At 44.7% G+C, this 144,179-nt stretch overlaps 3 protein-coding genes across 4 annotated transcripts; 1 reads left to right on the forward strand and 2 right to left on the reverse strand.

Annotated features, from left to right (window-relative positions):
- Positions 1-6,829: 6,829 nt before the first annotated feature.
- On the reverse strand, positions 6,830-41,525 carry LOC306700839 (SPRY domain-containing SOCS box protein 4-like). Of its 2 annotated transcripts, XM_079165964.1 has the most exons (4): positions 41,247-41,525; positions 30,842-30,934; positions 17,991-18,880; positions 6,830-8,169 (listed from the first exon to the last, which is right to left on the reverse strand). In XM_079165964.1, the coding sequence occupies exons 3-4, from the start codon at positions 18,697-18,699 to the stop codon at positions 8,042-8,044; spliced, it is 837 nt and encodes a 278-aa protein (XP_079022090.1). In that variant the 5' UTR covers positions 18,700-18,880; positions 30,842-30,934; positions 41,247-41,525; the 3' UTR covers positions 6,830-8,041. The 2 variants fall into 2 exon arrangements, with proteins under 2 accessions (XP_079022090.1, XP_079022091.1); XM_079165965.1 differs by lacking the exons at positions 30,842-30,934; positions 41,247-41,525 and adding an exon at positions 26,412-26,456.
- Positions 41,526-46,881: 5,356 nt separating this feature from the next.
- On the reverse strand, positions 46,882-58,443 carry LOC306700744 (solute carrier family 25 member 36-A). Its single transcript, XM_079165844.1, has 7 exons — positions 58,013-58,443; positions 56,430-56,594; positions 53,422-53,499; positions 51,977-52,077; positions 50,151-50,217; positions 49,449-49,738; positions 46,882-49,225 (listed from the first exon to the last, which is right to left on the reverse strand). Exons 1-7 carry the CDS (start codon positions 58,051-58,053, stop codon positions 49,032-49,034), a joined length of 936 nt encoding a protein of 311 aa, XP_079021970.1. The 5' UTR covers positions 58,054-58,443; the 3' UTR covers positions 46,882-49,031.
- Positions 58,444-68,463: 10,020 nt separating this feature from the next.
- pxylp1 (2-phosphoxylose phosphatase 1) lies at positions 68,464-86,371 on the forward strand. The gene is made up of 6 exons (XM_079166622.1): positions 68,464-68,536; positions 70,619-70,765; positions 76,462-76,650; positions 78,289-78,415; positions 84,821-84,960; positions 85,133-86,371. The coding sequence occupies exons 2-6, from the start codon at positions 70,684-70,686 to the stop codon at positions 86,155-86,157; spliced, it is 1,563 nt and encodes a 520-aa protein (XP_079022748.1). The 5' UTR covers positions 68,464-68,536; positions 70,619-70,683; the 3' UTR covers positions 86,158-86,371.
- The last annotated feature ends 57,808 nt before the right edge of the window (positions 86,372-144,179 follow it).

The raw sequence follows: 144,179 nt of genomic DNA on the forward strand, positions 1-144,179 counted from the left end.
AATCAATAAACATAGTGTAGCTTAGTCCTAATCTCACACACAGAACATGCTTCTTAAGAGCACAAGTCCTGCCAGCTGTCCAGAAGAAGAAAAAACAGGAGGAAATGAAAAAGCACTTTGGAAAAACTCCATCATGGTTGGCCCGAGACACTTCACACAAAACAACAATAAAGAACTGAGAATACTCTTCCAAGTAAACACCCAAAAGCTTCGTATAAACCTCCTAAATATCAGTGTGTTGGCTAAACGTTTCAATCTCAGTGCATGTACTGCTGCCTTGTTTGTGAACGCCTCTCTAGCGGTCAGTAGTTTAATCTGCAAGCTACACAGTGTGCATTCAAACCGTCCAGTCACAGTCAAACCCGACACCAATGCTCGCTGCATGTCCACACATAAGTGGTGGAGGTGAAGGAAGGGCCCGTGAGGGACGTTAAAAGCATAAATCCTGGTTGGACTGACGGCTTACAGGTTGACAAAAACAAAAAACACCAGCCACTGCTTCGGTGCACGCTCTCAGCTCAGCAGTGTGCAAAGCCAGAGAAATGAAAGGCTGGCCGGCGTTTGTATGGAAACTCTAAACAGGCCTTTGGACCTTCACTGCTGCTGTGTTTTAAACCACTGTTGTGTCATCATGGCAACACGGACACAAACAATGAGCTCCTTTCAGCTGAGAGGAAGCTGGCTGATAAATCTCACTATGAGCCAAGCTTTGAGGATTTTAAAAAGTCATTTGATTCAACTGTTAATACAAAACTATTGATTAAAAGAGTGTGAAGCATTTTGAGTTATAAAGGGACTCACAATATATGATAAAGCGGATAAAGACTGAGCGATGTGGTCGAAAGCTCCACAACAAGCAAGTAAGGGAACCTTTGGTCCAACATGTCTCTTCTTCCTGCTGTACAGCAGCACACTCACAGCTTCCAGCTAATCCGTCTGGTAATTACCTCGTAAACAAACCCTCTTACCGACACGGGACTACACATCTGGTTCACACCGTCAAACAATTACAGCTCCTCGCAGTCCAGAGGCCAGCAGAGCCAGACCACTTCACCGTCAAGGACTCACTTAATCCACTTTATTCTACATGTGAGGCCACCAGGAGAGCAGGAGCTGGAAGATGAGTGTTCCTCTAAAACAGTGAGGTAGCTTCGTGTGTGTGAATGTTTACAGCGAGCTCACAAGACTTGTTCTTTCAGGAATTTAAATCCATCAATTGTACACTCTAAAGGTCACTTTACTCATCGTGAAAGACTGTAACCCTGATGACGTCATAGTGGTAATTTACCAGGTTGGAAGGGGTCTAATGAAAAGTTGCTATTGGTCCCAGTACTATTGCATCATGGGAAATGTAGTCTCCAGAGGTTGGAAGCTTGCTCAGTGTTTGGCACCAAAGGTTCGCATGTCTTGGCCTCTACTGTGTCAGTTTTGACTTGGGTTGAAATGATTAGTAAACTAAGAAATAAGTCAATTGACAGAAAATGTAATTAATTAAAAAAATGTGGCAATCAATTAAATATTTAGTTTATTAAGTAAAAACACTCGCTGATTACAGATTTGACTATTTTCTGAAATTTCACGGACTGAAAACTGAAATCATAAATATAAGTTAAAGTTTAATTGACGATAAATATAAAAATCATAGGAGGTGTGATCCTCTTTCTCTCTCACATTGTTTAAATGAAGCAGCACCACAGTGTTGTAGTGAGAGCACGTGACCAGAGGGGGGCAGCAGTAACGTAGCAAAAACCGAATCAATCCTGATCAGTTGATCAATCTTGAGTCAAGGCCACATGTGTGTTTTATGCATTTTTCATTAATCAAAATGTGACGTGTCAACCAGCACTATCTACCAGGACCTCGTGAGTCTTTTCTGTTAATAAAGCAAGACAAAAGGGGCGTGTTTACCTTTAAATACAGACACATATTGTTCTTTATGTCAATAAATCCACGATAACAGTATTAAGAGGACATGAACCTGCCCGCCATTGGCTGCTTGCATATTTACATAAAGTGCAGCGGGCACAATGTGAAGGAACCAGAACAGGCCGGTGGGCACAGATGACATTGTGCACTGACGTCACGCGCAGTGTGTGCGTTGATATGCAGGATTAAAAAATAATAAAATAAACTTTTGGCACAGAGTCAGTGACAACAGTGGCTGCTGCTGTGTGTGTGTGTGTGTGTGTGTGTGTGTGTGTGTGTGTGTGTGTGTGTGTGTGTGTGTGTGTGTGTGTGTGTGTGTGTGTGTGTGTGTGTGTGTTGCTCTGATGAGATTATGAGGTCACCCTCTCAGCCAAGAGGTCTGATGAAACTGCCAATGTGTGCGCGTGCACAGATACAGTACACGAATGTGACACACGGGCGAGAGAGGCGGCTGTGTGCTGCCTGTGGGCCGTGTCCGTTAATCAGCCCAGGTGTGCGTGTGAGACGGTGTGCACCCGGGGGGATTTGTTATCACTAATTTTAGATTGTACCCTCGCAGTAAAGGTGGTTTGTTTTTTTTGCCTAATAGGCAGAGGGTGACATTTGAAAAGGTTGCGACAGCAGGCGGGAGGTCCGGCTGGAACCCTCTGACGATATTAACAAGCGCTGGATGGCAACTTTCATAGCAGCTGGTTTTTACGTTAAAAAATAAATAAAATAAAGCCGACACTTTTCTTGAAAATAATGTCCTTTTGTTCAACAGAGGAAATAGACCACAAACAAAAGAGTTGACGATGCACGGAGGGAGACACTGATGGTACAGCAGAGAGAGAGAAAAGATGAATGCTGGGTAAGAAGAAGGCCCCGTACTGTTCTTATTGGGCCTCACACTGAGCTCCCCTACTGCGAGTGTGCGACAGTGAGATGTGAGTATGACTCATGCATACCTTACACATGGACTCGAGCTACCCGGTAACATTCAAAAGCTACAGCGCTGCTGAAATTAGAAGCTGATGTTGTGACCGTTAGTATGTGATCATGAAGCTGCTGTTTGCATTTTCTATGTTTCACACACCCCGCAGCGCCTGTGCCTTTATTGTACATCTCCAGTCAGATGCTGGAACAAGTACAGTGCAGCTGAAAATAGCTCTTCTGTCTTCACTTGTTCCTCCATCACCTCATTGCATTTCTCTTTCCACTCGGTGCCACTGACGGCACCGGTCCTCCGTCAACCCGGCTTGCTCACCTCTCATTCGTTACTCCCCTCTCTCTCCCCTCTCTCCCCCCCTCTACCTACTTTATCTAGCATCCTTTTACTTTTCCTCCGGTTATCAGCGCTGTGTTGCTCGGGTAGCATTTAAAGTGTTTGGAGCTGAAACCATTTGTCCAGTAACCAGACTTCATCAAATGAAACCTAATGTTTACTGTTGTGATGATTGGTGAATTGCTTGAGTTACTCCTCAAGCAAAAGATCGTGAACGTTTGTGGGATCAGCCTTTTCCGAGTGGCAGGATTTGATGTTTTAATCACTGTTGATTCATCATCTTTGAGTTTGGGATCATTCGATCAGCAATAAAAAGCATTCTGAGGTCGTCTTCATCTTGGCTGACCATAGTAGTTGATGACGAGGATCACCGTGTAGGATGATTTCCTCCACCGTCCATGTCTCACCAACACTTCATCCTTTTATCCAGTTAGACATTTGTGTGAAATTGTCATCATTTGGGTATGAATTCTTCAGTGATGGTCAAAAACATGTTCTGTGAGGTCACAGTGATCGTGGTCCACCAAATTCTAATCAGCTCATCTTCGAGACCAGGTGGACATTTGGGACCGATGTGAAGGAAATTCCCTGGAGGTCTTCCTGACTTCTTCTGTCCCACCTGAATGCTGCAGGTCGTCGGGGCAGTTGGGGCCGTGTGCAGATCACACGCAGACTACTAACAATAATGAGTTCATCTTTTAATTTACAGTTAATGTTGTTCTAAAAAGATGCTAGAACTGAACAACAGAGCTCTTTTTAATAAAGACGTGAATGCAGCATCAAAGGAAGGTCAACAACAATGTAACACTAACATGATGGAAAGAACAAATATTTTGATTGTGTTATCTTTTACTTCATTGCACACGTCACTTTAAATTCTATCCATTTCCACTTTTTCAAGATTTCTTAACTTAAAAGCAAAATACCTACGTTTCTTCCAACATCATCTAAAGTTGTGAAAAATATATATTATAAAGTCCAAATGCCACGATCTGTCCTTTTCCCCAAAACTCTTGAAGATGAAGTCAACGAAACAGAAACAGATGAGCCTTTGATGTTGAACACAGAACATAAATACACTAAAGTCACGTCCTTATCTGTGTGACTGGGCAACGTGTCCTCAAGTATTTCAAAGAAGGATCCTTTGCTTTGAGGAATTCTGCGCTCTGAAGTTATCTCCATGTGATATCTGGGAGGAGAAATATGAAGTGTAAGCTTTTACATGACTTACCAAGCAAAGCAGGGAGCAGGGCTTCCCTCCATAAATTATGGATCTCTGCCCGTCTCTGAAGCCGACAGCCGGCCTCCAACCATCCATCTCACTCCGCCTCACTCTCCATACATGCATATGTATAACATGTATGCATAGAGGGGAGGAGAGGATGGGGGAGGATGGGGGGGAGAGGCGTCATGTTATTTCACCTGAGGCAGAAGATAAAGCTCTAAGATGGGGGGAAAAAAGAAAGATGCTTTTGAGGAAGGAAAACAATTCAATTCAATTTATTTTTGTATAGCCCAAAATCACAAATTAGCCTCAGAGGGCTTCACAATACGTACACATGACTTCATCTTGTCCCGGAACCCTCACATCGGAACAGGAAAAACTCCCCCAAAAAACCAGGGATGGGAGGATTTAAATAGCCGAGGGAAGGGAGACACAAGAGAAGAGACAGTTGGCAGAGAGGGGAGGAGGCAGAAGGAAGAGACGAGATGAACTGAAGTCGGGAGCCATCAGCTAAATGTGGATCCAGCAGAGCCAAGTCACTTTCAACCAGATCAAACAAGTCATCAGCTTTAACTGTAAGGTTTGTTCGATAATCCTTTAAAAAGGAGCCGGTCGCTGCATTATTGAACAGCGCTATACGCTGAGGCACACATGCTACAGCTGGGGATCAATAGCACGCTGCAGCGTGCAGCACATCTCGCCTCTCTGGAGCCAAGAGCGTCTTCTTCAGCATCCCCTACCTTTGATGTCGGCGGGTTAATGAAAACGGGTTCTGGAGCACAGGGTTCAGCCAGTTAAGAGTTAATAAAGTCCATCTTGTCCAATAGAGCCATCTTTGTCGTCATCATTAAAGCATTAAACGTCCATCAGTTCCCCCGAGTTAGTTCCAGTCATCTCCCCTCTAGAAGGAAGGAGGGGGGTTATGATATTAATCAACACAGGCTGCTCTCTGCTGCACAACACTAATGGATTTTCATGTTAGTGCCAGAGAACGCCATGCTGAGCTGAACTTTGATCACACAACAGGCTTTGTTCTGCGTTCAAAGCTTCGAACTGGGGGGTTCAACTCTATAGAGATATATACAATATATATATATATATATATATATATATATATATATATATATATATATAGCATCTTAGTTTCCAATGCGATGTTTTATATAAAAAATAATTACTAAATAAAGCTCTTAAATATAAATAGTGGAGTAAAAAGTACAATATTTCCCTGTGAAATGTAGCTGAGTAGAAATATGTTGCATGAAATCAAAATAAAAATGTGTCTTAAATGACAGTAAGCTACTTGATTAAATGTAACGTTGTAAATGTAACTAACTTCCACAGTAATACTAACGTTATCCTCACCTCTGCTTGTTGCGGTCCTTCCACACTCTGCCGGATTTGGGTTTTCCCAGCGGAATGACCGGACTTTGTTTCGCACTTAAACCCAGACGGGGCTTAACTTCTACTATCACAGTAGAAGTTACTAGATTATTAGAACATCTAATAACTTCTATCACAGTAGAAGTTATTAGGTGTTGCCTACTATCACAGTAGAAGTTATTAGATTATTACAACATCTGGTAACTTCTACTATCACAGTAGAAGTTATTAGATTATTACAACATCTGGTAACTTCTACTATCACAGTAGAAGTTATTTTTGGGGCTTTTTGGGTCGTGGCAGTTTTTTGATTATCCACGACTACCTGAACCGACCCTTTCCTTAGTTCTTCCTCTGCTGTTGCACCTGGCCAAGGTTCAGCAAGTGCGTCCTCATATACTGAGCTAGTTGTTGAACGTTCATTATTGAAGGATGAGCCTTCATCAGTTGAACACTCCCCGTCTGTCTGTAGTTCTTCTTGGGGGGAAGTTGGACTTCTGTGAGGGGGAGTGATGCCCGGATTAAGTACAGGCTCTTCACTTGGAGCGATAAAGGAGAGGACAGAGTTGACACATGAGGCTGTAACCTCTTTATGGATCAAGTCTTCCCGAACCTCTGAAAAGCTGTTTGTGTCGTCCGGACTGGACTTCACCTGGTTCTCATTTCTTCCAGTGAGAGGGCTGACAGCACATCTGTCCATCACCCTCTGGTCGGTCAAGCTTTCCGTCCTCGCCCCGCTGCTTCCGTTGACGTTAGCTTAAAAAGGCAGCTAGTTAGCCTTAAGGCTACCCACGGTGGCTCAGCAGAGAAGCTCTAGTTTATCCTCGTTAAGAGGAAAAACATGTTGGCCGAATTAATGGAGCAATATGGCCAACATAGACAATAAAAAAAACACAATTAAAAAAAACATTGACCTCAACACAAGAGAACCGGAAGTACATACATGAGAACTCATCTCCGGGTTTTAGGACTCATTCCTGCAGCAACATAAGACACTCAAAGAGCACACAGACAGTTTGAGTTTAGCAGTTTAGTTTTTATTCACATTTAAAAGATTCTCATGGCAGCACATTTTTCTACCTATACCTACGAGACAACCTGTCCCGCAGACAAATCTCATGATCCATGGAATGAGAAAGAAACTTAAAAAAAAAAAATCAGGCTTAAAAAAAAACAACCCACAAGGGGATAAGACGGTGGAATAAAAAGATGGAAAAGCAGCATTAAAAACTTGGTGTGTGTGTATTTGGGTGGGGGGGAGGGGGGGTCCTTGTGACATGACAGAAGTGTTGACATGTGCTTTTTTTTGTGTGTGTGCGCGTTTCCGTCTCAGGCACATTAGCAGTCAAACACACAGCTTCCACCTTCAGATCAATCTCTATCAGCGTTACAGAGTCGACAAACGGCGCCCGCGGTCCTCTGACTCCACCAAACACGGTGGAGGCTTAAATCAAACTGGAGCGAGTGATGAAGAGACAGAGAGGGAGAGGAGGGGGATTCAGAAGGTTCAAACACAGGAGTTGTGAGTTTTCTAGCCGGTAGGTGGTAACCGCCTGCTTGTCAGTGAGTTGTCATCTTTCTGAAGACAGTTGAGGCTTTGTTTCTGTACACACACACACGATATACTGTATGTAATCCATGTGTGCTGCACTGTGTACACACTAACAGAAATAGAACTGTGGAGACTTTCTTCCTTTCTCTCCTGTGGCTTGGAGGGATTGTTGCCTCTCCACAGAGCCCGCTGTGTTGTTGGGAATATAAATATAAATACCAGCACGTTTTCCAGAGGAGGCTTTCCACAGAGCGTGTGCAGGAAAGATGGCGGTTTAAGCCGTCACCACCAAAACTACAGCGTTTAAGGCTTTTAAAAACCGAGGACTCTGTACATGTGATTAACAGGAAACTGGACAAAAATATCCTTTTTAATGTCTCACTCTTTGTTTCATTCATCAGCTCCTCTGGTCGGTCCAGTAGAAAGACAGCTAAAAATATCTTTAAAAAAATAAGGCGCAAAAACAAGATTAAAACAAAATGAACAGCCCCCAACTGTTGTAAACAAACCCCATGCAGCACCGTCTTCACCGCCTGTTTCGTAGTCAACCGCCATGGTCCGCAACCTCAGCACATGTCTGATGGTTCTGATTAGGTTCAGTTTGGAGGCTGGCTACCATTAGAACAAATGGAGCTCGGTGTCGTCCCATCAGTGTGTGTGTGTGTGTGTGTGTGTGTGTGTGTGTAGGGGGTCACTGGTACTGGAGGTAGTTCTTCAGCGTCTGCGGCAGCGGGAGGGTGTCGATGTGATGGATGCGCTCTCTGCCGAGAGTCAGTCGAGCTACTCGTCTGCACAGGTCCATGAGGGGGAGGGGCTCCGCTGTGAGGAGGAGAGACACGTTAGGGTGTAAACAGTGACACAACAGACCCTTCAACATGCATTTAGTTTGTTTACACTTGAAGCGGATTTATATACACACAAGTTGTGCTTTTGGTAGGTGTTGGTAATGGTCCTTATGGCCTCATTCAGATGTGACAGGACGTTTATGGAAGCGCAGTAATGCTCGTGTCATATTTGACAGAGGGAGAGACATCGCTGCTAGATATCCTAAATGGAACCATGTTTCTGTTTTTCTCACTTCCAGTGATTCAAAACTGACGATTTCACAGCAAATCCACGAATACATAATCTCATCAAGTTCACATCTAGTGTAAAAGCAGCGCTATGACAGTCAAGTAGCTCACTGAATCACAATGCATCAGTCACTATACACATTAATAAAACACTCATTTACTCAACGAAAAGAACAAAACCGGATGCCTCGATGTGTATTCATGTCCTCCAACGCACGCTTTAATTAACCGTCACTCTATTATAATGCAACAACATTGGGTGTGTGTTCCGAGCAGAAAGAGAAGCAGCACTAACAATCTTTACACAAAGACGCGTCTTCACTATTCATCAATACATGCCAGCAGAACATGGCAACCCTCCCCCCTCCGCCAATCACTGAGGCGAGTGATGTCCGTGTACGCCGAGACAGAAACAGACTCTTGACTGCCGTCCCTGTACGGCTGTCAAGCTGCTCCACCTGGAAGCTCCATCTGGTGGGGCTGAAATCCTGCTGCTCAGAGCCCACGAGCACACTGTGTGAAGGACACGAGCCGGGGCACTCACACACACTGAAGGGTTTCCATCAACTAGCCTGCCCCGCTATATGACTGTTAGCATAGAGATTTATTCAAAAGACAGTCACACACACACACGATAGCTTGTTGCCTTGGCGCTGTGATTTAGTGATGGAGCCATTGTTTTGACAAAAGACCCTGAAACTGCTTCATCAATAGATTACAGCGTCAGGGCCATGAGAGGGCCTGTGAATCAGTCTACAGGCCGTTAAACAAAAGGGCCGATTTGTTCGTGCATAAATATATTTTTTCGCACTTTCACACAGAACTCGTATATTAGATGATGAAATAAAGGACTCAACCAATCACGTTGTGTGGAACAGACATATCGAAAGCCGCCGTGTTGAAACGTTCATCCTCCTCATTTCAACCATGACAAACTGACATTTCAGTTTTTAACCTTTTCAAAATAAAAGCCACTGTATAACTGAGCAAATTTGAGTTCCCTCCGGTGAACAGAGCGTTTTGCTAAAAAGGAAACTCAAACTAGCGCACACTAGCTACCGCTACACAACAGTCTATCTCGGACAGATTGCCAGACGCTCCGGCCTAACGGGATCCCAGTAGTCGGTCCTCTTAACACCGCAAATTGTTGCAACAGTAGAAAGAAAAATAAATCACAACGCTGCCAGAATGAATCGTTTTGATGTGAAATATTCACAGGAGTGTTTCGCATTTTTATGTCGTTCATTCGTCACACCCTCGGTGTGGTAAGGCCTGAACGTGGCATGATTTTCGGATGTTGGTCCTGTCCATATTTTGCATGACAGAAATACACTTGCTACAGCATGTGATGGGATTGCTTAAAACACACACCAATCCAAACAAGCCTCCTCTGTGACTGATTGAGACGTTTCTCTCCGCAGTCTATTAGAAGTGCACCACGTTACCACAAACTGAGACCCCCCCCCCCCCCCCCCTACCAAACCAATAAGAAGTGAATACATGACTAGTCTGGAGCGTGTTCATGGAACCTGTCGACAGACCTCAGGCATTCCTCTGGGCAGGAAGTGGATGACACACACACGGAAACGAGTCCGAAGTGAGGATGAGCTGAGAAATCAAATAAACATCAACTCAGCTTCCATCAAGATCCCAATTAAAAAGCAGAACGTCACAGAAATGTTCATTTAACATCTCTGTTGGAATCAATGATGTTGTAAAATAATAGAGGAAAGCAATGCACGGGGACCAGAGTGAACTTTTGCAGGAACCTTTCAATGAATTCCTCTGCTGCGCTCTGGTAAGTGACCTTTTGAAACCGCAGCGGGGGGAAATAATGAAATCCACCAGTGAACAGCAGCTGACAGCGTGTAAAGAAACAGAGTACGAGCTATCCGAATTTATTCCGCCGCCATGTGCTTAATGAAAAGCCTTTGTTGAGAGCACCCGGGGGACAAGTGGCAGGAGCGGGAATTCATTTGCCGCCACGTCAACATGGCAAAAAGAAGTGGCCAAAAAAAAAAAAAAGACGTCTTTGAACAAACTCTGAATGCAGACAACGTGCAGCGAAGCGTGTAACGAGACCGACCGGCCGATAATTCCTCGCAGCAGAGAAGCAGTTGGCAGGACAATTACATCTTATTTCCCCTTTGTCTGTATAACAGAGTCCATGCTGCAGCATCCGCTTCAAGATTAGGATCCAAGACCTTCACACCCACCAGGTCTCCGTTGATCCGGCACCGTGTGACCGTCTGAACTCTCACAGATAAAGGACTCGAGATCTCACACCGTCGGTGCACCTCCACCCAGAGCTGCTTTACCAACAGCACCCCATCCATCAATCAGTCTCAACCTTACGAGCACGGCCCCCCCGCATATAGGTAGTTTCCATAGTAACCGGCTCCTCACACACCACCGCTGTGGGATGTCACCGTGCTGGGAGTGTATAGTCAGACGCAGCATGTGTGTGTAGATCTCAAGAGTGTTGACGCCAATTTAAAAATGTTGAACCAACATGTCTGCGTTTCGGTATAAAAACACACGACGCAGAATGTGACGAAAGTACATCACGAGGCTTGTTCGCCCAAAACGAGCCGCACATTCATACAGGTTCTATCCAGAGCAGCGCTACTGGAAGTGGGTCGGCATTCATAGGCAAAACGGTGCACAAAGATATCAATGCATTTAGAGATTATTCCAATTTCTTAAGTGTGTTAGCAAGAACTCTTTTACTTCCATCTTGCAGACTTCTACAGAAGTGAGCCTGATTACTGGGTGTTTATTTCCTCGCTTCACCCGCCTGTATGATCATCAACACCAAGAAGAAGAAGAAGAGGATTGTCACTTAAAATGCGACACCCTCATTAAAAGTCAAAAGTAAAGTCATGACTGCTGGCGCTAACGGGATTGATGCTACCACAGTAGCATCGCCCTCCTGAGGGAGGTGATGACACGATGATGCTACAAAGTCGCTGAAAACAAGCCAATCCCCGCCGAGACGAGCCGGTCTCCGTGGTGCGGGCTGCCGGGGGCGACAAGTGGTCCTGTCAAGACGGCGGTGACGAGACACCAAAACACAGTAAGTGCTCACCGTCCCATCAGCTGGTAGACCAACGACACCGCTAAGTGGTTTGGGATTTAAAAAAAAAAAAAGCCATTTCAGACTTCTGCTTTACTACGAGTTCATCCAAAATAGAAAAACCAACATCTGCACATTCTAGTTTAAGAGGTTTGCTGTAGGTAACGATGGAGCTCAACATCTGTCAGTTATTTAACACCGGCTCATATCACCATTATAAATAACTGCACTGACAGCGAGTAATGCCTCTGTGACAAGGCCTCATCCATTAAGCTCATATTGGTGGATATTTTTCCAATTATAAGGAGCTCTAGCATTAACTTGACATATGTTCCTTCCAGTCTAGATAATGATGAACCTTAAACCCAAAAGTCGCTGTGTGTTTGTGTGTCTATTTACAGACATCATCTGCCCCACATGAAAACCCTGAATGACTTTCTACTGAGTCACAATGAGTGGGACACGTTTAATAATTAACACGCTAATTAGCTGCAGCTAACCAGAGGTGAACAGCAGAGCTCTGAGCACATTCTTCATCATTCCTCATCCCCTCCAATCAGTCGTGTAACTGTCCATGTCTGCACTTTCCTCTCAAGCACTCAAGACTTTTTCTTTTTGGTAATAGCTAGAGACTAGTTTCTGACAGATTCATGGCACACTGAAGAGGAGATGGAGTGTGGGAAAGTGTGGTTAAGGACGACTGAGCGGCTGATGCACCGTTGGACTACAGAGGCCCGCGGGCTGGCAGGCGCATACATCAAGCTAACACTTAATCGAGAACAAAGTGGAGGAGGGGGGGCGTCGGTTAGTCTGCCGTCACTGAGGTGAGACGGCAAATACGCAACCGGTGATAGTCAGTTTCTTCCACTCCGTCGCCCGCAGCCCGACTCCTCTGTGTGGGTTTTAACATCCGCTCACCACGAGACAGACACACAACCCAGTTATGTCTCACTTGGAAATGAGGCAGGTCCATCTTTTTTTGGGGATGTGTTCCAATTTAATGTTCATTCAACTCTCCCCCCTCCCTCCCTTCCTCCTGCATTCCCGTCATTACCAGAGAGGCGCCCAGGTAACAGACTCCCAGCCATGCTTATCTAATAGATTAGCATAGAGCGGTTTGGGCCGTCTGGCCTAGTTATAAGAAGACAGGTGCGTCTGTGTCTTACATAGACAGTCCCAATCTCACAGACGGGTCAAAGGGGAGGAAAAGGGGGAAGGATGGGGGGGGGGGGGTATATTTAAGGGACGGACAGAATGAGATCAATGACGTACGAGATGAGAATGAAAAGTGGAGCAGACTGAGCGAGGCGAGCAGCGGGGAGGAACCGGCGCTCTCTACGCGATTGGAGCCGCAGGTGTCCAAATTGAATCGTCCACTCAGAGCAGAAACCAATTGCTCAATGAGGTAGTGATTCCTTCCACCGGCGATGTCAGACTTCCTATTACTTCACCCCGTCGAGCTAGTGAGTCCCAGACAGAAAGGCAGGGCTGCCATCAATTTAGTCCCCCTCTCTCTCCGTACATAGAGAGGAGCACTGAAATACTCTCATGCATTATAATCTGCACACCAACTACCACGTCTTCACATTAAATATTTCTCCATGGAACTTGCAATAACATCTATTATGCGTTATCATTTTCACTAACCGTCCAAATCTTGAAATTTGACTTGCGTTCACATAAAACAAAAAAAAAGGTATTTAAAATCTCCACTGGTGTATTCTCGCCCTCCAAGCACCACCGCTGTGTTCTAGAGGGTTTTTATTACCGTTTCACACGTTTCACCGAGTGGTGGGACAGAATATTTCTGTTCAGGGAGTAGTTATGGAACACAAAGTACAATATTAAGGTGAAAAGTCATTAAGGAATGCGGCTGGAACGCAAAAGGTTAAGGGGATAAAGTTTGATCATCTTGAATAACTACAACTTATTTAAATACAAAAAGGAACGTTGACATTTGTAGAGATTACTCCAGCAGAGCGTCACGCCTCCTCCATTTGTCACGGAGGTGCCGAGAAAGAAAGGCTTCTTCAAAAAGGACACGCCGGTGTGCCATCGCGGAAAAGCTCCTCCGGCAAGCGTCCTTCAACCTCGCTCAGCTAGACGCAAGGAGGGAAGGATGCAAGGAGGAAAGGATTCAAGATGGAGCACGGAGATCGATTACGGGGTCACGAGCTTGAGGAGGCACGAAAAATTGGGAAGTGAGAACTGTACTCTTACTGAACGCAAGTCTGACAAACATTCAATGATACTTTAACTTGATGTACGATGAGAGGAGAGGGAGAACAGTGAAGGCTGCATCACTGATGCTCAATAAATGAGCATTGTGAGCGTGATGGACGCTCGCCACCTCTTCTCAGTGAATCCACTGATGCATTTTCACATCAGTCTCATTATTTAACCTCGTTAAGAGAGAATTCTGCCGCCTGTTCCACAGACTCCAACAGTGCACGAGCATTAAACGACAGGATGTTCATTTGGGTCTCGTTTGACTCCTCTTTGCGGGCCACATTGTGTCACATTGAACACACTCGTTCAATGTGACGGGGAACTGAAGGTGAAAGGAAAAAAGAGGCTGTAATTATAATAGTTTCTAAATCATAATAATTTTTATCTTACCTCTAAGAAAAGGAATAATTTGTATAGGATGATTAGTTCCTATGTGGCTGAATAAGGCTGCCTCTCTGCAGGTCTACGTTTTAAGGACTTTAAGACCGTTTGACCAGAGAAATCACTTATCGTCATCTGAAGACCAGAGGCCCTGGAGCTGGGCTGTCACGACAGAGACGTTACCGACTCATTCTGCAGTCTATGGACCACTAATGGCACCACTAGAAGACCTGGCAGTGTGCAGACTTGGCACATTTTTGTTAACCGATTGCTTTTTATTTATCCTTTTCATTTTTTTTTGTCGGAATATTGCTCCTTGAAGGGGGTTCTTGCATTATTATGTTATTTTATTATCATTCCATCAGTGGCTTAAAATGGTCTTTAAATGCAAATAGTGTAATAGTATTTATTTGGGACAATTTAGAGTCTGACAATAGTAGTTATTGTGACGGGCACCATGTTTATTAACGCTGACTAGATGATATGAAGTCCAAAGTAGCCTTCTGCAGGATAAGTGTACATGTTCTAAGCCGTGTCTAATCTCATGCTGCAGCTTGCCTCGTCGCTCGCGGCTCTGAGCTGCAGACGGGCGGTAGGAAGACATTTGCATAGGGCACGTCCTCACCAACAGACTAGTGAGCAAGCTGCCTGGTCAGCGATTACCCGCCCACACATCCCTCCAGAGAGTCGGCTCCAACCATTCCCACGGCAACCTGCCACCACTACCGGGGTGTGTAAACAGAAAGTAAAAGGATTAGTGTTGAGAGGGATGGACGGGAAAAGAGAGACAGCAGAGAGAGGAGATGAAACACAATGAGTGGGAGTCAAAACTTCCTGTTCTCTGCCTGTTATCTACCAGAGGAGTCTGGATCAGATTGTTGCCTTTAGGCCCGACAGGCCACTGTGGCGTCATGAGGCTTCGTTGTGATGAAGACAAAAATATGGCTTTCCAGGAATAGAAAGAGAGATGTCATTGTTTGTCTTTTTTTTTTTACTTCCAGACTAGCAAGTCAGAGGTAGGAACACCGATAGAAATCGTGTCTCAGAGTTTGCTTTCAAGTGTCTCTGGGACTGAGGGGCAAAGGACTAAAAAGGATGAATGCAGGGTATTAAGGGACAATACAGACAGGGGAGGAAGGCAGAAGGATACTCATCTCCTCTGGATTCCCAGGGAGAAAGAAATGGGAGAATAAAAAGAGTCTCAGCAGGAGTGAGGAGGGGAAAAACAAAACGTGAACAGACTACAAGACGGCGAGAAACCAGGAGGGGAGCAAGAAGAGGATCCTCTTTGAGCCGCTATAGGATGATGCACGGAAGCCGGATCTGGGAATTAGAGAGGGCACCGTCATCTCAGATGAATGTTGATGCTTCCATTATTCTCTATTTTACAACGTGGAGGAGTCCTTTATGCGTGACATCATACACTCGTCTCATGTGCATTCCGTCAGAACACGAGAGGCTTCCAAACTGCCGATTTCAGATACGACGAGCCAGGCAGACGTGAATGTGTGAGAGGAGAGAATGTGTGAGAGCATCATCTTTTGGTATCTACAATGAGCAGAAACAGGCGATTGCTGCAGGGTTCAGGCTCATAAGGTTGGCACCATTATCCGTTTTGTAGTGTCTGTTTTCCATCTCCACGCTTCATTAGTCTGGCAAAAAGAGAGACGGCTCAAACTATTCAGCCATCAAATAGCATACGAGTCTATCAACGCACTAACTGCATAGAGATTCTACAGGAAGCCAAGAGGATTAAAAAAAAAAGGATCTAGATCATCTCGTGGTTTCTAGTGGGGCGAGAAGGAGTGACCATGAGTGTTTTTTATTCCTCTAAAAAGACATTGTTATGATTTTATTTGTCACCCGTCTCCCCTAAAAAGGCATCCAGGGGACAGAAGGACAACTAATAGCTATGAGCGATCGTCACAAATCAAAATCGATGCAGCTGAACCACATATCTTTATTCCACGCATTCTTCCTCCTCGCCAAACCCTGCCGCCTAAAATCACCCACAATGCAACTCAAACTGATTGTTTGGTCAAAGTTATACAGTCTGGTTGTGCTCACTTCTTTCCAACTTCACAACCTCACGTATCTTTCGGCATTACCTGAGGCAATTCATGAGCCTCCCTCTGGAGACACAAAAAAAACAACCGTATCCAACTTTCTTCACATAATGCAGTAGTTCTCCACAAGACGAGTAAACAGACTTTAATGTGTCAAAACAGTGGAGTTCCCCTTAAAGCTTCTCACACACATCTAACCAACCCAACATTTCAAACTACGCAAGGCCAGACGCTGAGCTCAGAGGCACACTGGGACATCATCCAGGATTCCTCCTCTGCTGGCTGCTGGCCACACACACACACAAACGGTGTCCGTGCCTCGCTGTCGGCAAATGCCCCCGGGCCGCTTTGTGCCACATCCAGGCTCGAGCGGGGAGGACTGGGGGTGAGGAGGACTGGGGGCTATTTCACAATCCGAGGGGCAGACGTGATGGAGATGAAGAGTCAGAAGGATGACATTTAACAGGAGAGAGCAGCGGGGCGGAGAGGAACATTGCGACACACACACACACACACACACACACACACACACAGAGAGAGAGAGATCTTTATGGCGTCTTCAGGACAGTGGTGAAACAGATGTTCTTATTTCATCAGAGTGATGGATACAGTTTTCTGAGTCTGTTAAAGTTGGAGGACTGTCGGAGAGAATGCTAAAAAGAGACTAGAAATAGTACACAGGCAGGACGTTAAGCCGCTTCCTATTGATAAACAAAGCAGCAGCCCCCTTTCATTGTGGTCTTTTTATAGATCTCTGAAGAAAAGAAAAAAAAAAGAGAGATCTGCAAGTAAAGCCTTCCCAGTCTGGCCTTAACCCTTAAATCCTGAACCAAGACCAATTGGACCTTTGTAGATTTTGGGGCGCACGTTTTGGCTGTTGGCTGTCCCCATTTATTATATATTAAAAGCAGTTGCCTCTGATGGCCCTACACAGTAAAGCTACCATTTCAGACACACAGGATTGTATGAGGGAGTTGGGAGGTTTTTTATAAACTGTCAAAATGACTCAGCTGTCTGACTCAGACTGTTCTTTCCATCTTCAAAACAACCGTACTTTGTCATGCAACTAGAGACACGTACAGCCGGTGACTGAACACACACGTCTTTCTCAGAATTGGGTTTCCCGTTTCTCCTCCTCTCCCCTCTGGTCCTCCTCTGGGTTTTTGTAACTGGAACCCAAAGTTGTTACAGAATTAATCTAAATCTCACCCTAGGCCTGCACAGCCCTGATGAGCACGTCTAAATATAAAAACCTATCTAGAGTTTCGTAGACGAACAAAACATCTCTGCACCGTGAAATATTACCCACCACATCCACCTCTCTGCAGTGGCACTAATGCACACAGCGGTACTGAAACCGGCCCCGGTCTTACTACTTGGAAGAGGATTGTGTAAACTGAGTTACATGCATTCGATGTAATATGAACACATCTTTAAAAGGGTGCATGACAGCCTCGAACGAATGAGAGTGCTACACTTAAACAGGGATTAGGCTGAAAAGGTTCACACGTTTTCTCATCAAAACATATCTGAGCAGAGAACGCAGCGAGGACGTCTTGTGCTGAGGAACACATCCGAGACTCAGCGTTACCATTTACTGTAGAGGAGAAACTTTAAATCCTTCACTTCATACTAAAATACATTTGGCCTCACAATACGACATCATATTGCCATCATTCTTCCTGCCATCAAACAGCCATATGAACAACAACATATCTGCACAAGTTACACAATCACTGTTCAGCAACTTGTCAAATATATTCCATCACTGACTGGGTTTTTCAAACGTGTGTGTGTCAGATTTGTGCCACTTACGATCTAGTCCGTTGACGTAGCGAATAGAAACTTCACAGTGCCCCCACACAGCGCTGACGATGGGATACAGTCTCTTGCCTTTGAGCCCTCTAAAAGCTACTCCCAGATACTGTCCGTCTACCATGAAGCTCAGCGTTCCTTCGTCCATGTCTAGTATTACTGTCAGAGAGTCCGGGAGCACAAACGACTCATCCGGCTCCAGGAAACAGGGGTACGTGGGTGCCGACATGGAGACGGGCCGGTTCTTTCCATCGTGGTAGAGTCTGTTGCGACCCAGGTCCCAGCCCCAGGACTCCGAGTCGGAGCCCACCAGGGCCGTGTAGCCCACCGAGTGTAAAGACGCCTCGGCGGAGGCCACGCCCACGACGGCGTGGGTGCCTCTCTGTCGAGCCGGCCAGTGGATCCTCCACACGTGGAGGCCCCTGGTGTAGCCCACCTTGCCGCGGATACAGTCTGTGCTCTGTGCCACCGGATGCCGGTGAAACGTCAGCTTGTCGTCCTCCTTGACGAAGACGTTGAGCGACCGGTCGTCCGGGTTCCAGGCGTGGCGGAGCTGGGTCTCGGGGCTGGCCGCCGGCATGTCCAGCAGCAAGTCCAGCCTGGGGGGCCGACAGAAATCCGGGCCCCGCAGTTCGCGGCGTACGGGCCGATACGAGGGCTCCCCGCGTACATCCACTGACTTGATGCTGCCAGAGATCTTCTGGCCCATGGCTGGGTGGGTACGAGGGAAGGAGGGACCAGAGGGGAGGGAGATGGATGGACCGAGGGTAGTGATGAGGGGGCGCTAGGTCCTGACGTTACCTCATGGGCGCAACGGGAACACGGTGGGTCCTGGGTGGAAAGCTGCTGTTGGACACGCACGCTGTCTTCAGCCAGGGGGAACCACACTCCTGAAACACAAAACGCACAGAATTATTTTTATGTATGCAATCAAACGCTGAGGATGGCAGAAACAGAGGCATCAACAGCGTCGGCTTCCAGGCAGAGCTGTGGGGAGGACAGGAAATGACAAGGACGGAGAAGTGAAGGATGAACTTCTCTTCACTTCTAGCATTTCAGCAGAAAACCATTTCTTGTCCTCAGTCATCAGTCGGTGTGGAAAAACACATTTAAGTGTCTGTGTGCAGATGCATCCGTTTTTTGTCACTTGATACCTTGACAGTAATTTGAAAAAGGATTTCATCAGGCAACAAATGTAAGCTGGCTCTCTGCTGCACAGTTACACAAGCCGAGGACATTTCAGCATTGTCAATGCTTCGGACCGGTCTCTGCTGGAGTCTGAGCTGAAAGGGTTTTCTGGTGAACCGGGGTGATTTCACCACAAATCAGACCTGCTGGCACCGATGACGAGCATGAAGAAGAACTATAGAGAAATAGACATCTTCTCTCTGATGGTCCCGTTTACTCATGGAGGTCACATAGAGGATCAGGACTAAACTGAGACCGTTTCAGAATCAGTCAAAAGTTCCTCACAGTAACTTTGAACACATACGAGCTTAGTGCCTTTTAAGGAGGTACAAGTTTTATGAGCAACCGTCCAATAATTAAATACTAATGGTGCAAACTTAGTCAGCATCATTTCCTTCTTCCTAGCCAATTAATTCTTCACCAAGCAACCAAATGTGATGCAAACCATAATTTTAGGTCATTATAAGACAATGCAACTTGTACACGCAAGCAAACAGAACGTCTTCAGTTACTTCCAAACGTGTTTCCCTGCATGAGCGAGTCCAGAGAAGCTGTGCTGACATTTCTCCTTCTCCCCTCGCCTATGTGCACTGCTTCAAACGTTTCTCCCTACTCCCCTATAGATTCTCAGAAAAGGCCTCCACATGACTCTTCCAGGGAAAGTACAGAACAGTAACTGGTACTGACCCACAAGGGTAGGCTTTAGTTTCTCACACACACACACACACACACGCACGCAGTGTGCGTCTGCAACCACGTCCAGAGCTCACATGAGACATTGTTTGCCTGCATTTAAAAAAACACAGCTGAGTGGAATCTCAGCTGCCGTATATTCTCAACTGACAGAGAGCCATGCATTCGTTATTGTGGCTTCTGATCGCAACGAAGAGCATATTTTGTGTTTCCAGTATCGGCCTGTATAAATCAAGCCGCCGCCCACCTGAATTCATTATGTCCTACGATGCATTTCCCTCCCCCTTTCCCTGTAGGGCTATGTGGCTTTATATTTATGCATTAGGCCACTGATGCAAGTGTGGTTTCTTTAACAATTTAAAAACGGTATAAGATTAGGAACATTTTCATTACGTCTCAACGGCTCTCAACATGGTTGACGGCTGAGGTGCAAACGGCGCCGGGCTAACAGTGTTTTACCTACGAGTCATCAGCTGTAACCGCCGCTCAGAGCAAGCCGGTGGGTCACGCCAACATGAGCTAACATGAGCTAACATGAGCCAACATGAGCTAGCATCACGCGCAACCGACCCGGCTACGGCAACAAACTGAAGCTCTGATAACACACGGAGGAGGGAGAGCGACTTCATTCTGTGCTCAGGTAGACATTACTCAACTTATACCTTTACGTACACAACACTTGTGTGTGTGTTGCTTTATTAACGCTCTGAATATCAAATGTAGCACCTTTAATATTTTCGATGATGCAACCGCAACACGTCCGTCGTTAATCAGAAGGTTCATTTTTAGGACCAGACCAGCAGATTAACTGCGATCCGTGCATCACTAGTTTCCTTTGTAAAGGAAACGTATGCGTTGTGAATGGAGGTGAAATGAGATCAAGACAGTAAATACAACGTGATAAATGGGCAGCAGCTCGACATACACACTCTTGCTGGGGAACAAAATAATTGGCAGAACATCATCTCATGACCACAACCCATGAAAAGTGACACGTTCTACATTTCCATATGAATTCATTCATCCCATATTTCATCACACAATAATGTTGTCAAAAGATTGTCATCACAGCAGACATCTAGTCAGCTGACATTTTGTGCCGCACGCACAACAAAATCCCATACCGCTCATGCACACATTTTGCTGGCAATTCCTCAAGCATTTACTGTCAGCGGGGGAACGATGAGGCGGTGATTTATGAGAGGAGGAGCGGAGAGAGAAAACATGAGGAAAAGAGGAAGAGCACCCAAGCCTGGACTGCACATACACTTCTAAATCTGGTGGGCTGTCTGTCTGTCTGTCTGTCTGGAAAAGAATAATTTAGTTTATCCAAAGAAAAAGTGGCATTATTATTATTATTATTATTATTATTATTATTATTATTATTATTATTATTATTATTATTATTATTATTATCTGCTCTCGATACTAAGCTAACCTGAGTAGGACCGGTCTTCCAGATTCTACTACTGGCACTCGACATACTGAGCCCGTGAATGAAAGTATAGCAACTCCTGCAGCGATTACGCCTCGACTCGTCCGTCTTTCAGCTCGCTTCAAATCCAAAATGACGACCATATTGTCGCAGTTTTAGTTTCCTGACTCTGCAATGACTCGTCACCCCCCCAAAGAAATAAATAGAATAAACACCACTATGTGCAGTGAGCATCTCCTCTCCTGTACTGAAACGTGATCTCCTTCATGTTGCCTCTGCATTGAATTGTGCACGGCCCGTCACACACACACTTTCAGTTTATAAAAGAAACGTGAAGATGTTAATCCCGTTGTCGTACTGCTCATCATTGTAATAGGTGTTAATGTATGCATGTATTCTATCCCTCGGGGGTTTGCCGGAGGAAAAAGAGGTGTTTTTTTGGCTGATGATCAACTGAACGCTCCGTGTTGATTCTTTTCCTATAAAACCCGGTGAGGCGAACCTATGAGAAGACTTTGCCACAACGCGTCATAATGACAAAAGCCGGTTGAGCCGGTTTGCATAAAATCAAAACCGTTTACGCTTGTAAAGCGAAACCTGAAAATCGAGCCACCTTCGCAGCCTATGAGAGGCTTTCCAGCTGCTTTCTGCTACACACTGGCTGCATCAGCGATTAGGGATTCCAGCCAGAGGCAGTTTGAGAGCAAGACAGACAGAGAGAGAGACAGACAAGTGCTCCTGTCGGCCTCGGTGTGAAAAAAAAGCCTTTGGGGAGTTTTGATGTCGTCCACATGGAGCTGCCGACATCAAAAAGGCACTTCCAGCCGGTGAATACCAAACTTCAAATCAACTTCACCCCAGTGCTCCACTGGCAATACGCTACACCCTCCAGTGCAGAGAGCTGCTGCTGCTGCCACACACACACGATGGTACCTTATTGAACCTTTTATCTACATAAACTTGGTGGAAGAGTCATCTTCTACCCCGATGTGAGCAGTGTCGTTTCCACAATCCACTTAACGCATCGACTCTTTTTTGACAAATTCAGAAACCACCACAAATTAACTAGCTTTTAGTTATTTCGTGCAGCTCTTCTGATGAGATATTTCAAACCGCACATAAAGCTACACAGCTGGGACATGCTGGTCAATAACAAGCTGTTATAACGCAAAGCAAATATTCTAGCACTTTCATCTGCTGGAGAAATTAATACGACGAAGGTATTAATATACGAGGTATTCATTTCTTATGGACGGAAGGCAAAGGAGCAATTTCTGAAATAAACCGCTGTGGAAACCCTACAGTCATTCCGTTATTTCCTTAGAGACTCGGCACAGTTGGTAAGCGGTCTCACTATGAAAAATAAAAAGAAGATGCCCCCCAAAAACAAATAGTGGGAGAGTTCAGCTTCAAACTACCGACTGTGTGCTCACAACAAAGAGACCCGTAGTTCATTTCAGAGATGTTCGGAGGATCAGGACACGAAGTCAAAGTGCTGCTTCAAACCAACAATGAGCAGAGCCATGAAATGCAGAAGCTGGTTTGATCTCTAAAAAGGTGAGTGAAGGGACAGAATAAGAAGAAGGTCCGTTTCCACAGAGAGTCAGACGATAGAGAACTGATGACAGAAGTGAGGCGCACTGAGAGCGGGGGTGAGTGACGGGTGATGGTGGGAGATAAAAAAAAACAACAATGTGCTAGAAAGACGGGATGAGATGTGCCGTCTAACCTCACCGCTCTCCGGATTAAAAAGCGCTGCATTTAGAGGAAGGGATTATCCAGTTCCAAATACAGCGAGGAGCAACCGAGAACAATCTGCTTCCTCTCCTCCACCGCTTTAAAAAAAAGAAAATCCAGCGTTTTATTCTTCCGCTCTGAGGGGCAGCGGAGACACAACCTGACCAGACTCCACAGACTGGTTATCTCAGAGCAGAAAGGGAGGCAGTGGCACGGAGAGGGCCGCTGGTAGCGTGACAGCCATTGTTACACACACACACACACACACACACACACACACACACACACACACACACACACACACAGGGTCTGTTATCCATGCATGTGTGATATAGATTACCATAAAGGCAAACAACCATAGGTGCTAAGATAATGATATATAGATCGTTTTAAAGGTAGCAGGAGGAGTAAAATCCAAAGCATGAATATTAACCCTCCGAACCCTAAAACCCGCGGGCAGGATTGAAAAATATGTTTTCTTTAAACAATCGCCAACACGCCATCGTTTATCACAGCCAGAAGCTGTAGAGGCCGTTATTACAGTCAGATGTTCACCTTTCCGACAATACTTGAACGCCGAACGCTTCCATCAGAGAAAGCAACCAAAACAAAACTTAAAATTGTGATATTTCATAAAAAATTTTATATTTAAATGTCTCATTTAAAATGTCCCAAATTAACCTTTTGCTTCAACCAGACTTTTTCTTTAAACATTGGTAACACTTAGAAATATGTTGGCTATATAGATTCCATTGTTTTCCAATATTTGTCGGATAAATTATCTAGAAAATTCTTTTGTGATTTAAGTCACGGTAACGGTGTTATACTGCACAAAAGACGTGTTCTAGTTCTCTCTACTTCTAGCCGTGGTTGTGCTGCTTCTATAGAGGAGCAGGACTTCTAGAAGACGAGGCCACAGAGAGCAACAACGCCCCCAAAACAGCTCGGTGTTCACAGAGTCAGAGGATGAATTCTGACATGAAGCTACGCAGTATATTTCCTGGTTGGTGCTCTCAGGATTTTGAGACTTTTAGAGGATTCTTTTTTCTTCTACAAGCTCCAAAAAAAAAAAAGAAGAAAAACAACAAACAAGCCGGTAACTACGGTGCACAGCTTAAAAACAAACTGCGTCAACTTTTTAAAAACAAACATACTGCTGATTCGTATTCCGACCGTATAACAGGACTGATTTTAGTTTCACCGGTGAGTGAAAAGGTTTTCAGGTTCTTTTCTTTTTTAGACAACAACAAAGGACTACTAATGACTCCTTTCATCCTGCACAGGATGTACGCACACGCCAGCGGTCAACTGACCGAAGCTTTTCACTGTGTTGAAGAGCAACTTCTAACAGAAGAGGCAACGCGAGGACACACACGGCATTTATATTGCATTGGTCCTCTGAGGTGGACTTAAAGGGCAAGTTCCACATGTTTTTGTCTCCAAGAGGCTAATGGGGAGAATATTTTCTAATTGATCCAGCATTACCTCCTCACCATCGATGTATGGCCAATAAAAGTGATTCATTTCTCAGCTGAGAGGCTCAGATTGTTATTATAAGTGTGACAACATTAAGGAAAGAAACCCTACAGGAGGTGCAGTTTGGTCCAGTTAAAAAAGTGTTGTCCCCGTTAGTCACTTAGAAACAAAGCATTGGGAAACACCCTTTAAGGCCACGCCACACTCTTTTGGGGCTTCACCAGATAATCCTGAGATCAACACGGTGAAACCTTCGGTCGTCAATCGAAAAGAAAAACTTTGATCCGACTGTGAAAACGAGTCCTCCGGCGGCTGACGGATGACGCAAGTCAATAACGTGTCATCACAGCGGTACGAGTCACCCGGCTTTCATCACACCATCTGACATGCCTCAATATTTATATATTGTGCAGTCTGTCTCAGGGAGACAGTCTGGGAGAGTTTTAGTCCGTCAGTGAGATCCAAAGCAGATTAAGAGGCAGAACGAGACACGGCAACTTCATTTACTCTGACCGAAACTATTCTCAGTACGAAGAATTACCCACAGTTTGACATTTCTCCATAAACTAAGAATCAGAGTAAAGCTATGCGGCATATTACTGTTTCCAGGCATCAGTAAGGAGCTCAAAATACAGACCTGTGATAGTACTTATTAAGAGTATTTCATCACTCAGACACACGCCCACTCGGCTCAGGTTATGTCAGTGGAGCGATGAGTCAGAAGTGGACTGGCTCAGTGTAACACCATCCAGAGAGCAGTCAATCATGCGTCACTCACACATGTGACGCGCTACACTGAAGGTTAGCGAGACAGAAGCCCTCGCCACGCTGGGGAACACAGCTCTTCCTTTTCATGAAACAACCAAACCATTTACTAATGTAACAAGCAGACATTAGAGTAGAGCCGTTCTGATACCAGTATCTAGCATTTTAGGCTGAATCAGAGGCATTCCAAACGGGAACAACAAAACGTTTCACTGTGTGCCGGACCCGTACAAACTCGTACTACATAACTACTCTCTCACGCAGCCTATTTATTTCTCTAACAATGCTACGTAGCAACAACAAATCTGTTGAAATCAGCAGGAGGAAAGCTAGTTGACGCTAGCTGTTAGCAGTCCTGCTTGGCTGAGGGCTAGATGACGAGGTTCCATTGAGTTACATTATAGATGCGTTCAAATGTAATCTTGTAAAATGTAGTTTTTAAGTGAGAAACCACAATGTTTTCACAGCAATATGATAGAGGGAACTATCACCTCTTTAACGTCCTAAAACTAGCTCTAAGCAGCTTAAAACACATTAAAACTATTAGATGTGTTTTCATGTAGATGGCCACTATAGAGGAGAACATGTAGAAAGTCTGTAGCCTCGTGTACCTGCTGCTATAACAAGAAAGAAAACTATGAGCTCATCTTTAGAAGCATTCATTCACTGCACGTCTTCAAAGAGTTTAACCTGAGACAACGATGGTAATCATACCACATACGTACCGGGTTAGTAGTACACGGGAACATCTACATTAAAGTAGAAAGCGGAATTAAGAAGCGCTTGTTTTACTATCAAAAACAATAAGTTAAAGGGACATCTCAAACTTTAAATAGTTACACTAAGCGCTAAACTTCTTTTAAAAAACAGACTTCCACTTGAGACGTAGCCTAATAAATAAACAAAGCTGTAGCATATTTCAATCATTCTCAGGTGTTTTTCTGGTACATGCGGACACGAGAACGCTGTAACATGCAGTTATAAAAACTTTTTGAAAACCGTCAGGATGAAGTCCAGCAACAGTCGGGGGGGACCCGAGAAAACAAGTCAGACGGAAAGCAGCACCAGCGAAGAAGAGGTCAAGTGACTTCAGTGGCCCCCCCGAGAGAAGAGGAGAGGCATCTTACCATGAAAGCATTTCCCCGAAAAACAGTGAGGCGGCTCCGTGAAGACACAATCACAGCCGCCAAGAAGAAGAAGAGAGGGGGAACACTCGCTCTGAGGTCCACGACGAGCTCAGTACTCAAGACGAGACAGACTAAAAGAATGTGCGCGTCCGTAAGTTCCTGCTTGTGACGAGAGGATCGGGGAATAGAACAGCCTGGCTCCAGTTCCCAGCTAAAGGCAGGAAAACAGCTGCTGGAGGGAGGGAGGGAGGGAGGGGGAGGGAGGGAGGGGGAGGGAGGGGGAGGGCTTAGAGCGGAGCACGCTCCGCGTTTCCCCGAGCACAAAACCACCCACTCTCCAGAAGAAACGGTGGGAAGGATACCCGGAAAAACACAAGCAGTTCTCCCACGTTGACAGATTATTGTTTACCAAAGCAGACGCTCTTTGGAAGTCTGTTGTTGCATTCAAAACGTTATTTTATGCCGACTACGGTGTTTAGGATGAAGGATTTATACGATTCCACAAGCATGGTGTCAGTTTCACTTATTTAAACTAGTGTCATAGCACAATAGTTCATAATAAGAATAAAAGGAGCGCAATATGAACTTGTTCAAGCTCAAGTGAAGAGATGAAGTTGTTTCTCTTTCACTCCAACAAAGCAGCGAGAGAGCGAGCAGCGTTCAGACAACATGGATTAATGTCTCATTGATTTACAGCCAACAAACTGACGATGTGGACGTTTACTGTGAACAAGCCGAGTCTGGAGGACAACTAAGAGGCTGATTTCTACGTTTACCAGAATCTCATGCGCCACCCGTTTACCTCTAGAGACGACAGACCCGGTGTTCTTCTTCCTCTGACCTTTGTTTAACTAATAGAACTTGGGAAACTGCTTGAATTTAAACTTTGTTTAAGCTTAGTCATTAGTGCTTTGCCTCAGCTTGTCATTTATTGGGGTGGGTTATATAAAGTGGGAATTATATATATATATATATATATATATATATATATATATATATATATATATATATATATATATATATATATATATATATATATATATAAAGTGGGTTGATAAAAGACTGCATTTATCTGTTAGTTTCAATCCGTTATTGGTCCTTTTAAACAACAAACACATTTTACAACACTACAGCTGGTGACAAACATTTTTTTTTAAAATATTTACATTTGCGGATCATTTTTTAATGCAGTGGTCTCACTGGGTTTTGCACATTGTGTTAATGTGGGACTATACACATGAACCTCTCACTGGTGGATGAACTAATGTGAAGAGGCCTCGGGGTGTAACAGACCATGTCAGGTTTATCTGGCGCTTCTTGTTCTAGTTTTGCCGTTAAAACCAAACAATGCGTCCCAACAGGAAGAATTAATCTCGTCCTTTTGATATCGGTACGATGAGCTCAGTTATGGCTCCCCCCCCCACCCCCCACCCCCCACCCACCATCTTCTCTCTTCCTCCCTCCTTGGCTCCGACACCATCCCCCCCCTGCTCTCCACCTATGTATCCATGCTGCTCTTCATCTCATCTTTCTCCCCCTGGGAGACAAGGAAGCCTCTCTCTCCCCCTCCCCCCCATCAGCAAATGCACAACAGCATTCCTCCCTGCCTGCTGAAAAAAAGAGTTTTCTGCTGAATTATGCGATTATTAAAGCAACGTAGCTTCAAATTAACTCATGCAAGAAAACCACACTGGTGCTTGTGCTGACATTCATAACAGATTCAACTCCTCCCACCCACGCTGAAGGCTGCTGCTGCTGTTTGCCGCAGGACTGCTCTGTGTTGACGTAGTGTTTGCGCGTCGATACGAGCGTGACCTGGAGCAGGGTCACGGAGAGTGGGCCTGAACTGCACCGACGGGCGGCCATGAGCGTGTGCTGGTTTTCGCGGTCATTTAGGGGCACAAATCATTACGAGAAGGCGGGAAAACATATTTTAGTTGTTATCGTCGAAGCTCATTGCAGGGACGGACTACGGTTTGGGAAATTGGTCAAAGAATGAGTTCATAGAAACAAACAAAGATGGGAAAGAGTTGCTGTTTAACAATATAGAGTTCAAGATACAGCACATTACTGTTTCACCCTCTGAACTCAAGCAGTTTGGTTCTCTCGGCTACAAGTACAGACAACTGGAACATGTCTTTTGTGCATTATAACAGTTACCATGCCGTAAATCATAAAGAAGAAAAGGAATCTACAGCATATATCCATATTTCCAAGTGCCCACTTGTGTTAACAATGTAGGAAAAAAGAGGCTTTATGAGGCGTATTCATTGAACTATTTACATTTTTACAACCTATCCCGTCTCCTCTCTGCGTTCAGTCAAAGCTTCAAAGGATTGTCGTCACATGACTGTTGGTCTCAGCAGAGTCGATCGTGGCGCTGAGGAGCTCAGATTATTCACAGAATCTGGTCGAAGCAAAGCGGTAATTCAAGGCGAGATTTTAAGAAACATGATGAAATGTCACAATTTTAAGCGTAGTTTTGATTGCTTTTTCCAACAGACGCGTCACACACACACACACGCACGCGCACACAGAGTTTTGGCGATTGTCGAAAACATGCTTTTCAATCCCTCCTTGGGGATCAGAGGGTTAATGATTGTAATAAAAACTATATAAACTGCACTACGATTCTCCTGTCTGTCATAAAGCAGATGGACGACTGCACAATGTGCAGATGGAAGAGTCGAGCAGACCAGTCAATAAAAGACCCATTTGTCCAAATGACTTCCTGCTCCTCAGACCAAAGGATGAGGATGAGCTGCCGCCGTCGGCCGTCTCCGCGTCTCCGCGTCTCCCAGGAGAAGAATTTGTTGGCAACCACGTGTTGGAAGTAGCAGCAAGCCAAAGCTAACCCTCTCCGGGAGTCCCGCGCCTTCATGTGTCCACAAACGCAGCACCGCCATCCAAACACCAGAGACATAAAGGTAAACCTGATGTCTCACACAAATATTTTCATGGCAGGTGTGATCAGCAGGTAAACTAAGCACATTCTTTCACATCGCAAGACCCAAAATACACAAGTTGGAGCTTGTTGATGTATACGTTCCCATACGGCGGGGCTTCGTTGCTTCGGCACTTTCACCGACGCCACACATTCTGTGGGCGCTCTGCGTTTGTGTGGATTTTCTCCGACTTACTCTGGTTTCCTCCCACAGTCCCAACGACAAGAAGGGGAGTCGAGTACGCAACTCTAAACTGCTGACGTGCGTCTCCGTGTTTGTTTGGCGGTCGGGAGATGATGCTGCAGCATCTGTTGACCCTCAACGGGACGCAGCAGGTAAAAGAGTATGGATGGATATGAGTCATGGTGGCGGCCATATTGTAATCTAAACTATGTGGAGGCGTTTAACTGAGAAAAAAAATAAATAAAGATGTGAATGCAGGGGGAGAGATTCATCATCATTTCACAGCCTGAACAGATATTATCCAACGCTCATCTGCATGAACAGGCTTTGCTGGGTGTAAAAGCACTGGTGTGCCACACACACACACACACACACACACACACACACACACACACACACGCTTAATTTGGGCCAAATTAAATTATTAAAGAGTTTATTACAGTATCACAGCATTTGATTTATGGATAGCTGTAAAGACAATTTCAACAAATATAACAAAAAGGTTTTTGAAGAAGATTACCAAGCCTAGCTTTAACTAGTGTCAGACTGACAGTTTTCTCCAAACCTTTTTAAACAGCTTCTGCAAGGGAACCGTAGACTGATGGTCTCATAAGAAGGAGTACTGGACTACAATGGATCGGGCTTCTGTTGTTTCGTGGGGGCCGTTGTGTTGGTCATGTGACACATGAGCCAGTCTCACTCAGCATTGAAGTATAAAGACTCACTTAAAAACATCTTTGTCTGGACGTATGTGAGCAAAACTCAAGCTAGCTGCTGGTTTCTGTAGATCCGGATGCTTTAACTAAACCTTTATTAAAGATCTGATGCTGTAGCTTTAAGACGCTGTAATGTAATTCTGAAGTGTACTGCAGCAACATAAGGCCTTCACAGGATGAAACCTGAGCCTAAACTCTCCAGGCCTGCACTACATATGGGCTGCTGCAATATTTAGCAGCAGCTCTTGGATCAGTTTCCCCTCGTGCCTCCAGGTAAGCCCAAACCGGTCCGATCAGGTTTCCACAGCTGGGTGATGGAGGTGGATCTGTCACCAGTGGGACGCTTTGACATTTTCAAACAGAGACATGTCACTCGACAGTTACTGAAGACGTGATCAGATCCTTTACTCGTGTAAAAGTAGCTACACATTAATAAACGACGTCCATTTAAAAAAAAAAAAGAAGACCAGACAGTAACCAGCAACTAAAGGACCAGCCAACACAATGCATCCCTATTCAGCTCTGGGGTTTGAACAGACGGAGGAGCGGTGCTGAAGCTCGTAGTGAAGGCGATGAGCAGACTCACCTCTTAATCCATCAGACTGAGGAAGTCTAGAGAACAGAGCATCTCCACTGAGCCAACGGGGGGCACAGGCACCGATATCAAGCGCCTTAGTTCCTGTTGAGAAAAGACAAAAACGTTCGATTAGCAAAGAAACATGAGAAGGTGTGTTTGCACATCACATCTGAAGGGTGGTGTTTTGATAAACCAAAATAGCACACGTTTAAAATGTGGGGTCACTGCATATTGGCTCTTTTACAGCGGCCTAGATAGAAGGTAAGGGAGCTCACGGCACTTCTTAATGAGCGCAAACACGACGGTGCGATTAGAGGCAATGGTCTGAAACAAGGTTCTGCATTATATACACACACACGTTAAGTGCTGGTGGATGCTCTCCTGAGTAAACCTGTGCTGGTTTGAGTCCAGTTCAGATTCAGGCCAAGATGAAGCAAAGGAAGAGGAATAAAGGGGAGGAGGAAGAAGAGAGGGAGACTGCTCTTTTGAATATTCATGAGCCTGTGCATTCTTAAAGCTCATCAAATTTTAAGACCACTCCTCTTCTAACATTAAAGGGACGGCGTCCCCCCGTCAGTCATTGGTAGTTAAAGTCAGCGATCAAACCAAAGGAATACCAACAGATCCAAGAAGTAGAATAAATACAGGTGTTAGTACTTCCTACGGTTATGACTGAGGGTTCTTCACGTAAAAGATGCAAATCAAAAAGCAGCCCAGAGAGCCGCTCTGCTGCAGCATTACTCGCTGTGCTCAACAGCTACTCTACTCATAAGCTCCTCTGGTAGTGAGAGCACTCACTCTTTACGAGTGGCGCTTCAGTGGAGCAGCTATTCTGTCTGCAGATTCTTCCAGTGTTGGCCGGTCAAACCGGGGTCCACCTGAAGAGATTCAGAGGAAATCGGCAAATTTATATGCATTTAAGAAAAAAAAATGTAAATCATAGACTTTGAAGGCGTAAATGAGAAACGATGTTTTTAATATTTATGATCAATAGAAAGACGATGTTTTTAATATTTATGATCAATAGAAAGCTGGTTTCCTGTGTGCATGCAAATATAGTGAGTGAGACATCGTCACTGCCTCTTCTTCTACTACACAAACACAACTCTGCAAAAGGGCGTTCTGTTGATAAGTAGGACCTGAAACGAGATGAAGGAGGGAGCGCTGATGGTGCAGAGGAGGTTGTGATCATTGATTAAATGAAGCACAGAGCACCAGAGACCCTGTAAAGACATTAAGGTGTGGAGTTCATTAGGAAACTCTACCTATTAAAACAAAAAAAAACAGATTAAACTACTGGTAAAAACTTGAAGAACCGTGGATCAATGAGCAAAAAAGTAAACCAACACCATCTTATTTAAGACATTTGTCAATAATCCAGATCCACTCTGGTCAAACACCACTAGCCTGATTCATGTTCCAGCATACACTCATTTAGCTTAATTTAAAGTTACTACAAGGACCTGGAAGGAGAGACTACTGGTCTCTGCTGGCGTCTGAGCTGAGGGGGATTCTGGGGAACCTGCACGAGTTCACCAGCATCGCACTACCTTTGTTCAAAGCGTCCTCATCGGCTGCATGGTTCTTCCACAAAAAAGAACGGTTTTATTATTTTATTCTGCTCCAGTGCAGGCATGTTCAACACTGTAATTTCAATTATTTGACAAGTTGAATTAGTGCACAGGTATTCATTAACATCTGTTCTTCTGACATTTTATCATCAGTGCACAGTGACTGATTTAAATGAGCTCACAAACACTTGGGAGTGCAATTTAACATGCACAAGAGGAAAAGAAGAGGCCAGCTGACAGACGATGGGGGGGGGGGGGATTATGTAGAACTGCAGCTTCTAATGACTTGACAGTTTAAATGGTGGTTAGAGGGAAGAGGGGAACGATTTATCAGTAGGAGACTTCAGCCCTCAATGGTTTCTGCCTCACCCTCCTCCTTCTCCTTCCAGTCTCGTGCGTTTCAACCCGAAAACATTCTCAAGCGACCAGACGCGTCTATTGTCTGAGTCACAGTCGTATACGGGCCTGGGCTGAACTAGCAGCCATCAGAGAGAGAGAGCCTATTAAATCATGGAATAAAGACGCAGAGACACGGCGGTGTGAAGACGGAGCACCTTGTTAGGAGCTCGAGGGTGCTTCATCATCGCCTCCTTGTTACGCTGAAGAAACTATAAATAAATAGATAAATCCCCAAAATACTTTACACACACCGAGCACAGTCACACCTCGGCCTGGAGATTGTTAGAATTGTGAACCCAAAGCCTCCCAGAATATGAAGCGCTGCCCTTTGTTCAACTGACAGCTAGTAAATAAGATTCACTTCCATCACTACTGAAAAACACATTTACTGGTTTCTTCTTCTTTGATCGGTTTCCCTCCTCACAACTTTTGGACTGCGGTGACTACGAAGAGTCCAACTTTTCATTAGAAAAAACAGTCAACAGCTCCCTTTATTCTCTGAGAGGGAATAATAGAAACGACCGGGGATGTCCAGATTCAAGTTTTTATCAACTATAATTTGCAGCAAGGCTCCAAACTAACTTCCTGGAACCGCAGAGAAAACTAATTTCAACCGTGCTGAAGTCCGTGTAAACCGTCACAAATACTAAACGTGATCGTTCTGCAGGAAATTGTATTTAAAATACTTTACATTTAAATTACATTTTTTCTCCAATATCCATTTTATCATATCTCCTTCAAACAACTGTATTCATTATGCACATTAGGACTTATAATTTACCTTCACCCGGCGCTCATTTGTTACTAAGCAGCACTTGAACGCATCATAATCAATTCAACCTCTGTTAAGGTTCAACTGTGTTGCCGGCAGATTACTCAGAGCTGCACACATAGGAATCAATTATAAAAAATAAGTTTCTGATTACGTTTGTTGCTCCAAAGTTTTTAGGGATGATTCTCCACGGCTTATTTTGGACAACTTGAGAGCTTTTTAAAACTTCCGCACTACTTTTATGGTGAAGAAGCCTCCTCTTTGCTTCCCCTCTCTCCTCCCTGCTAACACACAGACCATGAGCTCTTTTTTTTATAAATAGGACAAAGTTTCAAGGAGCACCGGTATCGTTTATAAAAATGGTCCAAAATAATCCACGCACATGTCCACAGCTTGTCCCGTCTTTGCCGTCTCTTTCCTTCACATTATTTCCTCGACTAAAGCGGCCAATGAAGCGGCACATTTTGACAGTGCGACTGGCCGTGCTCAAACGCGACCCGACACGCTCTCCATGTAGGCCACGGGGTGGTTCCGATGACATGGAGCTTAACTGAAAAGGCACGTTAGCGGATCAAAAGTGCCGCGTCACTCTCGTCGGTCAAATTAGCTCGATGTGCGATTGCTGAGCTCGTGGCCTCATTTACCCCCCCCCTGAAAAAAGCAGTCATGAGCGACAGTCAGACGCCGTGTGCATCAACACCGTCGGCTTGCTGCGCTCAAGCACTTAACAGGGTTCTATTTAAAAATGATAAACAGTATGTGGAAAAAGATGGAGGGGGAAGGAAACAGACACGGGTGTGAATAGAGTGTCTGTTCCGTTCCTGCGTGGCTTTGATCGAACCTCCTGCTTTCCTTAAACGCCCCAGAAACACTCGGCCTCAGAAGAAAGATAATGTTTCTCCCCTGACCCAATGAGAACTGTGCAACAGTTGGTTCAGTGCACCATGGCGTAACTTATCTGAAATACTTGGTATTCGATGGTGCAATACATCTCTGCAAGGCACACGTTGGACATTTGCTCATTTCGTGGTATCTTTTGCTGAAAACGGAACACACGACCTACATAATGTTAAAGTATTCGTGCACAAACGTAGAGGAACAGGAAGGATGACGAGCGTTCTTCAGATGGAACCCACCGCTGTGAACAAAGATCCTGACATCTTGCAGAAAAAGAAAGCCGTTGTACGTCAGTGGAGCACATCCATGAGCACACAGGACAACTCAATTATTCATGCCAGTGTAGTGTTGCAAAACAATGGCTAGTTTCAAGGACTAGTTGGAAATAGAGGCAAGTGTGTGTGTGTGTGTGCATTAGCACAGGATGCTGCCATGAAACCATTCTTCATTTAAAAAGGAGTGGGAAGCCTTTCCCAGCTCCTCCTGAGAGGAAACACATCACTGGTTTAAACAAAAAGTCAACATCCTATTCAAAGAGGTTAACAATTAGTTTCCCGACTACACTCAAGCACCATATAATATGACGACATCTTGTTAGTTAGTTTCTGGCGTGAAACTTTAATAAATGCAGATGTTTTCACAGCAATATAAAATAGATGTTAGAACACTAGGTCTAATGAACCTATAATGCAAAAATTAAAACCATTAATGCCATTAACCAAAGCAAGTATTTAAATACAAATACAACCATTTACTACTGCAGGTAACGATAGTGATGCCATACAGAGTTTGATCATAACAGGATAATCAAAGCCAGTAGTTTAACCAAGATTGCATTTGAAACATTTTGGAACTTTTTGTATGGCTGCTCAACAAAGACCATTTGTTTACATACAACAATAATAAACATGCGTTGATACGAGCATCGATGAGAGTACTAGTGTTGCCCGTCCCTACCGTACACACCTACACCTGGAAAACAAAATGCTTCACTATTTATCATAAAGCAAAGCATTGCACTCATGGCTTATGAACCCACTCCTCCTCCTCCTCCTCCTCCTCCTCCTCCTCCTCCTCCTCCTCCTCCTCCTCCTCCTCCTCCTCCTCCTCCTCCTCCTCCTCCTCCTCCTCCTCCTCCTCCTCCTCCTCCTCCTCCTCCTCCTCCTCCTCCTCCTCCTCCTCCTCCTCCTCCTCCTCCTCCTCCTCCTCCTCCTCCTCCTCCTCCTCCTCCTCCTCCTCCTCCTCCTCCTCCTCCTCCTCCTCCTCCTCCTCCTCCTCCTCCTCCTCCTCCTCCTCCTCCTCCTCCTCCTCCTCCTCCTCCTCCTCCTCCTCCTCCTCCTCCTCCTCCTCCTCCTCCTCCTCCTCCTCCTCCTCCTCCTCCTCCTCCTCAGTCTCTGCTTCATCCATTTCACCTCACTGACCGCGAGCAGCCATGTAGGACCAGCATCAGACCACTGAGCTAAAGGTCACCTGAGGCGAGAGGATTCACAGAAGGTGTGTGGATGTGGACTCTGCCCTCACAATGACCTTGTGGTCTGGGCACACTGTTTTGCATGCCAGGAAACAAAAAGAACGCAGGATGTCTGCTTTAAAACAGTCGAGAGGAAACTTCCTGCTTCCAGGTCAGAATTAAACCTTCTCGTTAACACTACGTTGAATGTAAAGATGTGATTATGTACAGAACATCAGGTTCTCCATGTACAAATAAATAAACAAATAGGAAGAAGTGGTGCTTTGATTTAAAATACACACTTTAAGTTGTCACTGAAGGTGTTTTTTTGAGCAGGTATTTAGAATGAAGACCTCACATTTCATGAGTTTAGAGAAAGAAGTCCAAAAGACTTGTTCAGGCGGTCACATTGTTCCTACACCGATACAAATGAAGACCTGTAAAAACGTTCACAAGCCGTCATAACTGACGTGCTGAATGTCTTTATTCATCTGAAGAGTCAATGACATCACACGGTTTTCATTGTCAGCATCAGAACCGTGTCTCTTGTGCTTGTAAGAGCTTGAGATCGTGGCTTCAGTAACGAGAAGCTTTGTAAACCTTAACGTATTACCGGAGAGAGAGAGAGTTTATTAAGGCCATCGCTACAGTAACGCCCCTCTAATCCACAGCCATTAATCACTCCACTATTCTACCCTCCTCCTCCGTCTGCATGTCTCCTTATATGCCATTTGACTCTCACCAAGGAAACATCCACACTACTACACGTTCGCTTTAAAAAAAACGCATAACTTTTGCTACATTTATGCCTAGCGTCCACAATACTCCTGCGTTTTAGAACCCCTAAAAACAGACGTTTGAAGCAGTTTCAGTTTGAATATCGCGGGTCGTGTTTTAGTCTGGACGAGGAGAAACTGACGTCCACGTTTGCTTCTTGATTGAGCATCAAAGTCCCGCCCTGATTCTTTACGCCCCCATCACGTGAAAAGCATCAGGCTCGTCTACCAGAAGGTTATTTCAACATGGATAACAAACACCAGTGGCTTCATTAGAAAACCATCACATTGGCATCTTAAAATCACTGCTAGGTAGTTTGTTTTCTACACCAACCCTCCTTTTTACACAGCATTCTGCTGATGGGGTTGGAAATGCTAGTATCATCTCCTGCTATGTTGCGCACATTACTACAAGGTGAACAGAACCACCGTCGGGAGTAGTTTCCATTCACAGGAGTTAGCGGCTCAATGCGGCACATAATGCAGCGCTTCGGCGTACCAGTATAGAAACGTGTGGGCGGAAGCTTCTTCCAGGAGGAGCGCTTTAAACCACATCCTCCTCAGATGTGAAAGATAAACAGCCATAGTAACTTATATCCTCACCCCCCCCTCCCTCTCCCCTCTCTTCATCTCTCTCCGTGGGGAGGAACATCCGTCATCTGCCTGAAGAGCAGGATGAGAATCCAATCTTCAGCACGCATCGCTCACCCAGCAGCGACAGGCAACCCTGGCTGACACGAGCAGTAAACTACTCTGTTATAATCACGCACACCGAGCCTAAAGGAGGACACCGATGAGTGGAGTTTATTTTTAAAAGAGGATAAACTCATGTCCTATTTAACACAGACCGTCTGAAGCCAGTGCTCTACAAAGATGAGACCTCCAGTTGTGAAGAGTGAAGTCAACGCTGAATTGTCTTAAATCCTGCATTCTCTCTAATGTCCAGCAGGGGGCGACTCCTCTGGTTGTATAGAAGTCTATGAGAAAATGACTACTTCTCTCTTGATTTATTACCTCAGTAAACATTGTAAACATGAGTTTATGGTCTCAATCTCTGGTTTCAAGTCTTCTTCAATACAGCATGAGGTTCATTTAGTAAATTACAGTCCATTTAGAGTCAAACAGACCATAAAGCGTCACTCCTCCGCTGTCCAAATACGGTCACTTCCGTCTGTTCATTGGTTGCAAAAAAGCCAAGATGGCGACGGCCAAAACACTGAACTCGAGGCTTCAAAACGTCAGTCCACGAACCCAATGGGTGACTGACTATATCCAGTTATTACAGACAGCCTATGGTTTCATGTCCTATTTAATACTGAAGTCAGAAGCCAGTGGCAATGTCCCACAATCACAGATTAGACATGTCAGAAATAACGCTGCCGTCTTCAAATCAACTTTATCAGGACAATGGAAACAACAGATGGAAACAGCAAAACAGAGCAACACTATGCAGCATTTACCTCAGACACCAAAGTGCAGCTGCGGCTCTCACAACAATTATTCTCTCCCGGTGACACTCGTCCAAAATCATTTAAATGGCCCTCAAGAGCAAATAAACATGAGCGGCAGCGATTTAAAGAGAGCAATCCAATTTGGTGTGAGCCACTCAAGTGATTCGATTACAAAAGCACAAAACACACTGCTGGCCTTTTTAAAATGACCCGCTGTCCCGCAGAGCCCAGGCGTGGCCCCGCTCGACGGCGGATTGCCCCTGATGGGATTTCACAACATTAACATTCTACCGAGTCAGCATCAGGCACGCTGGGTACAGTGGCCCACTGCTGAAACAGCCTCCGACTGTGTGTGTGTGTGTGTGGGACAGAGAACGATTGTCCACACAGTCACTCCCCACTGACTTGCAATTATCAGACATGTTGACTGTAGTGGAATCCCAGTGGATAACTTAGTATGTGGCTCCTCTTGACAGACGCAGCATAGAATATTTATATCTGGAGGGAAACCACCTCCAGACATGATGCTCTGTAAACACTTTTTTTTTTAAATCACAGGCTGAATTTCAGAAGTGGATTAGTCATCGCGATGTCACATATTGGTTTGTGTTTTAAAGCTTCGAGTTTGGCGATTTGGCCGTCGCCATCTTGGCTTTTTTGCAACCAATGAAAGGCGGTGGAAGGTAGCCCCGCCCTAAAGCATCCCCTGCTTTATGGTCTGTTTGACTCTAAATTAACCATCATTTACTAAATGAACATCATGCTGTATTGAAGGAGACTTGAAACTAGAGATTGAGACCATAAACTCATGTTTACAATGTTTACTGAGGTAATAAATCAAGAGAGAAGTAGAGTCATTTTCTCATAGACTTCTATACAACCAGAGGAGTCGCCCCCTGGTGGACATTAGAGAGAATGCAGGTTGAAGACACTTCCACATCGACTTCACTTGTCAGAACCGGATGTTGCCGCTTGTTTTGAATGCACTAAAAAAAATAAAAATTGCTTTTGTCATCAGTCAACTGGTGTATTCACGTCATACGAGACGGCCCATAAAAGACCTTGCATGTGAACCTCTTAGCTAGAGATATAAACGGGATAGAGCAGAAGCAATTACTCGATTTTAAGAACCGATGAAGCAAAACAATAAAGATAAATGAGCTGCTTTAATCAGAAGGTAACGTCATATTAGCAGGTCAGAGTGTGTGATTTAAAAATAAATAAATAAAGTGCAGCATCTTGGTGGTAAAAACTTCAATCAAGCAGTGGAAATAATGATCTCCCATCTAGAGCAGAAAGCATGTTTTCATGATCAATGTTAGGGCTGAGTTTGTGACAGCAGCAGGGAGGCTGAAGGCTGATAGCAGTCGTCACCCACAGCTGTCATTACAACCGATTTGCTACTTTGCTAACATAAAATCACCAAATATCCTGACAGTGATGTTGTGAGCACGGCAGTCACATCATCCCAGTACCACCAACAGTGCAGAGCTACTGCTTGAATAAAAAAATACATTCATTTCCTAATCTTTCACATTGTGCGTTTTCGTGTAAATAGCCACAGATGACATTTAGAGTACACTGACTTCGGTGCAGTTAAAATGATTTGAGAAGCTGGTGAATAAAGAGTCTTGTGTCAAATGACACAACGATAAGATTTGTTTTTATCAAAGCAAATATTTAAATAAAAACACAACCAGGTCCAGGTGAAAATCAAAGCATTGGTCCAACCCTGTGCTCGTGACCAACGCCCCTTGTATTTGGCTTCCTGGTGGACTCTGGACCTAAACAGCAGAGCTCTCCACTGTTGACCTCTGAATACTGTGAAGCCGGGCACATTCATGCCACCCACCCTGGTGGCAACAGCGAGGTCATCCGGTGTCAGTGGTCACAGGGTCAAACCCCAGCTGGTGGGGAATAGAGTGCAGGGGGGTCAATAGATCCTCCAGGACGGGAGCATTTAACCCTTCAACAGTATGAGCACGCTAATTAACATTTAAACCATTTTGCAGAGCCAAGTGTGATGGAGTCGTCTGCAAAAAAAACCTGCAACTGAACACCAGACAAAAAACCACCCAAACAGTGGCCACCACATCAGCCAGCTGATGTCCTCCATCTCACCCATCTGCTGCTGCTCCACCCACACAGATCTCTCTCATGACTCTCTCTGGACAGCAGCCTGCCGATGCCCAGCAGGGCAAAGCAGATGGTGTGGTTTACAGGAAACGCATTTAGCCCTTTCAATCAGCCGGCAAACGCTGCAAAGAGAAATGGTCAAATAGTCCACTTTCTACCGCTTCCAGGGGCAGCAGGGCGCCTTGTTTGCTCACCTGGAATAATGTAAGCCTTTGTGCTCAGAGTTCATTTAGATCAGGGGGAGAAAAAAAAGAAAAAGGAGCTGCCAGCCCCTGCTTGGTCGAAAACTCCAGAAAATATAAGCAACTTAAAATGCAGGTAACAAAAGCATGTCTCTATTTTTTGTTAGTTTCCCCAGGACATGAAAGGGGGAATTAATTCAAGGGAAAACTGCCATTTATTTATCCAAAATATAAGCCTGCCTTTAAAAAGGCAGCTCTCTGGTCTACAACAGCAGGTATATTGCCGCGTGCGAGCCAAGAATGTTTTTTTGCCATTGAAATCATTAAAAGCAACCACCTGGGAAGATGAATGTCTCTAATGCGTCTTCTCGAGGTTTACGGCGCGTGAATGACTTCCAAAAAAAGCAATTAGTATGACAATAAAAATGCCTTTTTTTTTATTTGACTCATGCCCGTTGCTGCAGCACCAGTCCTACCTGTTCAGTTCAGAGCGTGACAGAACAAGTCAACAAGTTACATTGTTTCAAATAAAGAAAATAAGCGACGAGTTTGAACATTTTTCCTTGTATGTGGTCACCAAATCCCCTTTGCTTATAGGTCACCTTTGAGTGTTTTTGTATTTGTCAAAGAGGAATGAAGCACTAAATGAACACAATATTTAACAGAGTTAAAAAGAGGAAAGTTTGAAACAGGAGTTGTCTGCTTGTAAGCGACAACACAACACAGTCACGATTCTTTTTTTTTTTAGGTTGTTTAACGGAAGAGAAGACATTAACTCACCGCACGGCACCTCTTCCAAAACCAGCGTGTCCAAAAGGAAGAAAAGGTTTCGAGAAAGACGACCCGACAAAAAACCCTCTCACGACGACGAAGTTTCCTCTTTCCTCAGCGGACAAAAACAACAACCAGTGCGCAGGACGAAGAGTGCCAACCGCCCAGTTGATGGTCAGTGTTTAAAGTAATGCACAAAAACCTGGAAATGTGTCCGCGTTACCGGAGTGAAAAGACGTTTTTGCTACAGCGCACACGGGCGGCTTTTCTTCTTTGTTCCTCCTGCCCGCAGCCTGTTCCGTGGATGTTATCACCGCTCGTGCGTCTCTGACAGCCGCTGATTGGCTGGAGGGTCGGGATCAAGAAAAGGTGACTGGTGTCAAGTTAGCCGGAATAACAAACACTGTTTCCGATCACGACGTCCGTAAAAAGAAACACTTTTGTAACAAAACACCATTTTCACATTGTGTTTTTATTATATAATACTAGAGTGTGACGTTGTTTCACGTTTTTTTGTGTTTTCGTGTTGCTGAAAGCTATTTTACCCCTAAACGTGGCAAATGTCATGCTTTTATTTTGTAAGAAAATCCCTTAACTTCCTGTAAGATGCTAGCTTTGCAGGAACTTGACGCAGGGTGGAGGCCACCTCATGCCTTGCATAGTTTTATTCTGAGCTTCATCACGACCTGTCTGCTGCCGTTTGTAGTTTATGTTCTTGCGTTTGAAGGTAATGTCTTTTATAGTATGTCAAATAATGACTCAGCATGTCATATGTATGACTTATTGTATCTAGTAAGTCATAATTATGAGATGCTAAGTTTTATTATTATAATGACTTACAGGATCTTTATTTCTTTTCATAACAGTTGCAGAAATGCTCTTCCATCATATAGCAAGTTAATATTTGGAAAACAAGTGCATTACTTTCCATTACACACTGATTCTATTTTTCATGTTGATTAAAAGTATATGAAAAAATATATACATGAATAAAAAAGCATATCTTGGAGATATCTTGCAATTTTATTCCACATGTCCTTGATTAATGTGCATATTTTTTATCTTTACGTTTTAATTTAATTCATGTTCAATATTGAAGAGTCACTGAGTGGGAGCAGCTGGATTTATGGATTAAATCCAAGCTAATGGGTAAACACGCATCTAATGCCACTCACCACAAACACAAGCTCATCATTATGGGATTAACACCGGGGGTTTTGTCAGTTAGAGCTCATATGGCTTCACTGTTACCACAATGCAATGCACACAGTTGAGTGGTGATCTGATGAACATCCAGTGTTTCAAGGTTGTCGGTTTTGCCCCTTGTCCAATCAAGGGGCACATTGTGTTTGTATCACACCTGTACACGGCATCCAACAGCAGATTTTTTTTTAATTATGAGCAATGCGGGCTCTGGTAGTATTAATAATATGGGCCTGGATGAAATTAGGCTCATTGTGCAAACTAGACCATCAGCTCCCCGAGCAGCTGGCCTCGAATCAATTACAAAGAGAACCGGAGGATTGAAGTGGATGGGTTTAACACAGCAGGGATCACCACTCGCACAAAAAAACACTTCAAGTTGATTTTCTCCACTCCTTCAGTGAGTCATAAAGGGAAGGGATAAGGGAGTCAAATGCACCTATTCATGTTCTTGCAGGGAGTCAAATGAGTTGATCAATGAGCTTCAGAGGTGCCGGTAGAGGCAGGTTGTTACCTCCATGGACAGGGGCCAGGCTAGCTGTTTCCCTCTGTTTCCAGTCTTTATGCTAAGCTAAGCTAAACAGTCTTTAGTTGTTCACAGTATTCCTTTTTAAATGTCGTGGACTTGCTGTCACTACAGACGGCAAAATGTCTGTTACTCATACAGTTAGAAAAGTTGATCTCGGTGAAACAGAGACGGCTCCAACTGAACATGACTCAGAGCTCCCATGCTGTGTGTCTGCGTGTGTGTGTGTGTGTGTGTGTGTGTGTGTGTGTGTGTGTGCATGCGTGCAGTGTATTGAGTGTTGTGTAAGAGCAAGCTACAGTCTGAGTGAGAGTTAGGATGTGTCTGCCTGTCTACCTGCTTTTCAGTGACTACAGAGAGAGAGCTGTTCTCACCATCCTCCCCAAGTCCCTCCGACAGACACTTTGCATCAGATGTTTTCATTCTGAGCCTCTTCATTATGTCTTCTGCCTCGCTACCCGCTGCATCTATACCATCCTTTTCCCCCCTTTTGTCTCTATCTCCCTCCCAATTCCCTGAATGTATCTCCGTCCTGTCCTTACTCGTTGTGTCTTCTTCGTCCCGTGGGTCTGTCTCTCTCTCTCTCCCCGGACCGGTTGGGGTGTAACACCGGTCATAATAGCCAACTGACAGTTGAACAATGTCACTGAATCATCATGAGGATTTCTGCTTGTTAGGCAATGAAACGGGAGTACTTTGTCTCGACTTGGCTGAACTTCCGTTCACTTTGCCTCCCATATGTAGGTGATTTGTTTGTGTGTGTGTGTGTGTGTGTGTGTGTGTGTGTGTGTGTGTGTGCGTGCTGCAGAGATGTGTCCCTGAGTTCACCCGAGCCAGTGAGCTTCTCACAGCTGATCACAGTGGGGGTTCCAACAAAGCCAAAGTTAAGTGTGATCATGTGTTTTGTGCATTTTAAATAACATGTTCAGCCCAAAGTCACTAGACTGACACATTTTCATTCTTTCTCTATCTAGTCGTGATCAATATTGTACTGTGTTTATAGAATATATTATTTATCTTCTTATATTTACACCTTTGGACCCCTTCTGTGTGGAGTTCGCATGCTCTTCCCAGCGTGGATTTTCTTCCACAGTCCAAAGACATGCAGGTTAGGTTAACTGTTGATTCTAAACCGCCCATAGGTGTGAATGTGAGTGTGATTGGTCAGAATGAAGTCCACCTCTCGTCCAATGTGACGTCTCCAGACCCTCTGCAACCCCGTAAGAGGATAAGCGCTAACAGGTATTGGATGGATGGATTGGTATTATTTTAGCCACGCTAATGGCACGGCAATGTATGTTGGTCAACTAACCCACCATTTTGGTGCAGTATCTCAACAACACAGGACTTTCACAAATTTGATGTGACTCCCAGCAATGGAGGTGCAGCAGCCATGTTGCCAGTGGTCTTTCGACACTTGACACTGTAGTTCTTTTTGCCAAATCCCTGATATCTCCAACTTGGAATTACAATTCCAACTCGTAGGCTGACGTGAATGTTTTTTCCCCACTCGACTGCTCACAATTATGACATGAGTGCAGTATGAGTACGACCTCACAGAGCCGCTATGCTCTGCTGCAGCCTTCTTACCGCACACAGGTGATTATAGTAACACAAATTCAAGAGTGAAGGACAAAAACAGAAAGAAGAAGATTAAGATTCAGGTCTTGGATCACCAAAAAGAAAGATAAATTACAACAACTAACAATCATCCATTAGCTTTTAGCATTTAGAAATATAAATTGTCACCTGCTGCAGTGGCCACAAGCTAACGTGTTAGCTCAAATGTTTTACTTGATTGTAATGTATTTGCCCTAGAGTTAAAGATGACGATTAAAACTTGGAAAACGTGTAGGCTATATATATATATATATATATATTTCTCTGCACCTTTTCAAGTATAAAAACATAAGAATTTGTCTTTAGACTTCAAATTCAAACATTTTCATACAGAAAGCCTGTGTTAAGAACTTGGGCGTAAACTTTGAATGACAACGGTAAAGATGCTAATAAACTGCATTATGGGAAATGAAGTGTTTTTTGGAGCTGGCTCACTTTTAACCGCTCTTTCAAACCGTCTCTTGCGTGTCCCAATGAAGGCAGTAATGAATAGACGTAGTGCCCCTTTAAGAACAGCTTCCTCTGAAATACCTCAGAAATGAGGAATCACTCCAGTGGAAGTGGAAATTGGAAAGTGAGAGCCAAAGCAATGGGCTTCAGAGAAGAGGCCAGAAACAAGAAGAAGAAAAGCTTGAAGTATGTGATAAAACTGAAAAAAAAAGACTTTAATCTTTACACATAACCCAAATACAGATTAGTGCCCAGATTCCTTCTTTTTTCAGGATTAACAGAAACAGAAAAACACCACGACAGCGAGCCAGAAGCCTGTCAAAAGGAAACGAAACAAAAAACAGCCTTGTTCTGTCTCTTCCACCCCAGTTCAGAGGTAAACGAGGGGCCAGTCACTACCGGCTCCACCGGCTCCACCAGCTCTGTTGCTCTCGTCTCACAATGTCAATAAAAAAAAGAATAATGAGGCAAACACCCCGCAGCACTTTGTATTATTCCAAGGACACTGGTGTTGCTGTCAGAATTGCAGGAGCGTGGATTTTGGGAACACGACCCTCCCTTCCTTTTCAGTCTGACAGAATACATGTGTGGCCGGTTCCTGCTGGAGCTCATGGGATGATGTGATGCTGTTCAGGCCAGGACATGAGCTGTGAATTAGGTGTGTGTGTGTGTGTGTGTGTGTGTGTGTGTGTTTTGTATACCATCATTCATCTGGCATCTTTTTGCAATTTGTTTATGTTCTGCTTTAGTTGGCGACACGTATCGCCGTCTGCCTCATTTCATGCGTGAGCTGCAGAATCCAGTAAAACGATTCTATTTTTATTTGAGCGCTCCCATCTTTTGGCGCGAGGACGGAGGCAGCAGCAGGCTGTCGTCTCTCAGCGTCTGCTCCACTGAGCTGACGGCGGGCCAGAGAGGAAGTCGTACCCGGGCCAACACTTCCACCTGCTGGTTGGAAGGATCGACTGTAAATCCAGCTGCTGGAGGGAGAACGCATTGTTCAGCACACACGGTCACTGTTTTGTGGGAGCATGAACGTGCAGCACGACGCGTGCATGAACATGTCGCATATCTTTATCATTGATGAAGACAAGGCCGTCACTGCGTCTGCATGATGGACTAACAATGTTTCTTTATTTGTCATTGAGACTTAAGAAGTCATTTTTTTTCTTAATATTTATTTTTATTTGGTTTATTGTGTGCGTTTTGTTCATGCTGGGACAGCAGTACAAGAACATCTTTGTGTAATTGGACCACATGTGTATGTTGCGCTCCTGATATGTTCTTTTGTTTGAAGATCATTTTTAAAATAAAGTCGGAAAAAGGGCAAACGTCCTCTACAGCTGACTGGATGGACATGTCACGCATAGTGTTCATGTCAGTGTTCATCCGTTTGCCCTTTAATCACTTCAGTCTGATTTGATTCGTTTAGCCAAATATCACACATTAGCCTCTGAGGGCTTCACCATCTGGAACACTGCCTTTGTCCTTGGACCCTCGTGGATAATTGTGATCCGTGTATTCGCGTGCTCGTCTGGTGGGAGGGGCTTAGGGCAGATGGGAGAGCTGCAGGATGAGGGCTCTATGTTTATGTTTTGGTATTTTATTAGTTTGCCTTTTCCATTAAGCTGCCTGCCCTGAGGCACAGCTAAATGTACAATATGCTGAAAGATTATTATAGAATGATTGCCTACCCCAGCTTTAGCTTGAAATTAAACAGATTTTATCTAATTATTTTTGAAGATCCCGTGGGCACCCTGTGGAAGTCTGTGCGAAGGAGACAAGTGCTCAGAATGTGAGGAAATAAGTTCCCAGTAAGGAGTTCCCGACACTTAAATATACACTGAATCCATTTTATTTTATTTTCATTTTTACAAAAAACAGGTATGAGAGAATGCATAGGCCGAGCCCCACCCACAGTGAGCCCATCGATCCACCGTGGAAGGAAAAACAATTTATTTAAAAAGATAAAAACAACACTGTCAGCCATTCTTCTGATTGCATTCTCTACTGTCTCTCTCTCACACACACACACACACACACACACACACACACACACACACACACACACACACACACACACACACACACACACACACACACACACACACACACACACACACACACACACACACGACACGATTGTCATTTCACTGCCAAACCGTACACACACACACACACACTTACTGGCACACGACGCAAACATGTGGGTGCAAAAGGATAACTGTCGGATGTAGGGAATAATGATACGAGTGAGAGGGATGCATTGCACCTCTACAGTTACAGGGTCATTTCACCTCAATGTATTTTGAGAATTTGAGTGAACTGACCCTTTAACCCATGTAGCCAAACCCAAAGATGCGGCCTCACTACATCGTCAGTGTGTTGGTGGTACAGAGCGTGAGCCTCTTCCTTCCCTCCGTCTCTGATGAGATGTTTCTGCACTATGAGGCCGGTCTGATGCTTCCTTCACGTGCGCTGTAACAACTGAAAAGTGTTCACATGGGAGGATCACGTCAACGGCTCCAGAGGGAGGAAAAGAGCTGCATATATGTCTCCACCGTCCGTGTTTCGGACAGGCGGAGCGACGGTTAGCGTTGTGGTTAAAGATGAGGATCATCGGCAGGCTGGGTGCTGCTGCGTCATGCGATGACGGAGGGAAAAGTTACTTCTGTGGTTGCTGAAGATAAATGAGGTGACGGTGTTGTACCGTTTGAAACATGACTAACATGAAAATAAACTAAAACAAAAAGCGAGAGAGCGAGTAGCTTTCCAACAGAACACAAAAGACTGACAAACTAGATGTTCCATTTTTTTTTAAACTGAACAAGCGGAGGAAACCAATAAAACGGTCTCTGTTTGTTTGTTTGTTTTGAGTGTCTGCATTGAATTAATGTGCACTTATGAAGAGCATATTCCTGACCACTTCCTCCACACTGGCTCCACTGTAAAAACAAGTTTCCAGAGTAAACTCAAGAGGATTGTCCTCGCCTGTAAAAACTAGCCCGGATTCTCCAACTGAGGAACAAATAAAAAACCACAACATGAGATGAGAAAGACATTTGAAGGCGCTGCAAGAACGCCGCTGTCCTAACCGGTAAATCTCTCCTCTGAAGAACTAAATGATTGCATTTTTCTGGGCGTTATTTTATACCTCTTACCAGTTACGATTTGTTAATCCCATTTGTTTTTAATTCCCGACATGGGTCAGATGTGGAAAAGGTTCTCTAAGGTTCTCCTGTTTAACACAATACCAGTGTACGACTCTCCGTCTCCAGGACCGGAGCTCCGCCTCCTCCTGCGGCCGCTGTGCATCTCTGTCTACGTCACGTTTCCACACAAGGCACGTCGTTCGCCACCCTTCTGTTGCTTTTCTACCTCAACAAGCCTCAGGCAGTCAGATACTTGCATCTTTTGTACTCTGATGGATGCAGGGAATACTGCGTGATACCAATAACGGATGGAAAGTTATCTTCAGCGTGACAGCTGCTGATGGGGGGGGGTTCTTATATCCACTAGGTAGTAAGGATTGGAATTACTGTACTTCTCTTTCATTATTAGTATTGTTAGAGGCAGAATAGATAAAATATACTCTTCCTTCAGCGCTCTTGAGCTTCCAGAAGCGTCGCGTATAACCGAAGGGAGAAAACAAATGTATGGAATAAAACTATAAATAGGGCCACACATTTCTTTGCTACTGTTAAACCCCGGTCCCCAGAACCAATGTGAGGAACATCGCAATCCTCTCCCCCCCCCCCCTCGATGTGCCAGACCCTTTTGGTTACAACTTATATTTAACCAGCGCTCGCGCGTCACTGGAACAAAAAGGTCACGGTGTCTCCGTCCTCTTCATGGCGAGCAGGCTGTTGCGCTTGGCTGTAGTTGGCTCTCGTTCTCTTCTTCTTCTTCTTTTCTTCCGTCTCTCCATCTCCGAACAACGGGGGGGTGGGGGTTGTACATACACTGTCTACATACGGGGCGGGAAGGGAAGGCGTTTAACCGTTCAGGAGGTAGACCACCAGCTCGTAGGTGCACATCATGATGGCGGTGTTGGGGATCTGTCGCACCAGGTGGGTGGTGAGGCCGCGGTACAGCGCGCGGTAGCCCTCCTCCCGGGGCACCGTGGTCAGAGTCTGGAAGAAGGAGTTGTACTTGGTGCCCTCCTCGCGTAGCCGGGTGCGGATTACTTCTGCAGAGTAGCGAGGAGAGGGAAGGGTTAAAAGGTTACTATTTTTACAGTTGTATACGACTGACCCTGTATGGATGCGATACAGGGTCACAGCTCTGTTGAGAGTTGCACATGTGCAGTACCGATCGGTCAGGATGTGCAGATATCTTAAGGCCGTATTAGAGGCGTTGCTGATCCTGGTTTTTGGCACCGGAAAACAACTCCGCCCGGCACAAACTCTTACCGTGAGGATAAGCGATAGATGTGGCACAGGTCTTGGAGGTGGCAGCGGCGAGCATCATCCCGATAAAGTCCGAAGCGTCTTTGGACGTCTCCTCCTCCTCGTCCATGTTCTGCGGCGCCTTGGCCTCCAGGAGGCGCCGCTTGATGTTTTCATAGATCACAAAGTGGATCACAGTCTCTGAGATGCCGGCGTAGGACGCCGACATTCCCCGGTAGAAGCCTCGCAGGCCGTCCGTCTGGTAGACCCGCCGCACGCACTCGAACGCGCTCATCCGCCGCTCACCTCGGTTCCTGGAGGAGAGAAAAAAACATCTTTTAGGTCACGTAAAAGAACCAACGTTGCCCATTTGAGGATGTTCACGTTGACTGAAACAACACATCAGAGTCAGTGTTGTGGTGATGTCGTCCTCTGAGGCCTACTGTGTGTACAGCCATCACTGTGCATGTGTTTATGTATTTGACAGCTTCTGATCTGCACCAGAGTTAGTTCATTAGTCAGCTAATTTACATCTGGAGTCCCCGGGCAGGAAACAAGAGAATAACATCTCTGTTAGGAAAATGAACACTGTAGTTAAAAGCTACAATATGGAGGTCTAGAGGATTTGCATTAATGAAAAAGATATCCAAGAGCTACATCACAACTGTGAGTCCGTCTCTTGGGAACTGAACTTGAGTCAAGCCCTCACCCGGGTGTCATATTTACCTCGCATCCAGCTGGAGGCGGGTCTTTATCAGCCATATTGGATTGGTTGCTGTGATGGCTGTAAAACCTGTGGAGGGAAAAAAAAAAAAACTAAACATAAAACTGTCCGACAAGTAACCGAGCTACGGTAAGAGTCAAAGCCTGAAACAGACGCGGGCTTGTGTGTGGCAAAATGAACGGCATGCAACCAGTTTACTCCCCCATTCCTCCCCCATTCCTCCCCCATCATCTAACAGCGTATACCAACCGCAGGGGGGAAAAAACACCGGACAAAAAAAACTTTTATGGCTTGTTTTAGACTTTTATATTTATACCTCTTTATACTTCTGGGCATATCAGAGTTCAACTATTGTACTTTCTGTGTTTTATGTATGTATATGACAGCTATAGTTACTGGTTAAACAACATATTCAACGCATGTTAAAGATTAAACCAGTGGTTCCCAGACATTCCCTCTGAACTTCTCAGTTTCACTGAAGTAACTGCTCAATTGATTATTGTAAAGAGAGAAAAGTTCTTTCTCCCATTAATCATCTCACTACTGCTCAGGTCGTCCACGTGACCCTTTGGAGGGGTCACTAGTTATAATAATGTCACACAGAAAGCGTGCATCTTCTGCATAATAAGTACTCTTTCACACAACGCTCTGGGTGCATTCTGGGTGTTGGATCTACACTTGTGAACAAACCATCGTTAGCTCTGGCCAGGGTTGGGAGAGTTCCTTTAAAAATACAATCCAACGCGATGACCCATTAAACCAGAATAACCGGTCAATGTATGCTATTAAGACAAAGAATACAAAACTCTAATCAGCTCCACCTGGAGTCCATTTAAAGGCATTCCCTGCAGGCGTTAACGCGCTGAGTCAGCATAAAGATTGAATTAGTAAAATCTTGATGAACTGGAAAGTGTGCAAACCATCCTGCGCTGCCTGAACTTGCACCGTACTGCGACACTGTGTCTTCTTCTTCCACCCGATGAAAGGACCCCCCCCCCCCCCACTCAGCACAAAGTTCATCTGGATCACGTATCACTGCAGAGACTAAAATAGTCCCGACGCTGTCGACTCCTCGTCACCTGTCGGGTCTGCAGGATATGCGGAGCGTCGCTGGAGGGTGACTGACCTTGACTGGGTTGTTGAAACGTCCGAGTCATGGCGGGCTAAAAGTGGCGCCGCCGTGAACCCGTCAGATTCACCCACATATAAAATATATAAATAAACACATAACACACAGAGACGCACGCTGCAGCTGTAGCTGGTGGTCAAGGCTGGGTCACAGTGACATGACAACCTTCAGTTGACATAAAGAAGCGATTAATGAAACAGTCTTTAAATCTGACTTATTAACACGTTACGCTTATTTAATGAAGCCGTTTCAACACTGCTGAGTCAGCAGATTTAGTGGGTTTTCAGAGCTTGTTTGCAAGTTTTAGGTGGTTAAAATGGCATTCAATCGACCACAATGTCGAAATCATCTTCTTAATTCAAGACAATTAAGACAAAAGGCTTTATTGTATTTTCTGGAAGAAAATCTTTCTCTCTTTTTTACTTTAAGACCATTTTTTTCCTTAATTATTTGAATATTAGTTTCAGTTCAGCACAACACTGGCTGGCGGTAGATCTGAACAAAAGGTGAAGAGTTTAATAAATTCAAAGGAAGTGGCTGGTGTTCTTATACTGTCAAAGAACAAACCAGTACAAACCAGTTCTACCACAGCTTAGCGAAAGCGGCCTCCCTGCAGTCTGTGCATGAAGCGATCACGCCGCCGCGGCGCGTTTCCACGGCGGTGGAACGTCGACCTGTTAACCCGGCGCGTGTAGTTACCTGCCATTCCCGCCGACACCATGTGCACCTGTGTGGAGTCGGGCTCCAACACGCCGTTCAGTTTCTCTTTGGCGGTGGAGTAGGCGGCGAAGTAGATCGCTCTGTTGGAAGCAAAAAGGGACAAGAACAGATAAAAAAGGTGAGGATGTGTGACAGCAGTACGAGTCACACGGGGCCTGTTTTCGGTGTTTTAAAGTAAAGAAAACGAGTCCCGGGACAACTCTTTGCCTCCAGTTGTGATGTAGTTTATCAATTACAAACACGTAAAACTGTCTTAATGACAGCTAAAGCTCTTAAAGCTTAATGAGCTTTAAAATGCATTAAGTGGAAAGCCGAGAGCGGAACCAACAGTCTCAGCAAACAGGCCGAGTTTAACAAAGAGGCCATTGAGCGCAAACAGCACGTCCGTGTTTATTCTCACCAATAATCTGATTCTCACTAATTAAAAAAGGGGTCATAACGATCACGTTCCTGTCTGAATACAACTGCTATTTCTTTTTTTAAACAGTCTGGTTCATTTGTGAAATGTGCCGAGTCAACACTTGTTAATGATGTTCAGAGCTCATCAGTCACGGTAGAAGACGGCGGCGCGTTTGTGTGTCTACAAGTGTGCGTCACAGCTCAGGAGGTCTTCATCAGCATTCAGTCACGTAACCAACATAACACTCCACATGTGCGGAGCACCGGCACCTGCTCGCCGCAGCATTAGCTCGCTGGCCGCGGCCATTAGCCCCGCTTTGCTCCCCGTCATTACCACGGAGGCCGGTTAATGATCGGGACTCATACGCCGTTACCTGACTGCAGTCAACTACAGCGTTTCTTCAAAGCCCTGCCGAGAAAGCCGTGAAGAAGAACGAGAACTGGAGGACCGTGTGTTCCTGTTTGTCCTTTCTTTGTCACCCAAATAACCTCAAACAGCCATGTGCTGGTTACATAATGCCATTGTTCCTGAGAACAAGAACAGCTGATGTCGAAGCACAGAAGTGATAAGAGTGCATCTCCGTTAGGCTCGGGCAGCATTATGGTCGACCAGGGGATTTAAAAAGCACACGTTTTCTGGTGTTTTGTTTGGTTTTCTTCCATTAACACCAGCACATCGTCTCCGTTCAGCCCACTGATGAGTCGGTTTGTTACGTACTCGCTGTTCGACTAATGTGTGAGTGACAGTGACCATGAGCAACAACACCTCAAGACCAGACGCCTCTTTGCTCGCCACCCGCTGATTGAAGTGACAGTGAAAGTTAGCAACAGTTAAGACTGAACATTTGCAGATTTACAATTCCATCAAATATTCAATTAGTTAACACCGTTTCAGGCAATTAGATAGGAAACCTTCCTTCTTTAAGAGAGCAAACACGGCTCAACAGTCTTCCAAGTCAAACTCAAAAGATGGTCCATGTTAAGAATATGAAGAAGACGAGTAGAGGCGACAGGAGGAAGCTTACCTGGAAGGTGCCACGCCCACCAAGTTTGGCCCCAGGCCCCTGAAGAGAGAGCGAGGTCCTTCTTTCTCCAAGATCAACCTGAACACACAGAAACAAAAGTACGTTATGACAACATGCATGGGTTAGTGTCATTACTGGAGGTTGCAGAAGAAAGAAAGTAGAGAAGAAGAAAGTAAAGATGGAGGGTAACAATGCAGGTTTTATGAGGAATTAAATGGATTCAACGCTGTTGTTAGACTTCTAGAACTCATACAAGGCGACTTGGAGCGTAAATCTGACTGTAAACAGAAACTTTGTTTGTTTACAAAAAAAAAAAAAAAGGGGGGGGGGCTTGATGTCATCCAGCGCCGACATCAAGCCAACGTGACATCTACCGAACACATTCAACAGGATAATCCCTGAGATTATAAATAAAACTTTCCAGTCCTTCCACTTTCGGGGGGGACCTTCAGCCTACATTCGCGGAGCTAAGAATAGAAGAACCGTCGGCTGTTTACCGCTGACAGCACAGCTCATTGTGGGGAGCATTGAGCACCGATGGCTGTCGGGGACGCACGTCTCAGATTCATATATTAGATGAAATATATTTGAAGAAGTTTGTGAGGAGATTAAAAGTAGACACAGAAACTAGTTTAGCTGCCGGCCAAACAGCCGACTACTCACTTTAATCCAACCGGATACTTTATTCTATGAACAATGTGAGGAGCATCCGGCAGGACACAGCACGATGAGAGCGAATCATCTCCGGCCTGCCAGTCGTCCCCGATGCCGGGTTGGAAATGGTCGTTTACTTACGTTGATAATAAGCACTGACAAAAAAAAAACAAACCATATTCAACACACTAATCGTGTGTCAAATAGCTACGCAGTTAGCCAATAAGTACCAGAAGACTCTCGCTGCCTGTGTTATTAATGTTCTACAGCCAACACCGTGAGTCCATAACACACAACAGCACCGCTGTCATCCTCAGTTTATTGGCTCAGAGCGGCGAAAAATAAATAAATCACACAACAGCAGCAGTCAGGTGTGCTCCAGCACGACCTGTTGTAACACACCTGGCTGCTGTGATGATTGACTACATGCCCAGTCTCTCTAGAACATGTAGTCAATCATCATTACGATTAACGTTATGTTTTAACATTAGAAAGCTCCTTCCTGTAAAGCAATTAAACGACTATTCATCATAACTTTAACATTAACATTTTAAAGCTCTTCTGATTTACAGAATATGATTTCACAGGCCAGAAGAACTGTGTTCAGACGAAGGCTTTCATGTGTGTAAATAATTCAAATCTATAGTAACATTAATCCAGAATGACGTAGTAAAAACCTTCAGATTTGACTGAAGACTAGCGGCTGTGTCCTTGTTTAAAGCTCTGCAGGTAAACCTCGAAAAACAACAGATTACCAAAAGAACATGAACGCATTTCCAAGGAAAAAAAGGGGGCGGGGGGGGGGGGGTCATCCAATTTAACCCGTTACAGCCGTAACAGTCGTGCGTTTCCTCATTAATTGTTGGGTGAAGATCTTGCAGAAAGCAGATGTCTTCTCTCGTCTTCTCAGCTCATGTACGCGTCATGTCTTAACACCAGTGTGCCGCGTTAGGCTGCAGAGTCGGAGCCAAATAAACATTTAGAAATTGTCACCCGGCCTCACCGACCCCATCCACCGACGTAATGTGACACGCTGCTTTAATAGAGTTATAACACACTACTATGTTTTGCTTTGAGAAAAACGTCTGCCGCCTCGGGTTTCTTGCAGGGTGTTTAAAATAGTGATGATGCGACTAAATGAGAAGACCGTACATTGCCGGTGGGCCTTTCGGCATTTGGTTGCAGCAGTGTATTCAAGAGGAGTCGGAACATATGGCAAAAGATATTCAGTGAGGAGGATACTGCCGGTCTACAGAACAAAGCCTCCACCGCTGCAGTGACTGGCATGTTGTATATGTGTGACTTAGTTCAGTGAATTTTAGAAGTTCTTTCCAGAGGCTTAGAGCAGCCAGGACATGTTCTCTTCAGATGATCGACGGCCATTCTCTTCCCTACGGAGCGGCTCTCATTTCCTACAGCATCACAGCCGGCATTCTAACCAAATCACAAAGGTGCTTCACTAAGTGGACGTAGAAATAGAAGAGCTGTCAAAGCAGACACACAAGAGTCTCGAGGAACTATAAAAAAAAAAATGCATAAAAATCTCACAAGATCAATAAATAACAGTTGGACTTGTGACGACGGCTGTCGAGCGACCGGTGTGCGCTCCGTGTGTAGTTTCCCCCCCAAAGGGTGAGGAGTTGGGTTTCAGGGAGAGGTCGGCCTTGCCAGGAGGGACGCCAGCCAGACCCAACAACAACAACGAGAACACGGTGCTGAATAAGGAACCGCGGCCCTGCAGGCAAACCGAGGAGGAACCATTAGCTCCATGCACAAACAGCTCCACTCATTTCAGTTCAAATAATACCCATAAGCTATCAGTGTTTACTTGATTTTTAGGGAGAATATGTGTTTAATGCACTTCCACATTGTGCTACATAAGACTTTAAAAAAGGTTCTTCAGACGGGCAATATGAGTACTATTCTCCGGACTGCAGCCGCAGCATCCAGGAGAGTTTTCACTAAGCTGCCGCTGTAGGGTGTGCGTGCAACGGCACGACAGCTCACCAAAAGAAAAGCCAAAAACTCAATCTCAAACGCCCCCCCCCTCCTCCACGGTGGCTGGCTATAGCATTTTAAACGTCCAATATCGCAGTTGATTGTGTTTATTTATTTGTGGAAAGCCCAAATCGTGAGAGCGATTATTATTTGATTAAATGTGCAATTTAAAACTGAGCATTTCCTGTTGCTCCTCTAGAAACACTAGTTTGTTATATTTAAAATACATTCTAATCCTGAACTTAATAGTTTGTTTTTAACATGTCTTGTGAGAAGAAGAACCGAGAAGAGCATAAGGAGTCTATAAGAGCATCAACGTGACAGTCGGACGGTGATAAATGCTGTTGAATACCCACTTGAGGCAGTGCAGGGGCCCCGGCGGCGACATGCGGGCCACACCGGCCCCGTTGACGGTACTGAGCTGGACCTCAGACACATAGAGGGTGATCGAGGACGACTGCAGACGGGTCTTCACTACTTCCAGTGGACACGTCAATATGGCTCCTACCGTGCCCCCACATCTGGTGGAAAGACAAGAGGTGGGGAAAAGGTTGAGGTGACATAGCAAACAAGTCTCAGCTGACAGAACGAGACTTAAAATTACAATGTCCTCGCTTTAGCCAATGATGCGTTTGGTGGAATTCTAAGGATTGCGGCATGTAGATGAGATATAGCAGTGTGGGAACAGAGAGCCAGTCAGGAATGCTTTGTGTTTCCCTTGGGGGGGGAAATAACAACAAGCTTCTGTTCAGTGACACACCACATTCCAAAACCACAGGCGGATGCGTTTTCATTTAAGAAGGAGCCAAATAGGAATCCTGTAACAACCCGCAAATACTTTCTTTTTAGAGTAGGGCCTACCAAAATCATAAACCAAGATGTGAAGCATAAACTTGACGCCTTGTACAAACAATGTTACAGCCAGCTCGGGTATTTCAGGTATCTCTCAGGTGACACGTGTTGAGAGAACAGACAAGAGAACCTTTACGAGGTGTAGATTAATGATCTGGAGTCTGACAGGACTGTCAGATATCAAAAGCAAGAGTGACAGCAGTTATCTTTAGACAGGGTTAATTTTCAATCGGCCCCAAAGCAGAAATACAAAGTCCTGTCAACATAGGTTTTTATTTGAGACAGCTACAGTACGAACCAAAGAGAGAACAGGAGTCACATTTGAACTTAGTTAGGTGCCAACAAAATGTGTGCATACACACATGTTTCTGCTATAAACACTAGAAAAGATAAACTAGATCTAGTTTATCTTTCACATAATAGTCACTGCTGTTGTTAATTTTGCAAAGGTAAGTGTCAACTCATTACCTGGATAGTCTGCTGGAGGCAAGAAGGAATGATTCTACAAAATTGTATTTTTGCAATGGGGATGGGCTGTCCAAACACAGATGTTGTTGCACATATATCCTGCGGCTGTGAGCACCGAATATAATAATAATATAATAACTGTGCAACGAAATCAAGACTGCGATTAATGCATCAGTTTATTCTGGTAGACCTTTAGTGTGCAGCGTGCTCACGTTTGTTGTGATGCACGAACGTTTACGGCCGAATGACACCGAAAGTAAAGCTGACTTTTTTAAAACACTAATGTTGAGTTTTACACCCAAGTATGCAGACTCACACACAGAAAGACACACTTCCACAAAAAAAACATGTCCTTTCCATTCATACGTCAAAAACGTCACTGTAAACTCGTGACATTGAGTCCTACGGGACACGTTTTAAGTTAGCTGACATCTGACACACTGGTGCAAACACGAATCTTCTCATGTAAACAAACACACTGCCACTAAACAAACCCCCCGCTAGCATGAACACATACACACACACACACCTATGCAAACATCATGGGAAGCTATTACTGGTTAGCAGCGGCAGCGTGGAGCTAGCTAGCTCTCGTTCAAAGGCAGAATAACACACTCACCCTCCAGCAAACAGATGAACCAAGGTGTCTCTTTGACTCATTGTGGATCATATTCGGGAACAGTCCACGCGGGCAGCCACGCGAGGGACAACCGGGAGCGCACGTGGAGGACACAGGAGAATAGTGACCCCCAAACCTAGCATGGAAATGATACACGGTACGCCTGTGTTGTGGTGGAGGTCAGTCAAAAAAAAAAAAAAGCAGGCGTATGTAATAGCTAAGATAGCTTGCTAGCGTTAGCAGCCGAGGCTAACGGGTTTCCGGTGTTTAAAAGTCGATGTCAGAGCGCCATGTTTTCCTCTCGTTTTAAAACGGAGTAGTGCCTCTTCACCGGGCGTTTATCTAACGTTGAGTGAGTATAAGTCCAATCCTGCAGCGATAACAACCGTGTGTGTGAGCTACTCGGCCTGCCCTCGGTCACGTTGACGTGCCTTGCCTCTCTCTCTTTCTGGAAGCCCCTCAAGTCGCAATGTGTATCGTCGAATGGGAAGCCGCAAAACAGAGGCGGTGATTGGCTGAGGTCCCGTGCGCGCGCCCGCCCCCGTCACTACTCTTGTCACGTGACGGTTGCTTTTATTTTGAAAGGATCTAAATTGAAGCGTTAAGCTGATGTAACACTGAAGAGGCGAGAAACACGGCTGACTTCTAACGTTGCTTAGTTTAGAACTAAACTAAACTAACTTAGAACTATCATAATTTAGCATTATTTACAGTATCCGGTAACTGCTTCAAGATGAGCCCCAAGGCTCCAGGAAGCTGACCAATCAGCATTCCTATTAGGTATATTTTATATTCATCGCTGAGCTGAATTGTGCTATTACCCAGTAGGACAAAACTTGTGCATGCCACATGGCCCATTTGCAGAACTACTGTAACATTTCCTAGAGTTTAATGCTCTACGTGGTACAAATGTCTATTTGCACTCTCCCATGTTATGTAACACTACTAAAATCAGAAGAAAGGGCCGATTGTTGCAGCTTTCTAAATAGCGCCTAAGCTTATGTTTGACATGCAAGATATGATGAATTTAGACACTGGGAATTTTTCTTTGCTACCCACATACTGATTTGACCTCAATCCATATGGTATATTTAGCCCAAATATTTCATACAGACGTTCTTTGTGCAATATGTGTGTGTGTGTGTGTGTGTGTGTATGTGAGTTGAATTGAGACTTGAGACTCAGACATACACTTAATTTCATAATTGCAGACACAGTTTGACCCAGCCAGATCATGTGCCACAGTTTCTCATGTAATCACGTTAGCTACTGTCTGTCCGACTGTATCACAGGCAAATCTGATTCTTTGCTCGTATAAATGCTGGACTAGTACTATCACATCATCTTTGTCATTGATCAACATTAATGGGCACGATATGTTCATTCGTCTTTATTAAACAGTCATAAAAAGCCAAACTAAGCGAGTTAAACCCAGAACAACGACTTTATAGCTACTGCTCCCTGAAGCAGACTTCTGGAGAGAAAAGGCCTTTTTCCTTTTGTAGAATATGCCTTTTTTGGACATAAAATCTAAACCCAATAACTGAGTTTAACTTTAAAAGGAAAACTGCATACAGCTGCCTGTCTTTGAATCCAATATCCACTGGCTTCAAAATGCTAAAGTGTATTTGTTTTTTGCATATTTTTATCTTCATTACAAACACATTTACTTGTGATTTGAGGTGTAACAAAGCTGAGAGTCTACAGCCATGCAAACAATGTAGTGGTGCTTTGAGCTAAATGCTAACATCAAGATGCTACTATGCTCAAAGTAAAAAATGCTAACACCCCCTAGTTTATCAGGTTATACTTACCAAGCATACTATTAGCTAATTAAAGGACCAGTGTGAAGCATTTAGTGGGTTTATTGGCAGAAATGTAAGTTTCCTTTTGTGTATGATCACCTGAGAATAAGAATTGTTGAGTTTTTGTGACACCAGAATGAGCGGTTTATATTCCCAGAGCCGGCCGCCATGTTTCTACAGTAGCCCAGAACGGACAAACCAAACGCCGGCTCTACATCGGGCCATTTGGCATTTCCGTGTTTTTTGCGTTGATGATCATTTGTTTTGCAGGTAAGTCTATTTTGTCATAAACCAAAGAACTGGACAAATACAAATTCTGACCTGATTATGGCGCTACTTGAAAAGTCATTGAAGTCATTAAGACCCATCCTCTGGGCACCATGAATATCTGTACCAAATTCTATGGCAATCCATCCAATATTTGTTGAGACATTTCCCTAACAGCCCAAAAAAAAGTCGGGATCGTCAAAGCCAATTGGGATCATTCATGGCTATCCATATAGCTCTTGAGATATTTTTGTGTGGACCAAAACGGTGGGCAGACGGACCAACTAGCCACCACACATTCCCATCCCTCATGCAACGCTGGAACCTCGTGGTTCTGAGTGGTAATCAGTCTCGCCTGGTGTTCCCTGGATAGCGTGCAAACTACTGATGAGCCAGTCCAGCCAATATCCTCTTCATGCTTCATCAACCATCCACTCTACAACCACTGCTCTAATGCTCTAATACACAGTAAGGTAGTTAAGCTGTGATTCTCTCTGTGCGGGTGCTTATTACTACCGTTGCATAACAGGGCCTGCTCTCACAGCCAAGTTCTTTATTGAGAAAACCTCTGAAACGGTGGTCTTGAGCCCTTGAAATAAAGAGAAAGGTTTGTTGTGTCTCTCAAAACCTAGGAAGAGTTGGCAGTTCAACCATTTTCAGGGTACTGGGTACACAATGCTCACGATTCACACCAAGAATGCTGGGAGTGAAGCGTTGGGCATTCGATGACAGCGACATTTTACCAAGTCCATCACACTTTACATAGCAAACAAGATCTGTTGTGTCACTTCTACCAAATTCTCTTACCTGGTGGGTTAAGTTCCCCAAAAAATCTGCCTTCACACCAGTTACCAGTTACACACCAAGCCCTTGAAACTGGACCGTGTAAACCCATTTGCAAATTTGCAATACTGGGGACATGAACTGTGGGGCTACTGAGGTCTGTTGGTGAAAGGGAAGTGTATTTTTGGTTGGTTTGCTCGATATCTGTTTTGGCCAACATGTCGGTGACTTCTGTGCAGGTCCGTCTGGAAATAGTCAAATAAAATGTTAGCCTGACCTTTGAGAGCAAACATTCCTTCTGTCGGCTTTTGGGCGGCCTCTGAGCACAAACAGACCGACGGCGAGAATTTTGCAGCAAAAGCATGTTTTGGACAATGTGGACAGGCTGTACCGTTTTAGGATCAGATTGTTTGTTGTTGCTGCTTAACATCAATGCTTGCAATGTGGCTAATGTTAGCACATTTTAACCATTACTGTATAGCAGAGATAAATAATTCAGTTCAATGACTGTACGACAGGTCTGTTTTAACATTTAGCATTATTGTCACTTGTAGCCACAGTTGTCACTGTTCCACAACATTTAGGGATTCTTGCATTAAAGTTACTGTGAGGAACTTTTAGCTGGTTATGAAACAGTCTCAATTTAACACCGATGCCTCTATATGACCTATATAAGTAGACGAGACCATCAGGGAGAAGATTGGCTATTGCTATTAAGTCATTGTTATTGCTTGTCATCGGTGCCACCGGGTCGGATTCAGAGCCAAAACAGACCAAATCATGCAGATTCACCAGAAACTCCTTCAGCTCAGCCTCCGGCAGCGACCGGCCCACCGCGGACAAACCTGCGGCTTCGACCTGCAGTCGAACCAGAACCAGGACTACGCGGGGAAAAACCGCCAGACCCTGCTGCAGTTAAATGAGAGGTTGTCTAAAGAGTCTCTGGTGCTCCGAAATGATGCTACTTTTGTGCACAGAGTCCGGAGAAGTCATGACAGAATTAAAGTTCTTTATAGCTTCAACTTGTTTTTGTTGCATGCTATTTTCAGGTTATTATTGATATGTCAATGAGCTTGTATCTCTATATCTAACCTCCTGGAATAAATAATACAAATTTTGTTGGCTTCAAATCAAGAATAACAAAGTGAGTCAGCTGTAGCTGTGCATGTAAACCTGTAAACACAACCCTCAAGGTGTGCGTCCCTTTGAGTCAAAACATGGAGGTTCCTGTCCCCTGCGTGTCGACCATATTAGGGTGCTCCCTTATAAAGGGAATTGATTTGGGGAATCCCTCACTGTGAAGTAATGCTATGTGTCACAGTCACCATATTAAGAGATGACTTTGTGTACCTTGCACACCTGTTTCCAAGAAACACTGGTTATTATTGTTTTTGTCAATTTGTAATTACTATGTTACCATCGCTAAGTGGACTTTCTTCACTACTCTTCAGACATACAAAATCACATATATGGAAAAATATACAACATTTTCAATAAACAAAATGTGTGATTTGTATCGTTCTATGAGAACTGTATGGTTACAAATGATGAGGAAAGAAAAAATAAAAATAAACCTTTTACACTCTTTTATTATTATTTTCTGGAACATGTGGGAGGTCAACACAGAATCAATGGCCAACCATTGATCGGCCGTCTGGGCTACTGGACCTTTTGACTTTGTTAATAAAACAATATTTTCCTTCATACTAAGCTTTTACCAATAATCGTGTGCTAGTGTTAATGCAGGTTTATTTCCAAGTACGTTTGCGAAAGGGATTATATGTCAATTGCGGTCATGAACTCTTGTGTTTCGCTGTGAGGAGAAGCAACCTCGTATGTACACAAGTGAAATGTATTTGGAAAACGGCAGTTAAACTTTAACCAGTTTCAGGGCTAAAGGGTTTGCGTGTGTGACACGTGTCAGTGATTACAGACAAACACATGCACCGTTCACGTGTGCCCTGACATCCTTACTTTGCAACCCGGGACCAATCCTTCATTTACTCCGTCCTCTCCTCAGATTAAACTTTACCTTCAGCGGCGGCGGCGGCGTAACGTGCACTCTCCAATTTTTTATTTCATGACATCCAGTTTTCACAGCAAATATTGAGTTGGATAATCACACACACACACATACACACACACACACACACACACACACACACACACACACACACACACACACACACACACACACACACACACACACACACACACACACACACACACATACACACACACATTCACATACGGCAATGAAACTTGTGATTGTGTGAAAAAGAACCAAGGCAGCTACCAGGCATGCAGTCTCTGCAGGCTGTTAGTATTGATGCAAATCTCATGATGTTCACACACACACACACACACACACACACACACACACACACACACACACACACACACACACACACACACACACACGTGGCTGCCAAGCATGATTTGGATTCCCTCAAAATGATATCAACACAGAATTAGCACTGGATTGCACTTACAATTTACTTCACAAAGAGCACACTTTGAGCTGTAGAATTCTTAAAGTTATCAGTTGAAGTCTTCCCCATGGCAACAAAAACACATACACACCTACGCGCACATACATGCCATTCCCAATGACCACTCCTGTCCCATGACTTCTATTGGTGCAGAGTGGAGTTTAAGGGAAAAAGGGTGAAGTTAAGTGGTTGCACGTTCAGCATCTCGGCTCACATGGCCGCCGTACCTTCAGAAATTACTAATGATCCACTGAAGGCCCGAGAGCTTCCTGTGGGACGCCTGATTCAATCATCAATAATCACAGACTGAGCTAAGTTAAGTCCTGCGGATGCAAGAGACCCACCAAATACCACACCGGCCAATCTGGGGCCACATAATTTTCTTCTGAAGATAGAATCACAGCCACAAGACTGAGATGAAGTCGTTACGGCTACATGAGAAATCGGGTGACTTGTCACTTACATTGAAAAACATGCAGCTCTCACTGCTGTGAGTTGTTTCTGCTCCTTTGAGAGCTCTCTTGTATCCATTTGTTTATCATATTTTATTGTACATTTTCATAAACTATATTTTTTAGTATTGCACTGTTTATTGTAACGCACCGATCACCAAGCCAAATGCCTTGTATGTGTAACATACATGGCAATAAACCGTTTCTGTTTCTGACTCTGATTCTGATCAAGATGAATATTAGTTAAAGTCAAGTTTAGCCAGGCTAGCTGTTTCCCTGTGCTTTCAGCCTTTATGCTAAGCTAAGCTAACCGGCTGCTGGCTATAGCTCTATATTTATCGGACAGATATGAGGGCGGTATCGATGTTCTTATCCAACTCGGAAAGAATCAAAAAAGTATATTTCCCCAAATTTCAAACTATTCCTTTAAAGCGGCAAAAATTATAATAAAGACGTATAAAATGAAAAAGAGAAAACAATGTAAAGGGGTCACTCAAAGTGATAAACCTGCAGAAAATGATCTCCTGAGTTTGCAGCTAGTGAGTTTCAGCTAAATTGTTAATCTGTCCGGTCCACAACTTCACAAAAATCGACTGTGCGGCAGACAGACAAAGTTAGCGGCTAGCTGGTGAACACTGGAGCACGTAGCAGCTAAAGAGACAGATATGCTCTTTAGGAGGTGGTAGAGACCAAAAACAGAGCCAAAAGAGGGGGAACATTGGACATTCATGAGGTGGATAGACTTCCAATGAATGGTAACGTTGCTTTGTAACGGCTGGATGTGTAAATAAGCAACTGTTTGCCAACACGTTGAAGATCGTGTCGATGTTGTGCTCACTGATAGAATACAGAGTAGAGAGTAGAGTCTGCAGGATCCATCGGCCCAAACTGTCTGCTGCTCTGCATCAATAACGTTCTGCCAACTAATTGTACTAAAGAGTTTGCTTTTTGTAGACCGGGGGCTGATTTTCAGTAAATCGATAGAACTGCATAACTTCTACGCTAAGTTGCTTTTAGTTAACTCTCACAATAGTTTGAGAAGATGAGAAAATTAAGTTTTTTGAGTTCAGAAACGAGTTTAACTGTTAAAGAGAGTTTGTATTTTTCTTACATTTCTTTTTTCACAGTCAAAACTCATGCATACCTAATTTCCCCTGCTAGTGATGTCAGAAATCATCAAACGAATATAAATAACACGTCTTAAACTGGAATACAAGTGAAAACCAACACATCCAGTAAGGAATAGACTGATGTGTGCGCATCAGCAGACGACGGTTGACGTTGAAACGTTAGACTGAAGAATGGACTTTCGTTTAGGTGTGATTCGAGCAGGTGAGTGTGACCCGCTGCCTTGTTTCTGTTGGTTTCTCTCGGTCTTCCAGTCACGTCTCCTCGTCTTGTTCTGGCTGTGAGGCTGAATGTAAGCCCAGCGGCTCTCTGCTAACCACATGAGCAGACTGTGGCGTGCTGCAGGCGGGGTGACACTGATTAGTAGCAGCCAGACGGCAGCGCTACGGGCCTGTCGGCGGTAGTCTGGAGAGGATCGTCTCATTTTCAGAACCGTGACTTTAAAGATGCACATTTGCAAAAAAAACAAAAGACTGCAAGAGGTATTAACTAAACTTCCATGAAAACAATTAGTGAAATCTAGATAAATCTAGAGATATATGGCTCCAGTGATGTTTTTAACTAAATAATTACCAATATTACTGAAACATTTGAAGCTCCTTATAGTATTTGAAATGACAACAATGTTCGCCGCTACCTGACAATGAGGGCCTGAAAGCAACACACACAACCTGCACACATTTTTGCCAGCGTTATCTTTTTACTACAAACACAAACTTATTTCATCAGAATAATAAGTAAGATGTTATAATCACATACAAATGTAACATATAGGCGCTTTGAAGCATCATTCCAACCAGAATAAACGTTGAGTATCAAACACTCGCACCCTGTAAGCTCAAAATGATGATTTTTAATGACTGAAACAAAGTATCAAAATGATGAGTGAAACTCTATTTGTTCGTTTTGCATCTCTTTGTAGACGTTTTGTGTCTCTATCTGGTGGTTTTGCCTCCCTTTGAAGACGTTTTGTGTCTCTTTTTGGTGGTTTTGTTTCTCTATTTGGTTGTTTTGCATCTCTTTGTAGACGTTCTGTGTCTCTTTTTGGTGGTTTTGTTTCTCTATTTGGTTGTTCTGCATCTCTTTGTAGACGTTCTGTGTCTCTATTTGTTCGTTTTGCATCTCTTTGTAGACGTTCTGTGTCTCTTTTTGGTGGTTTTTTTTCTCTTTGTGGTCATTTTGCATCTCTTTTTGTTAGTCTTGGGCCCAGTAGACTATATTTAATATAATATATTATGTTATTATATTATATAAATATGTCCCTCTGAAATGTTGAAGAGTAGAAGAATACATTTTAAATATTAGAATACTTTAGTAGAGTACACCAGAAGTGTAGTACTTGAGTAAATGTACTAGTTGCTTCCCACCACTGATATCAGGAGGACATATTAAATATATCACAGTATAATATCAAACCTGCTGAGGATGTTCTTTAGAAATGTTGTGCCTAAACAATTCATTAGTAGAAGGAAGACTTTAAAATCAATACCTGAAGTGAGTTGGATCTGCTTTTCCAGTGAATACAAAACCAATATGTGAGATTAAAACATTTGGTTAAAAGGTGAAAGTGACTCGGTTATATTCACGCTGTCTGTAAAGGAAGAAGGAAAACATCTGAAAACTGGACTACACGTTTTATTTAGTAAAGTAAATGCATGCCTGAAGGATGCTGTACTTCCTCCTTCATACCTTCCTCTTCTTTACCTTTGTGCAGAGTCAGCAGCTTATTATTGCTTGAATGGAATCCTTCCTCCTCCAAACAGCAAGCCGCTTCCTTTTTTTTAAACGTCCCATCATCTTTGAAAGTACTTATCTCTGTTGTTCATTATTTCACATCTATGGATCTGTTGTGTTATTGGCTGCAGTGCTAGTAAAGTGTGATTACAATCAGCCAACGGTTAAAGTGTGTGAATGTCTTTCCCTCACACACTCTATAAGATCATGAATGTCTGCGTAAGGTATTATATTTCATGCTGAACAACAGACAGAGTTCAGTGCATTTAGTTTGCTGCTGTACGGCTGTCATATGGCGCCCTCTTGTGATGTGTTCTCACACATGAGGCCTGCAGCTGATACACCAGATGCATGGCTGGCAGCAACATGTAGGCGACATATACATATACATATATAGCATTGTCCTAATATCTGAGAAATAAGCATCATGGATGGACAAAGAGGAAGAAACACGTGGGCACATTTGTTTTGATATTTCCTCCATAGGTGAATCATTGTGGTTTATAGCTTCTATTTTTTCTTCTTCAAATAAATCAGAAACTGTTTATTGCCAAGTACTTTACACATGCAAGGAATTCAGCTTGGTGATTGGTGCGTAACAATAAACATAGTGCAATTGTAAAAGACACAATTTTACAGTAGGAAATATGGAAATTTACAATAAAATATGATAAAAAACAAACAAAGAGTACGTTAAGAAGAGTATGGTATTGAAGTGACAAGTGTGTATTACACATATATAAATATATATATATATATATATATATATATATATATATATATATATAAATACCCCATTCACTAACATGTTGACATGGTGTCCTTTGTTGTCCCTTGCATTTGAACACACCACCTCCGCTCGTTCCTCTGATGGAGACCGTGAAGGCAGCACGTGCATTGCTGCCGCTGGTCCAGCAGATGGAGCAGTGATGTCGGGATGTTGATGAGCTGGCTGCTTCTCAAACCACAAGACAGCCTTCCAGGCCGGCTTTTATTGATACCGTCGAGTTAGAAAGAGAAAAGCTAAAGTGGTACCAGAAAAGAATACAATTTGTTTTCAGAATAAAAGCATATTTCTTCATGTCTAATGCCACTTTGTTCTCGAGACAAAAACCTTAATTCACAGAGTGCATTTCTAATTCCTACATCAGAGAATCACATACAAATGTGTTAAGCCTCAGACATGTTTATTAGATATAACTTTGTTGTTTTGGGAGGAGACAAGAAAGGGGAAATATAAGTGTGTTGGATACGCATACAAGGACAACTAACCTGATTCTGATATATACAGTATATATATATATATATATATATATATATATATATATATATCAAAAAGGAAAACAATCCTCTGGGTATATATATATATACCCAGAGGATTGTTTTCCTTTTGATGCTGCTGATGCAAATTATATTTATATATATTCCTAGAAAATTTGACTTGAATATTTGATTTTTACGTTGCTCTCAACGTACATACACAGAAATAGAAAAATATTTATCCCCAGATAATTGTGCTTGTTGTTTCTGCTGCTTACATTCCTTATGATACACATTTAAAAGATGCACTACGGGGCTACAACTGCATTTCGTTGTGTCATTATGCAACACACAGGGTGTGTTGCATAATGACAATAAATTAAACTTGAATATTTTAATATTTGAAGACATATATTGCAGCCACAGGGCCGCAGCTAAATTATTTTGAAAGGTCGCCACAGGAAGTGCTGCTGCTGCGTATAAACTATAGGAGACTTGACGCCGGTCTCCGCCGCTCTGTTCGGCAGTCGGTCGCACCGGAGAGAAACCGAAGCGCTGGATTCAAGTGCTTGAACCCGGTCGTCTGCCTCTCGGTTCCTGCAGGTAAGGGGGGGACATTTGAACAAAGCCTATTGCTGCGGAGCGTTCGGACACACGTGCATCTGGTGTTTTGTGCGGCCGTCTTCTGCAGCGCTCGGTCCGGTTGTTTGAAGTCCTCCTATTTTAAATGCCTTGACTCGCTCGCTCCTCTCTCGCGATGAGGAGCAGACACGAAAAAAGCTCCACGCATGCATCAACCAGCACGGTTCCACACGTCTCGAGTCCCGCAACAAGTCGGAGAGATAAATGAAGTCCGCAGAAGTCCTCGGAACCACTCGACACCAGCTCTCTGTGTGCGGTGTTCTCCTTAAGCTACGCGGTTAATGAACGCACGTTAAGTAGCTAGCTAACTGTTTAATGTACCAGTTAAAGACTTGCATTGATCGAATCCACTCTGAGGCGTTTTAATCATACGGAAACTAGCATGCAATTAAGTCAAACATGTGACCAGACGGTGCTCCTTGCGCGTAAATTGTGATGTGGCAAGTGTGTATTTTAAGTTGTTTCGTTTCAATACGTGTTTTTTGTTTGGTTGTGTGTATGCCGAACCATCAAGTGTCTCTCTTATAGCTTTATGTGACGTTTTACCGGTTTATACTTGTTGTGATAAGGAACACAGCAGTAAAACAGCAGCTTGTTTGACTGGAGTTTGGTGGCTATAGACGTAGACTCGAACACTGCGGTCTTGGGGTATTTTTAGACCTCCTAATCATAGGGTTTATTGTGTAAGGCTGCATTCACTGCACTTTTAGTTTGTTTCCATCCCCCATGTCTCTGCCCGTGCACGGACTCCACATGGGAACACAACTGTTCATAATGGGGGAAAATGGCACAGGCTGTTAAAGTGCTGCACATATGACCCTGGAGTCTATGATTGTCTTCATTCATCATGGCTGATCATTTTGGTTTCAATATATTAAGTCATAACTCACTCATTGCACTCCCTTTCCTCTCATAACTCAGTCATTGCACTCCTTTTCCTCTCATAACTCAGTCATTGCGCTCCTTTTCCTCTCATAACTCAGTCATAGCGCTCTTTTTCCTCTAATAACTCAGTCATTGCACTCTTTTTCCTCTCATAACTCAGTCATTGCGCTCTTTTTCCTCTCATAACTCAGTCATTGCGCTCCTTTTCCTCCCATAACTCAGTCATAGCGCTCTTTTTCCTCTCATAACTCACTCATTGCGCTCCTTTTCCTGTCATAACTCAGTCATAGTGCTCTTTTTCCTCTCATAACTCACTCATTGCGCTCTTTTTCCTCTCATAACTCAGTCATTGCGCTCTTTTTCCTCTCATAACTCAGTCATTGCACTCCTTTTCCTCTCATAACTCAGTCATTGCGCTCTTTTTCCTCTCATAACTCAGTCATTGCACTCCTTTTCCTCTCATAACTCAGTCATTGCGCTCCTTTTCCTCCCATAACTCAGTCATAGCGCTCTTTTTCCTCTCATAACTCAGTCATTGCGCTCTTTTTCCTCTCATAACTCAGTCATTGCGCTCTTTTTCCTCTCATAACTCACTCATTGCGCTCTTTTTCCTCTCATAACTCAGTCATTGCACTCCTTTTCCTCTCATAACTCAGTCATTGCGCTCTTTTTCCTCTCATAACTCAGTCATTGCGCTCTTTTTCCTCTCATAACTCAGTCATTGCGCTCCTTTTCCTCTCATAACTCACTCATTGCACTCCTTTTCCTCTCATAACTCACTCATTGCGCTCTTTTTCCTCTCATAACTCAGTCATTGCACTCCTTTTCCTCTCATAACTCAGTCATTGCGCTCTTTTTCCTCTCATAACTCAGTCATTGCACTCTTTTTCCTCTCATAACTCACTCATTGCACTCTTTTTCCAAACATGTTTTGCCTCTCGACATTGATATCTTCACAGTCGCTGAACGGATTCTTTTACAATTCGAACTGCATTTGAAACGATCATCTCCCTTCGTTCTTGTGCAACTTGAACTTTGGAGCTAACCCTTATATCTTTTTACATTGAGGACCCATATAACCCAGAGAACACAGGGTTCTACTGTGCAGTGACTTTGACTTTGGACTGCTGTGTAAGCTCACTCGTGTTTTGTGTCCAGGCTGCAGGGATGGGCCATGATCTGGGTGGCTGACGGACCGGGACGAGGACCGATCGCCCGATAAGATGCTGGCTCGTAACCGCTTCTTCCTCCTGGTGGTGGTGGGCGGGGCGGCGCTGGCCATCATCAGCCTCAGCCTCCAGTTCTGTAAGTGCTGTTTGTGCTCAGCTCTCAGACTCCTTTACATATTCATTCTCTCTCCCAAGCCCCGGCCCAGTGCTCACATTTTAATGTGAAACAAACTATTCCGTTTGAAAAGTTGCCCAGGTCTTCTGTCTGCACTGCTTGTTTGTGTTCATGCATGCATAGCCTTTCAGCGCCTTCCCGCTCAAGAGAGCCCATTCATACCAAAACAAAGCTCAATCCTCTACAGGCTTCCTATAAATATCCAGCAGCAGCAGCGGGACTCTGGATGCTCTGAAACCCTCGGGGAGATCAGATCTGCTGCGTCCCCCCCATCAGGTCATTGTTCAGCCTCTCCTGTAGGTATTGTCTAGACGGCGTGTCCTCGCCAGCCGCAGTCAATGCAAGGAAACCGGCGCTCGGCGAGTGGAGACGGCCTCTCCTGCAGTGGAAGTGATTTTGCAAGCCTCGCAAGGCGAGATTAGAAAAACAGCGGGTGATGAAGCAGGTGGGGCGTGACGTGGAAATAGACATGTGCATATGTAAAATGTGTAGGATTTAAGCTACTTAGTGTTGGATTCCTTAAAAAGAAAAACCCCTCAGTGCAGTGGAAGTGTTTGTGGTGCTGGTAAGCTTGTGCCTGGACACGCATGTAAGATTAGACTCTCATAAATCACGCTCTCTCCCACACACACAGGATTATGGGGGAATGCGACAGTATTTTTTTCTGCATGTTTGCCAGAAACTCGCCTCTTCTGTTACTTTAAATGTCACGCAAGATCAAGAGGTGTAAAAAACAAAAAAAGATGGCAAGAGCAACTAGGCTCTTACTCATATTTGCACTTTGCGACCCCAAATACACACTCGCCTCCCTCCTGCTCCGCTACATATAATAATGTGTGCGAGGAGGAGGAGGAGGAGGAGGAGGAGGAGGAGGACGAGGCTGTTTCAGTTATTATTAATGCCTCGCCATCAAACCCAACTCATCTCCCGTCCTGTTTTCTCCTCCTCTTGTAAAACTCTCAGAGGCGTAGGAGGACGCAAAGATGAAAGAACTAGAAGTTCATTCTTTTTTTTTTAAATCATCCTCTTCTGCCTGCATTTCAGTCCGTACTTTGCATCTCTGCAACTTCGTCTGTCTGTCTCGGGGCCCCGTTCACGTGTAATGCTTGTGGACCATTAACCGTGAGAGACTGAGTGACGGCCTGACGATCGATGGTGGAGTAAATGCCCGTCTCTGGCTCCAGGCTGCCTCAAATTAAGACCGGGGAAATGACTGCTAACGTGGCACCGAAAAGGGCCTCGATCGGCGCCCTGATTGACACGCCGGGGACTCCCAGAAGGGGGAAGTGACGACCGCGAGGGCAACTGCTGTAACGCAGAGAAGAGGGGGGGAACTATTTTGAGATGTTAGCAGCAGCAGCAGCGAGGGGGAGAGGCGAAGCAGAGCTTGATGGGAGTTAAGTGCTCCAGGAGTGCTGGTATAGTTCACAGTGAGGAAGGGGGAACGTCATGGGAGGATATAAAAGGAAAGATAGAAAGGTATGTTGCCTGTGAGCAGTGAGCGTGGTTTAACCCCAGGGGAAAACGAGCTGGAATAGAATCAAGGCTTGTTTTGAGGGAGACGAGAGACAAATGTTTGCACTTAAAGGCCGTAAATTGTCCAAATAAAATGCCGTCGGACAGTTTGATAGCGGTGAAAATGTCTCGGCACCAGCTTTTGTAGCTTTTTTTCCCCCAAAACGGTAATCCGCCAACAAGCGTTGTTAAGTGTCAAATAGGCAGAGCTCCAAGCACTTTGCACATTCCTTCCCCCGCATTCCTCCCATTCCTACTTTCTCCAGTGTCTGCAGCCACTGTTTAATCACACAGATTGCCCCCACGGCTGCCAGAGGAGACCGGGCTGTAAGAGAAGAGACGGCAGCGCTGACATCTGGATGTGTTTTAACAAAAGGCCTGCTTTCATTCTGCTCTTAGATCAGTCTAGTGAAGGGTAGACGACTTTCAGCCGCTAGCATGGCTTTAGACTCTGCTATGAGCCACTGAGCCACTTTAAATAACATGTAACTTCAGATCGCACTCGCTGTGAGCAGAAGATACTCCATGTTAAAGGATGCGGATCAGCACGGGGGCAACCAGGGGTCTTATCAGTTCATCCCTGGCTGTCGCTCCATTGCCGAGCATTAGTGCTTAATTAAATGTGCCGAGCCGAATGTCAATCTGTGCTCGGACACGGTTTGCGTCCCTGCGGATTGTTTATCCGCCTCCTCCAGTTATAAATAGTTTTGATTAGTTCCTTTTGAGAAAGAGATATAAAGCGAGATTCTTATCTTGGCAGTCATTTGAGACCTTAAAGGTCAATTTATGATGGACCAACACACACACACACACACACACACACACACACACACACACACACACACACACACAGTGCCTATCCTGTGTCAATATTTGTTCCAGCTGCTCCACTAGGTTTCGGTAACCACCGGGCTACCGGCACAGCCCAGTCTGGTTAGTGGAATCTTTAATTTCAGGCCAAACCACATTCTCAGAGTACCTGTTCACGGTCCGATCACTGGGGTGTGTGTGTGTGTGTGTGTTCACATTTTTGCGGCGGTGAGCAGCCTCTTTGATTTTGCCTTCAGGTAGAAATTAAGCTGTGCAGATGTGTGTGTGTGTGTGTGTGTAATAATGGGCTCCAAGATTGAACAGGGTGCATGAACTATGTTTAGCTCTGGATGCGTGCGTGCGTGCGCGTGTGTGTGTGTGTGTGTAAGCGGAGTGTTAAACCATTCAAATCCAAGAGAAATGTAACACTAATAAGTGTTAACTTTGTTGAAAAGCCGTCTCAGGCAGCCTCCTTTTGTGTTCGTGAGATCTAAATGAAGGTGGACGGAAAGTTGGAAACGCATTTAAAGTCGTGTGTGTGTGTGTGTGTGTGTGTGTGTGTGTGTGTGTGTGTGTGTGTGTGTGTGTGTGTGTGTGTGTGTGTGTGTGTGTGTGTGTGTGTGTGTGTGTGTGTGTGTGCGCGTGCGCGCGCGCGCTACAGTGAGCTCTCTGCGTCGTTGCCGTGTATGCACTTGGTTGTGTTGGGCAGCGGGTTACAAAAGCCCCATTGTGTAGGTGACTGTGGCTGAGCTGGCCTCCAAAAAGTTTGGCGTGCGTGTGTGTGTGTGTGTGTGTGTGTGTGGGGGGGGGGGGGGGGGGGCTCGCAGTGGGCAGTGGGCGGTGTATGAGGCACAGAGTGTGAGAGGGGGGACAGGTTGTGGTATGAATGAGCTCCAGTGTTGCGTGGCCGGACCGAGCAGTCGTCTAAAATGGTCTCCGCCGTCGCCGCACACCTTCTCCTCTTCCTCGTCAGCGGTGAGTTCATGCAGAAAAACCCTTTTTATAGAAGATCTACAACGTTTTGATGAAGACTTCACCGCTTATTTAACTTTAGCTTTGTCGGACTCTCATGATGTCTTGGTTCTGAAAAGGCTTTTGTGCCCGGTGTCGATTGAGACGTTTATCCTCCTCAATCCCTTGAACTATTCTTAGACGTTTTTTTTGTCCAGTATTTATCAACTTGTCTTACAAGATAATAAGAATAAAACGCCTGTTTAGTACCTCTCGCGGAGCCTTTTCAACCGCTTGTGTTCAGATGAGGCGATGCGATAAAGTCTCGCTGCTGAAGAGAGATGAGTGAGATTAGTGAAAGTCTGCATCCTGTAGAAAGATGGTGCCGTGCAGATAGTCAGACGGCTGCTTTGCTTTCAAAAATTCCAAAAGCAATATGTTACATTTTGCAGAACAATACACTTTGTTGAGGTTTGGTAATGATAATTCCTGGTGCTCCATGTTGGCTGATTATGTGACGCAATCACAGTTTTAGGGCTGCCAAAGAATATCATTTTCAGCATCGATTGATCTGTTGATAATTTCTTTGATTATTTGGTAATCGTTTTGTATACAGAAGATCATAAAATAGTAAAAGATAGCAGTTGACGTATTAAAATAGTTTCCAACCAAAAGATATTCAATTTGCTAAAATGGCAGACAAAGAAAAGCTGGAACAACCAAAAGTTTAGACTGTTTGCTTGAATGAGTGTTGTTGATTGACTAATTGATTCATTGACTTGTCATTGTGACTCATCATCTGTGGATCATTAGTTACATTTAATTATTTTGTCTATAAAATGTCAGAAAACTGTGAAAAAATAGTTGTACTACTTCCCCAGAGCCTACGGTGATGCCTTCAGATCGGTAATAACTGTTGAGTCGGCCTCATACCTACTGGGGTTTTTGTCAAACTTCGTTGGGCACCGTCTCAAAAACTTAAATTAGGAGCTCATCTATAGAGCAAACACGAGTGGATTGACATTTGCACAAAATGTCTTGTCTGCAACTCTGTGGACTTTGTCAGCTCAGCCGCAGAGAAGAGGAAATGTAAAACTATGGCCGTGTGAATGCGAGAGATGGTGTGTAACTATTTACCTACACTTGTGTAGATAAGTAAATCTGAGGGTTGTTGTGGCAACGATAAACCATGAGGTCTTTGTGCTTGATGATGGGATGCAGGGGCCTGCTGCCAAAGGGCCGTGTGGGTTCAACTTGTTGTTTTTTTTCTTCGGAGTTGGATCTTTGTGAATCGGCCTTCCAGTTCCCACAACATCTCTGCTCTTATTGGAGCGTTTCTGCCGGGGGGTCACAGGTCATTGGTGTCCAGGCAACGTACTGGAAGCAGTGAGGGGGTTTTTGGGGTACAGAGCTGTTGACATGGAGATGAGCTACAGTTGAATTGTTTTTTCTTAATTTTAGGCACTCTTTCACTGCGTTGTCAGTTGGCCTTTTTACTTTTCTTGGTCCCGTTAAGAAGTTGTTGCCTGTAAATCCGTCTTAAATCTGTACATTTAGCAGCATTTTAGATCTTTTACATCGTCGGTTAACAACGTGGCTCAATGATGGAAATGTTGGTCCGTCAGTCGGTTCACCGCTTTGTTTCAAACTGAAAAATCTCAAAAAGATATATGGGATGAATTGCCATGAAACTTTGTTCAAACCGTCACGGTTCCCAAATAATTAAATCTCTGACTTTTCCTTTAGCGCCATCATTAAGTTGGATTGCCGTGACATTTGGCATGGTCTCCAGAGGATGAATCCAAAAGCCTTTGGTGATTCCTTGCCTTTTCATCTGGTGCCATCATCCGTTCAAAGTGTTCACTCAAGTATCTCAACATCTATGGGATGGATTGATGTTTTGTTCAGGCATTCATTGTCCCCAGACGATGTACCCTAATGGTGATCACCTGACTATTTATCTAGTGTCGATCTGTCAATCAAACTCTTACCGAGGCCAGTCGAGAGAAGAGCGAAAAACGTCTTGTCCAACAAGAAAAGCCTTCAGTGTTCTTTGCTCTTCTGTCAATAAAGAAATACTCTCCAGTTCTGATACAACTGATGCTACTGCAGCATCTACGCCAACCTCTACAGGAGCCGCCATTGCTGTTTAGAACAAACAGTTGCCTCTCCGTGTCGAGTGTCGCACGCCTAAGCCACGCCTCTAACTCCTCACAGGACTCCGATTGGTCCTCAGCACTGTGGTTTGGACACAAACGCATTGATCTTTTGCATGATGTCATGATATTGGAATGATCCAGCTGCTGAGGGCTGGCGCGAGTCTTGTTTTTCTCTATTTGACCTCCACTCTTCACTTTCTTTGTATTCTCTTTCCCCTGCAGTGAACCTGATCCCCATCGCTCCCATACTGGAGGAGCGGCCCTTCCAGGTGGCAGATGGAGGTGTTGGGATGGCTCTGGGGAAGAGCCGAAAGAGAGTGTTCCCGATGCCTCACACCGAGGAGCCCAACCCCATATCTGAGGCTTACAGATACTGCAACACTCCCAACCGCACCGAACAGGCCTGGGAGGGTGAGACCTCAACATTGACAAATACATTCTTTTTAACCCAAGTCTGTGGATCACTGTCATATATGGTTTGTGTTTCTTGAAGACCTAAATCGTAACCGATGCTCGGCAACAAAACTTCGTTCATTCTTTCCAATTTGGCGTCACAGCGTCACTGTTTCAGAGATTTAGATCAATTTCCCCCACTGCTAGAATCACCCAGAATGACGGACAGCTCATAAATACTTAATACAGTCATAATGTCAGATTTAGTGTGTCAGGACTCGAGGGTTGTGTTAGTTGTGCGAAAAGTCATTTCCACTAGATTGCGTCATCCATAATGCTGCAGTGCTTCCTGTCTTCAGCACATCAGCACGGTTTATTTCTTTCCCCCCACGAATTGAAAAGTCAGCACCGCCTCAGGGCGATCATACAAACATCCTTCACCACCTCAGACAAGTTGTACCAGCCGGCGCTAATTGAATCTTGCTCTCTCTGTCTCCGGATGGCAGTTTTTGTCTCCGAAGAAGTGAAATCCATCACGTCTTTTTAGATTTAGATTAGAAGTTATTGAAAATCAATCGGGGAATAAAGTTTCTTGTTCGGGTGGTGTTATTTTCTCCGCGACACAATCCCATTTTCAAAGTGTCCTGGTTTCTCTTATCTTCTTGAATTACTGTTAAACACACACTCGCAGTCCACAGTCCATTCTTTTGAACTCACAGACAGCAAACTCATTTGTTTATCGTGCTGCCGCTGTGGATTTGTTTGATTTGTTAAATCAACATTTGCTCTTTGGTGGAGCTCCTAAGTTGAGCACTTTTTCCCTCAATTTGAAGGATTTAGTTACTAGATTTATAGTTACTCGTAGAATTTAGGCCGTGGTCATATTTCCGGGTCGCGGAAACGAGCTGTCGACAACTGGCATGCTACGATCTAACAGGTGTCTACAGCTAACCTGTTAGCAACCATTAGCATTGATTTTGAGTGGCGTTGCTGTCCACCTGCTGAAGTCTACGTCCAATATTCACTCGCCTTTTTAGCTCCGTTTTGGTCTCCGCCATCTCCTGAGGAATGTATTTGGCTCTTAAGCTGCTAAATACGCTGCCATGTTACTGGGTAGTCGCTAACTTTTGTCCGTCTGTCTGCAGTTTGGGGCTAGGCAGGTAGTGTACAATGGGTTTATCAGAGCTTCAGCACGGAAAATACTACACTGATGAGAGTGATGAGAACCAAAACAGTAAAGTTACGGGTCATAAAACCCAAACAATAAGCTGAAATACATTCAAAAAGCTCTGTGAAACTGAAAGTACAGACTATCTGTTAAGTTCGTCATCATGAGCGATACCTTTCACATTGCACTCAAGTCATTTGAGCTATTGGTGATATCAAATTATTGATTAAGCAACTTTAATTACTCTGATTTATATGCATGAAAAAGTGATTTCGACTTTTCTCTGTAAGGTATTTATCTGTAACATCTCTTACGGTTGCAGTTGCATAATTTCTTGTCTTTCTCACACGCGTCTTACTATTTATTGATTCATAAGAAAAGTGAAACAGCGTTTTTGTAAGTCATAGAAAAACGATTTGCTTTGTTATTTTCACTACTTGTTACATTGAAAACAATGAAGAAAGCTGATGAGCGTCTCCTCTTGACAGGTCACAGTCCTGCTGACTACAAGCTGCTGTCTGTCCAGGTGATGATTCGCCATGGTGACCGCTACCCCCTCTACTACATCCCCAAGACCAAACGCCCCGCCATCGACTGCTCCCTGTCCACCAACAGGTACGCGCACGTTCCCCGAAAAACATTATAGCGCCTCTAAACCTAAGAGGTGTTAGTACAATGACATTATTCAAAAAAGGAGTTGAGAAACATTCAGTGGTACAGACGACGTGTGCAACAGAGACAAAACGCAAGCAATGAAGCAAACGTCTTCTCCAATTCAACAACAAATATGTTACCAAACACAAGTGAAGCCGATGTGGAAGTGTCTTATAGCTGCATTCTCTCTACTGTCCACCAGGGGGCGACTCCTCTGGTTGTATAGAAGTCTATGAGAAAATGACTCTACTTCTCTCTTGATTTATTACCTCAGTAAACATTGTAAACATGAGTTTATGGTCTCAATCTCTAGTTTCAAGTCTTCTTCAATACAGCATGATGTTCATTTAGTAAATGATGGTCCATTTAGTGTCAAACAGACCATAAAGCAGGGGATGCTTTAGGGGCGGGGCTTACTGTGATTGATAGGTCGTTGGCGTTACCAGAGACGTATATGGCATCGTAGATGGCGCACAACCACAAACCAATGGGTGACGTCACAATGACTACGTCCACTTCTTATAACACTGCAAGTTCATCAATTCCAATTAAGTATAATATAATCCATCAAAAAATACACTATTGTGAAGGTTGCAGTGTGATACCATGTTAAGAAACTCGATGCCATAATTTAATTTAATTGATTAGTTTATTTCACAGGGCCACGGTTAGCCTGGAAGCTAATTTGAATCTGTAGTCCGTGGGGTCTGTAGGGTGTGCGATGATAAACGACATCCTTGAAAATCTAATAAAAACATTTGCTGCAAAAGTACATCAAAGTACAACAAACAGCAGGTATAATGCCAAGCAAGCAACATAATGAAACAACAACTTCTGGTATTTTTTACATTTAATTGCCTTATACATCAAGGTGTTCATGGTGTTTTGCCCAATTATGCTTTTAATTTTGTGATTTATTTAGTTAAAGCTAAAATTAAGTCAGTAAATAAATTAAGTGAGAAAAGATTAAGCTTAATGAGGAGCATTCTTCCTCTTGTCATTTGTTTGTGGAGTCTGACGTTAAAAGGGTTTATTCCCACGGTTTCAGTTAATCCGGGTCAGAGTTAAGGGCACAAAGTACCACGGGGACTTAAGACGGCTTCCTCTTTGTGAAGCCGAACAAGTGGGAGAGAGCGAGACGCCGATTACTACAACAAGAGCTTCTCACGTCCTCCAACGACAAAGTGTAGGAAGGCGAGCTCAGTGTGTTAAATAGAAGGTAGTTCTAAAATGATTTGTTTTACATTGTAAATATCAGGATCTGTGTTCAATCTCCCGGCGTTATCGCGTGTGTCAGCGATGGCGGGTGGGTTTCGGTTTAGCACGTCTGTTCTGCCGCTCCTTTTCGGTGCGGATGGATACGCTAATACGTTAACGCAAACGCGGTTACAAGAACACGGTTGACGAGCCTCATCTCGCTGGATTTGAGCAACGTGCTCGCCGAGCTCTGCTCTGGTGCGGCGGACCGAGTGGGGAAAATACTCACAAGTTCAAATTAAAATGGCTATCTTCTATAATTCATTATGCTGTCATTCTCTCTCTTCTTGTATCCTTTCTTCCTCCTTTACTGCTGGCAGTCTGACTCTGCTGCTCTTTTCCAGAGGGCCAGATGATGAGAGCTCCTGATAGGAGGTTATTAAAAGCGACGTGTGCTCTCTCTCTGTACATGAGTGTCAGGAGAAGTCTGAAATCAGCACTTTTTCACACCCACACAGTCATTACCTGAAATATATGCAAAGCTCCTCATGTGGAGACACACCTGCTACGATAACAAACTGCTATTTTTGAATCCGGAATATTTTTAGTTCAGTCAGATGGGTTTTCTCTCAGATGATTTATTTAGACCATATGGTCAATAATATTCCAATACAACTTTTGTTGTTGTGTTTGTGGGAGTGGGTGGGTGGGTGGGTGTGGGGGGGGCTGTGTACCTGAGTTGAGATTTAGCCAATGACTTCATTTAGCACAAAGCCTTTTCCCCGCAGCCACCATCGGCTTTGCACATCTGGACGGAGCCGTAATCTTTAGAGCTGGCACGGTGACATTTCAGGCCGATACCGTGGGATGCAGATGATCTGCTGCGTTCATCTCACGGTTAGATGTTGTCAAATACCCTTTGATCTTTGACCTCCAGCTGAAAGTAGGTCATCCAGCACACAAGCCTCTTATGATGGAGGTCGGTGGCCACACAGAAATTAACAGAAATTGAATGGACTCTTGACTAAAGCCCGAAAGCATACCCTGCTTTATGGTCTGTTTGACTCTAAATGGACCATAATTGCTGTATTGAAGAAGACTTGAAACTAGAGATTGAGACCATAAACTCATGTTTACAATGTTTACTGAGGTAATAAATCAAGAGAGAAGTAGAGTTATTTTCTCGTAGACTTCTGTACAACCAGAGGAGTCGCCCCCTGGTGGACACTAGAGAGAATGCAGCTTTAATTAAGGAACTTCCACATTGACTTCACTCAGCTGAACCGGAGGTTGCAGCCTGGTTGCAACACAACTCTTCTAAGACCACCGGGACTGTTTTCTGGGTGTTTTCTTACTTTTAGACGAGCCGGATAGTTTAAACCTCAGTTTGTTGCATTTTTGTCCACTAACTTTTCCCACCTCAGCGTAACGTTTTCTGCCACGTCGTGAGGTTCCTGCACTCTCTTTCGGCGCTTCCACTCAGGTGTTTTTGATTTTATTTTTTACATGCAAATAAAAAAAAATGCACATAAAAACCTGGTGGATGGAAACAAACTTCCTGTGAGACGTGCTGAGGTTAGCATTTAGCTCGAAGCACCGTTGTGCTGCAGTACAGCCTCACACAGCCGTGAGCTGGAGACTCACTCTGTAGAGTTCTGAGGAGAATGGAGGCACACAGAGAGACCAGCTGCAGAAGTGTGTGTTTGGATCATTAGTTTGAATCTGTTTGTTTTGCAGGGAGACTGAATGGTAAACGCCTATTCAATATTTCAGCGTGTTCTCGTAATAATGTAGGTTAGCTCTGTTTTTATTTAGACCAGGGTGTAATTACAGGGTGTAATTACAGGGTGTGTGTGTGTGTGTGTGTGTGTGTGTGTGTGTGTGTGTGTGTGTGTGTGTGTGTGTGTGTGTGTGTGTGTGTGTGTGTGTGTGTGTGTGTGTGTGTGTGTGTGTGTGTGTGTGTGTGTGTGTGTGTGTGTGTGTGTGTGTGCGTGCGTGCGCTGGCACCAGCTTGCCGACCCATGTTTCTGTCTGCGGTTAACTGAGCTCTCTTCAGCAGGGAACATTTCTCTTTCTCTGTCTCTCTCTCTGTCTCTCTCTCTCTTTCCCACCAGTACAGTCTCAGTCGAGTTATTTTGTTGTTCTTTCTGCATCCTAATTAGTTTAATTCCTGCCTCTCGCACTCTCCCCCAGAGTTCAGACCACATCATCTCATTTCCTCTCCCTGTTTCTTCCTCCCCACTCACCTATATTTTCCTTCCTCCCTCCGCACTAATCTCCCCCCTTCCTCCCCTGTCGTATCCAGTGATAATAATCCCCGTTTAATGTAATTGGGCTCCTTAATCTGCGGTTAGCAACAATCATCCTAATAGACGTGCTGGCCGGCTCTTTGTCCGTCACCAGCGTGGCCGTCCGCTGACGCCCGGTCTCCCGCTGTGCGGCCAATTAAATCTGGATTGACCCAAACTCCCCTCAGCGCACTGATCTGCTGATGACGGAGCAGCACGCAGCGCTGGTGGGCACCATATCTCACTCGTGTGTGTGTGTGTGTGTGTGTGTGTGTGTGTGTGTGTGTGTGTGTGTGTGTGTGTGTGTGTGTGTGTGTGTGTGTGTGTGTGTGTGTGTGTGTGTGTGTGTGGTGCACATTACGGAGTAAGTGAATATCAAAGTGCAGAGGGAGGCGATTCGGGGCTGCAGATGCCGCGTGACAACAAACGGAAACATGTGGGCTGGTGTTCAGCAGGGACCCGACACCAGAGCGGGATGTTTACTGTGTTCAGTCAGCTACAACAATCACAAGTGGGATGTAAGGGTAATGACAGACTGTCTTGATCACTATGGAAACTGTGTGTGTGTGTGTGTGTGTGTGTGTGTGTGTGTGTGTGTGTGTGTGTGTGTGTGTGTGTGTGTGTGTGTGTGTGTGTGTGTGTGTGTGTGTGTGTGTGTGTGTGTGTGTGTGTGTGTGTGTGTGTGTGTGTGCTTCTTTAATCCGAGCGAGTTGAGCCGCAGCTCCCACAGATTTTTTTTTATATTAAACTGTAATCTTCAATCATCTCTAATCTATCAGATCACCGACTGCTCCTCTCGCTGCCCTCATCCCTGTGTGTGCGTGTGCGCGCACGTGCGTGTATATGTATTTATGTGAGTGTTTGTCCCAAGGCAACTCATTCTTTCATCTTTTTACATCCATCTCACCATATTCCCTCCCACACACACTGAACTGTAGTCCAGCGGCGTGGTGTGAGAGAGACACCTGGTGGTGGAAGTGGGAAGTGGCTGAGAGGATGTTTTCTTGATTGTTAAATTGATTAGTGAGAAAACAAGCAATTTGATGGACCAACACTTAAATATATTTAGTTAATAGTGATATTAACTTGTATCTTATTGTACTGCTGAGAAAGTACAGTATTGTCATGAAAATAAAACAACTTTAATAGTATCTGGTCCCTGTCAGACGCTGATGATTGACCCGTTTATGGAGGTTTATTGTGTCTGGACTGGATATTTTCTACCTTTCGTTAATGTCACACGACTTTGAACAATGTAACAAATGTACCATACAGGTGGAGGTTGGCAGGGTTATTTTAATATGTTATGTCTTTGTTAATTGTTACTTTTGTTAAGTGTTATGGGGAAAAAAAGCAACGTGTTGATACTTTCATATGTTATACTTTGCAAATTTGCAAAGTATAACATATGAAAATTTGCAAATTCCAATTCTATATTAAAAAAGCGAATCGTCCCATTTGAAAAGCTGGAGCCAGAGAATGTTTTGCTTGAGAAATGATTAAAATGATCAACACAAATTATAATAATATTCCAGTATGGAACAAAAGCAGGATGTGTCATTTTGTGTAATTTCATTTTCAAGGTCCGTTTGTTTTTTGTCCCACCACTGGTCCACAACTCAAACGCTTCAACGCGTGTCAACATGTCGGCTGTGGAAAAGGCTTGTTTGTTAACACGAGGAAAGAATTGAAGGTGGCTTAAAGGTGCAGGCTCTGTTTAAGCTAAATCATATTTGTTGCTGTAAAGTTGTTTTCTTTCTCTTCTGGACCATGATTGCATTTAAAACCAAGATTATTTTCTAAAATGTCTTTTGCGCCTCATTCCGTCCCGCATGTTCCCTTCAAAATATTGTGTTTCTAAGACGCTGTAGATCCACAGGGACGAGGAGACAGCTGCTCTGTCCGTCAGAGGCCAACAGCAAACGCTGTGGTTTGAACAGGAAGCTGCTGAGTGTCTGTGTGGAGCCGTGTGACTGTAACTTCTGCTGCGGTGACCCCGAATAATCGACCGCCGATCTCACAGTCGAACCGTCGCAGTGTGGTTATGAAACAAAGGATCATCCCAGCTGTGCTTCATGGGGGCGCTGAATGTCTGCTTTTTACATATAATTGATCCGTTTCTCCCAATAAATCCTGATATATAACCTATGTTATTATAGACATCAGCCTGTTAATAATACTCTTTCTTTCAGTCATTCTCCTTACTGTATGTCAATACATCAGCATGACTAAGTAGCACTGTTCTAATTAGTGGGACCATCGGAGCAGCATCTCGGCGTTAAACAATAACAACATAAGGCTACTGTTTCAAAAAGACTAATTATTAATCAGAGCACTATCATAAGAACACAGCGCTATCCGAGCACTAAATGTTCTTAAAAACCATGAGCGATTCTCTAAAAGCAGCAGAGGGAGGCACCGACTTCTCTTTGTTTTTAGTTTTGTATTTACAACCACGAAAAGTGAGCAGGCTAATAAAACCGTGTACGTAGTTTTGTTTCAGTACTTTGGACACACACACACACACACACACACTTTTATGCAAAACAGGGCCGCGGTCCATTGTTCTGAAACAACCGCTAAGCAATAGTCTCATGTATCTCTGCCAGTAATTTATTTACATTTTTACTATTTCTCTAAAGATGAATCATTCTTAAACAGAGGATGAGCAATGAGCAAAACAAGTTAAACCTGAGTTGCATTATTTTGCATAACCGTATGGGTTAGAGTGTGTTATTCTGCTTATACCACGGCTATAAACCGTATCTTATTATGACAACCAACGAGTACCACGAGTATAGAGATTCTGTACCTGAATATACTGCATCAGGATCAGGTCTCTCTCTTTACCGTTTACCGCTCTTTCCCTCGCCACCCTCAGGAAGCCCTCCCACCCGCTGCTGAACGCCTTCATCCGCCACATGGGCCAGGGGAGCCGCGGCCACTGGGAGTCGACGCTGGGCTCCATCCCCCGTCTGCCCAACCACAGTGCCTGTGAGATGGGAGAGCTCACGCAGACGGGTAGGCAGGTTTTTACTTTCCACCGTCAAACGTTCGTGCACAAATGTTGCTTTAGAGCTTGCAGATTTCTTGCCAACCAGTGTACTGTTGATGAGTTCTGCAAATTAATTTAGCTAACAAGCATTCATCATGTACAAGTGTCAACCAATCCATTGTTGCCATTCTTCTCCAGGTGTGGTGCAGCACCTGCGCAACGGGCAGCTCCTCCACCAGGCCTACAAGCGCCACAACCTCCTCCCCTCCGACTGGTCGCCCCGCCAGGTGTGGGTGGAGACCACGGGCAAGAGCCGCACCCTCCAGAGCGGCCTGGCCTTCCTCTACGGCTTCCTGCCGGACTTCGACTGGACGAGAGTGACGGCGCGGCACCAGTGGAGCACGCTGTTCTGCGGCTCGGCCTGCGACTGCCCCGCTAGGAACCGGCACCTGGAGGAGGAGCAGAGGCGGCAGTACCGGCTCCGGGTGAGCGACACGGAGCTCGAGAGGACCTACGCCGACATGGCGCGGACTTTGGGTGTGCTCACCCGCCAGCTCCGGGCGGCGAACCCCATAGACTCCCTGTTGTGCCACCTGTGCCACGGCATTTCTTTCCCGTGCGTCCCCGCGGGAGCCGGCACCGGCGGGTGTCTGACGATGGCACAGTTTGCCGTGATCCTCCGACAGCAGCTAGACGACGAGGCGGATCGGAGAAGAGCGGGCCTGTACCACAAATACGCCATCCTGGCCATGTACCCGTACCTCAACCGGACCGCCGCCAAGATGGAGCGCGTCGCAAGGGACAACGGGGCTGGCCGGCAGCCCCGCGCAGGGGGCGAGGAGGTCTTCAGCCTCTCCTCGGCCCACGACGTCACCGTGGCCCCGTTGCTTAGCGCCCTGGGACTGGAGGAGGCGCGCATCCCGCGTTTCGCGGCGAGAGTGGTCTTTGAACTGTGGAAGAGTCCCCCGGCCACGCAGGGGCCGGCGAAGAAGAGAGCCGGCAGAGGCGAGAAGTCGAAGGTCAAAGACGGGGAGCTGTTCGTCAGGGTGCTGTACAACGGCGAGGACGTGACATTCCACACCAGCTTCTGTCGCGCCCACGACCGCCACGCCAGACAGCCGCTCTGCCCTCTGAAGAACTTCCTGTCTTTTGTCAGGAGGGACATGTTCGGCGTTGTCAACGCCACGTCCTACCAGGAGGCCTGCTCCAGGCGCCCCGGGTGACCAGGTGGACTCGGTGTGACTGAGTAAGGATGCCGAGTCGGGCAGATGGTTCTACTTCTCTCTGGGTTTTTTGGAAGAAGCACTTTTAATGCCGCTCATAGTGTCCTAAAATCTTTTTAAATGTAGTCCTTTACATTCCTGAGCACAAAGTGAGTGGCACACACACACACACACACACACAGAGTACTGTACACGATGTCTTCATAAGATCACTTTCTAACCTTTCTACAAGTGTTTTTTTTTTGTAATACTTTGTGTTTTCTGAAGCGTATACAGAAAGAGACGAGTGAATCAAGGGAAGTTGTCTGGCACGTAGCCACTTTATTCCATATTACATTCCATAGTACCGTGGGATTGTAAAGTTCCAGTATTCCTAAAATGCTTGCCGGAAAAGGGAACATTGAAGCTGGAAATTCTATGCTGGATTTATCATTCCTGGGAAATATTTTGTGTTTTATAAATCTTTTCAATGAAAATTACACTTTGGGCTAGTTGTGTGACTCAATTGTCACTTTGCATTTCTTTATGTTTTTAATCTTTATTCGTCTGTTTTAAAAAGGCTTATTTCATCTTTGACATGTCAATTTGGGTCTTGTTTTCTTTTTATTTTGCTTTAGTAAAATTGACTTTGAAAGTGTTTTCTTTTCTTGCGGTAATTTAAAACAGAACATCTGTGTTCATGACAGTTTGTGGTATAACTGATCCAATCCACTTTTAGTTTTTTGCTTGTAGTTTTAATAAAGGTTTATTCTGAGCTGACATTTTTATATCAGTGGCTGAGAAATGGTTTCCTGGTGGTATTTTGGTATCAAGCATGTGACATTAAAATCCATATATATATGCAATATGTGTGTACGTGTAAATGACTGAACAGTTTTCAGTTGGCGTCTTATATAAATCTACCACTAGATGGCGTCTGAGCTCCACATACCTCGTTCATCAGTTTATCAACTTTGTCAGCAGTGGACTGCAGAGGCACACAGCTCGATACATTTATATAAATGCAGAAACCTTGAGTGCCTGCTCCCCCTCCGCCAGACAAGTCATGTGTCATCATCATTAGGAACATAATACAACGCTGACAAGATATCAATTGTACGGCTCATTTTCAAAAGTGCCTCAGCTCCAAATCCTCCGAATCGGGAGAGTATTGACTGGAAAAATGCAATAACAACAGCGAGTGGGGTAAATTACATTTGCAGTATATGGATGTTATATTTGTCCTGGCAGTGGACGGCTATTTTCTAGTGAATAAATGGGGACACAATTGGTGCTTTCATTACAAATGTCAAGACTTTCCTCTTTGTTACTCAGGCGAGTCTGGGGTTTTTTTTCCCCAGGAAGTTATGAGATTTCTTGATTGTAATAATGTGCGAAAATCTGCATTATGAAACTCCTTAAATTCATGCAAAAAAGTGTAATGCACATTTCATAGGACTGACACTAACATTGCGTCAAGCATGAAAATATTTGAACTCAAAAAGACCAGTGGATTTAAAAAAAAATACAAAAATCACATTCCCTTCTGTTGCTGAGTCACACCCCGAACTTCAGTTCACATCTCAATCCCAAAGTTGAGGCGAAGCGCGTAAATCCATGCAAATTTATTCCCAAACTTTCCCCGGTCACATCCAAACCGTCTCCCGGGCCATTTCCCAATGTAGGGCCATGACGTCAGGGCTGTTAATGATAGGAGCCAACCCTCCCCGGCCGACCCGATTCCTCCCGTCTCTTGTCCCCCCTCTCCCACGCCTGGTGCTGCAGGCCCCCCCCCGACACCCCTCTGCCACCCACGCCTCTGATGTCATCCCGCCACACCGAGGTAGGGAGCAGCAATTTCCTCCCGCCGCAACTCGCTCAATCTTTGATGTTGTTACGCCGCCTCTGGCTTTTGGCTTATACATTGCTGTCTGTCAGTGTGTGTGTGTGCGTTTGTGAGAGAAGGGTAAAGACAGCTCAAGGTGACTGTATTATGTGGTGTGTGTGTGCTTTCACTGTTTGTCTGGCCCCAGAACAACCGTCCACTTGACCCAGTCTGGCTACAAAATCCTGCGTGTAGATTTCCAAACACACCCAGGTTGTACAGCTTCAATAGCAACTGTGTGTGTGTGTGTGTGTGTGTGTGTGTGTGTTATTTGCAGAGATGATGGGAAGAGAGATGATTGACAGCTCAGACAGTAGGAGGGAAGCGTTTGTGGTCAAGCAATGAGAAGAAAAGATGGAAGACAGGGAGAGGTTATGGTTATGGGTTATGGTTTATGGTTTGACATTAACCTCCAGGAATCAGGTCCCCGGACTCTCCTCTCTCTCTCTCTCTCTCCAAAACCACAGTTTTTTGCCACGGGTCGGAGGATTTAAAGACGAGAGATTCGATTTCACGTTGTGAAAGCGGCAGCTACCAGACTCGGCGGGCGAAGGAAGCCAAGTGTCGACCGGAGGGAGCAGCTCAGGGTTCAAGCTAATGCCACCGCTAAGAGGACTCCAGCTTCCCACGCTGGTGTTCCGGTAGCTCCATTCCACTATGATTCATAAGGAATGAGCCGGTTCGAGTACATTTCAGAGTGACATATTACTGGCTTCACTCTCACGGATATTATATTCCCATACACACAACAGACGGTTAGGAAACACTACATCCAGCACTAGCAGCATTGGGATCCCTTACATCAATCTCATTGAAGTGAGACTGTGATATAGTTTTTCTGATGCATGAAGACCTTTTAAATATATTGTTTCCACATTTTGGGAAATGCACTTTCTTGCTGAGATTTAGATGAGGAGATTGACACCACTCTCATGTACTGTATGGTTAAAAAAAAGAAGCTACAGCCAGGAGCTGCGTAGCTTAGCTTAGCTTAGCACAGAGAGTGGAAACAGCTAGTCTGGCTTTGTCCACTGGTAACAAAGGCCCCTCTCCAGCTCCTCTACAGCTCACCATCTAACATGCTATATGTTGTTGCATTGCTAACCCGTTAGCCAAGAAAAATTCCAGTAAACAAAACCCTTAAAACCACAGGGTTGTCACTTTCACACTTCACTTTTTGTACAGATTAAACAAACAAGTTATAACATGTTGATGAATGTAGGCTTTAGGCTAACTTTAAGGATTAGAGGTGCTTGTAGGTGGTTACTTTTTTTGACAGAGTTAAGCTAACTTCAAGTCTTTAAGCTAAGCTAACCGGCTGCTGACTGTAGCTTCATATCGAGTCAACCGGGTCTCACTCCCAACTTCAAATACCGACGGCTGGTCAGTGCCCCATGGCGTCTAACACAGACGCACGGAGGCATCCTTTAACGTCCATGGTGGATGGGTCAAACAAACTCTTCGTATCCCGTGTTAAACTAAAAGTAAACTTTGACATTTTACTGCCTCAGTCGTTACGTCTCATAGGTCGCAAGTCACTTGACTTGTTTGTCAGTCGCTCACGTCACCGACGTTCTTTTGTTGTGGATTTGTTGCCTAAACCTAACTTCCTGTGAAGACGAGTTTATTTTGAAATTACACTATGGATGTAACGAGTGGAAACAGACACACAATCACAGATTGAAGCCAAGGCCGCTGACCGAGCGTCGGTATTTGACGAGGTTTGGAGTAAAAGACATGAACATTTTCTTGATTTTCATAACTCCTGGTAAGAAAATGTAGAAGCGTATTTCACAACATGTCAAACTATCCATATAAAAAGGTTCTTATAGTCAACAATAAGACAACAAAATAGATTTATTTTACCAAGATTGGAAGCTAGTCAAACACCCACAACTTGCCGAGCTAGGAGAAGTGATATTCCGAGCTCATGAGGCATTTTTGGGAGATAAGGTGACCGAGGAGACGTGTGAGAGAGAAAGACACCAAAAGAGAGTGGCTGTGTGTGTGTGTGTGTGTGTGTGTGTAAAGTTTAGGGTCAGCTAATTGGGGTCTGCAGTGTGTGTGTGTGTGTGTGTGTGTGTGTGTGTGTCCTGCCTTTCAGCGTCTAGACCGGTGTTTTTCTCAGACGTTGGGCTTTATTAAGCCCTTTACTTCAGCAAACAACCCGGCTACCACGCACGCACGTGTCTCCATGTGGGTGTGCGTACAGCTCGGGCCAGTTTGATGCTCCTCGCGGATGCACTTACCTGTGATTTATTGAGATGGGAGCGAGTTCTCGTTAGCTAAAATAATCAGGATTTATGAGTCTCCCTGTGCTGTAAGTGACGGGCCAGAGGCTTCGCGCCACACAGACGCACACAGCCGGGCTAATTGAGTTTACTTATTACTGTCTCGTTCCTCTATCAAGGCCTCGTTCAGCCGGTCATCCATCACGTCACACACTGACTCTCTCACACACAGACACACACACATGCACACACACTCAATAAAAAAGCAGTTTGTGCATTTACTTCTTTCTGCACACAGTCTCTGAGCACTTTTCCTGTCTGGGCGGACACGCCACAGACTAGTGGACCTAGTGAACATGATGTCCCTCATTGGTTTGTGAACAGCTGTTTTGAAGCTTTTGAGTTTTGTCCGTCGCCATCTTGAATCACGGCTGTCGCCATCTTGGCTTTTTTTTTGCAACCAGTGAGCGGAAGTGACCACATTTGGACGGCGATGAAGTGATGTCGACGCCGTATCCGTCTCTGGTAGCGGCAGCGACCTGTCAATCACAGTAGCCCCGCCCTAAAGCATATCCTGCTTCATGGTCTATTTGAAATGGACTTCCATACAATCAGACTTCTCTTTGCATCTGAAGGAGTTGCCCCCTGCTGGTCAGGAGAGAGAATGCACGTTTAAGACTCCTCCCGATCAGCTTCACTCTTCAGAACCAGATAAATGCACAAACCCCGATGTCCACCCGGACCTCTCTTGTCTGTCTTCGATGATATTTGTGTATTTATCATCCCCACTCGCCTGTCTTCTTCTATCTTTAGATGTTGCACACACTGAATGTCTGAGTGTCTCTAGCAGGGACTGGGAGTGTGTGTGTGTGTACGTGTGTGTGTGTGTGTGTGGCAACACCTCTGGAATGCAAATGAATAAAGCCCCCCCCCCCCCACACATGATTCTAGAGGGATGAGATGGACAGACATACCAAACACAGCGGAGTGATAGAGACGCATATAAATGTACAGCAAGTCAACGACGGGTAGTGAGAGATGGAGTGAAGACGGAGGAGGAGGAGGAGGAGGAGGAGGAAGGTGGGGGAAAGTGTTCGGTAAGTGGGTCAGGCCTGTCTGCCATCTCAGGCACACACACACACACACACACACACACACACACACACACACACACACACACACACACACACACACACACACACACACAGCGTGCAGCCCCCAGAGAGAGACCCAGACTGTACAACATGCTGCTGAGAGGAGAGACGAGAGGAAAATGTGATGAAGGAGAAGGTTGCAGACGGATCGCAGGAGAGGGGAAGGAAGGATAAGGAAGGATGTGAAGAGGGACAGATGTGTTGGCTCTGATCTGAAAAAGGGTTCAATTCAGTCAAATCACACAAAACACACGTTTTGTGTAGCCATGGTGATAGTTTAGCTTCTTCCATCAAGCCAGTATACAGTGTGCAGTTTTCCACTAAAAAGATAACATGTAGAGTTTATAATGTATTATTTTTGTACTGATTTGACAATTGAGACTCCCCAATGTTCAGAGATGATTCATGGATTCAAGGATCATTTATTGTCATTATGCAACACGGGGATGCACAACGCAATGCAGTTATAGTCCGTTTGTAACACGAGAAACTACTTGAAGAACAAAAGAAAAGCAGTCGTGCGTTCCTGTCGTGCATTGTTTTATTTGCATCATAAGGAATGTAAACATCAGCAACAAAAGCAATTTCTCAGGGCAGATAATGTGGCCGACATCTTAACATTAAGAACTCGACATCAGGAAAACATTGTCCGCCAACTTTCAATATGTTTGAGCGGCACATGAATGCAGCATGTTCATGTGCCGCCATTGCAACGGTATGTTATGGATGAATATACTCAATAGTGTGTTTTCAATCATCTTGAGACTGAAGATCAGACTTTAAGTCCCGTACATGTGAGACTTTCTCTTACCTCACTCTGGACTCTTTATAGATTTGCCTTCACATGAGACTTGACAGCATACATTTCATTATTAGACCTATTCAATACATCCGATATATCAAGGGCCTGATCACACATTTGCCCTGAAGACTTCAGACCCAAAACGTGCTTTTACAAGACTTGAGCCCTGACTTTGAGCCAGTAAACACCAGTTGTGGAGTTCTGTATTATCTCCCGATCATTGTTGACCTGCTGTGTCCAAAATCACTTGCACGTCATCGATCATCGATTTGAATCCTCGCTGACAGCCGCGGTGTCACACATCGTAATATTTGTGTCTATAAAATGCGACGCATTGCATTGTGGGATTGTAAACCATGGACACATTTTTCATTCCCTTGTTGAATCTTTGAGGGAACAATAAAGAGCAGAAACTACACACTCAGAGTAACAGTAGCTGTAAATGTGGTGCACTTTACAGCGATATCTGACACAGGCACGGTGTTTATTATCTGCTGTCTTCTGACGCCTCTACCTGATCCAGGGTCAGGGCTATAGCTTTAAAATTAAACCAAGAGCTTGATACTGCAGCAATGCCTCTGATGTTCTTTTTTCTTTTGGATTAACTCGCTTAGATCTAACACCTGTAGCATCATATTGTTCCTGAATAACTCTCAAACGTGAGTAGTTTTGTCTTTATTTCTTGTATGGTCGTATCACGACATATTGGTCATGACTACCGGTAGCCTGTTATTTGTCGTATTACATCTCCTGGTCCCTGTCACTCACGGTGTCTTTTTTTTAATTTAATTATAGTGAACAGCATGAGCTATACTTTAATATCCTATAATATCATCACAGTGTCCCATGGTATTTCGTCTGTGTTGATCTGTTGCAGCAGGATTTAATAAAAGTGCTCAAGTTGAAATGCGTTTTTTTCAACCAACAGCAGCCCTTTAGAAGTGTGGAACTGATTTATGATTCCTGGAGAACATTTCTTAATTATACTCTGTTCATAATTTTGGGCTGACATCACGTCGTATGGAGCTGTTCAACAATGTTCGGCTCTGTTCTGCTGATACATTCCATGATTGCAATAACTTACTTTTCCATCTTATTTTATTAGAGAGTTCAACATTTCCTACAGGAGGAAAGGATAGTTTGACCTGCGACGGAGGTCCTGCGTTAGACTCTCTGACCCAGGATGCTGAGCGTGCTCCGGGCGCTGCCGCCGCCGATGAAAGGACACGGCCGGGTTTGTATGCTGGACTGGAACCGCATCAAAGAACCGAGGGAGAAGAAAGGAGAACGGGCCGGGCTGTCAGCGAAGAAGAGAACTGCTCCGCGGCTGCTTGGCTTGAACAGATGAAAGGGTTAATCTCATTTGACAACACACAACAATGAGTAATGACTCTAAAAGGCCTCTCGCCTCCCTCCTTCGCAAACTTTGCAACTTATTTTTTTTTTCCTGAAGCATGGCCTTATTTGCTCTACAGCCACGGCTACACTTCACCTCGTTTGCCTCCATTGTATGCGTAGCAGCGTCCTGCGTATACCGACTGTGTGTGTGTGTGTGTGTGCCTAGGTAAACACGTTTTAGGAATAGCAGCTAATCCATCATGGGTAACGTCACGCTGTAATGTTTCCCCCCCCCGGGGGGCCATGCGGTGCTGTGGTTATCAGGTGGAAGGGTTCCACTTCCTGTCTTTGTGAGCAGGTTCCTGGCCGAGGGGGACAATCTCCCGATTGGCCCCCGGTGGGTTGAGCGTACAACCCATGGGCGACACTACCTGTTCCTACGTACAGCCTCGGACGGCGCCACTCTGGGCCCTGTGGTGTGTATGTGTGTGTGTGTGTGTGTGTGTGTGTGTGTGTGTGTGTGTGTTTGTTCATGTGTAACAAGGACGCTGGTTTCCCTGACAGTATTGGCAGTTCCTGCTAGTTTGAGTGCAGAAATGTACCGAAGAGATTGTGATGCATGACTGTGAGCTATGACGAAGGGTGCATGTCAGTATCACACACACACACACACGCACGCACACACACACACACACACACACACACACACACACACACACACACACACACACACACACACAGGATGAGTGTTCCTCGGTGAGCTGTACAGATTTTTAAATTGAATCTCTCTTGTCCACGCTGTGGGTGACCTTCCCATTCGGAGCTGAGGAGTGCTCCAGAAAGCCAATGCAGCCGCCCCGTGATTTCTTTTCTCGCCGAGCCAGACAGTGACAAGCAGGCAGAGAAATCCAAAGAGACAGAGGGAGTGAGGACGCCTTTACTCGGATTCCTCGCACATTCCTTGTTTCCTCCGCTGACCTCCTGTGTGATTCTAAAGGTGGCACAGAGGGGATGGGATCAGAATCTTAAAAAAGGTTATTAGTCACGCATTACATGGAAATGAGATATTTCAAGTTCAATCTTGTTAAGAGGATACAACATTGTGCTTTTGTGTGTGTTTCCGATGCTCGGTTGTCTTTTTTTTTCAAACTTGGAGGACTGTCTGAGAATATTTAAGGCGTCAGTGTACTTCAAACAAAGTGTTTGTCCCGATTGTTGACAGCGGAATTGGCCGGACCGTGTCTGACAACTATTGTAACTTTCTGAAATCGACAACATGATCACTGTACCCCTACGTCATGCAGAATTTTCATTGGATTTTCATTGGGTGAGCGGCGGAGAGAGAAATGGAGACAAAGAAAACGAAATACCCAAGCAGTATGCTTCAATGAAATGAATGAAAGCCGTTGACATTAATGTACGCCAGAGATTCACGCAAGTTCACGCCAGAGGGACAAAGTATTCTGTATTTCTAAAAGTGAAATTTTGAAAAAAGTTTGAAAAATTTGAAAAAGTGAAAAGTATTTAATATAGAAATTATGTTGTGGTGTACAAAGTCCTTGAAACTTTGCGTTTGAAATACAACACAGAGAGACTCTGACACACAAGGATCTGTGGTACATTCACACCGACGTGGCCCTGGAAAAACACCTCAGGGAAACAACCTCACCGCAGATGGCTTTCTTAACGACAGCCCACTGAGACAAAAGTTCACGTCTTCCACTGTGGGTGGAGTGAGGAGGACGAACACATCATCAAAAACAACGGCCCAGAGGACAACGATTGCCAAAGCAGTGTCACAGCACATGAAAGGACAAACGAGTGCTGTAAACGGAGTGATGTGCTGAAGACACAAAGGTACGGCGACGTCACTATTTAACATCTTTACTTCTGTTTAGTCTTTCAAGGAGGAAGAAGTATCACATTACACAACAGTGAAGTAGAAAGCCACAAAGGGAATTAAATAAGTGTAAATCCATTGAAGGTCACTTAAAAGAGAGAACAAAGTGGGAACTCTCAACCTCCCAACAAACCAGCAGGCTAATGGGGGCCACACTATTTCAGTGTGGGCTAAACAAAGAGGAGACAGCACCTGAATGAGTGCCACTCACACAGAGACAGCAGCGCCTCTTCTCTCAAATCATTTGCTAGTTTCAAAGCTGTGTCTGACTCACCTTCAACTCGGAGCGATGGACAAAATACCTCAATTTATTACTTGTTTCTGTTGTTGACTTTTCCGGCCCCTAAAATATAATTCATATTACTTTGCCAGTATTCTATTGGCGTGTATTCTATTCGTGTTTAGCAATCAATTTGTTGCCCTTGTTACATGTTTTTGCCTGTTTCTCACATTTGTTATGTCTTTCCTGTTTTAAGACGAAATGGTTTTATTTTGAAGGCGGCTCTCAGAGTAAAAACGGAAGTAGAACTGTGCGCGCGAAGAGAGAGAGAGTAAAGTACGGAGAATATAACGGTTGAGAACGTATAGAAACGGTTACGGTATTAGTACCCCCCCCCCCCCCGAAGAGGCACAAGGTTGGTTAATGTTTGAATAACTGTAACAGCTAATAACTGTAATAACTAATAACTGTAACAACTAATAACTGTAATAACTGTGTGTTTATAAGTAACTAGCACAAGTAACTGACATAAGTAACGGCTCTATGTGTGTAGGCTACAGTAATGCTAACGGGAAGGAAATGCTAACACGTATTTGATGCTTTGTGCTTTGTACACAGCTCTTACGTTGTTTGTGGGATTTAGAAATACATTTTACAATCATCAGTCAAGTGTCGGACCATCTTTCGGAGGGATATGCTACGAAATAAATATTTGGTGCATATAACAAAGTGGTGCAGGAACCCATGTCACGTTCTAAATATTTAACGTTACATCATTCAAGGTCTGTGGTTAACACAAGCTCAAGAGATTTTAACGTTTTGTTCTATGATAAAAAATACGTCAGTAAATACTCAGGGTCGTACATTTACTGTTCAGAGTTCACCAAAAGTTGAACATGACACAAATGTTTAATGCAGATTTACTTTGCCCACAAGCTCATCCACCAATTGCAGTAATTCCATTGAAATAAATGGATTTTTATTCTCATAACGTTTGCTTCTTTGCTTTTATATTTTGGGGTTTTCTACTGTTTTCAAAGAAGATTCTTGTACATTTCTTATTCCTATATCAATATCAATATATTAATTCCTGTCAACAATACAGACCACCTCAAGGTGTCACTCAGACAGAACCAGGACATTCTGATGTAGCATAAAATATGAATGCAGAACCAAAAGGCAAGAACAGTGAAGGAGGCAAATAAGGAAATAAAGGTTAAAGGGAGAAATAAAGCGATGGAATAATGACACAGCGCTGCACGGCTTGTTTCACCCCCCTAAAATAAATTCTGATGCTCTTTTCTATTGTTGATGCCGATGAGAAGCGCCATGGGTATAAGATCAATAAGTCTCAATTCTGCCAGTGAGCTTTGGCTTTACGGCAGAAATCTATAGCACCGTTTTTGAATTATTATTACAAATCCAGTGCTCTTGTTTTTCTCCGTTCCTGCTAAAAGGGGTGGGCAGGTCGGCGAAACAATGAGAGCAAATCAATGGCGAACGGCAAACAAAGCACGCCCTGCAGAGCCCCCAGCATAGGTCAAGCCCCCCAAAAGGTAGTGTTATGATTAGTATGATTAAATTGTTGCTTCTCTGTTTGCTCCTCATAGAGGTTTACACTCCATCCTGAGTGGAGGGAGAGGCGGAGGGATGTTTCCATCTATGTTTCAAGAGGTAATGAAGTCATCATCCCCCCGATAGATGTGTCCCGACCCGTCGGCTCCGGATGGTGAGTCATCCGCCTGTCGCTCTGGACACAAGCCACACACACACACACACACATACACACAAGCGTCCACGTCCCCCTCATCTTCTGCCCCCCCCCCCCCCCCCATCACACAGTTTACAGCCCCATCATAACAAATCACTGTTATTAGACATAACACCATTAACATAGACACACACGCTGGGCTAATATGGAGAGTGAATTAAGAGTAAAGGAAGGTGATGTTGAACGTACATGTCCAAACACACGCAGGAGTTAACATTGCACACATGTCGCCTTCACAATGGGAACACGAGGCGCTTTGGACTTCATGTAAACTTCACTGACTCGAAGGCTCAAGTGGACAGAGTGTGGCTGTGGCTGTGAGTAAGCCGGTGGCCACCCGAGATTGAAAATGTACATGCACACATACTCAAGACGAACGTGAATGTCCGGTGGACATCTTTCTCACTTCTGCAATTTTGTGTCAGAAAAAATGGTCATGATCGGTGGATCAGGGGTGGGATGAGAACCGGAGCCCTGTGGGGCTTTAAACACGGAGAAGTTTTATGTTTTAAAAATGTTTTGTGGAGCTTTGTGAACTGTTTTCCAATGTGTCCCCGTTTGTACGAAAGACTGGATCTACCACACGTCTGAGACGACATGGCTTTTATTCAATCGACTTTGTTGTCCGATCCAAACTGAGCCAACGTTAACCACAAACACCGGCTACGCCGAAAAGCGTGACAGAAGAGCTGGTGTAAAGCTCCCTGGTGTACTTTACATCAATGGATGTAATGCTTTATGACGGGGTGTTATTTATTATGCCTTTTTTTATTTCTTATTGTGTCTTGACTGTTGTGACGGTTTGTCCGTCTGCACAAGCACAGAGGCAAATTACAAACATCTATGGCAACAAAGTATTGACTCTTGAATTGTGTCTCCAGCACAGTCGATGTGCAGAAGAAACTGCGTAGAGTAATGAATCAAAACCACACGCTTCATGTGCACATGATGTGTGCTTTTGTGTTTGTTTTACAACAATCTGATGCTGCGTTGTACAAAACGCACAAAACCAGCGGACCTGCTCGTGAGCTACTGTGGCGCACTGTTTTGAGAAGGCTGCAAAGAGTCACCGGTGTGAAGAAAAATATAGGATAGTATGTCAGACAGAGCTTTATTCTGCCTCGTTGGCATTAGTGACATAACCGCTGGTTGGAGAATTAGCTGTTAGTTCTGACCCTGGCTCAAGGAAAGCGACATGAAAAAAGATGGATAACCCACATTCTAGGTTTTATTAAGGGAAAGAGAACAAAGAGTAAACTGCAGAGTTTGCTGGTTGGGATAAAGTGCTGCTGGGTGGAGGAGGGGCTTTTAAACTCAGGTATTTAGAGCAGGTGCCACACATCAACAATTAGGGCTGGGAGGGTCAAGACTCCGCCCCTTGTTCACCTGCAGCCCAACAGCACAGACTGACAGAGAAAACAATGTCCTGGAACACGACACGTGTTGTGGTATAAAGCTATTGTTGCTGTAGTAAATTACACATATCACCAGTCTGCAAAGTCATGTTTCTGTTTCTGCAACTAAAACAAGGCGTGACATCTCAGGAATCCATTTAACTGAATATAAATGGGGAAGCATCTTAAACAGAATTCAGTGAGATAGCATACAGACACTTCTTACTGAAAAAGAGGAACTTTGCCGACTGATACTTATTCATCAATGAGCGTGATTACTGGCTTGGCCTTTTAGCCATGAATGCTTTAAAATTGAGAGTTTGACCACTTAACCGTTGAAACAAAAGTCATGGGAGTTGGAGAGGGACGAGCCCAAACTCCTGTGGTGGGTAACGTCACAGACGGTCTGCGCCGTTGCCTCTCAACAGCTGCCATCCTGTGTTAAGATATACAGAAATGAGACATTTTAGAAGCGGTAGGCCCGAAGTTTGGAGGTCTGTCTCCTCTTTGAATAGTGATGTTCGTATAGCGCTGCCGTCCATGGTACAGGTGAGATTAATCTTAATTAAGGATTTGGTCAGGTTATGGTTAGATGTCTCAGAGATAACAGGTCGGGGTTTTTTGAGTCGATCAGAACAACTTTTTTTTTAACGACAACGTTAGAAAACATAAGTGTAATTTAGGCAACAGCTCAGTTAAGTTCAGGAAAAACATGGTGGTTGGGCTAAAAATAACACCGGTCTCGTGGATGAAAGTCTTGCGTTTGTTGTCCTAATCGATTTTTTATAGTACGTCACTAACTCTGACCGATGCACAGTCACGTGGATGCGTTTAATTTGTGTGCACCACGAGAAAGAAGTGTAATTACCTTTGTGTTGGTATTGTGTTTGTCCTGAGCGATACGGGGATAAATGTACACAAAACCAATAGACTGCATTGTGACTATTTCACAACCTGCCATGATACTGGGCTGCAGAAGAAGACGGGTTGGGATTTTAGCGAAAATGATTCTTTGGTTTAAGGAAGTTTAAGAAAAAGCACATGACATTGATATCAACTCAACCAACCAGCAAACAAAGCCAACCCCCTAACATGTCACCCTAACGGAGCGGTGATACTGGGGTTAGTAACCGTAATGTGGTTACTGAATGTCAAGTCAAAAACAACTGTAATGCGATACTGCGATACTAACACCGAGCAGACCCCGCAGTGTGCAAAGACACACATTTCTGGTGTGTGTGTGTGTGTGTGAGCGATTCTGGGAAAAAAAGCTTAAGAGTCAGAGGACAGCTGAAGTCTCTGTTTGACAGATGCCCTGCCTCTCAGAGTGAACAGAATTAAATAGCTGACATAGTTTGGATGAAGGACTTTCATGCCCTTCTTTCTCACTCTCTCTCTCACACACACACACACACACACACACACACACACACACACACACACACACACACACACTGCTCGCAGAGCGAGCTGTCGGACAGAACATAAACACGTATTAGCCGTATCATCTCTCATCGACACTTAATGCCTCAGCGCCGGGTGTTAACACGCCACAAGCCGCGTTAATGCACTGTGGCAAGAGCAGTTTTAAGTGGCAGCGCTCATGTACATACGGCTTTACGTTCATAGAGACACACACACACACACACAAAGGTGTAAAAACTACAGCAGGGAGTCCCCACAATACACAGACAGAGGAAAGAGCTGACCTCAGGGCCGTGGACTTAAGGTGTCTTGTATTATTTCTAATGGAGGAATGGATATTATATAATATTTGTCTGTGTAGCTGAGCTGCTTCCTCCAGCTGGATACAGCGCACGTCTCTGCTCTCTAATCCTATTTCCTCATATTACTGACGGTTTAATTGTGCAGTAACGCGTGTTGGAAGGAAGAGTTTCACAAGTTTCTGTACACAGAGTTTACACACACACACACACACACACACACACACACACAGACCTTCAACACCCGTTTAATCTACGGCTCAAATGGCTAAGCACCACAGCAACCACATGACACAGTATCATGGGTTTATCGTCGTCTATCTATTCAGCTGGGATCAAAAAATGTGCGCGTGAGCGTGGTGGTAACTCAGCCTTGTCGAGTCATAATGAAATATATAATTGATACTCTACAGCTCCAATTTTCTTTTTGAAATGAAAACCCAAGACTGACTTTTTTTATTCTTCTTCTGGCCTCTCATAACTGAAAGGGCAGCACGTTATCAGCTGACACACTGTGTCTATTTCTTCTTCTCCGACTCACTTTCTCTGCGGCCTCTTTGTCTCCGTCGACCTTGCCGAATTCTTCCTCTGATCCGGTCTCTTCTCTAATCTCGTGGCTTCTCTCTCCATCGATCGCCCCATCGCCCCCCCCCTCATCTCTTTCAATTTTCTTTCTCCCCATTGTCCCACGTCTGCTATAACTGTTTTTTTTCCATCGCCGCATTTACAGTCAACGTTTCTTGTCTTTTCTCTTATTTCTGCCTCTCCCTCGTTTGTTACTCCTCTCTCCCTGATCACGGGGGTTGTACTTGTGAATTGGATGATTCCATGATGGGATGCAGGTGATGCTTTGATCCCAATTTGCCTTCATGAACTTTTGCTGAACGAAGGCAGGAAATGCCTATACGGTTATGAGCTTCGGTGAGTGAGATCACAGATACAAAGCGGCCAAAGTGAGTTTTCCTCGGGAAGGGTGTGCAGGGTTTAGGAGCTCCGACATCCGGAGGGAGCTCCGAACTGGAACTGCTGCTCATTCGCGTCGAACCGGGCCAGTGGAGATGGTTCGGGCATCTGATCAAGATGCGTCTTGGAAGGCACGTTCCAACTGGTAAGAGCTCCAGTAGGAGACCCGGTAGAACACCTCGGGGGTCCAAGAGCTGGAAAACGTTGCTGGGTGTGAAGGGACATCTGGAATACTTTGCTAAGCCCGCTGGATCCGTGACCCGGTCGTAGATAAGTGGAGGAAAATGGATGGATGGAGGCAGGAAAACACCGGTCATTTCCCCACCCAGTATCCATGGATTTAAAAAATGAACTTTCCTACACTGTGTCTTTGTGTTTGCTGCTGCTTGCACTGTAAAGACGTGGCCATCTTTATTAGACACCTGTGCAATCCGCGCCACATTTTGGTTTTGAGTGTCATAAAGTCCTTCAGATTCTCTTTCTATTAAAGCTCAGTTTTGATATGACTGTTTTTTCTGTTGTTTTGTTTTTGCAATAGCCATTTAATGTACCTCTCAAAGGAGAACAAACCCATCAGTGATTGACTAGCAGCCTTTAATTGTGCAAACAGACGGCACTGAAACTACTGTGTCTACACCAGAGTCACTATTGATTGTTATTATTAGTCTCTCCCACCTGCATCATCGTTATTTGGTTTCGCATTCCACATCCACACACTGCTTTCATTGCCAACATTGTGTGTTTTGTGCTCATCTTAGTTTAATAATAAAACTTGGTCCAGTAACCTCAATTTAATACTAATGTCTCTATATGAGATTCATAAGTAAACAAGACCATCAGAGAGAAAATGGTCTGTTTTTATATTGTTATTCCTAATGCAGGTTCAGCATTAACTCCTTTAGCTCCAGTGGGGCAGTCGGAGCTCCGGAGGGAGGAGGAGAGCTCAGCAGCAGCGTCTCCTCCTCCTCCTCCTCCAGTTAGCAGAGCTTCTCCTCTCTGCTCCTCCGGTCCCTGCTGGGAGGCAACACGGACACCACGTTGCTGGAGACCCAGGACGCATTGCTGGACCCGCTGGAGGGAAGGGAGGCACCAAAGAACCAGAACCAGGACTGAGAGGGGCAGACTGTCAGACCCTGCTGCAGTAAAATGAGAGGTTTTCTAAAGGGAGTCTGGTGCTCAGAAACACTACCGCCTTTGTCCACAGGGAGCAGCAAAATCAACACAAAGGAATGTTCCGTGCAGTAACTTTAAGGTTTTAAACCCCCTTTCTGTGTTTAAAATGTTGGTATTGTTTGAATTCCAGCTGTCTACACTTGGTGCCAGGTGAAAATATCGCCTGCTTGATTAGCAGGCATCATTTTAAAGTCTGATATTTCTTGATTCATATCAGTCATATGAGTTGACTGATATTGTTAACCGCTCCGCAGCGCCCCGCTGACCTCCAGAGATATGCTCATGGAAAGTTGGGAGGTAGTAATTATAAGTTTGCCCTCCTCTCCATAGAAAGTTGCAGGTCTAGTTGGTCCAGTCATCTCTGATGGAGAGATAAAGGAGGAGGAGGAGGAGGAGGAGGAGAAAAAGCTTGATCTCAGCATACAGGAGAAATAGATGACTAACCAAATAGGAGGGCCCAGCCAGCCGTGACAACAATCAATGGGCTTTCTCTAAGTGTCTTCGATTTAGACTCACACTCCTCTCTCCCCCGCAATCTCTCTCTCCATATATATATATGTTTATATACCTCCATGGCTCTCTCTTCTCTCTTCCCTCTCTCCCTCCATCCTTTCCTACTGTGTTTGTCTCCATTCTGTCCTCCCTCTCTCTCTGTCTGTTCTCCATTTATTTCCCCCCGTCATCTTCTGCCTCTTGCTCCTACAACACATTTACTCTCTCCTGTTTTTTTCCCTCCTTTCCTCTCTCTCTTTGTTGCGTTTCATCATGTTTTTTTTCTGCTCTCCTCTTCATCTTCTGTACTCCTCTTTCCCTCCCTTTCTTCGCGTTCCCCTCTCTCTCTCTTTGCCCTCTTCCTTGCCGTCCTCTTCTCTCTGCAGCCCCCCCCCCCGAGCTGGTATTGATTGAGTGCTCACAGCTTCATTAGGATTCTCCCGCTCACCTTGTTGGATGCAGCCCCGGGGCAGCGATCCAGCGGGGCTCTTGAGAGAAGTACGCTCGGGTTACACGTCAACGCTTCCCATATTTCACTTTTAGCGGACTTGCTTTTGCTTATCTGCTCATTCCAGGCTGCTGAAAGTGCGCCGTGAGGATGTTCCCGCCTCGCGCCCCGTCCTGGGGTTTACTGTCATGAAGATGTGTCACGGGCAGACTGGAGGGGAAGACTTAATTTGGGAGTGTAAGTGTGTGTTGGGGAGGGATGCTTTGCATTCATTGTGCTTCAACAAAGTTGAAGTTCAGAGATTTTTTTTTCTTCTTTTCACTCTTCTGTTCTTCAGAAATTGAACTTTTGACCCACGTTCTTTTATTATAAAAATGTGTATTTTGTAGACCGAAGGTGATGATTTGAGATGTGAGCTGTGGGTCAGTGTGTCTAATGCACCAGTGGATTTCATTGTTTGGCATTTCATAATCAAGCTGGGAGAAAATACTTATAAATCTAAATCCTGTGTAAAATAAATAAATAAATGTAAAGATATTATTATTATATACAACGTACACTGAACTGCCCTATACAACAACATTACTATAGTACATAGTTAACCATCATGAAATATAAAACATTTTACATTAATACATTATTCATTTTTTAAATTCAAACGTACTTAAAGTTACTACACGTAGATTTCATTTTGTGTTGATTCTGTCGCCCCCTGTGGACTAAAGTGGTAGTGTCTCTGAGCACCAGAGTCCCTTTAGAAATCCTCTCATCTTGCTGCAGCAGGGTCTGACAGTCTGCCCCTCTCAGTCCTGGTTCTGGTTCTCCCGTGCCTCCCTTCCCTCCAGCGGGTCCAGCAACACGTCCTGGGTCTCCAGCAGCGTGGTGTTGGCTCCTATAGAGGGGACCGGAGGAGCAGAGAGGAGAAGCTCTGCTCCTGGAGGAGGAGGTGATGCTTCTGCTGGGCGCTGAGCGGCAGCAAAGCCGGATCTGGGTCTGTCCGTGGTGGACTGGTCTCTGCTGGAGTCTAAACTGAAGGAGTTTCTGGTGAACCTGCATGATCTAATCTGATTTCACTTGGAATCCCACCCGATGACACCGATGACAAGCATTAAGAATTACTATTGGTGATGGTCTAGTAGGTCATACAGAGGCATGAGTATTAAATTAAGACTGTTTCATAACCAGTTGAAAGTTCCTCACAGTGACTTAACTAGAAATTAAAATATTAATACCATATGTCATGTAAAAGAGCTCCCATATAACAGCAGATTATTAATCTTTACCTCTTAGCTCACGTGATTTAAAATGGAAATTGTTGTAATATGACGTCTCCGTACTTACAGAGCACTTAACAGCAGGGAGGCAAGCAACACTCACGCTCTCTTAACACTAAATCCAAATATCAGCCTCTATTAGCACTGTTTGGGTGAATTCCCCCTCTTTGAGCTTTCACAACCTTTCAGCTAATGTTACCGGCAGGCGATTAGTCACGACTTTGCCTAAATATGTCAGTTTTTTTTGGCAGAGTGACACAAAGCAGGAGCAGTGAAGACAGATAAAGTAGAGACCCGCAGGACAAGAATACACCCACTGATAACACACCGATAACCCATCCGTACAAACATACACACACACCTCCGATGCTGTTACATCCATGTATGTAAACACAGTTGCATTAAGATGTTCGTACGCGTACAAACGTTCCTGTGAAGTGATGACGGGATGACATGTTCCCACGTAAAAAATATCACATTTACATTTCTTTCTTTTTTTCTGAGAAATAACTCAATTTCATCCACCGGCTCCAGACATTAAACAGACCTTGTGTTTGATATGTGCAACTGTATGTTTTCACTGGGCAGCTGCTGCCGTCTCCCTCCATGTGCTCCGCAAACCACAGGATGATATATTACAGTGCCGATGCATTTGTATGTAAAAAAGTAGTCTCAGGACTCTGGTTGTACCAGACTGTAGATGCTCATCTCAACTCTTAAGGTTAATAGACCGGTCAGTGGTGTTCATGGTGCTATTAAAGCGACTTGTACTTGTTTTAAAAAGTGTTTTCTTTAACCCTTTATTCATCCAGAATATTGTTTTTTAATCATTTATTCTGTAATGTGGCAGGGTTTCAATCAAAGCGACAAACCCACAGAGATTTATATCCCAACTCTTTCTAGCTTATTATTTTTTGAGGCCCGGCTCTCATCAACCTCGTTTCCGGCTGCTGCTTTCAATCGAAACATATATATATATATATATATATATATATATATATATACAGTGTAATATACCAACTGTACGCTACCTGTCCGGCAACAAACAGCAGACGTATATAATGCATGTAATAAATGACAGAAATCAGCCAGTGGAATGGGTGTTATCAGCGGTAGGTTCAGAAAACCCGTTATCATCTACTCACATGGTTGTCACAAATACAAGAAGACGATGCCAGCCTCTAGTGGCCGTAGTGATTATGACGAGAGCAAAGGAGGAGGTCTGGTGGTATAAAGAGAGACAAAGTCCACTAAAGGAGGAGGTCAGAGTGCATGAACGGGTCAGACAAACACAGGACTCTCACCTGGGAGACTGCTGTTCATGTCCTGTGTAAAATTGATTTATTTGACCATACTTTTGGGACGTAACTTGCGTACTTAACACCAAATTACGTAACAAAAGTAAGTATTTTAACCCAAGATCCCAAGATCTTTTCCTGAGCCTTTAACCCAAGTAGTTTTGTTGCTTGAAAGTTGCTTTCTTCCTATTCGCTATGTTAAATTTAAATGTTGGCCCCGTCTGAAGCATTATAATGTTAATTATAACCATTGACGCTCATTCATTTGGCTGATAACATTCTAAATGAGTGCTTTATCAGCCTGTGTATTTAAACAAAGGGTGTAGCATCTTGTTTTTAGTCTAAAAGCTGAGGTCTTTTCTTATAATCCCAAAACACTTTTTGTAACGGTCAAATGTTAAAGATACTATCATCCCTTCAGTCCAAACACATTTATCTGCCTTCGAAACCCCATATCGCTCAAACCCTCGTATGTCTACATGTTCCCAGACATGTATATATGAAGTGCTGCTCAATGTTAAGTGCCTTTCTATGCCGCCCCCCTCCCTCCTCCACCTCCTATACTCCCCCCACCCTCCCTTCCTCACGGCTGCAGGGAGTGTGAAGGAGCTGGGGAGGGGGGCTGGTTGACTTCTCCAGCAGACACCCTGTTTATTTAGCCTGACATTCCTCCACTGCTCCCCTGAAACGGGAGGGTGCGCTACTCTGCCTAGTCTCATCCTGACTCACGGCCGCCTCCTTCAGCACCACTGACATCTGACATGTGTGTGTTAAGGGAGGGGGCACCTATACTCGCTTACTGCGTATAGGAATACCGTCAGTCCCCCGCGTGTCACTTAATAATGTCTGCAAACTCGTCATTACCACGATCAGATCTTCAATAGTGTACTTTATGGTCGGCCATTGCCCTTGCCGACAGATTTGCATTTGCGATGAGCCTCCCGCGCTGAGGAGAACCAAAGCGGCGGTTAAGGCCGGTCTGTCCTGTCTCACCGCGCTCAGGAGTTTATTTACCCTTCACTTCTCATTAGGCCCACTGACTTTCACCTTGCGCACGGTGGCCATGTTAGATCGTTGAGCAGCACCAGCCCACCGGGGGGGAACCCTCTTAACGAGTCATTGGGAGTTTGTGTCGATACCGCTCACGTGTACGACTTTATTCGCCTCTGTTCAGGATTTTCTCTAATTGATATCGAGTGCCGACTCGCAGCTCGGTTAGCATGTGTTGAACTGCTTGTCACTCAAAATTAGCCGTTTTTATGAGGCGGCCCGGGCGGGCCTCAGGCGCTTGCGCGCGCACCGAAACGCGTCCTTGTGGTGCGGTTAGCGACACGATTTACGATTCGTTTTCTTTTACCGAGACGTTTGGCTGCGGCGGCGCATTCTCCGACCCTTCTGGGTCAACTTTCCGTCTCTTTCATCCCTTCTTGGAAAAAGCTCAGTTCCTCGGTGGGTTCGGAGCCAGAGTATTGGCTTTCTCATTAGAAAAAAAGCTCAGACTCCGTCCCCCCTAAAAATCCCCTCTCTTCGTGCTTATTTATTACTGCCGCGCGTGTGAAAATGTGTGTGTAGCGTGAGAGGGCATGTGATTCAAATATGTCATGTGCTATAGGTGTGTGCAAGTGTGTGTGTGCTGCAGCAGTGTGTGTTTTTTTTTTTTTCAGATCGCTCCAGGACCAGTTGCTTCTGGCCTGTCTCACTCGTTACCCTGTCATAACAAGCACTCCGCCGCTGTATTTCACCTTACATGCCAACACACACACACACACACATGCACCGAGATCCAGCTTACACATTCTGACTTTTCCTCACCTCGTAAGCTGCAGAGCAGGAGGAGGAGGAGGAGGAGGAGGAGGAGGAGGAGCAGAGGCAGAAATAAGGAGCAAGAGACACCGAAGTGAGTATTTTTTATGTTTTGTGCCTTTTCTAGGTCACGTTATAGCGAGGTAACCCCGGTAAGATGTCCTGTGCTTTGAAAACAAAAATCCAAAGTGCCGGGTCGGATCTGTCAGCCACCCCCCCGACAGGAGAGCGAGAGAGATGGAGGCAAAAGAGTGTGAGTCTCTGACGCTTTTGCACATATACGTGCATGGATGAATGCACACACACACATACTATACCATCCCCTCCACTTGTTCTCGCTCAACCTTCACACACACACACACACACACACACACACACACACACTGTCCCTCCCAGGCATAGCTGTGATGGAGTACGTACAGCGTGAAAAAGTCTAAGTCCAAAGGCCTCGCTGTGATTTTTACAAGGAATTCCTTTTTTTTCAGCCTGGTAACTCAGTCTGCCCCCGACTCTTTACAGCAAAACCGTTCGATTCCGTCACGCGTGGCACTCCGGGACACACGAGCAGCTGCTGGATGAGAAGCGCTTGGCAGCTGTCCCTCTTCAGGCCACGGACGCTCGCGATGGGGAACCGATGGGGAACCGACCGCGGGGAAACGTGATCGCGACCTCTACTTACTGCTAGTGCAGCCTCGGGGCGAACACAGGATGGATAGCCTGTCCGCGGTGGCTGCCGTTTCAGAACTGGAGAGAGAGCGCTGCTGCTAAACGCATATCCTGTAAGGCTTTCTGTTTTTATGTGTGTGTTTTTTACCGCTTTTGTGGCTCTGGAGTTACAGTGTGGTTACTGAGCGCGGCCCCAGACATGGAGGCGAATAGATTTCACTCGTGTAACGCTGCAACAGAGTCCGGCCCCGGGGTCGGACACATGGCTCGTTCCCGTTAGGTACGTTGTACTGATTGGGGGAGAGTTAAATACCACCAAGCAATCCCCCCGGGTAGACGTGTAACATTTTAAAGGTTAAGTTACACTTGGGGTTAGGCATCTAAGTTAGCTGCTTGCCAAAAATGTACCATTATCAAGGACAGCAAGAGACATACTTGTGGTTTGAAAAACTGCAGTGGATATGTAGTGATTTTGTTAAGACGTCAAGGATGCTTCCAAGTCGGGTCCTATGGGCAAATCTTCAGGAAGCACACATTGGCAAGTGAAGATATTGATGTGGTATTTTTATTTTTAATATTCTTTTAGAATAATTCAGTTTATTACAATTTCTAGCAGGAATATTGATTTCGCATTTCACAGGCAGGCTTAAAAAAAAAGAATGAAATTAACAGGTATTTGAGCAATTATAGTTATTAACGTACAAGACATACAATTAATATGCTCTCTTCAAAGCAACTACACGGCAATTATACCTCTCCGATTGATAAACGCTTCATTAAAGCTCGACTGAAACAAAATAAAACTCATCAAAACCGCTTCGGTCGTTCCACTGTTGCAACTATCCCCAACTCAAGCCTTCATTTACATGGTCAGATGTGAAAATACGTTGACTCTCCCCTGCTGTGTCTCTCTGCCATTCTGTGGCTTCAGGGCTATTATTTATAGCGTGGTGAATGAGTCTGTCGCTGAGCGATGCAAGTCAGGACAAACTCCTAAACGAGGCCTCGTCGATGGGTGACTAATGTGGGTGAAGATTCAACATCTGGAATGGCAATTTCCAGATTTGTTCAGAAAGATTTTTTTGGCTGAGGGGAAATAACATAAAGTTTACTAGCGTATTTTCTTTGTCTGTCTCCAAATCAGGGGACAGGAAATGCATTGTGTGCATAGGATTGTAGGTGTCTTGGGAGCGTGGAGGATACACACATGCATCCTTAAAATATCCTCTAGACGAAGGACTCAGTCTTTGGTAGAATTCCATCTTGAAATTCAGCCATTGAAGGATCCTCCCTCGACTCTGAGAGACACAGTGAGTCTACAGCCGTGCTAAAATAAATAAAAGCCTGTGAAACATGCTATCACTTGCTACCTAGCACAAAAACAAAGAACAGCTGAGGCTGATGGAAATGATATCAAACGGATTGAAAATCAACGGATCACAAAAACTGTTACAATTCAACACAAAGGGAGACATGGATTTGTGTGCCAAATATCATAGATATCCATCCGACAGTTGTAGAGACATTCCACTTAATACCACATGCCGTCCTCATGATGGCGCTGGAGGAAATGACAAAGGGTCACTAAAGTCAGTGGGAGACACCCTCTGGGGACCATGAATGTCTCTACAAAATCTTGTGCTATCGCGTAGGTGTTTGGCGTAGGGTTAGTATGGAAGTGAAAACCTTGCTGACGCTGGATCACCCAACAAAGTTATTAGGATTCATCCTCTGGGGACCTTGAATATCTGTACAAAATATTACAGAAATCCGTCACAAAAACAAATGTATTCATTTAATTGTGGCACTACAGACGTAAAGTCAAGAGGATCAACAACATCATAGCATTCTTCCTCTCGGACCGCCCCACGTACAACATTTCATAATAGTTCATTCTGGCCCCAAATTAGTGGACGGTTCGTTCGACTTCGCCATCATCATATTCAGTCTGGCTCACAAAGCTGAGGAAAACACATTCCCTCTGTTCTGAGACATAAATACAAAAGTTCAAAAGTTATCATGCTCAAAAACAAACGGGTGGTGAATTCAAACCTCACTAAAACGAGATCTCATGCAGTGGCAGCTGTGTGTCATTGTCTGTCGTCAGAAGCTCGGTTCTGGTCCGTCTGACAGGATCCCGGGTCAGCGCGCGTTGAGGCGGTATAGCCCTCGGGCCCGGATGCCAATGTGAATACGTTACCTGCTCCCCCCCCCCGGGCCACGCCGGCTTGACAGTCGCCACACAACAACATATTCCCTCCGATTCAGCCCACAGCTAGATAGATCTATCAACCTCAGCCAGAGTTTGGTCCTGGCAGCGGCACTGACAGACGCTTCATGCTTCATCACTGTCAGTCAGAGCGGCTTTTGATGGATGAAGAGCTAAATCGCTGTGATTAAATGAACTGTTAAATCATTAAGAGTGAGCGGGTATGCGAACAAGAGGTGGCAGGCACGCATAAAAATGAATTAAAACAAAAGAAAACTTTAGAAATGTAACAAAAAACGCTGAATATGAACTGAGGGTCTAACAGAAAAAAGAAGAATTTTACACCTCACACCTTCACTTTAATCCTCCGTTCCTTCCTTCTCTTCTTTTTTCTTCTTTCCATCTCACATTCTCTTCTCTCGCCATTTGCTCCCCTGGAATTCTCCGACCTTGCTCCAATCATAACTACAGGAAGAGAGAGGTTTGAGATGTGTGAGGTGGGTGGCGGTGGGGGGGGGGGGGGGGGGGGTCAGAGGGAGGAGTTGATGGATGGCTTTTTCAGCGCCATGTTTGTACAGTGCATAGCTGGAGCTGCCGACGGGAGAGGAAGCAACCGGCCGCCACGGAGGAAAACAGATACGGAGAAGCGGCAAACAAGAAAGCGAAGTTCCACAGTGAAGAGCTTCGCTGTTGATGCGTCCGTAAAAAAACAGTCGATGTTTTAAGTGACTAAACATGAGATGTGGTCGGAGGGCACTTTGTGGTACGGAGGGAAGCGAGGATGTGAGCGCCGTGTGTTCTGCGTTTGCCTCGGCTCCGGGTTATCCATCTCTTAGCTTTGGCCGCGTGACGGGTCAGCGGGGGTCTAACGTCTCGGCCAGATGTGTCTGCAGCTCCTCGTGTTCACCTTCACCTCATTCGGTGACACTTTATTGGCCTAACGGTGTTTCACGAGCAACTCTGCCGAAACGTTATCAAATCTGCACAAAGGCCAGCAGAACGAAATGTAAAAACTGAAATCATATATGAATATAAATCTGACACATTGTTATATTAAAAAACATCATTTTTACTGATTGATGCATCACAATAGTTCCTGTCTTGTTGTTGTCAAGTGGCATTATTACGTCTTTTGTGTTCAAAGTTATGGCAATTTAATTTGTATGTGTAATCTTTGAGGTAAAGTACCAAAGAGTGATTTGAGACAAATGCAATACTGATTTCCTGCACAGACATTCATCCACAGAGGGTGGAAGAAGACTAAACCTCCATCCCATCACGCCTGTTTTGCTTTTAATCGTGTCGCCAGTCCGTAGTCTTGACCGTCACGACTAAACCTGTGAATCAAGACTCATACTTTGAGGGGTTAAGACCAAACCATGGCACGGCGAGACCACGTCAAGACCAAGACCAGTGCTCACACACTGCACGACACACTGCAAACCACAGACACTCCTCAGACTGATCTGAAGGATACCCATGAAAACATTGCTCATTGGCCTCTTTTATTGCAATGTATGTATATACAGTATATATATATATATATATATATATATATACACATTTTTTAAATTAGAAAAGATTTGGTTATTGGACACATTTGAAGCAGGAAGTTTTAAGTGAAATCCCAGCAGTTGTGGTCTTGAATGGTTCTTGAAATAAAAGAAATAAAATGCGTCCGATTCCGAGACGAGGCTGAGACCCTCAAGAAGTGGTCTCAAGACTGGTATTGACCAAGAAGTCACCTGGAATCCTACAATGATTCACTCGTGTCCCACAGAAAATCAACAGGATTTTTCCAATGAATACGTTGCTCAGTGGTTCTTCATGTAAGTACGTTTTTTTTAAAACATCCTGTTTACCCGCCGTCAAGAACATTGAAAACCGGCTCCTTCACAAGCCGGTATCTGCGTCTCTTCCTGTCTCGCCGGAGAGCAGAGGAAGAGGACAGGGAGCGAAGTGAGGAAGGTGACAGTCGGGTCTTTATACAACCAGGAATGAATGAATAATCAGGAGGTCGTGAGGTCAGCGCTCAGGAGAGGACCGCGGGGGCTTAGACACACATTTGAACTTGTTTTGGTGAACCCTGCTTACAGATTACAACAATGGCGCTCCTAATGAAAGACATGCTTCTGTGTTTTGCGGAGGAAGTTCAGGGAACACAGAGCGAGGACTTTTAACTGCCCTTCAAGAAGAAATGCCATGCTTTAATAATAAGAGCGAGGCCGGGCGGTGTGTGTGTGTGTGTGGATGGGTTTCATATCGCAACATGCGGTCAAAACAACTTTATGAGGAGAAACAGCTATTGATCTGAGCAGCAGGCCGCCATATGATATCAATAATGACTCTATCACACACACACACATATACGCTCTCTCCATTCAACATGGGATCAATCAATTCTCTGCTGTGGACCACCAATTCATCATACTGTATAGACTGATACATCCATCCCACTGTGACTGTGTGTGTGTGTGTGCAGACTAAAACATTTCACCGTGCAACCATATCTCCATTATGGCACAGACCACATGCTGCCTGTCATTAATTCTCAGTCATGTCCCGTTAACATTTGATCTATGAAAATCCATCTCTCGCCGGCGAGTTCTGTTCCACAACACTTATTATAATATTATGGACATGGGGGTTAGCACTATATCAAATATGCAATACGTCTCGGCCGCCGTGCTGGCTGTGTGTGGATGGGAACCTCGAGGCCTCTGTGAGCGTCAAATCGTCTTAACAGCAGCTGAGTTGAGGCGGGTTTGTGACTCCTGAGCTCTCTATGCAATCACTCACTTCCTGACAGCTGACAACACCTTCTTTTGGCCTCTCACGCAGGAAGCGATATAAGAACACATTTCCTCTTATTTTTGTTTGTGTCGACGATTTGTACTTATTTCATCAGCACCCGTTGATTTCTGGGATTCAACGATGTATATTTTTATTCTCGTCTTGAATAAACTTGTGTCATTTTGGTGAACGACAGATGTTGTAGTGTTTCTTGAGACTCCGGGGGTATTTTTTTGTGTTGACGTTGATAAAACTGTCCGAGCCCTTTGCAGTCCGAATATTTAAGAGATGTTGTGAAACAGATCAGGCAGGAATGATTAGACGGTGACCACTAAATGATGAGTTCCTCTCGAGAACCTTTGCTCGTCACACTCTAAAACTTTGATAGATGAATGACTTTTTGCAGAGCAGAAGTCAGTGTGTGTAGAATATCTTTGGGCTCGGTGATGCTTCAGACTATATTTTGGCTGCTGACGTCCTCGGTCTCTGTTTTTTCTTTTCCTCTTTTCTTCTGCTGATTATTTCTAGTCAAGCTGTTTCCAGTCTTTATGCTACAGGCTTATAGCTGCAGCTTCGTATGAAACGTATCAATATTATCTGACTTTAACCAAGGAAGCGAGTTAGTTACTATTACTCTAACTCCAGTCAACAGCGTGCAGCTTATTGGTTGTCTATTGGGATTCTATTCAACGTATCCTCGTAGAACTTTCAATATGATATCCTATGAAAACGTACTCCTCGTTTTGCTTGCGTTTTACTTGCAACAGTGTCAATTTCCGCTCTTTATGCATGCAGTCCTTTCAAAATAAACTTATAGGAAACTTAGTTGTGTTTAGGTTTAGTAAAAGATCGCCGTTAAAATAACTAAGTGCTGTTACTGAAGTACACCATGTTACAAAAACATCAACGCTGACTTCTCGTTTCACACGTTTCTCCTCTCTGAAAGATCGCTGTACATTTATTTTTTGCAGCTTTTGCTTTGAATGCTGCACGAGACCAGCCTGAATCACGTGAGCATCGAGAAAATATGCTCAACATATGAAAAAACGACGTGATGAGTAAAGTAAATATAGATCGGAGCTTCTCTTTGCCAATCGTCTGTAGAAACACGAGAGTCACTGCTGAGAGTCAACACTAGACTATCAAAATAAAATGACCCCAGCACTGATACTCGACACCTCGGTTGTCAGTGACATCGTCTGTTAGCTTTCCTATGGCCTCCAAAGCTCTGTTGTAGTACAATCTGTGCCAAAGAACGCCGCTCAGCTAGTTTCAGCTCTTCAGACTTGTGACACAAACGTTAGCCGGAGTCTCCTGCAGTGTGGATGCACGATTAAGTCACCAGCACACCTCATCTTTATAAAAACACCTCGCAACATATACAGCGGGCAGGAATTATCATCACAGAGGTTTTTTGTCTTTTCTTCCCGCACATGATTTGTTTTGCTATCGTGTCCCCCCCCCCCCCCCCCCCTTATATGCGATGCTCACCAAATGAGATTGTCGAGGTCTTGATTTGATCTCCAGGCCTTCATTTCTCTCCCCGCCGTCTCCCCGAGGTGCATTGTCTCCCAGCTGCTAACTCAGCTCTTTAAGTTGCAGCGCAGCCTCCCCTACTCCCCATAACTCACAAAGTTTGCTTTAAACACACACACACACACAGACACACACACACACACTTATTGCCTCGGCGCTCAACCTTGGGAATAGACATTGGGAAGCAGGGACGTACAGCCGGAGAGGAGGTGGGGTGGGGGGGATGACTGTTCTCCTGTTCTCTCCCCTGGTTCATAATTACCTGGTGAGCGAGGTGTGTGTGTGTGTGTGTGTGTGTGTGTGTGCGACCCATTGGGGTGGTCCTGTAGCCTTTGTGCAGATTAAATGCTGATGCAGAGTGGAGACAGCTGGGCAGAGTGGAACTCGGGTCATTAAGGTTCTACTAGCAAGAGCAAAAACAACCATCCACACACACACACACACACACACATTTACCGCACCTCTCAATGAGCCTTTTATTTTGGAAAACAAACAAGAGGAGGCTTAAAAAAAATGAAAGAAGGAATATGGTGACAGGCCCTGTATGGGGTCTCGGGATAGAGGGATAAGGAGGAGAGGAGAAAAACGACAGGGAGGAGGAGGAGGAGGAGGCGTCTTGAAAAGTCGGACAAGTGTGTATTTGTACAAGCGAGAGCTTTCGAGTGGGTCCAAAACAAAGTGGGGGATTATGGGAGATCAGAAGAGACCCCTCTTGCCACTTCACCCGCTGTCTCCCCCCCTCCCCCCTCCATCTCTCCCCTGTCAGCACGGACATCCAGCACACCCAGGGGTCCTGCAGGAGCTATATGGGCCTTTGTGCTTCTACACGCTAAAGAAACTGAGCGTATGGAAGAACACCTCTGCTGTATTATTTCTAAAAAAGAACACAAGCTGTGTAAAGTTTGATGTTTGTTGGAGACTCTCAGCAATGGTTCCTGAACTTATTTTCACATGTTTGACCGCAGACTCCCATTTGGTCGGATTGGCATCCCAAAGAACCTCATTAGAGCTCGAAAAGTTCTGGTTCTAAATTTGATGAAGCAGTAAAACTGAAGAAGAAGAAGAAAAAAAAGAAAGAGGAAGAGCGGGAAACACACATTACTTTTCTGCTTGATTCATCGGCATATAAAGGGACAGGAAGTCTGACTGAGCGTGTTCCAGTCTGGGCAAGCTGGCGTTGATGATTATACAGCATAAGGAGTTCAATGAGGCTAATGGTTTGCGCTCTCATCCAGTAGCTGTTTGGGTTTCAATCGCAGGAATGGGAATTGCGACGGTCTGACATGACGTAGAATAAAGTCAAATGAAGCAGCGTTGAAGTGCAGGTTTCAGTGCAGAACCTGAAGACCACCATTTATCTACCGATCTCTCTTTGTTGCCCTCGTCTCTCCGTCCACCCTCTCACGCAAATCTAGCTTTTCCACACAATACCGAGCATAACGTTTCTAATTTACATACAGAGACACGCAAGAATGTGCACTCTTTTGGAAAACCTAGCACGTAAACTACATTTTAAAATCAGTTTTCCGGTTTTTTTCGTGGGGTTGGGAACAGTACCCACTCTACAACTAACCCATCTACGAGACTGATGTTTGTGTCCCGTGTGAAGCCAAACATCATCAGACGTAAAAATCGTTCTTCGTTAGCGATTAGTTACACAGGGGACATAATGAGCTAAGTTAGCCTCAACCAAAACACAATCTTTTCTCAGACTCACTGCAGTTTTTTTAGGAATGCCTCCTGCTGGAGTTCAAGGCCTGTTTTTTAGTGCTCACGCTTTGGGAATTGTGAATTTGAACAAATCATGACGGATCGAATATTTACGTTTTCCCACGCTTGAAAGGTAGCCAGAATCCTAAATCAAAGTGACAGCCTGTGGTATTCAATACTCTTAACCTTGCTGTTCCCAGATGTGGATGTTGTTTCACTGAGCAACAACCTTAAAAAACAAGGTCAATTAATTTCACGTACAGACCGTGAAGATTCTGGATCTCCTCACCAGGACCGCTGACGGCCCCCGGGGCTCCACTCGGGGAACCACAGCCTTAAATGATTCATGCGCCCCAAAAGGCCCGAATGTTGCAAAGCTGCGAGGCTGAATGCAGCTTTTTATTTCCTGCGCGTGAACAGACGTCAGGAAACTTTCTTAAGAGGAGTCATCTCGGGCCGCCGAGTCGGTCAGGTGACTGAGGTGCGCCACTGCAGCAGCTGTCACGCAGGAGACTTGGAACAAAAACGAATAAACGAATAAATAAATAAATATACGCCCCCTGCGGCAGGCCGTCCCCCTCCCAACTTAATTTCATTAAATCTGTGATTTGTTTCTGTTCGGTGTGCCGCAGCGCGTTGGAACGGGAGAGGACGGAGTGAGGGAGGAATTAGAGGGGGAGATAAATGAATGAGTGAGAGCGGAGCAAAGTGTGTGCGAGAGAAACAGAAGGCATCGGAGGAGCGATTAGTGCGGCGGTATCCATCATTGGAGCTGTGCTGCTCTGGTCGATTGCCACAGACACTGAGGAATACTTCATCTGGTCCCAGTGAGAGGGAACACACACACACACACACACACACATCCATCTATTATTCTGTAGTGCGAAGCTCCAACCACAGCCCCCCTACTTCTCTCTTAAACCCCATTGCCTCCCTCTATCTTTTTTTTTCTTCAATCCAGGTTTAATTATTTCCATCTTTTGTGCAAATCTCTTTGACGTTTTTTTTCTGCAGCAGTTTGACTATTTCTACACTTTCCTAGCCTCTGACCCTGTTTCCCCGCCTGTCCTCATCTCTCTCCGTCTCTCTGAAAGCCTGTCTACGGCAACACCACTCGCCATCCTCATTTATTATGCCGGCATGCATATTGCATCGGCTGGAGTTTTCCTATAGGAGCGCGGGCCTTGTGTGTGTGTGTGTGTGTGTGTGTGTGTCAACGCAAGCCTGCACACATCTGCACATCAAGTGTGTATGCACGCTTGCATGACTTCATACATGCGTGTAGCATGTGCGAGTTGACAGCAGGAGACAGATGTGTGTGTGTGTGTGTGAGTGTGCGTGTGCGGTCATAAATACCATTAAAATTACAGCGCAGCACTTTGCACAGCTCACTCAGGCTATGAAAACAAAGGCAAAACAGACTCAAGCCCCCGATCTTTATTTCATGACTGAACAGTGTGTGTGTGTGTGTGTGTGTGTGTATCAGTCACTGTGAATGTGTGTGTAGACCGTGATCTACCTTATTCTCTGAATCAGACATTTTCCCATGTTTTCAGGGAAAATAAAAAAGACAACACGGTTAGTGTGCGTGTGCGAGTGTGTGCGACAGTCCTCGCATGGGAACACTTAGGGATGGAGTGTGTGTGTGTGTGTTCAGCTGACCCCTCTGGTGAAAACAGAAGGATCAGTTCAGTTTGAACCCATTAGCCTCCCCACGTCTGCTGCCCTCCATCCCTCCTCCTCGTCCTCACTGTCTGCTAAACGGAGCTGTTTTATGGTTCAATTAATTTGTGTGCATGATGTTGTTATTCAAGCCCAGACAAACCCACACACTCACAATGCACATTTATTGATCACCATAAGGCAAATTACTCACCAAAATGAATAAATATGTTTTCAGAAAGGAATTTATTGGTGTATTTTTTCCCTTAATGATCCTGCTGTAAATGATGGTCCACATTTTAGATCATTTCCACCACGACAAGATTAAAATGGTCACAATTTGGAGCACAGCAGAAGAGCGTCGATATGTATCACACACACGTTTCTAGTCACAGGAGGCAGAAGTCAATGTAAGGAGGAGCTCAGGAGGGATCTTAAAAAGCCATTTTAAGATAAACCATGATGTTTTTTTTAACTAAACCTAAGTAAGCAGTTTTGTTGCATTTTTTTGTTTAGATAAGTTTAAACTTTGTGTTTCAAAAGTGTTTGAAGCTGCGACGGAAATCAGTGAGGAAATCCGTTTCCCTCGGAATGCCATTGAGGATGCGGTTTGGTTGTTTGGGAATGTCATCTTATCGGAGACGCGGGCTGTGAGGAGGCAGCAGGTACCATTCAGTGCTTCGTTTTAAATCGGTAACAGGCACGGGTTCCGAAGGACAGACCGGGAAACAGGCAAAAACCCTAAACCAGAAATGCAACAAAGACAAACTGGGCGGCTGTATGCAGTGATCGGGGGAAGTGAGAACAGGTTTGCAGGAGGTGACGTGACCGCAGCGCCAATGAGGCACAGGTGACGCTAATCAGGGCGGGGCAGATAGTGGAAACGAGAGGAGAGGTGACAAAATAAAACAGGAAACTACGACATGAAACAAAGAAAACATAACCCGAGAGAAGAAGCAGATGACGGCGAAAATTCATTTCAAAAATCTAAATTATAATGGAATATTTTGCACGGTCTAATTTAAATATTCACAATCAGCAATTTCAATGCAGAAATAATTGTTTGAATCAACATTTAAATATCAATTAAATTAGCTAATTTAGTTTGTTTCAGTCATGCCAAAAAACAGTAACAATAAAGAGCGAGATCGGCAAAGAACTGGAAGGTGAAATCGATCCATTGCTGAAGTTGAGGAGAAACACAGACGGTACATTTTCAAGTGAAGAAAACAAGAAAAAGTTTGTTTGTTTCGCTGGCGCTGGCGTCTGAGAAGGATTTATAACCCACCGGGGGCCAAGCCTGGCAGCAGGGAGACGACAGAGGCTCGGTGGCGCTTTGGGGGCTCTGCGCCACGCATAAATCACCCACCTGGAAGAGCCACAAAGACTGGCATCGGTTGTGGCACCGCGCCAACCGGCCGGCAAGCCGATTGTGTGGAAATGAGGGGAAACGGGCGCGCTGGTAATAGCAAAGAAAGTTCAGACTAAACTTTGTTTTTCAGAGCTCGCCACACTACGAAGCAGTGAAGGATCGAAGCAAGGAGAGGAGGAAAGAAAGGGTTAAAAGGATACAAAAAAAGCAAATGAGTTATTTGGGAAAATCATGAGGGTGTTGTGGTGTTGAAATGTGAAGTAGGTCAGAGTTGTGTGTTGCGCTGGACAAATACACACAAATAAAAAATCTCACCTTCATGTCCAAGTGTGTGTCCTGGTTGTCTTGTGTGTGTGTGTGTGTGTGTGTGTGAGACAGTGTAAAGGAGTGCATGTGTGTTTTCGCTAAACTTTTGCACCGGTCCCGTGAGTGGAGGCCTGGGGAGGGAAAGTTGGACGTAGCTCCGCTCCACGCCGTGCGTTCCAGAGCGTTCCACCTTCCAGAGACCTGGGAACAGGAATCAGCACGGACACATGTGGAAGACGTCAAACTCCACCAGCGCGGCTTCGCCAAAAGAAATAAACACTCACATTTGATTTTGGTGTGCTTGCCTGATTATCAAGGTTCCAGTTGCTCAATTATTTTCTCATACGCTAATTAAATTAGGTTTTCATAGAGAACGTAACGATCCCAGTGCGGGAAAGTGCAGCAAACATTAGTGAGTAGAGACGAAGGAGGAAAAGATTTAGACCGGCGATAGAAAGAGAGAACGTGGTGAGAATACAGACACGCACACACCGAGCGACAGCGGCGTTCATTTACAATCACGTTCATGATAAATAGTGAATACCACACTGATCAAAGCTCCACCAACTCCTGAAGGAAATGTATGTTTCTGTCCACTATATACGCTATATAGCTCGCTGCTAACTGTTTGCAAGGTCAGCTGCCTGTTGCTTCTACAAACGAGGCTGAAAACAATAAAGTTGTGGACTGAAATACCAAAACAATAAGCTGAAGTAAACTAAACACAATGCTCCGTAAAACTGAGCTGCAGGTGTAAATAATCTGTGGATTTGTCACTTCGCTCTTTAGACCGTGTAATAAGAAGTGCACGTAGTCACCGTGACGTTACCCATTGGTTTTTGTGTGACGGACATTTTACAGCTACAATTTCAGCATTTTGGACGTCACCATCTGTTGTTTGTGTTTTTTAAACCAGAAATGACACAAGAGGTTAGAGCTCAGTACGACCGAACGCTGAATGAAACAACAGACGACCAACATGTTAGAAATGAACTTTCATGAAGTGAAAACACTGAAAGGGTTAAAGCTGTAAGATGAAAACTCCCAGACAGCGTGGACGCGACCTGTCAATCACCGTGTAGCCCCGCCCCTAAAGCATCCCCTGCTTTACGGTCTGTTTGACTCTAAATGGACCATCGTTTACTAAACGAACATCATGCTGTATTGAAGAAGACTTGAAACTAGAGATTGAGACCATAAACTCATGTTTACAATGTTTACTGAGGTAATAAATCAAGAGAGAAGTAGGTTAGAGTGGATGCAACGTCAGACTGAAGATGGACACAGAGAGCCACCTTTCACCCTAAACTTCATATAATCCATCGTTGAGAAATAAGATTTCTTTCTTTCATCTTTCTAGTTTCTTCACAGGGGTGTTTGAAACCAAATGCATCCATTCACAGATGCATGCAAACACACACACACACACACACACACACACACACAATCCAGGGACTCCATTAACATTCAACAGGAGTTGAGTCTGGAGTGGGTCTGTGTCAGCGCTGCACTGACATCAATTTAAGAGAGAGAGAGAGAGAGACAAAGAAAGAAAGAGAGGAAGAAAGAGGAAGAATGTGACAATGAGAGATGGAAAGGAAGAGACTGAAGAAAGTAAACAGTGGAAGCTTTGATAGTTGAGGCGAGCGAGGCAAAGTGACAGGAATATAGGGAGAGGGGGATGACAGAGGAGGAGGAGGAGGAGGAGGAGGGGCTGAAAAGTGACATTCGGATCTTTCACAGAAGACAAACTCCAACCCAGGGCACCGCCATGACAAGCTCAGAGCGCTTATCACCACCGCTGTCGGACAAAAACTCACATCTGCAGAAAGTTGAGAGATGAAAAAAAAAAACAGTACAAATAAAAACCAGAGCAGCCGCCGTGGATCAGAGCAACAACGGAGTCACAGCACGGGGTTTGAATAGCTGTAATTACTTTTGTCTTGTCAAACATCAAAGTCAGTGAGCACAGAAGCCGTCGCTCCAATTAGCAAAGGGACAACATGTCACATTGGAGGGATTTTAGTCTGCAGCCGCGTTACATAACAGGTGTGTGTGTGTGTGTGTGTGTGTGTGTGTTTTAAATATGACAGCAGATACGCCCACCCGGAGCCAGACTCACCGTCTCACTGTCATCTTGTCACCCAGAAGACGCCACCTGTCTGTCTGCGTCTGTTTGTTTGTACAGGTGATGCCTGTGTATCCGGAAGAAGTATCAAGAGAAAGAATCAATTAGAGAAGAGGAGACAGAGGAGCCACCAGACCAGAGGACGAGTCCATCGTTGGTTTGTTAAACTGCTGTTTCTGAGATCAAGAGACCCTGAGAAGAGAATCTGACCTCCACCAGTCAGAGTCGTCCTCTTCTAATCAGAAGATGTTTTAGAGAAACAAACTAAGATATGAAAACATTTGCAGCAGAGCAGCGTCAGTTACAGATGAACAAAGAGCTTTCGTGACTTGTTGCTGTACAGATTTATTATTTCAGCACCGTAGAAAATGGAAACAGGCTACTGAGGAATATTGGGCTTCAACATCCAACAACAGGACCTAGCTTACAGGACAGGGGGGGAGGAGCCAAGCAGTCACTACGATGTCAGCGCGGTCCATGTTAAAGCAACAAAACACCCAAAAGATGGATCTGTGTGTCCTCAGCAGCTGACGTCATCCATCAAACTCCTCTGATCCCAACAGGAAGCTGCTGGATGCTGCTTCAATGTACAGCAGTTCAACAACAGTTGCAGACGGACATTGTATGTGTGTGTGTTGGTGTGTGTGTGTGTGTGTGTGAGAGGATAAGTGATTTTAGTTGGAGGGGCTTTGGAGGCTCAACCAGCACATGTCACTCAGGCAGCTGCAGCTCAGCAGGGATCCAGAAATCTGCAGGACGGCGGATGGTCCAACAGGGTTTACATACGCACAAAACACACACTTAAAACACACACACGCATGCAATGCAAGGGGTGCTAGCTTTTCCATCCAAACACACACACACAGACACACACACACACACACACACACAGAACGCCCTGCTTGTGCCTTTATTCCCGTGTCTGGATTTATCTGATTTCTTTTGGAAGTGAGGCTGCAGTGATGTGTATGTGTGTGTGTGTGTGTGTGTGTGTGTGTGTGTGTGTGTGTGTGTGTGTGTGTGTGTGTGTGTGTGTGTGTGTGTTTCGGCTTTCAGACTAAACAGTAACTGATCACTGTTTGTCATATGCATGAGTGTGTGTGTGTGTGTATCTCAACACGGCAATATGTTAAACCCAGCTCAGTCAACAGAGGGCACTCTCACCCCTCCGTCTACATCCACTTTCTCCTCACACACACACACACACACACACACACACACACACACACTGATTCCCTTTCCTCCCTAAGCTTTCCTTCCCGAGCTCCAACTCTCCATTTTCTCTGGTTTCATTTCATTGTTTACTGAGGTGCCGGCTGAAATGTTTGGGGGGGTGAAGAACGATTCTTACAGGCAGAAACATTTCTATGAGCCAAGATTCATTAAGGAGTTTGATAGAAATGTGGCACATTTTAAACACATTTCTAAAAAAAAGGCACGGAGCTTGATTGCGTAGACGATAGCATTTAGTGATCCGGCTTCATTTGTACAGGTGGCGATGAGGGACAATCTCCACATGCCGGGTGTTGTTTACGGGCTATAAATAGCGGTGCATTAGCCTGGTGGAGTGCTCTCGTGACGGCTGGCTGGACTGGTCCGCGCGGCTGCTGTTTGCACTGTTGCCATTAGGAGCACTTTATGTGTGTGTGTGTGTGTGTGTGTGTGTGTGTGTGTGTGTGTGTGAGAGACAGAAAAGTCTGCTTTTGATCTACACCAGTGTTTGTCGTGCGGTTGTGTGTCTACATATCCGGCGTCATGTTTGCAACTGGGAGTAAATTCCACGGCCTGAAATGTCCTGTCTCGTGGCGCGCTATCACACCACCAATCTGTGTGTTTATATGTGTGTGTGTGTGTGTGTGTGTGTGTGCTCATGAAGTGCTCCTAGTTTCCTGAGAACCCCCCTGTTTTGTTGTTCCTCTCCAAACCGTCTCTCCCTCCTATTCATCCATTGTGGCTGAGAGGATCCTTCTCCCTTTCACTCATCTTCTCCCTCTCTCCTTGCTCCCTCGCTCCACAGTCCTAATTACCCATACTCCTCGGAGTGGCCCCTCCTTCAGAGCCTTTGAAGTTATTTTAGCGCAAATTCTACTTAGCTACACTGCAGACAAAACAAGTGAGGGCTGCGTTTGAAGGCCTATGGAAATGTGTGTGTGTGTGTGTGTGTGTGTGTGTGTGTGTGTGTTTCTTTTTGGTGATTGAATCACCGGAGTCTCCCGTTTCATACGTGTTTACATCCAAGTGAATGTGTATACAAGAGAAACCAGCAGAGCGGCTTTCTTTGTGTGTGTACGTTGGCCGAATTAGGGTAGAAATTGAGTCCATACTTACCGTGTTTTGAGATTACATCTGTATATCCCTGTGTGTGTGTGTGTGTGTGTGTGCTTGCATGTGGAATGTGTTTGTGTGTGTGTTTGTGTGTGTGTGTGTGTAAATCTAAGGGCCATGCATGAATGCAGGCCTTCTGAGCGCTCGTTGAACGGTCCGACTGCCCGTCACGGTTGTGTTGGACTGAATGGCCAAAGTAGAGCTGCACAAAGCCGCTTGTTGCATCTTTGTAATTATCAAGAGTTGGTCCCCGCACACTAATACACTCACACACACTCACACACACACACTAACTACATATGCTTGAAAAATAAAGGACACAAGCAGAAGTACTCTAATGAAGTGGCACTAACATTTGAATTGTCCTGAGGAAATGTCCGTTATTTAAGTGTTTCTTTTGAAGAGAAAGAAAACATTTTATTGCATATTTAAGGATTCAACCCTTTCCCCGTTGCATTTAACCATCATATGTATATTGCCAAATCAGCAACTTTCTCAATTATATTCTCAAAAAAAAAGCGACCACTCTCACTAATCCCCATTGTTCGGTGTAACTTGACTATTTCATGTTTTATTATCTCTAACCACACATCTCAGTTCCACAGTCTATAAGTCTTATAACAAGATTCAGATACAAAACAGACTCTTAAAAACCAGCTAATTAGAATCAGTTGTTTAGTCTGACTTCATGCACTTCAATGGCTCCACAGCCAGAGAACTCATTATTCTGGGTCGTCCGTCCGTCCGTTCTCTCAGGAACACACGGAGAGAATTTCTTCAAAACGTCCACCGCGGACTCAAAGATGGACGGATTAGAAATTGGTTGGTCAAATGTTAAAGGTCGCTGTGACCTCACAAAACACGTCTTTGTCCATAACTCAATCATTGATATTCTAGTTATGACAACTGCACACAAATCAGGATAAAATGATCAAGTAATGACATTTTTGCGACGCAAACAGCAGCGTTATCTGTTGGCTGGAGGCATAAAACCTTGAGGTGGTTATTTTGGTATATGCATTTGCAAAAAACTGCAAATTAGCGTGTGATGACATCTAGCAACTTTACATGCAGGTTCCTAGTGTCCTCTATTTCCCAACTCAATATCCTCTTAGGATAGAACAATGAGGTGCCTCTCAAAGATCTATGTTCTCAGTCATGTTTTCCCCCCCGAGGACAAATCTTTGAGGTACGTTTCCCTGTTTTCTTTTCCCCGACTCATACCGATACTCCTCAATACACACTGAAATTAGCAGAGTGACTTCTCTTGACCTTTGACAGTGATATCTCCACAGTGGCAGAACAGATTTTGACCATTCAAACTGCATCTAAAGACTGATCACTTACAATATTAGTTTGTATTAAGAGACACACGTGCCCTGGGAATATCCACGCTCCCCAACACTGTAAGACAACGCTTGCAGACGCGCTCTGCAGACACCTAATGCCTGTCAACATACAGCTTCAATACGTTGGATTTTAAATAGGATAAGATAGTAATTAGGTGATGTAGAGGGACATCCTGCCCGTCCGCTAGCTACTTGTGCACCTGCATGTGAAAAAGTTACACATGTCACAAGTGTCTAGTTTCTGTAGCTGAAGTCGACAGTAACGCCTCGATTTGTTTTCGAAGAGCTTAGCAGGGTTTTCATTATTTTAAGTATCTTATTAAGTGTTTCGTCTCAAGACAGCCGAGGCGGACTCCACGGAAGCGGGAGAGCAACACGTCTTCTACTCTGCCGAGAGACGAGGGCGTCGAGGCTGAGAGCGACGCCGCGAGAGACGGGGGGAAGAGCGAGAGAGGGGAAGTTGTGAAACAAAGGAAAGAGGAGGCGAAGAGGGAGGAAGAGCAACGAGCGGGGCCGCGTAACCCACAACGGGTGAGGAGACTGAATGTCACCAATGGGAGAGCTAAAAGAGGAGAATGACAGAGGGTGGGGGGGGGGGCGCTGGATTTACGAGACAAGTGCCGAGGCGCGGGGGGAGTATCCAGTATTCCCATCTGAATCAGCTCATACCGCAAACCAAACTCAAATCAGAAACATAAACACTTGCACTGTGGCCCAGAAACTGCACAATGGCGCTTGCTTTGTAGTCCTGGAGCCTTCCCAGGCTTTTTCTACACCCCCCCCCCCCCCCCTCTATTGCCTCCTCCACTCGCACATACAGTAAGCTCACACAGTGTCCTCCGAAAGAATGACTGCGGTCGGGAGTGATTGAAAAGGACGTCCTGGTTCACCGCTAGATTACTGCAGAAAATGGTTCAGTCCGGTTGTGTACGGATGCGATGACGGGCTGCGACCCACCGCTGTGTCTGCCGCGCAGTTGCTCTCCACCAGCTGTTCTAACATGCACCCCCCCCCCCCCCCCCCCCCCCCCCCCCCGCTGAGCGTAGCAACATATGGAAGCGTGCACATGCGTAGACACATTCATACGCACATATATATGCAACCCCACCCCTCAGAGGCAGACAAAAGCATTCGACTGATTAACATTCTCTTTCACACCCACTTAGGCCCATATGCAGCCCACATTTCTAAGTTAGGGAGTTGGTCCTGAGCCCCCCCCCCCCGTACGACACACTGACTCCCTAATGCGTCACAAGGCCGCATGTAATAAGACACAGATCCGGACAGGGAGACACATGGGAGGAGTTGATTGTTAGTGATTAGAGCGGTGTGTGTTTCACATAAAACATTGGGTTTTCACCAGTTATTAAACTCCTTCATATGAGGGTTTGATTGATACACCGCATCAATAAATCAGGCCAAAACCAGCCAGTTCTGAAGTGATGAAGGTTCCTTCTATTGTTTTTATTATGTATTTAACAGCTTTAGGACCCGTCTCACCATGTGTGATACAATAATATCAACTCAAGGTCCTCTTAATAAGAGTTTTTCATCATGTGGTCGTGTGTAGGAGGGACCCGTCACGGTTCAAATATCTTGACCCCCTTCAGGTCAATGCTGTTTCATCTGTCTCCAGTGTCCATTGAGTTTTTTGTCCTATATCGTTGGTATTTCGCTGGTATAGTGTACTCTACAACTTTTGTATGTCATTTATTTTGAAAGCTAACGTTAGATTTAGAGGCTTACTTTGACATTTCGGGACATTTCTCGAGTTAGACTAGAAGATCAAACTGTTATTTCTGGGCTGCTCCAAAGTCACTGCACCAAGTCCAGACATAATCACACAAAACACTCTGGATCTAATGCAGTAAAAAAAAAAAACTTTCCAGTCTTTATGCTAAGCTAAACTAACTGCTGCTTATAGCTTAATTGTTAGCCTATAGTTGTTTGAATGTGTAATTTTAGGCGAGAAAGTGAAAACGCATATTTACTGGTCATATAGTTTATATATATGTTCCAAACTAGGTCTCTATTCCGAATGTAATTCTTTGGACACATACGGCGCATTCGCAATATGCGTCTCAAATGTTTTTTTTTACCTCAGTTAGCGACACATGGTTTCTTCTTTATAACCACGAACCAACTAGCGAGAAGTTTGCAAGGCTAAAGAAAAGCCCACATTTCTGGTCAGAAGGACAAACACACCGACCTTTAGACATCATGAAGGATTTGGATATCAACAGGTTTTTGGATATGCGCAAATGTACGTTGATCTTTTCAAGAAGGTGCTTGAAGGAATGAAAGAGGGAGGCTGTGTTTGCACGGTCCAACAAGTCCGCCAGCAGTTGAACTTTTTGAAAAACTTTTAGATTTTTTTGAAAAAATCCTACTTGGCGAACCAGCATTTAAAAAATATTCGTAAGCCATGTAAACAGCTCAGTGGGACTATTGTCTTTTTCAGAATAAGGGCAAAACACAGAATATCTTGTGCAATTATACACAGTCAATATTTGACTCATGTCTTTAGCAGCTGCTAATGCACTTCAAACATTTCAAGGCCTTTTAGAAGGAACACTGCGAAATGTAACATTGAATTTATGTGAAATGACCTTATCACAGATGCATTTTTGCAGAGTCGTCCCATAAAACACTCAATACTTTGCATCGCTCCAGTTACTTGTGATATATGCTTAGCGAGACATTCCTGAGGAGATAGCATCTTAACTGCAACATTTCATCTTTAACAACACTTAATTTGCTGAATGTGTCTGAGAGCTCCGTGTTTGTGCACCTCTCAGGCCTGCTGTACGGTGTGTGTCGAGATGGAGGAGATACAGGGGGATGAAATGCGTAGCGATAGCCCAAAATATATGATGTGTCGAAGGGACATTTACGCTCTACTTATCTATCCTCTCTGTCCATAATCTCTGTCTGCTGCTCTCACAAGACTTCAGCACGTCAAACAGTCTTTCCTTCAATTCTGCCCGGTTGCTGTCGTTTGCGTTTTTCGTTGTCTCGAATAGAAACCGCAAAAATGAGCACAAATGCACCGTCGAACACTCCCGCAAAGCCCGACTCTCTTATGCTTTGAAATCAAAAATGCATGAAGATGCAACAGCAACACAACTCTTGCGTGCATGTGGGCAAACACAGATGGAGAGCAATAAAACACTGCGTTAAATGCACACACACACACACACACACACAGTCTCGTCTCCCGACTGAACGATCATGCCAACAGCTTCCCTTAAATTTGTCTGCGGGTGTCTGGCTCTGTGATGAGTGGATGTATCTTTGACTGACATCGCATTCATCAGCTGAGTCACACACACAAAAAAAAGAGGAAGAGGAAGAGGAGGGCTCACTTTGAGGTTCATCTCTAGACCTAATTTATGGCAACTCGGCATCGTATACGTCACTCCATCTAAGCTTTGAGGCCGAGCGGAGAAGGAGCAACGGGTTTCTTTCCCCCTCCTTTCCCACCTCCCCCCCCCGCTCCCTTCCTGTTAAATATGCAGATACAGCAGTGCATGAGGCTGCTCGCGGGCTTGTTGCAAGAATTGGGTCAGCGGCGACGTCACAGCGTTTTAAAGCGAAGCAGCGCTTCTTTAGAAACTCCCAGCGAAGGCCTGGCACTTCTGGAGGAGAGGAAAACTGTAAACCGTCTGCAGCTGAAGCTGCGGATGATTGATGTTGGTTTTATCCTCCCCTATCCTCATCCTTAGCGATGTCAAAAATATATTCAGACTGCAACATGAAGACACTTACTATGAATGGATTCTGTCACTCAGATTATTGCTCTTTCTCTTACTTGTATTTCGGGTGGGTTTCATAACAATCAGCCCGCTGTGGGCTACAAGTTTAGCCCCTTTTTGTTACTAATTGTTTACGTTTTGGGAAATTAGCACAATTGACAGCATGCCAAATTAGCTGTGAGCAGTTTGTGTTTATTACGTACGTACAGACAGCGATCACTGGCTTTCTTTGGTGTTGAGGAAAAGTTAAAAACGTGATGATTCTCAGGCAAGTTCTGAAGGATTTCTTTTGTCATATCATTTCTAAGTGCAGCGCTAACAGTGCAAACTATGGCAAAAGTGCTAACAGCCATTATCGGCTGAGAGCAGCTCAGATCGGCGGCCCCTCAGCTAACCAATGGGGCACGCTCACGTGCACTAAAAGTGTCCAGCATGGCTACGGAAAGCTTGGATTACAACACACACACAGAGGGAGAGTGACTTCATTCTCTGCTCAGGTAGACATTCCTTCACTATTACATAGCAAATAATGGTTTGCTGCTATATTAATGCTCTGAATCCCGCGTATTGCACCTTTTAAGGTTAATGACAAAGCACAATTGCTACACATCACCCCGTCTAACAAATGATTCGATGGGTAACGAAGACAACTCCCAGCGCCATGCGGCTTGATTGTCACCAGTAACCCGAAGGCTCTCACTGATGCTGCTCTCACTCGCACGTCTGTGATTAACATCGATCACCTCGTTAACAAATGTGACCCCGAGTACTGACCTTCCGTGTGTAACTCCTGTGAAGTAGCACGATGGAGAAGTAGAGAAAGCATCGTTGGATATCAGCTTTACTCACATCCTGACCCCCCCTGCTCTTCCTCATTCTCGTCATCTGGGTTTGATACATTTCCTCCTTCACACTTTATCAAATCTGAGAAAAAAAACCTTCGATGACGTCATAGTGATGTCATCAGAGGAGCTCGGAGGCGACACATGCATTATTAAAAAGAAAGCCTGCTTTACAAGCTGGGGGGCGTTTCAGAGACATTGTGGCGTTTAGCTGGCAGAGGGTTGCATTGTGGGAAATGTAGGATTCAGTAGTTCTGGAGCCTCGTTCACTGCAGGCATGAAGCCTTTGAATATCTCAGCCATAAGCTGCAGCTGGGAGGTGCTAGTTAATGCCCTTGTAGTTCTTCCACTCTATTAGTTTTAAAATGACTGTGACCTGCATGCTCCAAGGTTGTTTTCTTTGGTACGTCGTGCATTGGGAACTGCTGAAAACCAGTTGTTCCCCTTGTTCACGGATGATGGACGTTAACTTCAACACATTTTCATTTCCATGCATCGCTTCTCTCGAAGATTACAACACCTAACAATGCCAGATGTAAAATGTATTTAAGCAGACTCCCCCTGCAAAAAACCTGAAGTCATTTAAAAAAAATGTGTGAATGTATCAAACATTTGACGTGTAATTTCTGCAGGAAATAGCTAAAACTAAAACGTTCCAATATGTGACTCATCTCGCGGAACAAAGAAAAGAGTAAGATGCTCCAGTGAATCATCTGACTTTCTGTTGGTTTCTTTAGTCGCTGGGAGCAACGGACCCACGAGACTCACGGCTTCACCCGAGAAGACGTTTTAAGAAACAGTCTTTCCTGGATATCTGGCAGGAGATCAGTTAGTCACCGACACCACGCAGCAAAAGGTGAAAGCGCTGTTCACGCTCACCGTGTTTTGTCATCACAACGCCTCCAGCCGTGTAGCTGAACCCAGCACAGCTTCACAGCTTCACAGCTCACTCCCCCCCCCCCCCCCCCCCCCCCCCCGCGAGCTCAGCCTGAGACGCCATGAATTATGGATCGGAGACCCGATCCTGGACCCTGTTTTGTAGAGCGCGCATGAGGTTCTGGACTCCGTCCGGGTTTCTTCAGAACCCGGACCCGAGGACAACCAGATGGTTCGGTCGGAGCCCGGCCAACCCAAACATGGAGCCCTCCAAAGCAGAACAAATCCAGAAACATATATAAATAAATATTCATCAGCCTGATAATGCACAGGGGTGTGTGCCAATATAAACAAAGAGCTGATGCCTCTGCCCCCCCCTCTAGGTCACTGCTGTGAATAAATAGGATGCAGCCTTCGTCTGGTTTCTTTTCTCCACTTTCTTTCTCTTACTTTTTTCTTTATCTGCCATTAATTTCCTCCTAATCTTTCCTGTCCTCTCCTAATCTCCTCATTGCACTTTACCTTCTTCTTCTTCTTCTTCTTCTTCTTCTTCTTCTTCTTCTTCTTCTTCTTCTTCTTCTTCTTCTTCTTCTTCTTCATCCATCCTCTTCCTCTCCCCATTTCACTTCACAGCTGTGTTGTCTTCCATTTTAGGTCCAGGGCTGGCAACCTGGTTCCTGGCTGACATTTCACACTGCTCAGTGAGAAGGTCCAGTGGATGGCGCTAACCCCTGGCCAGGTGCTAGTGATAGGAGAGGAAGGCGGGGGGGGGGGGGTTTTATCTCCGTGTTTATTTCATATCTGGCCTGAACGAGCGACGATGAAAGAATGGAAAGAAAAATGAAAGGTGAGACGGGTGTGTTTATTTCACGTTGGTGCTGAATATACAACGGGTATGAAACTGCGAAAGAGAGCCTGCGAGAAAAGGGGGAAAGAAAGGGGGGAAATGAAAGACAGATACGTCAAAACAGAAGTGTTTTGACTGATTTGCCGGGTGAAAGAGAAGGCGGGATATAATTCTCCCCATCAATCTCAACATAATGACTTCATGGTACCCGCTCGCCGAGCCAGCTCATAAACAAACGGGGAATAAAACAAACATGTTAAACCGATTCCAAAATGACGAGGAGGGGGTCTCTTGTCTTCCCTCTTTGAAATCCACTCTGCTGGGGAATAATTAAGGCGGCTTACGGCTCAGTACAAAGGCAGAATAATGTTGAGTTGTAATGTACTGTGTGTGTGTGTGTGTGTGTGTGTGTGTGATGGAGAGTGAGGCCGTGGCACCTGCACAATTGTCCAAAAACACAGACTTTGTTTGCATGTGAATGTTGTGTAGGTGCCCTTCTGTGCTTTCTGTCCATTGTGTGTGCACCTTGCTGTGTGTTTTTGCATAAATCTTGTTCATGTGTGAAGCTGTGTGTGAGAGAGAGAGGGAGGGAGAGAGAGAGAGAGGGATGGAGAGAGAGAGGGAGAGAAAGAGTGCATCTCTGTCTGAGAGCATTAGCAGAGAGCCCGTCCTCTGTATCTCAATGAGGGGATTAGATGGCTATTCATTAGACAGGCTTTGATAGGTGACTGGCCGAGTCCGTCCGCCGCTGCCGCTCGCGTACTGCCAGACGGAGAGGCCAGGGGGTAATGGAGGACGGCCGGTCTCTACTCTCGTCTCCCTCTGTCCTCATCCCTCTTTGTCTCCGGCAGCTCTGTCTCGTCCCTTTCAACATCATTGGGAAGAGATTTAAAAAAAATTTTTTTTCAAAGCCTATCTCTGGATTTACAGGAATGGAGAAGCGTGCAGACGTATCTCAGATCTGTTGTCACCCTTTTATTTGTAGAATACAGGCGGCAACATCCAGTTGCAAAGAGAAGTCTGGTTGCATAGAAGTCTATGAGAAAATGACTCTACTTCTCTCTTGATTTATTACCTCAGTAAACATTGTAAACATGAGTTTATGGTCTCAATCTCTAGTTTCAAGTCTTCTTCAATACAGCATGATGTTCATTTAGTAAATGATGGTCCATTTAGAGTCAAACAGACCATAAAGCAGGGGATGCTTTAGGGCGCTGCCGAGACGTATACGGCGTCTCTACGTCACTCCTCCTCCAACAATATTAGAAGTTTCTTGACTGACTTGGTCGGGGCAGGAGGTGAGGCGGCTGCTGTTTTCCCCGCTGTCTCGTCAACACATCCCTCCGCGTTGAATCCGACGCTGTTATTCAGCTGAAGTGACGGGCAGCATCGCTCCGGGAGAATGGCGATTGAGAAACACCCCGATCTGTCAGCGTTGGGATGTTTTTCCAGACAAGCTATAAGGCTTTGAATGCAGCACGGAGCATCAGTGAAGCGGATGGAAAGATATAACATTTAGCCCGAGTAAGCCCGCGCTCGCTATTGACGGTGGTGACACACGGCGTTTATTCCCCTACACAAAATCCCGCCTAAAGTTTGCTGAAAGTACACACTCTGTTCAATGTGTGGAAAAGCAAAGAAAGTGACACGTTTACGCATGTGTGTGTGTGTGTGTGTGGCAAAGACTCTTTTAAAGCAGGCCACAGGGACACCGCTCCTCATCTCCTCCTCCTCATCTCCTCCTCCTCATCCCCTATTTCTTGTGTTTTCTCCGAGGGGGCTGGAGAATATAGGCTTTGGACCACGGGACAAAGAGAGAGTGCGAGAGAGAAGGAGGGGAGGAGATGCTGTCAGTTGATGAGGAGGAGGAGAAAGCAAGGGAACGAGGAGAGGAGGGAGCTGGGGGCTCATTTTGATCCCTGCCTCTTAATAAATCTGTCAGAGCGAGACAGAAAGAGAGCAAGAGAGAGAGAGAGAGAGAGAGAGAGAGAGAGAGATAGGAAGGGAGAGAGAGCAAGAGATGGATCCGTCCGCAGAGGTCTTCAGCAGGTGGTTTGAAGTGCAGATCCATTCCTCCTCCTCCTCCTCCTCCTCCTCTCCATCCTCCTCCTTGATGTAGCGCTCTACGGATTATCGCATGCGTTCCTTTGCCTGTTGTTTTGAACTTCATGTGTGTGAATGTGAAGATGGAGGGGAGTGTTTTTGACCCTCGTGTACACGTTTCTTTGCTTTGTTTACATCACTTTTGCACTGACGTTGTGTCAGAAATGTCCCATTCGATGAAGTCGTTTTAACCTAAATGGAACCGACTCAGTCGGTATGTTGATATCGCTAAGCTGTTACCTGCTTACATATCTGTTATAATAGTCAGATTATTTTGAGTTTGGATTACTGCAGAGAAAAAGCCCTGTGGCAGACAAACATTTAGTTCAGCAAGATAATCTTCATCAATATAAACCACTTGTATGATTTTTGAAGCGCGACTACAATCGCCAGAAGTAGAAAGTCAACGTCATCACACGTTTGAATCAAATATAGTGCAAATGTCCACACTCTAATTGAATAATGAATCACCACCACTCGCAAACGATGACTTCAAATGTAAGTTATTATCCATTATCCAATGCATTTGCTGTTTTTCTGGATAATGCTTTGAATGGCATCAGTCTTTCTTCTCCTCCACCGTCGCCATGTGTGACAAATGTTACAGTGAAGCCACTTTGTGTCCAAGTGAGAGATCATTTTCCTCTTCATGCAGCCTCCCTTTGATTACTCCACTATCTGCCCTCTGTGTTCCTCTCTTCATCTCTCCCTTGTTTGTTGTTATCCTCGTTAGATTTACACTCTCCTTCGCCCCTCCGGCTCTGCCTCCTCCTCCTCGTTGTCGTCTTCTCTCTCTGTCCGTACAAAACGCGCAAATGTGTGATATTAGCATACAGTGTGTTCTGGCTCCCCCAGCTGCACATGTGCTCTATATAAAGCCCACACAAAAACATCAGACGCTGATAAACTCAACAGAGAAACTATAAAAAAATACATGCTGCGGCCAGTAAAACCTACATATTCACACACACACACACACACACACACACACACACACACCTCCCTACATGTATATATTTACTCTGTTTTCTCTTTGAATTGTGTTTATTATTGTTTCATATCACTGCGATAGTTTACGGCGTCTCTGTGACATCATGACTCCCAGTTGGAGAGTTAACACTAGATAAGACGGATGTGTGTGTGTGCGCGTGTGTGTGTGTGTCCGTCCGTGTGTGTGTGTGTGTGTGTGTGTGTGTGACTTGTTATGGCACTTCCCGTTGGCAGGCCATATAACTCAGGTTAATGTTATCTTATTTCACACAGCTCCGAGGCAACCTCAGGGAGTAGATCATTTGGAGCGCTCTTATTACTTTTCATTAGGCTAATGTGACGGGTGGGGGGGGGGCACACACACACACGCACACACACACACACACACACACGCACACACACACACACGCGCGCTGTGACACACTTTGCCGCAGCGCTCACACATGCGTGTGGGCGTTTGAAGTCCACTTTTTGAAGCTGGAGTTATCTTCTTTGCAGCTTCACAAAAACGCTGAACCTGTAAACTTTCTCACCCGCTGCTGGAATGCAGATCACGATCACAGGCTGCGAGCACACGAATAACTTCTTCAAGGTATTGATCAGGAGGGTGGAGGGTTACACCAGGGAAGCAGGGCGAGGATTCAAAGCTCCGCCTGGGGGATTGTGGGTATTCGACCCCTCGACCCTGCGACTGGCTGTAGCCGGGCGGAGCGCCTCGACTTCAAGAGAGGGAAGAGAAACGAAAGCGGCAGAATGAAAAACGTGTTTCCTGCTCTTTTGTGTGCGTTCTGGTGTTTTATTACTTTTGGGCCAAAAATCACAGGCGGGTGATGACATGTGAAGCTATGACTTAGTTTAAGATTAGATTATGGTCGGGTTCAGTTTAGGCTGAACGTTAACGTGAGCCATACAACGCGGAGGCGTGAGATAGAGGTGTGAAGTGGAAAAAGCTGTTGATTCAAAGTTTTCTTTTAAAGAGTGTTCTTTGATTTATGTCATGGCCAAAGCTACCATTGAGGTCAGGTGTGTGCAGAATATATAGCTTCAGGCTTGAGGTATGAATTTCTCTGTATTCTCTGCATTTTTAGTGAAAGGAAACGTGTCCCTGCCGCCATCCAGCGACTACTGTCCTTAACAAAATACATATTTGATGGAAAAAGCTGCTCAGCCGCAAATTAGTGAGAGAATAGATTAACGGAAATCTCCAGTCCGGCAGCAACGACGGAGTATCAGAGCCACAATAATCTGAGATTTAGAGAATGAAGTCATAACACTATAATATTATGAGGCAGGCAGCTCTGTATTGCTGCCTCTGCTTCCCTCGCGCTGATAGATACCTTTGCGTCTGTGAGCTGTGGAGGTGGTGAAGTTAATATTTGTGTGGGATAGTACGCCACACAAGCTGATCAGAAGTGATTTCAGTTAGTTTCAGTTTTCCCTCCTCAGGTGAGGAGTCTTCTCTCCAGTATTTGAAGTTTTGAGCATGAGAAGATATCTCGCTCAAACACATATGAGCTCTTAAAGTCCAGAGGTTTAGAAATGACCTAAAGGAATTCATTGAAGTGAAGAAGTGCCACGTGCAGATTTAAAGAGGTTGTGATCTGCAGGAGAATAACTAATTTGAAAGCAATAAAGAATGCCTGAGAGCCTTACTGTAATATACACCATGATGTGTATACTTCTTTACATAAAAACACGTTTTCACTATAAATTATTGCATTCAAATTCAGCAGAATGCAGGAAATGAAGCTTGGAATGTGTCTTACCCTGAATGTTGAATTGAAACCTCCACCCTTGTGTTGACCAGCATCTACATGTTGAATATTTGGTAAAACACAGAACACATGCAGAAGCATTGAGTGACAAGAACCATGTGCCAGATGCTCATGTGTGCTCCTGTGCACATGCAAGCAGAATGAATGAACTCCCCCCCCCCCCCCCCCCCCCCTGACTCTTTTTGGGGGAATGTGGGGAATTTAGCAAAAAAAAATAGATCTTAGATTCAGTATATTTAAATGTGGCTAATTATTAACCCATCAACATAAAAAAAAATAACTTCTCCCTTTATGTTTCATGTCCACAGGTTTGACTTTTTTATCAGAGAACCAGATATTCTGTTGAACAGAACTCAGACTTCCTGACACACACACACACACACACACACACACACACACGGGTTATTGTAGCCACAGTAGAGGTCTGGTGCTTGGCCTCCGTATGGAACTATGAAACTCACATCCAGTCCTCACTTCTCCTTTTCTGGAAGTCTCCCCGTCCACCTGCAGGGTGGTCTGTCACATCACCAGCATCACACTCAGATTCTTTCCCTTTTCACATTTGGCCAATGTGATCTCTCTCTCTCTCTCTCTCTCTCTCTCTCTCTCTCTCTCTCTCTCTCTCTCTCTCTCTCTCTCTCTCTCTCTCTCTCTCTCTCTCTCTCTCTCTCTCTCTCTCTCTCTCTGATTTATTTGACTTTGTCTTTTAGCCGGTGTGTGTCTCTCTCTCGGCCTCCGTCCTCCTCTCCATCTGTCGTCCAGACATTGAGCGCACTGACGTTTGTTTTTATCTTTATTCTTTTCTTTTCCTCCTTACAGTAAACACCTGCACACACGCTGAATGGAAAAAGAAACACGCTGAATAGCGCTGTTGAAAGACTGCTGACAGCCCTGAAGAGATCCCTTTCACGTGCACAAATACTGAGAACGGGGGGCAATCGTGTGTGTGTGTGTGTGTGTGTGTGTGTGTAAGGGACCGGGATGGTAAGCACGACCTTCATTTACATTCTCATTCAGGCGTTATCAGTCATGTCAGAGCATTCAAATTGTTGCGGTAAGAACATTTCAGTGTTTTAAATCTATCAAACTTTCCTCGTGGATAAAATCGTGTTATTGAAGTCATATTGTTCCATTTTTGTCTTCAAAGCAAAGCGAGGGAAATCCCACAGTATATCATCAGGCCAAATGTTGGTCATTTATTATTGCTTTTAATAAACAGCGAGCCGGTAACCCGGCCGCTTATGTAACAGGTCTGTGCCGATGTTTTTAGTTTCAGCCCATTAAGCACAAATCGCCTGTTTTACGTCCCTGCTGACGCTTTTCCAAAGCACACAATACCTTCTTTAGATTGATTTCCCCACCCTGCAGGCAGCTGCTGGTTTCCATTCATTTCAATATGAAAATCAACTTGGAGAGACTTGAAACTTGCGTGGGTAATCCATCATAGCCGAAACATTTTTTCGCTTTTACTTTTTTTGGCGAAGTTACTTAACTGTCTTGTTGCGCTACAATCAAGAACACAGACTGATTTTTATAGTTTGGGGAAACTCTGACATGTGGCCACAAGTGGTAACTACAAGAAAACTTCATTCAGTTGCTTTAAAGAGCGGGTGCATTATCATTATTTATTCTAGTAATCTTTGAGGTCTAGCTTCCCTCTGGGGTTCCTTATGTATTGAAATGTGAACACTGAGGTGTTGGTTGAAGTGCAAAGGTTTTATCTCCTAAAAACAGTTTCCCTCGTGACCTCACTTATTGTTTCTGCATAATAATGTTACAATGTATATATATACATATATCATTGTACCGTGTGGACGCCATGCTAGTTCAGATCAAAATAGCTGAGTTTAAAGTGAAAAACCTTTAAGAAATAATAGCTAAAAGTGGTTAACTGTTGCTGATTCGATCATGGCTCAGTGTTATTGAAACCAAGCTTTCAGGGTCTTTAAAGACATGATCATTAGTTTGCTAACATTAGCCTGAGCTACCTGCTCATTCCTGACCAAGTGAGGCTGTAGCAGAATAACCCTCGAGTGTATTCACTTGAGCAAGGGTGCACTTTATTGCTTATGAACTCAACTTTAAGTTTGTTAGAGGAACATTATTTCTTTGTACTTTCATTAACATAGTCGGTGTAATTCCGAGGGTCCCTGAGTTCACCGATAAAGAGAGTTCTGAAACGGTTTGGCCAGAAAATGTCTGGAAGATATGAGACCAATCTTAAATTGATGGTATGATTTGCAGAAATTGTCAAAAAATAATATGCAGTTTACAGTTAATTGGCTTAAGTAACACATTCAAGTGACTGGCTTCCTCCGTAGTTCTTAACTGAAAGAGAAGCTGCACAGGCTCCTCTGTGCAGACTCTACTTCATCTCCCTCACTCTCACTCTGCTGCCAGTTTAGTTGCAGAACTTACACCTTTCTCATTGTTAGCTCATGGCATTGGGTGAACTCGGCCTTTCTCATGGAAGACATTTGGACACGTCACAGTAAAAGGAAAAGTCTACACAATGAAATGAATAATGTCTGAATAACACGGAGCTGTCTCAGTTTCAGGGTCCCCGTATTTGCACATGCTGGCTCTCGCTGTCACACACGCCGTGACTTACTGGGACATCGTTAATGTTATTAGTAGCACCTGTGCTTTTCCTGCTCGGACAAGTCCACACATGTGCAGTGAAAGAGGCCTTCTCCCTCACGGAGCTCCACGCCTGAGCAGAGCTCCAATCAGCTCGGGTAACTGAAAGCACCTGTGTGAGTGGGCCTTTGAGCTAGCAGGTTTATTCCTTATCTAGTAAATGTTCACCGACATTTCTTTTCTTCTATATTAACCCTGAACATATATGTATTACTCGCCCCTTTGAACCGTAAATGTGCAGAAGATGAAGGGAGAAAAACGAATGTGACATATATGCCGGGCGACAGATTTAAGGTAGATTTGTGTAGTCAAACCAACAACCTTGCTTGTAATTAATATCTTACGTGTGCTGAGCCAGGAAATCTTCAGTACAGCTATTTTTATGCAAAAAGGTAAAGCTCTGTCAGAGCTGCTATATGCAGAATCCCCTGGAACAGAGTTTCACCGTGAACCCACAGGCTCCCAGACGTGCACACGTTAAGCCCGACATACTGAACGGACTCACGGCAGCCTCCCATGCATCTTAAAGGATGACTGCGGCGAACAAAGAATCTCTCACATAAAGCATGAGAATGTATTCGGGGGGCCACAGGCTCCGCCGAGTCACTTTGGTTAATGCTCCAATAGATGGACCCGGGGCTCTTATTTTGGCAGGGAATGCTCTCGGAGCCGTCACCGAGATGATATACAGCAGCTCTTAATACACTCACTGGCTCTCAAATATGTAATGGAGCAAATTAATGCAGTAGCCTCAGACAGAGACACCCAGAATTGAAAACCAATTTAATCAACCTTTGTCTATCTCTGTCATTTTTTCTCCCGTCTCCTTTCCATCAGCTGCCTTTTTTTTTCTTCTTCTTCTTCTCTTGGGCTTGGCTTGGCGATGGGAAAGTCTTGGGAGGAGGGGGAGGAGGGGGGAGTGCGGACAGCACTCGTACAGCCGGGAAGAGCTCATCCTCTCGCTTTGCTGCCTGGAATTCATTGCGGGATCATTTGTTAACTTCCTGCAACATTAACGGTAATGCACTACAATTTTCATCCTTGGCACAAAAGTCACAGCAAATACAGGCTGCATTTTCTTCCACTGATGGTTTTCAACATGTCGTTTATCATTATTAATTGGAAAACGTTGAGTTCCACGCTGGATCCAGATTGGATTTTTTTTTTCTTTATCTGAGTCCAAAAAAATAATAAACGTGACCCGCCTCCCAATAGCCAACCTCTGGAACGGATTAATATTAGTGAGAGATGAAGAGAAATCCTCCACAAATCAACAATTTTCTTCTAATCAAGGATTCGGGAGGGAGAGGAGGGTCGAGAGCTCAATCAGAGGATCAAGAGTTTGAGTTTTTTTTGTGTGTGTTCGTGTGTTTTTTGGTAGCGACCCACTGCAGATCAGCTGAGGGAGGAGACAGGATCGACACGCTGCTTCTCCTTCATTCCTCACTTCTAATATCCATCATAATCTCTTTCAGTTTATCCTCACAAACCCCCCAGCTGTACTGTTCACCCCCTCATTCATTCACCCCCCCATTCATTCACCCCCCTCCCCCTCCTCTAGCATTTCTATCTCACAGCGAGCACGTCAAATACAGGCTCGATGCCTCGCTAATAGCTTTAGTGGATTGGCATAAGCCGGGCTAGCCCGGCGTGCTACACGCTAATGGCATGTTGTACACCGACCCCAGCGGCGCTGCCGTGTTATTAGTGTCTTGTCATTAGCGTGTTGCTGTCTGCCCTCCATCTGCTCCCCCTCCCCCCCCCAACCCCCATGCCTCTCCAGGGTGTTTCTGGGATGCCGTCCCGGTGACCTCCCCGGCAAGGCTGAGCCGCTTAGCGCCGCCACCTGATGGCCGCGCTCGGCGACGTGACAAATCTGGTTACCTGAAGGACATCCGTGCGTCAGCGCTCTGTGATCTAATCACACACACACACACACACACACACACACACACACACACACACACACACACACACACACACACACACACACACACACACACACAAACAAACACAAGGCTGGATATGATCTACTGCCAGAATACACACTCACAAAAGAAAGTGTATTTCAGTGGACAATCTGCAATATTGACAATATGCCCACAATATGCTCAAACACACAAACACACACACACACACACACACACACAGCCATGTGCACTGTTGGATTTCACATTGCATTCTCTCGAAGGCACACACATGTGATTGTACATCAAACAGACACACACAGACGCACACACAGTAACGTTCACCCTTAAAGGGGAACGCCAACGATTTTACACATCAAAGTCTGTTTGCAGGCCTCGGGGGAAAACTACCGCACATGTGAGGAAAACAATAAGTTATATAAAGCCTTTTTGTGTCTCCAGAGGGAGCTGAGTGAAATCTGATGAATTGTCCCAAGTGATTGAGTCAAAGTTGGCCGGGGCGGGGTTAAGACTACAAGTGAGACATGCAGGGCTTCACGTGGAGATTCGGAGAATGTGGTTTTTAAAATATCGGTTATCTCAGCCACGATCGATGAACACGTTGGGGTCTACATGGAGGTACACACAAATGATCCCGCGATCAAACTTGAGCAAGTTTGTTTTTAACACACCATAACGCCTTCCTCCAGTCATGTATCTGCACAGACGGATAACACACACACACACACACACACACTACTGACATAAAGCAGAACCGCTGTGGTCACTTTGTATTCCACGCCACCTGCCATCGTTCTCATTCTCTTTCCGCCATCCCTTCCCACTTTCTTCTCCTTTTTTTTTTTCCACTTGGCTGGATTTTCTGCCCGGCACCAGCCTGGCTTGAAATAGAATAGCAGCAAAAACGCATTAGAAGAACAATCAAAGCAACCTCCTACAATAATCTGTTCATACCCTCCCTTCTTGCTTCTTGTACTTTTTGTTTCATTGAGAGCCGTCACCTCTTAGCGTATCCCCTCTGCGTCGCACCGACGCCTCCTTCCTTCTACTTCTCTGAGAAACAGTGGCAGAGAACTAAAACATAGATGATGAGATTAAAGGCAGAGAGGAAGGGAGAAAAAAAAAGAGTCAGGAAGCATGAAAGAGTGAGACAAAAAGGAGGAAGAGAGGGGATAAGAGGGATTTCCCAAATGGAAATAGAGAGAGTCTGTGGACGAGTGACGGAGACGGGAATGTCTCCCTGTTTCCAGTCAAAACCGACAAATGGTGTTTGATGGCAGAGACTTATTTGAGGTCCAGTTTGATCTCCTGAGGCTTTAAGAGGAGTAAAAGCTGACATCCCTGATATCCTACATGAAATGTATGAGGCCATATAAAAGCAGAAATACGTTTGTGGTACGTTTTTGTAGGCCGAGGGAACATGTTAAAGCTTCCATTGAAGAATAATTCAGATTTATTTTAACTTGGATCTTTTTGTGACAGTTATACCAACATTTGTTCTTCATCAAGTGAGATCTTGGGAAAGCAGACCTCACTTACAGGAAGTGTGACAGGGTGAAACACACAATCAGACGGAATATGATGGTAAAATTACCGTCCAGTGTGTCAGTTGACACCCATCAGAATTTACAGATCAGCTTCTTGGTTCAGCTTTGACCCAATGTACTTACCGTACTTGTGCACGAACACAGTTATGCTGAGCAGTGGGACAATATTCCAGACATTTCAATAAATTGGTTTTCTTTCATTTTCGTATCGAGAGAAGGATGAGCAGTCACGAGGTGCACGGTGGGAGTGTTGTGGCCAGTTTGGTGTCCGTCCAGCGCGACACAGCTGGCTCTTCGGAACTTGGACCAACGAGGCGATGTAGTTCCAAAGAACTAGCAAGACTCTTGCTTTAAACGTTTTCGGAAATTGATTTTGGTTGAGACGTAATAAAGGGAGTTTATGAACAGGCCGGCATGTTGATTCCTGTTTGAAATGGCGAGCAGAGAACCAGGGACCAATCGGGTGCGTTCCACCAAAGGGTACGTCCCGAGTGAGACGAGGACAGCGTGTCCCCTTCACCCGTTTTAACCCATTTCAGAGAGATTTTTGGCCAAATTGGACTTCCTTTTGCAATACACTAAATTACATTGAAGGAAAAAACAGTATGTGCCCAAAGATTAAATATACAATGTTACTGTTTTTTCATGGATCAGAGTGACTTTTCATGTGATCTACAAATGTCAAAGTTGAACTGAAGTACGTACGTATAGGTTACAATATGTTAGACCAATCAGAGCCAATGTTCTCTTTATCGTACTAAATATAGTCTTTGTCAATGTCTTCGTGCACAAAGGTCAATGGACAATTGAGAAA

This window comes from Pholis gunnellus (assembly GCF_910591455.1).
Source record: "Pholis gunnellus genome assembly, chromosome: 9".
In the NCBI taxonomy this organism is placed as follows: domain Eukaryota; kingdom Metazoa; phylum Chordata; class Actinopteri; order Perciformes; family Pholidae; genus Pholis; species Pholis gunnellus.

Coding starts and splice junctions, on each gene's coding strand:
- LOC306700744 (XM_079165844.1), bottom strand. CDS start 58,053: ATGAGTCAAAGAGACACCTTGGTTCATCTGTTTGCTGGAGG. Junction 49,739..50,150: donor CGCCTCCAGCTGGATGCGAG/GTAAATATGACA, acceptor TCTCTCCTCCAG/GAACCGAGGTGAGCGGCGGA. Junction 49,226..49,448: donor ATCTATCGCTTATCCTCACG/GTAAGAGTTTGT, acceptor GCTACTCTGCAG/AAGTAATCCGCACCCGGCTA.
- LOC306700839 (XM_079165964.1), bottom strand. CDS start 18,699: ATGGGCCAGAAGATCTCTGGCAGCATCAAGTCAGTGGATGTACGCGGG. Junction 8,170..17,990: donor CTACGTCAACGGACTAGATC/GTAAGTGGCACA, acceptor TCCTCCTCACAG/CGGAGCCCCTCCCCCTCATG.
- pxylp1 (XM_079166622.1), top strand. CDS start 70,684: ATGCTGGCTCGTAACCGCTTCTTCCTCCTGGTGGTGGTGGGCGGGGCG. Junction 78,416..84,820: donor TGCTCCCTGTCCACCAACAG/GTACGCGCACGT, acceptor CGCCACCCTCAG/GAAGCCCTCCCACCCGCTGC. Junction 84,961..85,132: donor GGGAGAGCTCACGCAGACGG/GTAGGCAGGTTT, acceptor ATTCTTCTCCAG/GTGTGGTGCAGCACCTGCGC.